This window comes from Grampus griseus (assembly GCF_964374135.1).
Source record: "Grampus griseus genome assembly, chromosome: 20".
In the NCBI taxonomy this organism is placed as follows: domain Eukaryota; kingdom Metazoa; phylum Chordata; class Mammalia; order Artiodactyla; family Delphinidae; genus Grampus; species Grampus griseus.
The window spans coordinates 41,760,342-41,904,520 of NC_139014.1; the positions used below are offsets into that span (position 1 = coordinate 41,760,342).

The window sequence follows — 144,179 nt, forward strand, 5'->3', positions numbered from 1 at the left end:
AGCTCACAATCTCCCAGTTTTCTCCAGCAAGAAACCCCTATTTCCTCAAAGAGAATTACATGTTTTAAAGTCCTTTATTCCTGCTGTGGAGATACCCTCGCAAACAAGATATAAAGCACCCATCCCATAAGTTTGGCTACAAGAGGTTCCCATTGTCATGTCTAAAAGTAAGTAAGAGGGAATAATAGCAATTACATATTTACCATTTTTTGAGCAATTTCTGTGAGTCAGGCACTCTATAAAGCCTTTCATATGTATTAACTCATTTATTGCTCACATCAACTCAATCATGATAGACAATCACATTACTGTTATCTTCATGGCACAGAAAAGGAAACTGAAGCCAGGAGAGATTAGGTAACTTGTCCAAGATCAGGCAGCTGACAGATGGTGGAGTCAGGGTTAACTCCAGAACTCAGCACAATATAAATGTTAGTTACTCTTTCATATAATCCCTCAGTCCCTCGTCTGTAAAATGGGGATGTTAGGTTTGATCTGATGTATCCCAGTTTATTTCTGTAACGGGTGTATGATCAGAAATTCATCTGTGTATAAATTCCAAGGATCTTTTAATGATAAATTTTACTGAATTAAGAGTGTCTACACTTAGTGGTTGAGTATTAGATATGACTCCACCATGATTCAAATGTACATGAAGGTATGATTTATACCTATTTTCCTTCTGTCAGCAGTCCTTCATTATGTCAGTTTGGTGATGTGAATTTAATGGAGTTAAACTGCAGCTGCTCAAAATTGTGTGACTAATGACATTGCACTTCAGTTATAATTGGTACTTGATCCAAGGATGCTAGAGGTACACCTGGCAAGGTTAGTTCTACAAAAGGACCAGCGGGGCTGGTGGCAAATGCTTGCTCTCCTGTGAAGTCATGTGTGTTGGCCAAATTGATAGAGAGCATTTGCTAACAAGCCTTCTGGGGCACACCGTTGGCCCCCAGATCACTGCAAGTGCAGTGGAGTGGAAAGATCACAGCCAGGCAGATCTGCAGTGCATCCCCACTGACACCTGTTCAGCTTTCAGAGCCTGGCCCAGCACCTAAGATCCTGTAGGAGAGCTGTAAGGTTTAGACTTGATACAGATAAAAACATCTAGCATAAAGCTAGTATTTTGGACTTGCCAGCCTCTATGATCATATGAGCCAATTCCAATAAATAAATAAATAAGATATATGGAGAGAGATGCATGTAGAGATGCATGTATGTATATGTGTATTGGGTTGTGATAAAAAAATGTATTTTTTACTCTAGGTCAAGGTCAAAAACTGTTTTAAAAGTACTGCCTTAGGTCTTATCATGACCAATAATTGCACTATCTCCAAAAGCCTTGTAACATCACATCTTATTTCTCTAGTCACTCACCTCAGATCCACTGGTTTTACCATTTCTCACTGTTTGATACACACTCACACCTTCCCTGTTCTCCCACTCAGCTTAGGTTCTGTCGTTTTCATACAGCCCCTCCCTTAACTCCCTTTTCTTCCTTGACTTCAGAGTATTTGTTTGACACACTCCACCTTGGTTCGTCCCTAATCTTGACGTATTTCAGCCTGGACACAGGCAACAGACTGCACATGACTCAAGAAAATACAACTGTGCTGATTTGTTGTACTTTAAGTTCATGGCCACAAGTGCCAGGTGGGCTGCTGTGCTACATTTCTGGATAAAGTCACTCTCCTGCTCTTAGGCAGTACAGTTTCACACCCTTGTGTTTGTTTTCAATCTCAGGCAAACTCTATCCACAAGGAGGCAAAGACACCTGTTTTCATTTTGTTATGTAGCTAAAGATTCCGTGATAAAGAGTGTATTTTTCTTCTAAGACTTAGTAAAAGTCTCATGAAAGGTTTTAATTAACTGGGTTTGGGTCATTGGCCTGGTTGTGAACAAATCACTATGGCCAAGTTCTGGCTTTTGTGTCCACGCCTGTAAATCAGGCTGGATCCAGGCTTCCCAGGCCACATGGGCTAAGAATGAGGGAGTGCTCGCTCCCCCAAAGAGATGTTTTGGCTCGCCCGTGTAAAATGAGACAGGAGTCTTGTGTATGAGGTTGTATATGAGGTTCATAACACAATGCCGAACCCATAGCAAGTAAGCATTAGCTCAATACAGACGGCACATAGAAAAGCTTTGGGATGCAGACAAAGTTCTACTTAGATAAAATCTATAACCCTAAAAACTTCCATCACTGAACAACAAAAAAATGAAAATAAATAAAATATGATCTCTCTTCTTGCTCAAGATTCTAGAACAGAACCACAAAATGCATCTAAGGAAAGAAGAAAAAAGGAAATAAACTTACAAGCAAAAATCAGTGAATCAGAAAATAGAAAATGGTAGTTTTACTTCTCAGTTTTTTGTTTTTGAACAAAATAAATAAACGTACATAACTCTGGCAAGCTTAATTAAAAAAATAAAGGAGAGGCTAAAACACAAGTGTACTAAATAAGAATTAGAATCATGAAGTAAACAGATCCAATATTTTAAAAATTATAATTGAACACTATACACAATTTGAACACTGATGAATAGAATGATGTTAGCATGTTTTATGTTTATTAAGCAAATATTATACAAGTGAAACACGACCGTATTGTCATAGAAAGAAATCAAACAATTAAGTACAGCAAAACCAAGAAATCCCCTTTTCCATATCTCTTGAACTCGTCTTCTTAAAGATAACCACCGTCAAGAGTTGAGTGCTCATTGTTTTCCCCCACTGAGGCCTATACATATGTGTGTATTTATGTCTTCGGTGTCATATGGGAAAATCTACATGTGAGATAATATTATCCATGCTGCTCTGGAACTTCCCTTTTCACTTAAGCAAATGAGTTGATGGTAAATCTAGTGCTGACATGTGGATCTGCCTCATCCAATTTTACAGGTTCAGCGTGTTCCTTGGGAGGGTAGCCTTTTAAGTTACTTAACCACGTCTCTGTTGATGGACATTTAGGATGTTAGAAACTTTGCTTTTATCAACAACATGGAAATTGAGCATCTCTGCATCTTTGGGCACAAGTACAAGCATTTCTTTAGCATAAATTCCTGGAAGAATTTATCATTTCTAGTTTGATAGAGGGTGGCAACTCACCTTCCTAAAAGTCAACACCAATATACTTTTCGCATTACTCTTTTAGATTTTTTTTTTTTTGCTCATTCTTGAAAATCTTTTCTATCATCAGTGTTTTTACTCTGCCAATTGGATGAGGCCACCCAGCAATATATCTCATGCTTTCACTGCTCCCCAGTAATTTCTATTACTTATTGATCAGAAGAGTCAAAAGATAAAGCTCCCTCCTCAGTTTTCATCTCTCCAGACTTGGGAATATTAGTAAAATTTCTCAGGTTTATGTCTCTTCACCAGAATGGTTTCTAGGGATTGAAACAGACGTAGGAGCAGAATCAAGTTTATCCCCAGCTCTGCTCAAATTGAATTAGGTCTCCTCTCTTTCTTTCCTTCCTCCCTCCCTCCCTTCCTTCTTTCCTGATACATTTTGTAATGGGAGAGAGGTAGCTTGTTTCTTAATTTTTACTCATTTCTTTAGGTATTGGCAAAGAGGTTTTCTGTGAAGAAATTTCAGTCTTAAGGCAGAAGTCGAGCTGATTCTTTTCTATGAATGCAGTGGTCTCTTGCTCATCACTGACAATAGTAATTTTACTTATTGAAAAGCGTTTTTGCTTCTTCTCTTTGCAGTTTTACCTGTGGATATTGTTCCTTCTTTTAATGCAGTTAAGTATCGATCTTTCCTGGTGGTTCAAAGCAGGTTGACCAAATGTTATTACTAATGTTTGACTATTTTGTAACCTACAAAAACAGTGAATTCATATTTTGCAAGTCTCGTAAGACCCTCTGTTTCTCTGCCTATGCTTTTCTATGTTGTTTGGTCACCGATAGGGTTACCAGGTGGGGTGGGCTGGCCCCTTGTGAACCAGAACCTCTGAGGGCTTCCCACTGCCGAGCCACACCGCAAGCGGGAGGGGCAGAGGGCGGAGGTTGAGCACTGCTTCCCATTTCATCACCCTGAGGAACTGCTCCTCCACTTTTCATACCCACCTGTTGACTGTGGCATTGAGACTACACGGGACCACGCTCATCTCTGCGACAGCGTCTCCTACAGCAGGGGTCCCCAACCCCTGCCCTGGGCCGTGCAAATGAAGCTTCATCTGCCGCTCCCCATCGCTCCCATTACCGCCTGAACCCATCTCCTCCCAACCACCGCCCCCCCAGCCGCTCCCCTCCGCCCGACACCGCCCCCCACCCCCACCCCAGACGGTGGAAAAATTGTCTTCCACAAAACGGGTTCCTGGTGCCAAAAAGGCTGGGGACCGCTGCCCTACAGCGTGTTGGGTAGCACTTGGTTCCCTGTATCTACTCTATTCTTCTGTCTTGCTTTCATGCATTCTGCAACATTTCTGGTCTACTTGTTACACTTGTTACACTTTTTCCTTTATTTTCCTCCCCGTAGGGTAATGAGCATGCTCACTTTACTATATTGATCTAAATTCTCATGAATGATTTTAAGGAATAATTACTGACTCAAGAAATGTTAGAAAATCTGAATATAACAACCATGATTGTTTTGACATTGTTGATGAATATCCTTCCGCATTAGGGCTCCAGATCTGAATTGCTTTATGGATAGTTTTTATATTACTCTCATATAAATTATTTATACTCTTGCCGAACACGGAAGAAATGTAGAATTTCTCACGTCCTTTTAGAAAGCCAGATTAATCATAATAAAAACACCTGACCAAAATTGAATACAATAAAAGTTTAGCCTTTTGAATGAATATAGATACAAGCATCCCAAATAAAATCTTAGCGAAACACATACGATGGCAAAATAAAATAATAACAACAGTACAACATTACCAAGGAGGTGAATATGAGTACACTTCAACATTAACACAAATTGACGTAACATAAAATATTACATCACAGAAAACAAACCAAAAAGAACAGGTATCTCAGTATCTGTAAAAGGCCTTACACAAAATCTCATTTATAATTAAAGTGTATTTTTATATTAGAAATGAAGTTAGCTAATTCTTTAATAAGATGAAGACTCCATAGTGGAAAAAAGAACAAACGTCATACTTAAAGGTAAAATACAGAATTATTCCATAAATAGCATAAACAGAAAAAGGACATCTGATATTTTATCATCACTTTTGCATTATTTTTATAGTTCTAGCCAATGCAATGTGGCAAGAAAAATGAATGAGTTAGACTTTTTGGAAAGAGGATTTAAAATTTTTGTCAACTAGAGATTAAATAATTGTCTAACTGAAAAACATTGAAACTAGTAAGAGTATCCATTATGGGTGCCAGTTATTGAATATATGTGGGAAAGGTAATAACTTGCTTATATATCAAGGAAAAATCATGAAAAATATCTTGCGGAAAGATTCATTTACAAAACAATCATACATTTAACTCATACAGGAATAACCATAACAAAAGATGCAGGAATTTTATGAAGACAATGAAAAATTCTTCCTGTGGTCATGCAATATAATTCAATAGAACAGACTAATGGTGATGATGTAGCATAAGGCATACCATGTTCTTGGAAGGGACTATATTGTATTATATTATATTATATATACCTGAATTTCCCCTCAAGAAATCAGTAAATGAAATTAAAGTCCAGTAAAAATATAAACAGCATATTTTGGGGGGTAATTGATCTAATAAACTTAAATTTCTAGGAAAATAAAGGTGTGAGAATAGTCAAGACACTTTGGAATGGTAGTTTAGGGTTTGGAGTCTCAAAGTGATGGTACATAGTAAGTACTATCATGATAGTGTGGTCCTGAAAGTAACAGATGAATAGAACAAAATAAAATGTCCCAGGACAGATTCAAGTACGTATCAAGCTAAATATAAGAGAAACATGTCATTTCAAGTCAGCAAGGAAAGAATAGGTATTAGGAAAACTAGTTCATCATTTGGGGTGGGGGGGGAAACATTGAATGGTTACCTTACAACACATAGAGAAATTGTTTACGTAAGAAACGTACTCAGAATAACCCTTTCTTGGTAACTTTCCCTGGTCTCATTCATAATCTTTTGAGATGTGTAGTACACTGGATTGAATTCTCCTGTTTGTAAAGGAAAAAAAGAGACCTAATCATATACAAAGAAGGAACTTTTTTTTTTTTTTTTTTTTTTGTGGTACGTGGGCCTCTCACTGTTGTGGCCTCTCCCGTTGCAGAGCACAGGCTCCAGACACGCAGGCTCAGCCGCTCCGCAGCATGCGGGATCCTCCCGGACCTGGGCCCGAACCCGTGTCCCCTGCATTGGCAGGTGGACTCTCAACCACTGTGCCACCAGGGAAGCCCCGGAACTATTTTTTAAAATCAATATATATCCATGTCTAAAACCGTTATTTTTTTTCCTGGGCAAATGGGTCTATAAAAATCACATTCCTATATAGTCTAGGATTTGAATTATTCCAAATCCTTTAAAAGAGCGAGAGCCGTGTCAGAGGCTAAGCTGTAAAAAGCTCGGAGGTGAGCTTGGGCTTTTAGTGTTTAATTAGTAAAGATAAGCATTATCCTTGCAGCCCCAGCTACTGTTATGCCAGTAGTTGAAGGGCAGAATGCTAAAGAGAAGGGGCGATCAGATGGATAAAATGACCAAGTCAGTATGCAGGAAAATATCAGCAGTGATGAACCTTGCGGTCTTGCCCTCAGTTGCCTAATAATATATCTGGAAAAGGTATATGATTGTCGAGAAATAATAATCAGAACTAAAAAGGAAAGTAACAACCTTTGTTGAAAGAGGTGCTGTGCATGGGTGTGTCAAGGCATGCCTTATACGTTCTGGTGAGTTAACTAAGCCTGGGGGGTCTATGCCTACTTCAGAGAGTATAATGAGCACACAGATCTCCAACTGGAAATCAGGTGTGCACAAAGTAACCGTCTCCTGCTTCTGAAGCTGGGTTTCCATTTTTAGCGCCTGTTTTCACAGTAGCAGAAATGTAATCTCAGTGCATTCTGGGGACCCTCAGGGTCTCCCCCTCCCTCCCCCTGCCCCCAGTCCTGCTCTCACTCCATATCTCTGGTTTGGTCTTAGAGATGCCAAGATAGCATAGGGAGTCTGGGTTTCGGCCGTTGTTACCCATCCACTGGGCATCTGATGAGCTGTACTTTGTCCTTCCTGTCCTTGGTCACCAGCCCACGCCTATCACGGTTGCGTCATGCCTTGTTCCTGATCCCCAGGCTTCTCCAGACCCTGCTCCGTCTCAGCTGACTGATTCTTCTTCCATGCCTCTGGAGTTTTGAGGGGCCCCTAGGGAGTTGTTGCTGGTGCTTTCTAAGGAATCCACAGCCCTTCTCCTCTTCTGCTCTCTCTCTTTGAGGCTTGCCGCTTCCCTGGGTGCTCCCTGGGGACCGAGGCACAGGGCTCCTTTGCTCTCAAATTCCCTTGGCTCATCTAGGGGGTCGATGTCTCTCCTCCAGCTCCTGCCTTGGGAGGGGGACAGATAGGAAGCACCAGGCTGTCGCTCTCCTACTTTCCCTCTGACTCATACCTCCTTCTCCTGTAACATAAGGAAAGCTTAAAAATCTCTAGAGGTGGAGAACCAAGGAAACTCACTCTGACTCCCCTTATCCTTCAGGTCCATTATTTATGCCCCACATCCTTCTAAAGTTCACCTAAAATATAAACTCAATTTTGGCCTACTACCATAAAAAGTATGTGATATCTTTTAAATAAAAGAAATACCAATATTATAATAAACCAAAGAAAAAATTATGGACTCAGCATTCCTCTACTCTCAGAAGAGAAACTGAGAATAAATAAAAAATAACCGTATAGCCCTCCTTGAATCAACTTTTAGCTATTATTTATTTAAATAGGTCCTGCTTTTTAACTAACAGTTCTTATTTCTTCCTGCTTAACTTACATTGTAGCCTGGAGATTTTGAGAACTGAGTGGTCAGTCTACTGAAAATGTCCCTTGATCCTTTTGCATGCTAATTCACTTCTTAATAAGGTGTATCTCAAAACCTGCACCCATTTCTTTCATATGTCAGAGAATCTGAAAGAATTGACTCAGGACAGAAGCAAGACGCATGAGAAAATCTCTGTGTAATTATCAAGCTTTCCATTTATTTTTGGCTAAATCAATAATTCATGAAAATTACCATTTGTCAAGACCTTAGTTAAAGCCCTATCCCTCGGGGGAGGTGGGTCCCGGGAGAAATAATAGAACAAAGAAAAGTCCAGATACTTGGTGAAATGTCCCCTACCTGGTCTCAAAGGAAAACAAACCCTCGCTATTTGTAGTTGAGGCCCCTGTGCGTTCAGAAAACATTTGTCCTTCGAGGTTCCTGACAACAGCAAGCCTTTGTAAAGTTTAGGGTTACATTTCTTGATACGTGTTCCTGAGAACAAGGAATATTACTGGATAGGGCATGGGTAGTGGGAGTCCGTGGTCCAAAAGCCTTGGAAAACATTGGATTAAGCAAAATTTAACTGGTATCTTTACTGAAAAGTCATTTCAGAGACTGTAACATGCTAATGTTTATAAGGAATGCTCAAGAGAGGGTAGTCTTTCCAATTTATTCTATCGCAGAATACTTTGCTACGGAACATTTCCCAGGATTAGGGCTATATCTGGGGAAACTCTGGCCTCTTCCAGCATTAGAAATGGCAAGCAAAGACTTGAGCATCCACTCAGAGTGAGACCTAGTAGGAACGGCTCCAGCACCCAGCACAGTGTCTGGCCTTCAGGGGATATCACTAGTCTCTCTCTCTCATCATCCTTTCTTGTCCAAACTACAAAGACTATTATTGATCACCAACAGTGGTAAGAACACTTTTTAATATTGTCTTGTAATTCTGTTTATTTTGTTTCTCGGTCTGGAACTACCACCATGCTCGTCTCCATCTGCAAAACTCTTACTCCTTCTTCTACAAGGTCCTTCTTAAACTCCACTTACTTTGGGAATTCTTGGTGATCTATTTTATTGGAACTCTTAATGACTCACAGGATAGCCATTAATACATATTAATCAACATGTCACCTGAGATTGAGAAAACCATTTTGCCCCCCCCCACATGAGATGAGTAAGGATCATAATGATCAGAATAGTCACTGGGACCTCTTGTCAAGTCTGCTTCATCCTTTGGTGAGAACGGTCTTGTGTCCAGTGCTGTATCTTCAGTTCTGACAGTGACTTGATTCACCTCCAACTCCCACTTGGCCATTTGACTGCTACCTACTCAGCTCCATTTCTCCAGTCCTACTCGCGGGTCCCCGAGTCAGTTTAGAGCATTCACCAGCATGCCCAGCTGCAAAGATAGACGAAAAAAGCTGACTAGCAAACACACGCCAGGCCAGCTGGAGAAGGACCCATTCAGTGGCGATACTTGGAATGGCTTCTGAGTATTCTTTCATCTGCGACATCTGCCCTATCACAGATTTTATGTTTCTTTGTAAGATATTTTAGATTTTCTCTATTTGTACCCTCTGCTAACATTACAGTTTGGGACTTTATGATTTCATGGCTCACATCTAACTCTGGACTCTCCACTGGGTTGTCTACATCCAAGCTTTTCTAACCAATCCAGCATTCAGCTCGCAGAGTAATTTTCTAAAATGTTACCTTCACTCTTCCTGGACTGAGCACAAGAAATCAGCCGCTCGAATTTGAAGTCTGAAGATCGCAGACCCTAACATTTTTGTCTCTTAAGTTAAAAGAGAGAGCACTGAAACACTTCCTTACGGCTGAAATAAGTATAAATGAAGATTTGGTCACAGGGCATTACTCAACATTTATTGTCTGTGTCTTGCAGCAGACACCTTAGTGCTTATTCCTTGTGACCTAAAATATCATGTCCCCCCACCCCAGTCAGTTCCTTAAGACCCATGTTGAAATCCAGCCCCTCCACCAAATCTCCCTCCTTATTTCTAGCTAATTATCAGGACTCCTGCTTTCTTCTCTAGTCTTGTTTTTGTGCTGATTCTAGTCCCCCCAGTGCCTTCCCCAGGCCAGCCCACACTTGGTTCACACTGAACACAAGCGGTTTACACTGCACGATGCTCCCTCCCATCTCTTGGCTTCTAGGTGGTGCTCTCTCAGACTGGGATGCCCAGCCCCCAATCCTCTAGGTTCATTAGTTCATCAACAGATCTTCACCAGGCATCTCCTTGCACCAACTAATATGCTAGATGTTCCAGGTGTGCTACTGAGGAGTGGTTCCTGGCTCCTTGGAGTACTCAGCTTCTAACGGGGAAACACAGACATAACCACACACCTGTAACATTGCAAACCCTCATCAAGTCTGTAAGGAAACTGCCGGGAACTTTGAGAATCTGTACCAGGAGACATGATCAAACCAGGGACAGGGGATGCAGAGGGAAGGCATCCTTAAAGATGTGTACAGCTGACATCTGAGGGATGAAGAGGGTGTACATTCTGGGTTGAAACACCATGTGCTTTGGGACAGGAAGGGACAGGGCACATCCCGGAGCTGGATGTGAATCCGGTGAGTGGGCAGCACACCTGTGTTCAGTTGAACACAGTGTGATTTTGCATTCTCAAGAGTGTGTGTACGTTTTGTCTCATTAAGATCATAAGCTCCTAAAACAAGGAATGGGGCAGTGGAGCGCCGTAGCGTTGTTCCCGAGATATGTCAGTCTTCTGGGGGAAGGGTGGCAGTATGAAAGGTCCAGTGAAGCACCCAAAATTCTTTGAGGAGAACCGTTCATGAATCCATGCACATCAACACCAGACACTCCTCTCACCAAAAACAACATCCTCATTCGTGCCGTCCAGCATGGGAGCCACTAGCTCTTGTGGTGACTGAACATTTGACATGTGGCCCGTCCCTGTAAAGCAGTGCTGAGAGTGTAAAACACACATTGGATTTTGAAGACGTGGTGTGAAAAGAAAGAACATAATGACCTCAGGAATTTTATATTGACTGCATGGTAAAATCACAGTTTTAGGTATGTTGGCTGTATTAGTAAATTAATTTCACCTGCTTTCTACCGTTTTTAAGGTGGCTACTAGACATTTTAAATGACCTGTGAGGCTTGTGTTCATGGCTTCTATTTTATTTCTAATGTACAGAGCTGCCCTAGAGCTAGATACGGTGTGAGTGGTCCTTAGAACCCTGTCTCCTTCATAGTGTGGGTGTTTAATACCCACATAAAGGAAATACCTGTGCTGGGAACGTGAAAGCAAAACGCATAATATCCTACCGTGTTGGAGCTAGAAGGGAACTTGGCGACCACCATTTTCCAGATGGGAAAACCCAAGCATGTTTGTCAACATTTATGGGATTGCGTATACTTTCAGAATAACTTTAAAACTGCCTTTTTTTTTTTTGGTCTCACTTTTGCAAGTCAGACTGAAATACCAAGAGACAAACTAGAATATATTAAAGCTCAAGTTAGTATTAAACCTCAACTAGATTTCTGATGTCCAATTTTAGGACACAAAGAGGCCTTAAAGCTTGGCAGGATTTACTGTTCATCCTTGTACAAGGCCATTGCTCTGCGGCAGTGGAACCTAACAAGCTCTTCACTAGTTTACATAAAAGGCCATTGCTCTGCGGCAGTGGAACCTAACAAGCTCTTCACTAGTTTACAGAATAGGTTGGGACTGGCACTTCATAAACAGAAAATCATGTCCAGTCCTGGGTATTTATCCAACCGGCACAAACACAGCGATTCTACCCAGGCACCGAGTCAGAACCACCAGGTCCCCTTTGGAAGGTTAAAAAGGACTTCAATTCCACGTCAGATAGAGCACAGGAAGCAGAAGTTTCCCCTGTGAGTTTCCTGCATCCCTAGCTCTGCTGCCGCTGCCAGCCCTGGTCAGCAACCGCAGTGCGCCCCGAAAGCAGCCTGCACAGCTTGCAAGGGTGGGTACGAAGAGGTCAGGCTACCGCCCACATTGCGGGGCGTCCTGCCGAGACGAGGAAGCCAAGAAATCAGGAACAAATCGGACTGGAATTAAAAACCACCTCATGCAGGTTCCACGGGCCACCTCCCTCCATTAAACAGCAAGGCGATTTGTATCCCTTCCTGACCTGCTCTCCGAGGAGGGCAGGGAGAGGATATACGGCAGGGGGAGGCAAGAGAAAGAGGAAACCGCTTAGGAAAGGACGTATAACTCCTTTAGCTTGGCGAGCGGGCGCGCGCGCGCGCACACACACACACACACACACACACACACTAGTGTAAGCAACACTAAAAAAATCCCTCAAAAACTGGGCATATGGATTTGGAATTGTACCTGATATAATTTTTTAAATCTTAATTTCTCCCCTTATTTATTGGCTCATTTCCTAAGAGGTTGCTCCTTTCCAGGTGCTGGGGAACTCTGATCATCCTAAACGAATACAAAGGAAAACAATCAGATGAAAAAACAAAGAACACCAAAAACTGCTGCGGGGAGAAAAGGCTTTGCTTCGGAGCCGGCAGTGGACAGCAGAGTAGGTGGAAGGCGAAGCCGCAGCGGAGGAATTCGGTTAGTCCAGGACAAATGGGGGCGTGGCGCGCGGCTTGGTCCCGGGAACCTCCGCCAACAAAACTTCTGAAGGTTCGCGGAGGGGGCGGGGGGCGGGGCAGAGCGGGGGAAGGATGTAGCGACTCCGGAGGGAGGGAACCGGGGCTCTCGGAGGGGTCAGGGCTGCGAAGGGCAGAGCGGCGTCGCAGAGGTTTGGGAACCCCTGATCCAGCGAGCGGCTGGCTGGGTGGAAGTCAGGTCCCCGGGGATCCGGCTGCCCTGGCTGTCAGACGCCCCAGGAGCCGCCGCAGATCCGGCAGCGCTCCGAGGGGGCGAGGCCGCCGGCTGTGGTTGGCGGGGAGGGGTGGGCGGAGTGGGGAAGGGGCGTCGCCCCTGTCGCCCCCGCCCTCTCCGATGTCATTGGGCGGCCGCCTCGGGGTCCGCGCCACCTTTTCGCCGTCGCACCCCGCCCTCCCCGCTGCGCTCGTTCGGGGGCCTGTCCGGCCCTGGCCGTTGACGTCACCTCCAAGTTTGCTGCCCTCGGAGCCCCACGTGTGGCTGCAGCGACGGCCCGGGAGGCGGCGAGCGCAGTGGCCACGGCTGCTGACAGGTCCCGCGCAGCCCGGCTCGTCCACGCCGCTCCCAGGTGGGGCCCGAGAGCCGCCGGAGCGGCTGGGCGCGCACCAAGAGGGTCGGACGGCTCGGCGCGGGTCCTCTGGCTCCCGCTCGGGTAGAGGGACTCGGGGGACCTCGCCCCGGGGCCGAGAGCGCGCGCCCAGGCGGGCCGGGGACCGAGGAAGCGGTGGCTGGGAGGCACAGTCCCCGCCGCGGTCTGCAGCGCACGGAGCTCAGCGGCCTCGGAGCCGCACGTCCCCTCACCGGGACCGAGCGAGGGATGCACGATCGCTGAGCTGGGACTCCCGCCGAGAGGCCGTTTCGGCCCGGGTTTGAGACGCACGCCTTCGCCACCGCCGCCGACACCCCCATTCCGGCGACTCTCGGGGACCGGGGGCGCCGAGCGTGGCCCCGGGCTCAGGACTTGGGCGATTCTCAGACTATGGTTTCTTAAGCACGGCACCACGTCCCCCTTCCCGCCCCCTCGACCGGAGGCTGGGATCCAGCGCGGGGCTCCGGGGGCTCCGTCTCCCCGAGGAGCCTCGGCTGCCGCCGCCCGGGCAGCTCGCACGGCCGCAGGGGCGCAGGGCGATGTGGCCTCCGGCCAGCGCGCCGGCCCCCCCGGAGGATGCCACGGCACCTGGCGAAGTCCCGGCCTAGCATGGCCAGCGCGCTGCCCGACGTCGCCTCCGGCTAGGATGGCCCCTCCGGCCCCGGCCGGCTCCCACCCCACCTCGACCGAGCCGCTGTCCCGCAGCATCTTCCGGAAGTTCTTGCTGATGCTCTGCTCCCTGCTCACATCCCTGTACGTCTTCTACTGCCTGGCCGAGCGCTGCCAGACCCTGTCGGGCCCCGTCGTGGGGCGGTCGGGCGGTGGCAAGGAGGCGGGGGCCCCGGGTCGCGGCGTCCTGGCGGGAGGCGCGGGGGAGCCGGTGGCGTGGCCCGCGGTCGCGCGAAGGAAGCGCCTCCTGCAAGTGCAGCCGTGGCCGAGGCGCCGGCCGCCCGCGCTGCGGGACGACGGCGAGGTGGCGGCCTGGGAAGAGGAGACCCCTGGCCTGGCGGGGAGTCCCGGCGGCTCCGGGGCCGGGAGCAGCGTGGCCGAGACGCCGCCGGGGACCCTGGCCCTGCTGCTGGACGAAGGCAGCAAGCAGCTGCCGCAGGCCATCATCATCGGCGTGAAGAAGGGCGGCACGCGGGCGCTGCTCGAGTTCCTGCGCGTGCACCCCGACGTGCGCGCTGTGGGCGCCGAGCCCCACTTCTTCGACCGCAGCTACGACAAGGGCCTCGCCTGGTACCGGTGAGCTGGGGCCGGACAAGGCGGGCAGGCGGGGGCGGCCAGAGCCCGGGGTAGGGGCTTGAGGAGCCCGTGGTGACGCCCACCCAGTTCATCGCCCTCCCCGGTTTCATGCAGAGGGCAGAGGGTCATCGGTAGTTGTCCTTAAGATGAGGGGTTTCCTTCCCCACCCTGCCTTCTCCCGGGGAAGAGGGAGCGGGTCGGAGGGAAATTTTGGCCTTGCAGATTTTGTCTTTAGTTCTTGGAATTCCCTTTTCCCCAAATAGCCAATCTCATCATTTTCTCCTGCTTTGTGAAAGTTTCCCTGTGCGTAGCTAAAGAGAGAAAAAAAAAGAAACATGTGTCTTTCAAGTTAGAAACCTGTTCACCAATTACTAGATACGTGACCTAGTGGATCCCTTTCCCAAGGAAGCCTGTTTTTATTTCTTCTTCATCTTCTGGGCGATTCCCTGCGGTTAACGCAGGCTTTGCCATCGCCTGTTTATTTATTTACCTTAACTCTTTGCCTAATTGTCCTAGGTAGTAAGTAATATAGACACTGAGTTAAAGTGTCAAGAACTAGACTCTAGGTTTTGGGGAGATATATGTGAGAGCAGCGTGCTTTAAAGATGGCTTCGTTGGCAATAACTTTTGTTTGGGGCTAGGAATGACTTCGTATAAAATGCTTTCTGTATTTGTAGGGAAGAGTACCTTTTGATTCTGGACTGGCAGAAACTTTTCTAAAGATCTCCAAACAATTCCCTTTAAAAATGAGGTAGACAAAATTTTTTGAAAGGAAGAAACGTGGGGAAAAACAGAGATCCTGGTTACATTGTGAAAAACCCTCCTAATACAGTGTAGGAAACAAGTCTGATTTAGGTCTTAATCTTAAACTTACCAGTCTTCTCAAATTCAAACCACCTTTAATAATAGAATAAGCCAAACTCTAATAAATCTTAGTGTCACCTGGATTTTGTTTGCCATAAAATATTGGCCTTTTTTTCTTTCCTCTGAGTATATGGAAAAATAGGCCAGAATTTTCCATTTTATAAAGTTTTATCTTGTTCATTAAATTTGCAATCTCCTTGTTATCTTGACTGAAATCATAGGACAAAAGTTACAATACCATTTAAATATATTTCAAAAGCCCACTCAATTAACCATTCATCCCCAAAAGAGAAATGGATGTGATTTGACAAGTTTATTTACTCGAGGGTCAAGCACAGGAAGCAAATTTACAGTAACCCAACTCATGAGAAAACATTTGGTCCTAAAAGTCGAACTAGAACATTAAACATGTTTAAAACAGTAACTTTCCATTTGTTGGAGAGGAAGACAAAACCACCTTCCCTTACTATAGAATATAGATCATTTAAAATCATCAGCCACTTAAAAAATCCCCTTGTGTTTCTGTCATTTATGTTGTATCCTCTGGGAAGTTCTTATAAAAATGACCTGTTGAATCTGGAAACAACAGGTCCTTCTTCTTAGCACAAAGGCAGCTCTGTTTTTTCCATCAAGGACACAAGAAAGAAGTGATTAAAGACCCCTAAAACTCTTATCTATAGCAGTTTGCATTGTATGTGGCCTGGTACAGGGCTATAAGTGAACACATTTCAAGCCGACTGCCCAAAAACATCTAAGACAATGTTGGACTCAGAGGTGCTATTAAATATGGTGAAACATTTAGTACTAAAACCCTTTATTTTCATTTTGCTATATAGCCTTTATTTCCACAAAGTAGGACTGTTTCTTCCTCTTCCAGCAATGAGTATTTGGGGGCACAGTATATCCACAGAGCTGGATCTTATTTTCCGTTGACCTTTCTGAGCTTGTGTAAGAGAAGGAAGGTTTCAAGGTAACTAGAAACACAAGTATTTAAAAAAAAAAAAAGGGAAAGAAAAAAAGAAGAAAAAGTCATGAACTTTGAGGCTGCTGTCTCGTTTGGAAACTGGAGGCATGCTATAAAGTAAATATCTCCTTGGACTGTTTACTTCGGTAGAGGAGTTTTATAAAGCAGTTTATGGTGGTTACAAAAATAACTGCACAGTAGACTTCATGGTTTGGTGAATTTAATTTTCCAAGTGTTGGAGCAGTGTCTTTGTTTTACCATTTGCAGTGGTCTTTTATTGGACGCATAAATTTAAGTTTAAATCAATTACATGGAAAACTATTTAAGAAGTCCAACCTATGGGGCCTGGATTATGAGATTATTTAATGAAACTTTGCTACAGTTCTCTTTCATCTCGGCCCTGAACTTGGAGTTAGATGTTTGTGAAAAAGACTGAAGACTTACTTACCAATGACAAAAAATCACACAGAACGCCATTTAACTGTTAGGCACGTTTTAGCTGCTTGTGTTTAGCCAGTATTTTAGGTAAAGGGATTCGGTAAGACCTTCTTGAGTCAGCCCCAAAATTGTAATATAGGGTTTCTAACACACATTTATGACCAGACACGCACACACACACACGAACAGAAAGAACACCCTAGTATTTGAACCCTGAAGTGAATTATAGAAGAGAAAAAAATTTGTACAATATTTTTTACAATAATTTAAAAAAAAAATTTGTACAATATTTTCTCTCATTGACATGGGAGAATCATGATGTCTAGCCTTGTTTTTTCGCCCAGTGAAAATTCTCTCAATTTGTCGTAATAGTTTGTTGTGGCAGCGCCCCCTACCGTCCTGACAGTGGGACAGATCTGTTGCTGCTGCGAAGTTGGGAGAAAATCTCTTGGAAACTGAGTTTGAGAGTTAAAAATGCCCGTTGTTAGGATGTGTCAATAAATTTCTCTCTCTGGGAAAAAAATTAAAAGTACTTTATAAACTACATCCCAAGAACAGTGTAATCAATGGTTTCTTCGTTTGGACAAATGTGTAGTAAAGGCCAAGAAAACGAATTTATTTAAAATCTCTAAAAAGGAAGTTATTCTTATTGATTTAAAAATGTCCTAATATTACTCTAAAATAAATGAAATAAATGAACATTTTAATATGCCGGGAAATTTGTTGATGATAATTTAGGACGCTTCAGTGGACTTTTCCGGATATGAAACTCCGCTCTGATGGGGTTTAAAAAAACATTCCACATTACTTAATTTAGCTGACATGATATCAGGACAACAAATGTCTGTGGCTTGCGTGTCACAGGAAAGCAATCCTTCACTGTGAGCGGTCTCCATTTCCATCGGATGTGTGATGGGTTCCTCAAGAAAAGGGGGGAATTGTTTCATTACCTTCAGAACTTTGAGATCTTTTCTGGAAGTTAAGACCAAATGCGTGTGCTGTGGTTCAAGAGCAGGTGACCTTGGAATTCTAAAAGAAGCCCCCTCCCCTACTCTGCCTGTATATCTGCACCAGCTGGAGGCCATGGTTATTTTTCTCCTAAGACAAAAGATAACTGTTTATAAAGTACTTAAAGATATGTGTGTGCTTATATATACTATGTACATATATATATTTATATATGTATATGAATATAAACGTTTGGATTCTGTAACACTTCAGTCTTTTATTTGGGGACAAGATAGTAAGTGTTCATCATCTAATCTCCTGTGCTAGCACGTATCTTTCCTATATTTCGACTCATTTTCTTTAGTGAGACTGGGTGATTTCCCCAGAGAAGAATGTCGCTAAACTTATTTTACTCTGTAGCATCCAGAAAGATCAAAGATTTCTCAGCTTGCAGTTTAGGAGTTGGTCCTTTCCGTGGCTTCATCAGAATGTGAAGTTTTCTGGCCCTTCCTGATCACTGCCTTGTTTATCAAGTCCACGGGAGAGGCAGGCTGAGCAGAGGCACTTCCGGTTCCTATCGGGGGTGATCGGCATCTTGGAGCAGCTGGGAGCAGCTGCAGAGTACCTCCGTGCGTACTTTCCCACCCTCCTGAGCCACCAGCCCTTCTACATGAAGGGTTGGAAGTGAAATTCGAGCCAAGGGAGTCTGGCCACCCATGCAAGGTCCTGGGGACTGACATCCAAAGGGGCTCTGTGTCCTCAGAGGGAAGCCAAGGACCTTGGAAGGGATAAGAGGTGGGGGGGGGCGGATCGTGGAGAAGCAGCTTTGGGCCCTGAGTCTAGGGTACATGTCTGTGGTGGGGGGAGGGGAGGGCCCAATTTCTTTCATGCATTTGCTCCCTGGAGCCCTCAGTGACTGGACACTCTCCATCAACTGTGAGGTTGCAAAGAACCCCTTTGAGAAGCTACAAGCTGCCATTTTGTTTGCCCCGGGTTCATCTCCCCAGTAGACCAACCCAGCAGGACCAGTCCAACAGTCTCATTTCTGTGTGTGTGTGTGGCGCACGAGGTTCACGCATGAACCCATACACACATGTATGCAAGAGTAGGTACCCAGTAGGTGGGGAAAGTGATAGAATTGATCACAGAAAAGTTATTTAGTGGTTGGGGAACTTCTGAGCAGCATCAGACACCCAGGGGGAGCAAGGTCTAGGATTATTTAGTCCAGGCATTAAAAACAACAATAGCAAAACCATGTTTGGTGTAGCCTGGAACTGGAATACCTTGTGTGAGTGATTATGCCCTTGTAGTGATGAGGTTTATCAGGTGCTGATGTAGTGTGTGTGGAATGCATGGCCAAGTTGGAGCGAAAGCCCTCCACAATATTGGAATCTTCTGCCTTCCTCTTAAAAAAAATCAAGAAATGCTCTGGCCCAAATATTCGTCTCATAGAATTTCTGTTGATTGGCCCAGAAAGAGTACGTGCCAAATCTGTATTCTGGAGGGGTCATGAGAACAAAATAAGCCTGTGCAATTAATGGCAACAGGGGCTGACCTTACACAGGCCAGATGCTCACATCATAGTAGGAGAGTGTCACGGAGCAAACAGACTGACTTGGTATAAACAGCAAAGGCCTGCTATCTCTACGGGATGCATTTGAAGGACTGCACATCACCATTACCATCAGCCACATTGCTGCACTAGGTTGGGAACTTGATAGACGTAGCGATTTCCCTCAGGGGCACGTCTTCCTCCCCCAAGGAGCAGGAACGGGGCTGATAAAGAGCATCCTTTCTCCGTGTGCTTCCCAATGATATTAGACTCGAAGCTTTTAGAAAGTTTGTTTTTCCTTAAGTGATGAATCATAATTGTGGAAATGAGGTTTCTTATTAAAACATATGCCTTTGATGTGTTACCAGAGGAAATTGCACCTAAGTAATATTTTAGCTCCCTAGTCTTTGCATTTTTAAGAATGTCTTAAAAATGTTCGGAAGCACTTTAGAATCCTTGCTCATTTGATACAGTTTAAAAAATCTATTTGGAGGGGGAATATTGATATAGTTAATAAATAAACTTGAGTGAAATGAACTTATGTGAAAGCAGAACGTAGAAACTGAGGAAATGCTGAGTTCAGAGAATTGAAACGTCTTCCCAGCTGCTTGCCTCCAATGATGCAACTGCTGATTTTATATATCACTCATGTGGTCATGACCCTTACGCCTCTAACATTTACATTTATTCTGTGATTCCTTGAAAGCTGGATTCCAGAAGTTCAGATTTGCTCAGTTTCAGAAGCTGTCAGATGGCAGTAAATGTGAAAAAGAAAAGGGGAACTGCTTAGTAAGAAGGAAGTTTAGTACTTGCAGTTAGTTTAGTACTTGTGATATTCTCACAAAGGTTAAAAAAAGAAAATCCTCTTCCTGGTCTCTTTTGAGAGCAGCCACTTTGAATGTGACCTGTAGCGCCACCTAGTGGGAGGGAGAGTCAGCAAGGAACTCAAAAGGGTGGACTTTGAAAACCTCATCATGATCAGAGTATATTTGGTCTCACTTTAAAAAAAAAAAGTCATCCTGGGTAGCACTTACAGCCCCTCTGCCTGAGCCGGCTCTTTCAGGCAGGGTGGTTATCCTTTGGAGAGAAATAGAAAAGACCTGCCTTGACAATAAACCTGAAAAAGAAGAGAGAAGTGATTAGGAGATTTATATTAGGAATGTGCGTGCCTGAAAGGAATGCCATATGCCCAGATTAGTTTTGTTAGTGTGTTTTGCCTCTGTTTCTGAAAGCCAGCTTCACGTGAAAACACTCCCAGATGATTTTATTTCAACATCAGTAATGCAGTCTTATTTCTATCCCCGCGTGGTATAGGCTCCGGAAGAGGGTCCCAGGGTTCTTAACAGGCAGCACCCAGAAGCCTGTTTAACCCTTAACACACCTGAGATAAACTTTGGGAAGGTCCACCACGTGGGACAGTTTTATAGGAAGGTGTTTTCGGAGTTCCAACGGGAGACTGTTTCCTGTGACTTTGGTCCAGGGCCTGGCGAGGGGGGGGTGAGCAGGTACGCACTACTATATATAGGATAGATCACCAGCAGGGACCTACTGTAGAGCACAGGGAACTCTACTCAATATTCTGTGATAACCTATAAGGGAGAAGAATCTGAAAAGATTAGATAGATATGTGTTTACATCTGAATCACTTTGCTGTACACCTGAAACTAATATAACATTGTAAATCAACTATAATTCAATTTAAAAAAAAAAGTAAGGAAGGGGGAAAGGGGAACATGGGAACGCTATGGTGGAGGAACCTGGCGGACCCCGCTGAACCAAGTGCTGAGGGTGACGTTCCCTAGTTGCCGTGTTGAGATCTTGTATCCCCTGGTGTAAGGCAGGGAGGAGGGCTTCACCTGTGGGGTTTTCTTCCCCTAAATCCTTGACCCCCATCTATCATGAGAAAACGTTAGACCAACATGAGTGGACGGTACAGCCGCAGAATACCTGACCAGCATTCTTCACAAATGGCGAGATCATGAATGACAAGATAAGACCGATAAACTGTCACCCTGGGAGGGGAAAAAAGAGGCTAATTGCTAATGCATAAATACAGTCTGGTACCGTCGACGGGATCCTGGAGCATAAAAAGGGCATTGGTGGAAAACTGAGGAAATGTGACTGATGTGTGTGGTTTAGTTCACAGTGTCACACCAAGGTTGATTTCTTGGTTTTGATCCTTTACCAGGGTTATGGAAGATGACAACCTCAGGGGAAACTGTCTGGCTGAAGGGGTCTCTGAGATTTTTCTGTACTGCTTTTTTTTTTTTTTTTTTTAACAGTTTTCTTGTCTAGAATGATTCCAAAACCAAAGGGAAAAGAAGACCATTAACAAAGAAGGCAGAGAGTGTGAGGGGTCATCCCGAAACTCTCCACCCAGCCAGCCCTTGACTCCTCTCCTCCCCAAGGCCCCCAGCACCAGCCCGCTGGCTCCCTCCACGCCAGCACCTGTTGCTCCAGGCATGCTGACCTCCCCCTCAGCTTATTGCATAATACCATTGGCTCAGGGCCCCCCTCCTACTCTCTTGTCTCTGAAACACGGACAGAGACTGTTTTGTCTTTCTTTCTCTTCTTTGTGGTTGGCAAGTGTCAAGTCGAGAAGGTATAAAAAGTCACCCAGCCCTGACTGAATCCCTCTCTGCCTGGAGAGAAAACACTTTGACGGCGGTGGCAAGTTCTTGAGAACACAGAGAACTGAAGTAGGGGTCAGAGGAAAATCTGACGTGGGCATCTGGCTTTTTTGCCTCCAGTGTAGGAGGGGCAGTTGTCAGGGCTGGGGAAGCTGGGGAAGCTGGCGATGCGGTGACGCGATGGGGCCGTGCCTGGGGACACTCCTTACAGCTAAGATGACAACACAGTCTGGGTCTTCTGGGTCAGCTTAAATGTTCTACCTGCTTACTTGCCCTTGTGCTTTAACCTTTGGTTTAGACCCTGGCTTACGGGATCTGCCACGGGAACGAAGCGGACCTGGAGCAATCACGGGGTTGAAGGAGAGGGTGGAAGGGAGAACATCCAACCTCCAGAGCGCTGGAGGACAGGACCTGGGCATCCTGGGGGCTCTTCCTGCTGCAGCAGCTAGGCCTGGGACGCCAGCATTATCAGTCTCAGAGTCCCTGTCCAGGTAGCGTGCTGGCATTTTCGGCCTCTGTTGTGCATCAGAGGCTCGGGTTTAATAGAGTCATGACAGTCTGCCTCAAAACATTTCCTTTGCTAGTTTTAAGAACTGTCAAAATTAAAATCAGGGCTTCCCTGGTGGCGCAGTGGTTGAGAGTCCGCCTGCCGATGCCAGGGACACGGGTTCGTGCCCCGGTCCGGGAAGATCCCACATGCCGCGGAGCGGCTGGGCCCGTGAGCCATGGCCGCTGAGCCTGCGCGTCCGGAGCCTGTGCTCCGCAGCGGGAGAGGCCACAACAGTGAGAGGCCCGCGTACCGCAAAAAAAAAAAAAAAAAAAAAAATTAAAATCTTATTTTTACTTAAGCAAAACAAAACAATACCTGGTACGTCTTGAGACTCAGAGAAATTAACAGTACTTCCTCTTAATCGTTGGCTCACTTACCTTGGTCGCATCTGTCTTATGAACCTGTATCGTGCAAAGGACAGACTACTAAATGCTTATGTAGATAAAAACAATTTCCGTGATTTAATGCCATTCTGGGCTTGTTGTTTGACATTTTTCCATCTTAGTTGGTATAATGCTTTTCTTCATGCATGTTGAAACTTTTTAAAAATAGCAAAATATTTGAACCCTGCAAAGTACATTTGACGAAATCTGTCATTTTAGTTTCTGTTTCATTTATTTTCACTCTAATTTTTGTTATTGCTTTCCTTCTTCTAACTGTGGGCTTGGATTGCTCTTCTTTTTCTGGTTCCTTAATGGGTAGAGTTAGGTTGCTTATTTGAGATTTTCTTTTTGCTTAATGTAGGCATTTGTCACTATGAACCTCCCTCTTAGAACTGCTTTTGCTGCATCCCATAAGTTTTGGTGTGTTCGGATTCCATTTTCGTTTGTCTCAAGATATTTTCTGATTTACTTTTTGATTTCTTCTTTGGCTCATTGGTTTTAAGTAGGATGTTGTTCAACATCCACATATTTGTGAATTTTCCAGTTTTCGGCTTGTTACTGATTTCTAGCTTCATACCATTGTGTTCAGAAAAGATACTTGATATGATCTCCGTCTTCTTAAATGTGTTAAGACTAGATTCGTGGCCAAGCATATGATCCACCCTGGAGAACGTTCTGTGTGCATCCTGCTGCTGTTGTATGGAATGTTCTGTATACGTCTGTTAGGTCTATCCGGTCCTAACTATTGAGCATATAGTTCAAATCCAATGTTTCCTCACTGGTTTCCTGTCTGAATGATCTATCTGTCATTTTAGATGTAAGGTAATAATAGCTGCATCTGTTGAACCCACACTGGGTGTTGCTAGATTTTGCTGCATGACCTGCTGCATGTAGTCTGGATACTTTTTTAATATGACTAATATCATTAGGTAGGTCCTATTATTTACTACTTTTATAGCTCAAGAAACTGGGGCTCAAAAAGATGAAGTAACTTGCCCAGGGTCATATAGTCAAGTAAATAGTAGAACTAGTGCTGAATCCAAGTCCACCCACCTTATGCCAATGCTTCACCGCTGGGAAGCATCATGTTCTCAGATGGAATTGCCCATGTGTGGTTCCTGCCTAGATATCCAGCCATCAGTGGCTCAAAGATGGTAGGGATTGAAAGCCTGTCCCATGTGATAGAAGGACTTGGACATGTTTGATTCTGGGCCTTAGACGTTTAGTTAAAAACTAGGCAACATATCAACATAGAGTTGACAAAGCGAATTTTTAAGTCTTTAAATATCCTTGTGAGTATATTGGCCTATCTGGAATAACTAAAACCACCTCTACTTTTTGTGTAATTCTTTTTTTTTTTAAGAAATAATATAATCTGATCACAGAGCTCATCTTATTGATCATATCAGAAATCCTGAGCCATTCAATTGATTTTTCACCCACCCATTGAAAAATAATCACCGTGAAAAGAACCTCTTTGTTTAGCTAAATGGCTGCATGGGGAAGCCAAGATATTGTCAGAGACATATGAGAAGGTGGCTGGCTGCTCCTGGAAGTGGGGCAAGGTGAGTTGGTGGTTGTACCCATTCCCTGGTGTCTTCAACGTTGTAGGAAACCCCCAACCAGCCATGGCTGAGTCATGCCAAAGTCCATCTTTCTCACTCTTTTCTGTATTTGCCCTTTATTTTTTAACTTTTTATTTTATATTGGAGTATAGCCAATTAACAATGTTGTGATAGTTTCAGGTGCACAGCAAAGTGACTCAGTCATCCACATGTACTTGCACTTTCTGATAGGCACTTTTTTCTTTAGAAATGTTAATATTCCCAATCAGGCCATAGCCCAATTTTTAGCCCCAGGCACTCTTCTATCTTCATTATTATTGTTATTAATAATTTTTATCTAATTATCCTGCCAACTGGTCATTAATAATGCCAAGCTCTTTACTGTACTGGTCGGATCATTGCCAAATAAGGCATGGTTGTTGATTTGAACTTTTCTGGCTCTAACCAGACAGAATCATAAACCGTAAAGGAAGTTGGAATTAGAAAGTATCTCAGAGATTGTCTTCTGCCTATGAGAAAACGGTGCCTTGCCCAAGGTTAAGCTAAAAGACAAGAGCTTAGAGCTTCCATTTTTCAGGGTAAAATTCTGGAGACTACAATTGGGAAACCATTGCATGCTCTAAATTACATAAATATCATTTTGGAGGATTTGTATCGATGGCAGAATTATTCCAGAGAATGGAACAATTGATAGCATTATTCTTTCTCCTCCCAGAACTGGTGAATTAAAGTATTGAATTGAATTTGGTCAGTGATCAATTCATCTTTAAATTGGTGTTTTCATCTCGGATGTTTTCCCCAGTATTTTGGTGCTTATGGACTTTGGAACCCAGCTAGCACGATTGGCCTGTGGATCCTTGTAAGTAATTTGTGTTTTACGGTTGTTACCTGATTGTAAAAGATTAGTGGGAGAAATCCAACTACAGACAGAAAAAAAGTTTGCTTTTTCTCTCTCGAGTGTTCAGAGTAGGAAGTAATCAATCAAATTATGGGAATAAAATTCCTTTTCCCTTTTTCAGAGTTCTTACTTGGATTAGAGCTCTCCTTTCAATAGGAAATATCAAAGTTGCCAGGCTGGTTTGAATGACAAATTCAAAAGTGGTGTGTTTGTTACGGTCGTAAATCTTTGCAGATTCTCCTTAAGCTCAGGTATTTAAAAAGGGAACTGAATTAAGCCGCAACGAAAGTTACATTCCCAGGGCTAACTGCTGCGCCCCTGGTCACCTTTCTTAACTGAAGCCATGTTTGCTTGCAATCGATGTTTTGAAAAGTTCTGGCGGTAAGAAAAGGCTGCAGTGATGAAGTGATTTCGTTTTACAAACAAAGCTTTTGAGTAAACAAAAACTGGCATCTGGGTTTTTTCTTAATTTTCTGGTGGACTTTAATTATTGTAGTTTCTTTCATCAAATGTTGTGGGTTCTTCTTAAAGAAATAAAGGCCGCTTGTTTTTCTTTCTAATGAGGCCTTTCTGTTTCTTCTTGGTGTAGGAGGACTTGAGATTACAACAGTATCTGTTAAAAAGGCTTTCCCCAAAGCCAGAGGGTCTACTAGAATGCCTTGCTAGGGTTTAATGATGGAAAGAAAACACATTGGATCTGTTCTATATTTATATGGGGCGGGGGGAGTTCATGGGGAGCTAATGCTTGTGATGAAAATTCTTGGGATTTTCAGGTGCATTTGCCCTGTGGCAGAGGGTGGCAAGTTGGAAGCAGACATTGGAGAAACCACTTCTCAGCTCCAGCTGACAGTTACCAAGAAAGAAAGTAGACTCATGATTGCCCTGCCCTCTGATTTTTCTAAAGAATCTCGGGATACTGATTTTTTAAAAAACATATTGAGAAATAATTAACATATTAAAAACCAAAACTAACACAAACCAAAATTCTGCATAGAGGGAGTAAATCAATTTCATCTGGAGGAGAGGGGCTGCTAGTTTATAACCTTTGGCTTACAGTGAAGATCAGAGTTAGCAACAAAAAGCTGGTGTGTATTAAGAGATTTTCAAACTGTGAATCCCAAGACATTAGTGTATAATAAAACCAATTACTATTTTTTTAATGGAAGGGGCTATAACAGGATAAAATAAGAGAGCGAATCCCAGGTAGTAAGCTGGGCAGATATTATCTTGACAAGCTTGGTTCAGGTATGTACATACATAAATAGATCAGTGTGTGCTGAAAGATTGGATGTAAACGTAATTGTTATTAGTGGATTTCAATAGAAAAAAGTTTGAAAAACACTGGCGGGTGTGAGCAGAAGTCCTGTGTGAAGAGACTAAAGTGAACGTGCTTCAGGGTCCCTCGAGAAACTAACCTTGGTCTTTTTCAACTTTGTATCTCTGGGCCCTGGAACGGTACCTGTCACAGAAGAGATTCACTCTTTGTTTAATAAAAAAAAATGATGCCTTAGGCCATGGCTCAGTGATTTTTTTCTGGAAAGGGCCAATAGTAAATGTTTTAGGTTTCGTGGGTCATATGGTCTCCGTCACAGCTATTCAACTCTGCTTTTTAGCAGGAAAGCAGCCTTAGACAATATGTAAATGAATGGGTGTGGCTATGTTCCAATAAAAAACGTTGTTGACCAAAACAGGCCTTTGGCTCACTGGCCTGGTTTGCAGACTTCTAGGATAGGCTAAAAGCTTCAGATATGTCCCTGGACCTTCCCTTACTTTACTTAGCATGTGAGTATCCACCACGAACATTCATGGGAGGTGCTGAGGGTGTAGCTGAGGGACCCCTATGCGAGGTGCCGCTCAGAAATAACAGCTCCTCGAGGCTGGATGAAGCTAGACGTGTCCATCCCAGGCAGTGACCAGTGGGAACTTTTTGAAATATGCAGACTTGTTCAGCAGGTGGCATTCCATGTAAAGGTGATTCCTATGCTCAATGACAAACGTTCTACTTTGGAAGAGACATCATATAAGCACAAATCGGCAGTCTTTGGTCATTGTTTTTACAAAAGCTTAATAATGCATTTTGCGGATTCCTTGACTTTGTCTCGAGTACCTGTTTAGTTTACATAGAGCTTCCCCTGCTTCTCCATTCTTCCGTCTGTCTTTTGGACGCTTGGGCATCCTGTGATGGGGTCACCTGACCTCTGTCCTGAGAAGCAATCCCACCCAGCAGTTTCAGCCAACAGTCTGAGTTTGCAGCTGAAGAGTGAGGTCTCACGTTGGGATCAAAGTGTCAGAAAAGATTTTTGAGACCATTCAGTAACATGTTTAGGGAGTTTGGACTTTATTCTAGATCAGCGTTGTCCAAAAGAAATGTAACGGGAACCGCATATGTCCTTTTAAATGTTCTGGTAACTTCTTTAAAAAAGTAGGAATGGGGCTTCCCTGGTGGCTCAGTGGTTGGGAGTCCGCCTGCCGATGCAGGGGACACAGGTTCGTGCCCCGGTCCGGAAAGATCCCACATGCCGCGGAGTGGCTGGGCCCGTGAGCCATGGCCGCTGAGCCTGCGTGTCCGGAGCCTGTTGCTCCGCAACGGGAGAGGCCACAGCAGTGAGAGGCCCGCGTACCGCAAAAAAAAAAAAAAAAAAAAAAAGTAGTAATGAAGAGGCAATGTTCATTCTAATAATATTTTGATTGAAGCCAAGTTGTCTGAAATATTATAATTTCACCATGTAATCAACAATAAAACATTATCAACGAGACATTTTGCATTTTTCGTCCAAAATCTTCCAAATCTCATACGCATTTTGTTTTATTTTATTTTTTTAACACTTTATTTTATTTTTATTTTTTGGCCGTGCCACACAGCATGTGGGATCTTAGTTCCCTGACCAGGGTTCGAACCTGTGCCCCCTGCCTTGGAAGCATGGAGTCTTAAGCACTGGATCGCCAGGGAAGTCCCTCATATGCATTTTATGCTTGCGGCATTTCTCAATTCCGAGTACCCACATTTCGAGTATTCAGTAGCTCCCTGAGGCCAGTGGCTACCATATTGGGTAATTACGGCTCTTGAGGCAGGGCCGGGGAGGGGTTTTGAAGGCTTTCCATAGAGAGCTGATTCCGTAGACGTCCTCTGATTCTGCCCAGGAAACCCAGTCCGAGGTGGCATGGGAAGGGCGGGGATGCACACCAAGCCCCTGGTTGTTGAGTCTCAAGGACAGAGATGGAGGCTTGAACTAGAACAGGGCCATGGCCATGGGAAGTGGTGGGAAGGAGATTTGCTGGACGTTTTGGTGGAAGGAATCATAAAACTTTGTGTGGGATGCTAGCAAGGAGGAAAGGGGGAGAAACTGGAGAAGACTGGAAGATTTCCAGCTCAGGGATATTTATGATTAACTGTGACTGTCATAGGGAGGGACACAGAAGGAGTTAACAGGTACCAAGGGGAACAGACAACTTTGTTTTGGCACATGAAGCGGATGGAGCCTCAAGGTGGGCTGGAGCACACAAATAAGGTCAGGCTTGGGACCCCCGTAGGCCTGGTGGCTGAGGCCGTGCCAGCGTCACTGTAGCCGAGATACGAAACTGTGCAGCAAGGACACAGGGGAGGGAGGGAAGGGCAGGAGCAGGAAGACATGGTTATGTTCTTGCCCCAAAGAAGGACCGTTTCTGCAGTTTATGCTGTGCACATGCAAGTGTTTAGAGGGAAAGGTACTGATGTTTGCTTTGAAACACATTCAGAAGGATGAGATGAATTGATGGATGGGTAGACGGATGTGTAGATACGTGATAATAAAAGTGCAGAAAAATCCCTATTTAGAATCTAGTTGGTGGGTAGATGGGTGTTTGGTTGTACAATTCTTACCAATTTTTGCCACGTTTAAAATTTTCATAAGAAAATGTTGGCAGTAGCAGGGAGGAGACGTTTTCAAGGTCAGTGGTATGAAATGCTACAGAAGGTATGAATAGAGGTCCGAGACCAAAGAATGTTTGTCTCGTCAACTAGGAAGTTATTGGTGACCCTGAGACCAGGTGGGCTATGGCGTGTGACAAAGCAGGCAGTGTGTTGATGGGTAAAAGAAAGCTACTCGGAAGAGGCAGAGAGTGTGATGAACTTCATCCATGTGTCTGCCTGATCTTTGCTGTCTCCCTCTTTTTCCTGGATTGAGTTGGCCAGTGGGGTCCTCCTGCTTGCTTTATGACCATTATGGCTGGTCATCCGTGTACATAAAACTTCCCTATATAGAAAGGAGGTTTTTACAGTGTGTTTAGTACGTTTCTGTCCTGGTTACTGCATTTGTGTGTCCTGTTTTCTGCGTGGATGTCGTTACTTAGGCCTGGTGGCTTGATCAGCAGTTCCTTTATCACAAGGTCTTAGGAAAAAGCCTTTTTTTTTAAATTGCAGACTGTGCTCTTTGGCTGGATGCTTAAAACTTCCTGCGTTAGTTACTGAGCACAAGTAGCATCTGATAGACCTGTTTAAGTTTCTTGAACATTCTGGTGAAAGTGTAGTGGCTAACTTTCAAGGTAGTGCTGTACCAGCCTATTCTAAACTCCATTGCAAGGCCGGGCAGCAAAAGAAACTTGCTTTAAGAATCTCCGTCTTTTTGAAAACTCACTTGAAAATTCCCTGAAAGAATGAGGACTTGTGAATGCTTTGTGTTTTCTCTCACCAACACTGAAATTTAAAGTTTCAACCATGGATATTCTTTCACTGGTGACATCTTTTTTTTTTTAAGATTGATTTTTATTTATTTGTTTATTTATTGAGGCTGCACCGGGTCTTAGTTGCGGCACGAGAGCTCTTAGTTACGGCATGTGTGCGGGATCTAGTTAGTTCCCCTACCAGGGATCGAAGCTGGGCCCCTGCACTGGGAGTGCGGAGTCCCACCCACTGGACCACCAGGGAAGTCCCCATTGGTGACATCTTATTTCTTCTCTAGGAATACCAAATTGAAGACATTCTTTGTAATGCTTCTAATATTTTCCTTTCTTTTCCCTGGAAATTTTGCTGCTGCTGAGAAAGCATTAAAAAAAAAAAAAGAAAAAGAGGAAAAAGGAAAAACCTGAGAAAACCAAACCAACTTATTCCTACTGTCTGACTCACAGATCTATTGCTTATGGGGGGAAAAATTGTTTTTGTAGTGTTTGTTTCTCATTTAAGTCAATGGCAGTCATTTCTCTCTGATTCATAGAGGCTCTTAGGGAAAGGACGTGAAGGACATTTCAAGTTGAAAATTGCTTAAAATAAGGGGACTCGCGTACCTAAAGTTCAGAAACTATTTTCATGGCATCTCTCTAGGTTTAGTCTTGGAGTATTGCAAATAATTCATCTATTTCACCATGATGGTCCTTTCTAGTCCACTCAGAAATTGAGGGTGGACCTTTAAACAGCCTGGTGGTGAGATTTGGAAAGTATAAGGGAGGAGGGAAGGGGGGGGTGAGACGTCCAGAGAACCGAGGAACTCAAAAGCTCGAGGGTTTAAGTGTAAACAAATGACTGCATGAAATCTTCACTCATCTAATATCCTGATTAAAATGAAGCAGGCCACCGTGTCGCCCTTTGCATTTGTGTGACAGAACTGGAGAACTTTTCATTGCGTGGCCAGAGGGCTGCATAATTGCAGCAGTGGCGAAAATAGAAAACTAGAAGGGGAAAAGAAAGAGAAGCACTGCTGAGCTAATGCTTCAGAGGCCACCAGTAAAGGGGCCCAGAGACCCACGAGGAGGGGCGTGGGGTGGGCAAGCGAGTTCAGACCTGGCTCGGATCTGGCGCTCTTGATGTTTTCGGTAGATACCTCTGGGGACTTCTGTGAGTCCTGAAATTCTCAGATGTGGAAATGTTCGCACCTGCCCCTCCTTGTGTGTCTCCCCGTCCACAATCCTTCCTGTGGCCATCGGCTTCCCGTAAAGGTCCTCATCATTCTGTCCACTTGATCTTTCTCGAAAAAGAGCATCTCCCCACATTCGCGGAGACTGAACGGCTATGTGCCTTCACAGGAATTCACATCATCTGCGTCTACAAAATTAACGCGTGTCTGAACCTTGTGAACTGTGCAGTCTGCTTACGTATCATCAGTGTGTCTGCTGGGGGTTACTATCTACGACAAACAAAGAGGATTTCAGAAAAATATGACAGTATTTCAAATATAGTTTCTTTAATAGATTATCGATTTCTTGGGGAGAGGAAACAGGAAAATCATGAGTCACATGATACAATGTATGAACAGGGGTATGCAGATGTAAAAGATGATTATTATGAAATACTTGGAAATCTGTTGGATGTGAAATGTCTCATTCCGTGGCCAATCCCCTGATGGTTCATCAAACTACATCAAGGGTTAGATTATATATATATGGGTTTTTTTATTGACATATAGTTGATTTACAATGTTGTGTTAGTTTCTGCTGCACAGCACAGTGACTCAGTTATACATATGTATACACTCTTTTTCCTATGCTTTTCCGTTATGGTTTATCCCAGGACATTGAATTTAGTTCCCTGTGCTCTACAGCAGGACCTCGTGTGTCCGTTCAGATAGATTATATTTTGACTCTCTTCTTTCAGGCATTGTTTCCCCTTCCTTCATAAAAGAAAGCAAATAAATGATAGTTTATTTAAACAGCTCCATTAGTACATTGGCTTGAACATGGGATGTATGTGTACCTATTGTCATGATCTGCAGCACAGTTTTAAAGGTTTGGGTGAAATCGTTGCCCTTCAAAACAGTAAGCTCTTGAAATTGCATAATAACTAAATATGTAAACAATTTCAATGTATTGATTTGGGCGTCTGATTTCTGAGTGCCTCTTATCAGAATTTTGTAGAATGCTAGCTCCGTTTTGAAAGCGTGGGCAAAATCATTTTCCTTAAATAAAGAAAATTCTTTTCCTTACTCCCAAGGCCTTAAAAATCTGAACTGTTGAACCCAGCTTTGAGTAATGATGTGCTATACTTTGCCAAATGAGTCGTTTCCCCTTTTATCACATCCATCAGAAAAAGGAAGTGTTCTGTTGGACAAACTGTGTCCCAGGAAGGCCTTTTTGTGCGTGTGTTTGTTTGCTTAAGTCAAGGTAAGTTTAAAATCAGAGGAAAATTTCATATTGTTCTCAGGTGATATTTACAAGTTTGAGTCTGTGGGTTGTATTCTGTCGGCACAGAAATGCTAAGACAGTAGTTAAAGGAAAGAGGAATCCGTAATCAGAGGAAAGTAATGTAGACTGTTTAATAGTGTATGTTCACATAACAGTGATGGAAATAAGACAGATTTGCAGTTTTTTTTAAGACACAGCCACAACAAAATGTAAAATGTATCATAAACAGTTTTTGAAAACTTGAACTATTTAGGCTCAGAACAGTGTGACCGTATTTACTTTTATGATATTCAATTCCTGTTTGAGTTTCACGGACTTTGTACTAAATCTCAATTCTCTCGGCACTGAACTTGCTTGTTCTCACCCCCAAATAAATTATCTAATTATTAAGAAATAAGTACACTATCATAAAATCTCATTATTAGCATTAGAAATGACCTCCAGGTCATCTGGCCCAATACTTATCTGACAGACCAAAGTATATTAAATGAGTCCCATAGCTGCTCTAGTCAACAAATAATCTTCTGATATGTCTTCAAACACTGACGTAACCTGACTTATTTGAAGGGTAAACTATTTAGTCAGTTCTTGGCTTCTTTTGCCTACTGGTTGCCAAGCAGAATCTCATCTGTGTATTCTTTATTCACGTGACTAGTTGTTTTGAGAGAGCGCAGAGGGTGTAGGCCACTTTAGAAAGAGGATTTCAGTAGCTCATATTCACGTTTATTTATTTATTAGAAAGATGATACAGCAGTTCTGCTAGAGTGATTGTTTCGAACACGTTGAGTTTGTTCCAGTGGAATTCATAGTTTAGGAAAGCGTTTGCGTATACTGCCAGTTTTAGATTTGTACGTTTGTAGCTCGTGTACATTTTCATCAGCAAGAAACACTAGATGAATGCAGAAAACTGCACTCAGCTGAAGTGAGTCGTGTAAGAACACACACACGTGCACACGTTTGCACACGTGTGCCTCAGCTGTCCACCAGCCACCTCAGCTCAGAGCCAGTTCTGAGCTACATTCGCCTACATCTGCTGAACAGTCCCATTTTTGATAACCTGCTTTCCGCCACTTCGCAATAACTCCCAAGCTGCAACGCTCCCAACGCGCGATTCCACTAGAAAACTTTAGGGCTTTTTCAAGGTCAAGTGTCGTGTGTTTATGAATCACTTAACCAGTTGAAGTGTGAAAACTGGGGTGCTGTTATTACTAGGGTCCTACCTTTCAAAAAATGTGCCACTGATGGATTTTGAGAGTGTTGTAGCTTAAGTCCATTTTCCCCATAAGCTCTGTGGTTTTTATTGTGCGATTTTATGTAGTGGAGGGATTTTAGGAATGCATACGTTGGAGTTGTAGCACAGCTGACTGGATACCATTACAGAAAATGTAGCAAATGCAGTACAGACAAGCCTTGTAACCAATGTGATGTATTTCCTCTCAGGCCTTTTACTGTGTGTCACATATTTTTTAAATTTGTTAATCTAATTAGGCTCAGGGCACATGTACAATTTGTTAGAAATTTTATCATTGAGGAATATCATATAAACATTTTCTAACTATATTGTTAGACCTTTTATAAATATTGTAATGACTTCTAAATCCCCTTTTAAGAATGTATCATAATTTACTGATCATTTGGGCTTTAGGCACTTTTTAATTTGGGGCTCTTATTCACAGTGCTTTGATGCATATCTTTGTAACGCGTTTTTTTATGTTGAATGCAAGTTGTTTGGAATGCTCTGCCAGAAATAGAGTCACAAGGTCAGAGGCTGTGAATATTTGATACCTATCGCTGAATTGATTTCCAGAAGGCTTGTGTGAATTTCTACTCCCAGCAGTATTGTACAGGTAGAAGTGTGATCAAGTTTCTCTGTTTCTGGGGTTCTAAAACAACAGAGAGACAATTTCATTGGACTGGGAAAATGTGAGCCCTGTATCCACAGAATCAGCTGCTCTGCTGCTCACATGTTGCCTCTGCTGGCTCTTGCCTTGTCCTTAGCACCCTGGCTTCTTTTAAACCTCCTTCTAAAATGTCCAGATGTGTTGGTTTTCTAATCCTTTCAAGGAATGTCCACAATACAGAGGTCCAACTGTCCATCTCCTAGGAAGGAAAGTGTCACAGTGTGATCTGGAAACTGGAGACGTACTCCTGAACCCACCAGGTGATGACTTGATTTGGGACAAGTCTGTTCCCCTTGGTAGGACCTCAGTTTTGTTTTCTTAAAAACTGGGTTTGACTCAGTGTTTTCTGAACATATTTGGTCATCTTTAGAGATGTGTTCTCAAGGAATCGTAGAGGTGAGGAAGACACGGTGAGGGGGTGAGGTGAAGAGAGATAAAGGCGGGTGAAAAAAAATCTATCCAGCAGCATTCTGTTACTTAGGAGAACACTAATCTTCAAAACAGCATTTTGTTATGAAATATTTCAGTATATAGTAAAGTTGAAAGACTTTTGCAGTAAACACCCATCTGCTCACTACCTCGAGTCTGTTCTTAGAATTTTATTGTGCTCATTTTATCACATAGTTTTCCATCGATGTGTCCTCTGTGCACTGTGGACTCTCTTCTGTTTGCACGGTCCCTTAGGGCATGGTGACTCTCCTCAGACACCACAGGGCCCTGGGAAGGTTGGGGTAAGTTGCCAGTTAGTCACTGAGACCACTGGAGTCAGCAGATTGGTACCCAGCGCCATCTTGGATGTCCTCTGAGGGAGAGTTTCTTCCTGCAGCTTCACAGAAAAGAGCTTTTGCTGAAATGATGCATCAACTGCACAATATAAAATATAAGAATACGGAGACTGAATATAAAAAGGCACAGGATCTGTAGATCCAAATGAGCAGAGTTCATCAAAGCAGTCTCCAGTGGAGGCTATATGCCTCCTTCAGTGTTGCCATCACCCAGAGTATTTGGGGGGATTTTTTCTTTTGGAATTCCCCTCAGGACTATACAGCTCATAAGAAAACTGGCTTTCTTGCTCGGAACAGACAGACACAGGTTAGACTAGTGACGCTACTCCTCCAAGCCACCCTTCGTCCCCCTTTCTCCCTCTAATCCCAGCTGTGGCTACTGTTCTCAGTACCCATGAGCTTGTGCGGGCTGAGTTCCCTGTGTTTGCAGACATCTAAGGAGAGAGCTTTCATGACAGCAAGCTTCTCTTGTCTCTCTGTGACGCTGAGCAGCTCGCCACCAAATAAACGCTTGTGCTTGTTTCTTTCTCTGTAAAATATGGCCAAGAATTTTCACCAGGCTCAAGTGGGAGGGTGGTTGTGATGAAAAAAAAAATGAGATACTTAGGAACCCCAAGCTCCTGTAAATACATGAAAAACACATGGGGTAAAATGATTTTAAGTATCATTTTATGATATTGAAATAAAAGTCATAAGGAAAAAAAAAAAGACTGAAAGGAGATCCAGTAAAATGCCAGCATGCTAGAATTAGGGACCAGCGATAATTTCCTCTTCCTGTTTTCCAAAATTGTTTATACGGTGGTACTCCCTTTATCATGAAAAAGTGTATTAGGACTAAGCATCTGTTGTTCTCATCAGTTTAGGACAAAAAGCAAGAAATGACTTTTGTAGTAGGTAGTGGAAGAAGGAAGCAATCCGTCATTTGGGGGAGAAACTGAAATCTCGCAGAAACGAACCTTCTTTGCCTACGAGTAGTACTGACTGCTGATCTATACCTTCTGTAGCCTAAGAACATTTGTTTACTTTGCATCCCTGGATAACAGCTGGGGTCTCACAAATGTGTGGAGAAGATTTGACTGTCAATGATTCTAGAAGATTTTATCACTTGGAGCTGTGAGAAGACTTTGAGAGGTTAGATTAACCGTTGGCTAACCTGCGAACTCCTGTCTTCCGCACTGTGCCACTTCCCAGGTGGGATTAGTGGCACCCGGAACAGAATTCCCAGGGCCCAGCTTCCGTGAGCAGGAAGGTGGGAGGAGCGAGGGACAGCTCAAGCCCCGTTTTAGGTTTTTAAGCAGAGAATGCGAACACCAGCGAGGTCGCGAGGGCAGGCGTCCTGGAAGTTCTTGGGTGCGCTCTTCAGAAGTTCTGTTTTGCCCTTTTCTTCCCCCCACTGTCTTTCCCAAGGGAAAGGGATCTGCATCAGAATTTTACTTCCAGTCTAGTTTCCTGCATTAAAATTTCAGAGGCTGCTAGTTGTGAGAAATGGACATCTTAAAAATCATGGCTCGTTGTGCAGAGAAAGAGGAACCGGAAGAGTTGGCAGGACGCGGCCTGGGAACAGGAGTGATGACTCATCGAATTCATTCTTGGGTCCTCTGTGAGCATCAGGCTTTGGGCAGGTGTTGCATTTCAGGGTCGTCTCCTTCGGAGGGCTTCTGTGCTGTATGCATCTGCCGTGTGTTCCTGCACTGCACGGAGATGCTGTACGCTTAGCCTCTCCGCTCGTGAGATGTGGGACTAATATAGCCTCACCATGAGAACCTTTATTTATCTCAGAAACACTTCCAGTGATGAGAAGGACTGAGCTGGGGAAAGATACGATCCCCTTCCCACCTCCCTCGGCCACTAACAATAAACACACAGGAATGTTGCAGAAAATATAACAACCACCACAACAAAAACAAGTACCCCCAGCCAGAGTCCAAAGGCAGGGAATTCTCCCGCCAGAGCAATGCAGGCCGAGGCTGTGGTACCCACAGAGGATGCCCAGGAGGGAGGGCCCGCAGGCGGAAGGCCGGGGTTCTGGGATGCGGCCTGTGTTTGCCAGGAGAGACAAAACGGTGGCCCCTACATCTGCCAAATGCCATGACAAACGCCCTGCGCTCTGTCCTCGTGGCTCACCTGTCAAGCTCAGAAGAATGTGGTCAGGAGGCTTGCCTTCTCGATAGGTTTTTGGACAAAAGAAAAAATCACCCACAAAAACTTAAAACCGCAGTTCTGTATGTTGGCATGTGGTCTGAGTTTATACTTCCTGTGAAGTATAAACTGAGAAGTATAAACTGTGATTTCACACACTGAGAAATCAACGTAAAAACTGGTCTCAGGGCCATTGAAACCCCTGGTATCTTTGGCAGACAAAAAAAAAAAAAAAAAAAAACTGCTTTGGGTTTTTTATAACTTGGTTCCCAGGAGAATTCCCCAGAATGAGCAGCCGGGATGGAGGATGAGGCCACCATTAGCAATTTCAATCAGTTGAGAAAAGAAATCAACCATGAGTGAGAAACAGGGGACTCAGCAAACCCCAGAAAGACCTCAGAGACACAGCACTCTGAAAGGTGTTTACAACTCGTTTTAAATTATTAGAGAAATTTTAAAATATATAAAAGTCACAATGAAAAATTACAACAGCATAAAAAAGATTTGGAAAAGAACCAAAGAGAATGTGAAAGGAACAGTAGAGTTGAAATTAAAAACTCAATGGATAGGCTAAGCTGCAGATTAAAATAGCAGAAACAAACTTAGTAATAACTAAGAGATCAGTCTGATAGGTTTACCAAACAGCAGAACCAAGCAGCTGGAAAATATTAATAACTAAAAGGTTTGATGAAATTACCAAAGAGATAAAGAGGCAGAGAACTAGAAGAGGGTGGTTTCTAGGCACAGAGAATAGACTAACTAGGTCCAAGGTACATTTAGTAAGACATCCAGAGAAGAGAACGTGGAGAACTTTCAGATAAATAAAGAGTTGACTACACACAGGCTTTCACTGAAACAACTACTAAATGATATACGTTAGCAAGAAAGACTGAATCCGTAAGGAAAGCATGTAGAGCCAAGAATTGGGTAAACATGCTCTAGTACATCTAAATGAGCAAGGACTATAAAATTAATAAAAGGCATAAATTCGTTGGATTATTAATGAGAATGAGGTGAAGGGTAGTGTTGATAGTGAGAAGGAGAGTGATATTCACTTTAGATTTTCTTAAGTTAACCATCATGCAAACCATTTGCATGTAGCCACTAAAAGAATAAAAATAACTTCAAACTGGAGCGATGGTAAAACAGTATAAATAAACTCAGTCAACCCAATAGAAGTCAACAAAGTAGCAAAAAAACCCCCCATAGAATAGGAACAAGAAAACATAGGAATAGACGTAGAATCTAGAAAGCATCAAATAAGATGGCAGAAAAGAAGTCCAGATTTATAAGTAATCAAAATAAATGTAAATGGATTAAACTCAGACATTGAAAGATTCTCGGATTGGATAATTTTCTCAGAAACATAAGTCTCTGTCAGAAAGAACCTGGATCTTTGGAGAAAATTTCTACTCCTTTCAAACTTCCGCAGTACACCGCACTTCTAGTATCTTCTACACCAAGGCATTAAAATACATGTCGCTGTGCACAGGCTGAATAAAGATCAGTGTGTAGAAAAAATATCATTAACACGTGTCCTGAGGTGCCGCTGATGGAAGAATGGCTTTTCTTGGATTAACATTAAAAGTTTCCTAAAATCAAACCTAAACTCTATAGTTTCCTACAGAGCAGTGGTAGTGCAGCTTTTTGGTCAGGGCGACCCGTCCACATGTTTCATTGTGTACCAGTACATTGGGCCATGCATTCAACAGTGATTGAGAAAAACTGTACGCCCAGCACCAGTGCTAATAGTTGCAATTTTGTGATTTTTCACTTGCCCTCTCTCAGTTGATGAAAAGCATTTTAAGAGTTCAGAGACATCTGCTCAAGACAGGAAGGAGCTCCAGCCATGTTCTTTGGGGACACATTTCCATAGCCAGAAAGAGAGAGGACAGAGCCTCGAGTCCGGCATGGGGAACCCGTGTCTTGGAGGAAGGTCATTTTGTGATGCTTTGCTGAGCCAAACGCCTTTGTATTAGTGATTCCTAGAGGTAGAGCTTGAAAGAACCTTCTGAGTTTCCAACCCGCCAAGCTGCTATAGACATGAACAAGCTAAATGCTCCCTGCGCTGGGATCGGCAGATGAGCTGGACATCTGTGCCATTCACAGTTTGCCCAGATTCTGACTTCTAGATTACCTACACAGATCCTCCTCCGGTTGCCCTGGTTCCAGCTGACGTAACGTCCTCCTGCATCGCGATCCGAACACAACACTGGTACCAGCACACAGACCCTTCAGGTGCCTCAGAGAGCAGAGAATTCGCCGTCCTGTTTCAGTAGCGTCGGTGCCCTTCTAACCCCTCCACTTCCCTGGGCCCCACCGTTAGTGTCTTTCAGTACCATTGCCCCCCTGAACAGATGACCTGTGATCTCACTTTTCCCAGGGTTCTGGTGGCCCGTCCGAAAGGTTCATCACTTACTTTCCGAATGGGATCCATGCATTCCTGGAGGGAGGAGGGTCTGGTACTCGTTTGGGGAAGATGGGTTCCCCTTCCCCTGCCTTCCGTCTGCACTGTACATCACAGGTTGTATCTTTCCCACGTCCAGTGCAGCCCTGAGGATCTCGGGGGTCTTGCCGTGGGTCGCATGGGGTTGATCTGACTCCTTTACCCCTACCAAGCGAGCAGCAACAGCGGGCCCACTGAGCTTCGCAGGCTGTGTGCCCACTCCTCATACACCATCCCCTCGTAGAGGAAGCTCAGGCCTTCCAGGCAGCCGAGGTTAGACCAAAACCACCTTTTCTGTGAGCTCAAATACAGTCCTGTCATAGTAAATCTAAGGTGGTTTGCGGTCGCAGGGCACGTCGGCTGGCTTCATAAAGCCTGGGTCCTGGAGCCCAGCTGGCTGCCTTGATGTTTGACTCGGGATGGAGTTTGGCCCCTGGAAGTGTTGCCAGCAGTTTCCATCGATGTAGAAAAACAGGACTTACAGCCCGTAAATTCTCTGCCTGACCGGGGCTGGGGTGTAGGGCGGCGATGGAGGGGCCTGGGGGGAGGATGGTAAAGCACTTCCTTCGGGGTCATGTTTCTCCAGTTTTTGAATCTGTCTTTCACACTGGACATTTTTATAGGGCCATTTGATCCCAGGATGTAAGAGAGATCAGAGGGGGTGGCAGGGGGCGGCAATGTCAGGAATCGGATAGGGTTACGGTCCGTGAGTCCCCGGCCACCACACTGGTGACAGGATGTGCAGTGCTCACAGAAGGGCTTGGGGTGTCCGTCAGAGGCAGCTGGGTCTGTCCCTGCCTTCTGCAGAGGGAGTTACCCTGGACTCCTCCGGGCCAGGTCTGTGTCTGACGCATCTACTGGCACGCGGTACGCCTGCAGGCGGCTGGGCACCCCCTGTAACAGCGAAGGGTCTTTCTTTCACTTTAACATTTGCTTCCCGTTGCTTTTGTTCACTGAAAGGATACTGTCTCTATATACATAATGGCCTGCCTGGGGGCACCCTGTCCTTCTGCCTGAATGTTAAACTAAAGTGCCTTTGTTCAGGGACACATCTGGACCCTGTCCACCTGTGGATGGCTGCAAGGAAGAAGAAATTAACATATCCCCTCCCTGAGGCTGGCCATTCCAGGGGGTATTTGCAAAACGTATGGCCTTTTTACTTTACTTCCTCACCTCCTTCCCCTCTCTGTGCTATAAAAGAAACTGGCATCCAAACCCCCTGAAGGTCGTTTTTCGGAGACGCTAGTCTGCCATCTTCTCTGTCTGCGGGCCAGTCACCTCACCTCCGATTCATTGGCCTGTCGTGTGGCCAGCAGAGCTGGAGACACAGCCAAAGACACTGCTGGTCTCAGCCACGCAGGACAGGGCTGGAAGGCCTTGGGTGGAGGGAAAGGGGGCGGAGTCCGATCCGTAGTCGGTTCCCATTTTTAGGTTTTTGGAGACAGGCTGAACAGACTGCTGGTTGGTCTCTGCTTGAGGAGTCAGCTGTCCATAAGGGTGGACCTTGCACCCTGCTTTGGCAAGTGTGGGGTCCTCCTGCCGCCGAGCTCGCCAGCGCAGTGAGAACCCCATCACGGCCAAAAGCTTATCCGCGGAAGCTGCCTTCGGCACAGACCAGCACACAGCATTGCCACTTTGCTTCGGGAGCCTCCTCTTGTCAGCCCTGTGATGGGGACCTTCGCTCTTGCAAAATGCACAGCGTTCTGGGTGCTTCTGTGAGCGAAGGGCTGCTGCCTGCTGCTGGGCCCAGCTACTGGTGGGATTCCTCGGTGCCTCGAGCTCGCTGGGATGTCTGTGGCCAGTGCGTTTAGGGATGCTTCTGGGCTGGCAGCATCTCAGGGAGAATGCCTGGGAGAGAGTCAGCAGTGGGGAGAGAAAAAATGCAGACTAGCATTACCTCCTAAGACGAGAAACTTCCCACTTGTGGGAAGTGGACAAAAGTGCCTGGCTGCAGCTAATGTCCAGGCTGCCGTTCCTCCAGGGCACTGGGTCCTGGGGCTGGCCACTTTCTAGCGCCCCCTGGGGAGCTGGTACTACTGATGCCCCGGCTCTCCCATCTAATTGGTCTGAGCTGGACGCCAAAGCATCTGGGCGTCCTGTAAACGGTCCCAGGATGATTCTAATGTGCGTGAAGGGTGGGGCTTCTGTTTGGATGTGTTAGTTACAGAAATGAGGGAGAGGGAAACGTGTGTTTCTGGTCTTCTGCGACTCTTCTACGGCCACATCCCCCCACAGGCTGAGCATTTAAGTTCTCTTGCTTTGCTGGATGACACTGCTGGAATTTGTCTGAATTTCACCAACCTTTTCTCAGCCGGTGAACTTGAGGAATGCCACTTTAATTTCCCAAACTTTGGTGTATTTATCATTTAAAAGAAGAAAACATTGAAAAGAGTTCTCTTGAAGTGCTGAGTACTTTAGTTCAAAATCAGTTTCTCTATTTGATACCTATATTGCAGTTTACTTTGAGTGAAATAGAGTTGTGGTATTGACTCATTTAGAGAGATTTATCCTTTGAGCAATGGAGCTATATTGTTTTGCCCTGGAAGAGGTCAGCTCACTTTAGCATAAGCATAATCAGCAAAGGTATCCAGACTAATGGAGACCTTATGTTCTAAACCAAAAATCGAGACACATGTTATGACCAAAAAAGAAAAAAAAAAAAAAAAAGCCTTAATGTTAAACGTCCTGAGCGTGGCAACTGTATTCTGATTATTTAGGAGAATGACTTTTGTTCTTAGGAGATATATGTGGAAGCATCTAGGGATGAGGTGTCACTATGCCTGCAACTAACTCTGTTATAGTTCATCAAAAGAATATATACATTTGCACACACAGGAGCACATGTGGCAAAAAACAAAAACAGTTGGTGATTCTAGGTGAAGAATTTAATGGGCAATTCACTCCGACTATTGTTGTAACTCTCCTAGAACTCTGACGTTTTTCAAAATAAAAGCTTATGGAATCAAAGAATTGACTAAAAATAAGTCGGTGGCCCAACTATAAATGAACTCCTTGAAAAATGAATATTGTTAATTGCACAACCTAAACAAAATCAAAATCTATATTTGCCTGTTGTTCTTCAGTTTCCTCAGTTATTTTAAGGCTGGTGTGTGCTGACATTCAACGTGTCTAAGGAAATGCTGGTCCCTGTCAGCTGTTCACTGGAGCTATCTACTGTAACAGTGTGTTCATTTCCAGAATTTTATAAAGGGGAAGGATACCTAAACATAATAAATTGCTTAAAACCTTTCTGCATATACTATAGCTATATAGAGATATGGATAATATATATGTTAATCTCTCTTTAGCTGTAAGTGTAGTCCAGAACTAAAGTTTGGATATACAGTTGTTTGAGTTCCTAGATATTTGGGGGAGGGACCGTCCACTAATATGAAATGACCTTCCCCAGCTTTGCTCGGTGCTGGTACTCAGCTGAGGGGCTGGGGTGCTGAAACAAAGATGCTCACGGCTGGTGATGCCACACTGAGCATCCTGCCCCGGGGCTGCAGCACCCAAGGATGGGGCGCTTTTCCACATCTGCATCAAGGTGCCATATGGGCAACAAAGAGGTTTTGACTGTTACCATTATTCAGTGCATTTGCCCTTAAACTCTGATTTATTTGGTGTCGCTCTCCTACTTAATTTGTTTATTCATTGTTGCTTGTTCAAGTTCTTTGCCTTAATTTTACTTTTTAAAACCATTTGATGCCACCTTGTTTTAGGTATATCTCTTCAGAGCAAATCGTTGCTGGGTTTTTTACAATACGTGTAACAGTCTGATAGGCTGAACCCACTTTTGTTCATTGATGAACAAATGCATGAATGAACATTCATTCATGTATCTGTTCATATAAGCATATCGTATGTTTGGACAAACGATCATCCCATTTCATGCGTTTTGTTGTCATTGTTACTTATTTTTAAACTTTTCTTTTTCTACAGACTTTTTTTTTTTTTTTTAAAGAAGATGTTGGGGGTAGGAGTTTATTAATTAATTTATTTATTTTTGCTGTGTTGGGTCTTCGTTTCTGTGCGAGGGCTTTCTCCAGTTGTGGCAAGCGGGAGCCACTCGTCATCGCTGTGCGCGGGCCTCTCACTATCGCGGCCTCTCTTGTCGCGGAGCACATGCTCCAGACGCGCAGGCTCAGTAGTTGTGGCTCACGGCCCTAGTTGCTCCGCGGCATGTGGGATCCTCCCAGAGCAGGGCTCGAACCCATGTCCCCTGCATTAGCAGGCAGATTCTCAACCACTGCGCCACCAGGGAAGCCCAGGCTATGTTTTTTTATTAACTTGGCTGAAGTTTATCGTATTCTTACTTCTGCTAATTTTATCATTAATTTTTTAAAAATTGAAACTGTATTTCTCTTATAATGAGAATATGGAGAGAAAAAGTACCGATTTACTTTCTGAAAGATGAACTGATATTCTTGCTTTTATTTCCTGCAACACTTTTTCCACCCTGTCCCATTTTTTGTTTTAATAATACTGGTAATAGCTAATATTAATTCAGAATCCATATGTTCTAGGCTCTAGGATGAGAGATTTGTAATTGTTGTTTCACATAATTGTTACAGTTATCCTTGGAGGCAGGTATCACTGTGAACCTTGTAAGACAAAGGGAGAAACTGATTCAGAGAGGTGTTGCAATTTTCCTAAAGTCACACAGCCATTAGGTGCTGGAGTCAGGCTCGGAACACAGATCAGTGTAATCCCCGAACTCAGACCTCAAACTGCTAATATTATATCCCCTGGCATCTTATTATTACTTTTCATTAACCTTGTCATTTTTTCAAGAGCTATTTTTGACCTTGGCATTTTATAAACTTCTTTATGACAATGATTTAGACTTCTGTATTTAGCTTACTTGATGATAAAGCCTTTTATTCTCTGATCTCTCCTTTATTCAGTTATTTTTTAAAGGACATATACAATGTCAAGCATAGAAATAATACAGTTGATCTCTCATGTACCAGACCTGACCTTTTTCCATATTTGCTTCAGACATAGGTAGAGATGGATATAGATGTTTTTCAAAGATATAAACTGGTGTCGTTTCATGTCAGTTTCCTTGTGTCCCTGTTTGATTCCAGCCCCTATACTCTGTCCCTTGTGGTAATCTTTTTTTAAAATCATTCAGTTGTATATTTTTATTTTTATTACTGACGCATACCATAAATAACTGCTCTCTTTTGTTTTTAAAATTTATGTAAGATATTTGAACATTTTATTTCCATTTATCCATGTATTCCTTGTAGTACTTTAATATTTCAGCATTTCATTATGATTCTTTGCATGTCCAATATAAAAAAAAATCTTCTCTTAAATGAAATCTTGGTAAATGTTAGCTTTCCTGAGTCATAGATATTTCCCCCCCCCCAAATTCCGCAGAAGCTGATTTCTGGTTTTATGGTATTTCATGCTGTGAAAGAGATGCCTTAGGCAACTGTTGTCTTGCTTTTAGGTCACTTGTATGATTCTGTCTTTATTCTTAAAATTCAAACTGTTTACCTGGGTACATCACATGTTTGTCCCTTTTCAGTAGTCGTCCTTGTCCATGGTAAACGCTTACTGTCTCAAGATTCAGGGTCATGAGAGCTTCATCTGGAGCAGCCCATCCCCACATCGTGAAGCCCTGGTCTCTGTTTGCCCTTCCCCCTTTTCTGTCCTTTTCTCTCCACAACTTTTCTCTGCAGCCTAAGAGGACACAGAGTCACCTTTGTCCTCCACAGTGATGATGAACTTTTCTACCTTTGTATTTTTCGTGTCTTTTAATGATTGTCCTGTTTCCCTTCCCATTTCTGTTACCTTTCAACCCACTCCTTTTTGTAACTTTTTTTTTTTTTATCGAAATATAGTTGATTTACAATGTTGTGTTTCTGCTGTACAGCAAAGTTCCATTATGGTTTATTATAGGAGATTGGATCTAGTTCCCTGTGCTCTGCAGTAGGACCTCGTTGTTTACCCATTCTATATATAATAGTTTGCATCTGCTAATCCCAAACTCCCAATCCATCCCTCTCCCACCCTCTCCCCCTTGGCAACCACAAGTCTGTTCTGTACGTCTGTGAGTCTGTTTCTGTTTTGTAGGTAAGTTCATTTGTGTCATATTTTAGATTCCATATGTAAGTAATATCATATGGTATTTGTCTTTGTCTGACTTACTTCACTTAGTGTGATAATCTCTAGGTCCATCCATGTTGCTGCAAATGGCATTATTTCATTCTTTTTTATGGCTGAATAGTATTCCATTGTATATGTGTACCACATCTTCCTTATCCATTCCTCTGTCGACGGACTTTTAGGTTACTTGGCTATCGCGAGTGGCGCTGCTGTGAACGTAGGGGTGCACGCGTCTTTTTGAATTAGAGTTTTGTCCAGATTGATGCCCAGGAGTGGGATTGCCGGATTGTACGGCAACTCTTTTCATCCACTCGCTCTTTCTGAGCCTCTCTTTATCCTTACTATTTCACAATTTATCTCTGTTTCCGTAAGGTCCATATTTAAGTTTTGTGGGCATATTGGGCTAATACCTCTTAAAATTTACTTCGGGTTTTGTTTATTTGTTGTAAATTTTTTTTTCTTTCCAAAATGTACCTTTGTAGTCCCTTTCTATTTAGGGCTTTGTTCCTTTAACTTTGTGGCTTCTCTTTCTAGAACTGATGTCTGTTGTTATCTGCTGACTCATACTTGAACGCTCAAGGTTTTATTCAGGCTTTTCATTTGCGTGAAAAATAAGAGTGTGTGAATCACCCCAGATAAACAGGAGGTTCAGCTAATGAAAAATCCAGTCTCATTAAGTGATTCAGCAACTGTGAGCCGGAGGGAAGAGGTGGCGTCTCACAGGCCCTGCCAGGGAAACGTTCCAGCCTGTCCCCCAGCCCCTGTTCATTTTGTGACCCTGCTGAGCTGCGTGGCTGCTTCTGACGTGGGCTTTGGCTTCTCGGGACTTTGCTGTTTTTGTCTGTTTTCAGCAGAAGCATGCTCACGCGGTTTGCCTACAAGGAGGTCACTTACGAGGACATCGCATAGTTTAGTTTACAGATAAGAAGGCACGGAGGGCGGACAGATGCTGGAGGGAGGTGACATCTGTTGCGGGGACAGCGTCTTTCCCCACCTCAGCAGGTCTGGAAAACCTCGATGAACTTTTTCCTCTTCCTGCTTGAAAAACAAAGCCTTTGACTCCTCTCTCTTTTGGAAGAAGGCTGAGTGCGCTGCTAACTAGGTCGCCCTCATAGGGTCAGGTCATGACAGTCCCTGAATCACTGGCACTCAGCGCGGAAGGCTGCGCTCCGGTCAGGGCTGTGCAGTGACCCCTGAGCGCCCGGCAGGTGGCCGCATCCCAGGGACATCAGTGTCACGTGGGGCCTTGAGCAGTCAGATGGCGGCTCTGGTCACGGCTGTGTCTGGAAAAACTTCGCGGATTTGCCATTCCCCTTGGAGCACTTTTATTTCTCATTTTTATTTTTTAATAAGCCTGATGCATTGCTAATTTACTATTAAAATTGGAACCAGTAGAGCAATAACTGGCAATTACCGCTTTGAGAACTTCGAATTTCCCTGCTGCTTTGCTGCAGTCCGTGGAGGGCTCCAGGCAGCTTCAACTGCTGGACTTGGGCCGTGGGCTTTGCAGCTGGACCTGCGAAGCTCTGAGCCTCAGTCCTGCCTGGAGCACAGGCTGGCAACTCGATAGAAGCTCTCAGAAACAAAGCAAAAGAAAACAAACAAGCAAGAAAACCCCAAGGAATAAACCTGCGATCTGTTGAATGGATAAGATGTCTCGTTTATGTGGCAGGAAGTGTCCCCAACGCTGGTTAATTTACCGAGAAGGTTCTTTTTTGTTTGAATCTCTGATTTTCCTTGGGGTCTCCAGCCCCCATACTTGCTGGCGATCATATCAGAGGCTCCGTTTCCTTATCTCAGTGTCTACCTTCCGTTGTAGATTCCTGCCTGGAGTTTTCGTAGGAAAATTATTAGATCATCCCTTGCTCTGAAGTCTCTATCTGTAAGGGCTTCCAAAAGAGTAAGATTCCTCCTGGGTATCATTTTAAGGGAAATTTGATAAAGATGTGAGGGGTTAGGCCAAGATGGTTACAGTTTTAAAAGGAAGTACCTGAAAGGGTAAGGGGAGGAGGTTAGGGATGATGAACTTAAAAAGTATATATATTTTGGGAAATCAACACTATTTCATGTGCCTGGGAAAAACGCCAGAGCGTTCAGAAAGTAGTATATCAGCCGGCCAGGGGCACTTCAGGCGAAATACCCCTTTTTTAAAGCAAGGAGTGCTGTGGATGGCAACTTGATTGGTGAGGCATCATCTCAGAGATGTTTAGGGAGATCTGAACTGCTGTTTAGAATTTCAGTACCTGGATCGTTTCTTTAGAACGTCATCTGATCTGGACAAGTCGTGAGGACCCTGAAGGAACCACAGGTAGAAAAGATCTTTGTTTTTTTCAATGAAGAGAGAAAACATAGTATCATCAGCAGAGAAATCCGTATCAGCGCACTCGGAACCTGCAGTGATGCCTCAGGACGGCTCCTGCTGTGAGAGCTGCTTCTTCCCGCAGGTGGCTTCTCTTGCACGGGGTCCAGGAGGTGCTCTCCCGGGTTTCCACCCACCCGCTACACCTGCTCAGGCAGCATCAAGTTTCCCGTCGTGTGAACTCACAGCACCCCAACTCTCTCCTGTCTCCCCACCCCTGCACGCTTAGTGTCCACGTGGAGCTGGAGGGGGCACTGGCACCTGTCTCTACTCAGCCTTGAAGACACAAGCCAACCCCTTGTTCATAGGGCTCTGGATTTCGTGTGTGCCTTTGGGCCACAGTGATGCTTACTGAGTTGACTCTGCTCCGTGGGAAGCAAGAAAAAAGGAATTTAAATTAAATTGATCATAGTTAGGGAGATTGGGATTGACATGTACACACTGCTATATTTAAAATGGATAACCAGGGGACTTCCCTAGTGGTGCAGTGGTTAAGAATCCGCCTGCCAATGCAGGGGACATGGGTTCGAGCCCTGGTGGGGGAAAATCCACATGCCGCAGAGCAACTAAGCCCATGCGCTACAACTGCTGAGCCTGCGCTCTAGAGCCCGCAAGCCACAACTGCTGAAGTCCGCGTGCCCAGACCCCGTGCTCCGCAACAAGGGAAACCACCGCAATGAGAAGCCCGCGCACCGCAACAAAGAGTAGCCCCTGCTCACCACAGCTAGAGAAAGCCGGAGCGCAGCAATGAAGAACCAATGGAGCCAAAAATAAATAAATAAATAAATTTATATATTAAAAAAAAAAGGATAACCAACAAGGATCTACTGTATAGCACAGGGAACTCTGCTCAATATTATGTAACAACCTAAACGGGAAAAGAATTTGAAAAAGAACAGATACATGTATACATATAAATGAATCACTTTGCTGTACACCTGAAGCTGTCACAACATTGTTAATCAGCAATACTCCCATATAAAATAAAAAGTTTTTTTAAAAAGTTACTTAATCATGGAAAAAGCCAGCAAGCCTTAGTCCCAGGGGAACCAAATGTCCAAATGACACCAAAAGGCCACCTCTCTAAGCAATCGATTGCAATCCTCTCCCTGCTAAAGGGGAAGCAGTATTAGTGAGTAACCAAATAATCTGAACGGGGTTACTGAAGGTTCCGATTATTTGCTTTTGCTGCAGAAAGATTAGACATGGGAAGCTCTTTACCCTACTCTGCAGCTTCCATTCCCCCTTCTCAAGTTCAAGGGCTGGAGAAGAGGCTGGAAGAGGGAATGTTTTATTTATTTATTTATTTATTTATTTTAAAATTTTTATATATTTTTAACATCTTTATTAGAGTATAATTGCTTTACCATGGTGTGTTAGTTTCTGCTTTATAACAAAGTGAATCAGTTATACATATACATATGTTCCCATATCTCTTCCCTCTTGCATCTCCCTCCCTCCCACCCTCCCTATCCCACCCCTCTAGGTGGTCACAAAGCACCGAGCTGATCTCCCTGTGCTATGCAGCTGCTTCCCACTAGCTATCTGCCTTACGTTTGGTAGTGTATATATGTCCATGCCACTCTCTCACTTTGTCACAGCTTACCCTTCCCTCTCCCCGTGTCCTCAAGTCCATTCTCCAGTAGGTCTGTGTCTTTATTCCTGTCTTACCCCTAGGTTCTTCATGACATTTTTTTTCTTCTTAAATTCCATATATATGTGTTAGTATACGGTATTTGTTTTTCTCTTTCTGACTTACTTCACTCTGTATGACAGACTCTAGGTCCATCCACCTCGCTACAAATAACTCAATTTCGTTTCTTTTTATGGCTGAGTAATATTCCATTGTATATATGTGCCACATCTTCTTTATCCATTCATCTGTCGATGGACACTTAGGTTGCTTCCATCTCCTGGCTATTGTAAATAGAGCTGCAATGAACATTTTGGTACCTGACTCTTTTTGAATTATGGTTTTCTCAGGATATATGCCCAGTAGTGGGATTGCTGGGTCGTATGGTAGTTTTATTTGTAGTTTTTTACCTTTCTTTGCCTTAATTTGCACTTGAAAAAGTCCCCCAGACCTGCCAGAAAAGTTACTAACAGATGCAGTACTGAATCATCATGATGCTGAAGGTAGATGGGGACACTGCCTCTCCAGCCAGTGGGCAGAGTTTTGGAGACAAACACATTTCAGTACAGATGGGAACTCTTTGTACAAATAAAATTACAAATGAGGTGACAGAGCCAAAGCCATCTACCTAAGAAGAGGCAGAAAGAACCCCCTTCCCACCCTCCCCACATCCCCTTTCCGTACACCCTTGAGGATGCTGTCACAGGGAGGCTGTATCGATCAGTGTCGCAATCGTATTTTGCCCTGACGTACCTTGGCACTTGGATTGTAAGTACCGTGGTCAGCCAAGGGAAAATTAAAGTGTTCAAAACCAAAACCAGCAGTTGCCGGTCAGACAGCCATAAACTCAGGCCTAAATCAAATCAGTTAAGTGCCTGTCAGTCGGATAAGACAGAACTTTCTTCACTTTCACAAAGCGTACAGCTTAGTTGAATAAAGTAGACTCAGCCCTACAAAGCTGAATAGTAATTCTTGGGTTAAATCATATATGAAAAACAGAAAAGGAAATGCAGGAGGCAAAGAGGTCGTTACGAGAAAGTTGATGAAGGAGATGATTGGATCTTAATGGAGAGGGTTTGGTAAAGAGTGAAAATTTAAGAATGGGAAAAAGTTTAAGCACAGCATCAAGACAGAAGTGAATAGTGAAGATAGAAGTGAAGTTTGTTTGTTTGTTTTTCAGAGACAGAAATTCATCAAAGCATGGAAAATAGTTGGAGCCTGAGAGCGAAGGGCGCTGGCTCGGGAGTTTAGAGTTATCTGTGGTCCTCTGAACAGGGCAGGGTGAGACAAGCTGTTCTTTAGGACAGTTCGTTGGTGCTGTGTGCATGGTAGAGGGTGGAAACCTATCAAATTAGGAGAGGACGCTGCTGGAGCAAATAAACGGTGATCCTGCCTTTATTTAAAAGGTTGCTCATTTGTTTGTGATCGATATTTTTTGCATCAGTTCTGATTTCTTAAAATATTGCATTAACATCTTATTTATCTTGATGACTGAATTTTTTGTGCCCCCTTAAATTGCATACCAGAGGAAAATCTCTCACTCATGTCACCCTAGTCCTGTCTTTGAATAAATCCCCCGATCTGAGCTTCTCTGTAAACAAAAGTTGAGAGTAAGGACCAGCTACCGTCAGAAAAGGACCAATGGATGTGGTTCACTGTGAGGAATCAGTGTTAGGGGCATCCCCTGAGGCCATAAGATGGTTGGATGGTGATTCATCTGGTACTTTTTAAGTTATTGGGCTGGATGCTCTGGGTGAGGCAGACAGATCAGGAGACGGTCACGTCCAGGACCGGGGTCTCTTCCATGACCTCACGGACACGGTGATGCAGCTCCAGGTCCAGGATCCACATTCACGTTCATCCGTGTCCGGAGCACAGTTGGCTTATTTCAGAGGCCACGTGACCACGGAAACTGGGCCCATTGGAGTGGGATAGAAAACATGAAAACTTCTTTCGTGAGGAGAGATGCTTAGCCCCCAAGACTAGAAAGGAAAGAAAAGCTTTCTGGGGTGGTGACGGCAAACCAAGGGGAGAGAAAAATCCAGAAATGAAAGCCTGATGATAAGCAAACCCTGGGATGGGTTACTGGGGGAATTGCTCCCTGGAGCGAGCAGAGGGTCGATGTCTCCATGCCTTGTCCCCGCCCCCTCATGCCACTCTCGTTACCTGGACACTCTCTGGTGTCACTAAGATACCAACATTACTTAGGCATATCAGCATTGGCAGGTTAATGATGTCTGGGGAAGACGCAGTGTTTATTCACGGGTGATCCTGGGCAGTTGTCAGACTCCAGCCTGGAGATAAAGATGTGGGCCCTGAGGAAGGCTAACCCTCCTGGCTGCCACTTGACACACGCGAGCCGGCTATTACCAAACTGATTATTGCCATCATTAATAACCCATCCATCAGCCTCGTTTACCCGAGATGGCCACATGCATTCATCTCGTCATAAACAATTATCTGACAAGGGCACCGAGAATTGATGTTCTAGAGGGAATTGCCCGACTTGGTCCTCCACGAGATGCAGCAGGCTGCGCCCCCCCCCCCCCCCGCCCCCCGTTAACACTGTCCTTTCATTAATCAGATTAGAACAACAGCCCGCGGAGGGAGCATCGTGTCAGAAAACAGTGTCCAGTCAGGGGTCCCTTTGTGTTGCCCAGCTCCGAGGCTGCATTTCTTTTTTAGAGGATGTGGCTTTCAGGTCCCCTTGGAAAACCCCCGTCTTTGCTCCTCCAGTCACCCGCCCATTTATAATAATTACTCGTGTTCCGAGGAGCCGGGTGCACGGAGGGGCTGGGGTAGTGGAGGCGCCATCTGCTCCCTGTCGCTCACCTGAGTCACAGTCTCCTGACCTCTCTTCTCCACGGCAGCAGGAGCCAAGGGGAGCCAGGAAAGAGGCAGGGGCTGTGCCGGACGTCCAGGGCCTGAGGAGTGATGGATGAAAGCATGGGAGACAGCAGATCTGCTCCCGGGCAGACGGCCCTTTCCTCCAAAGGGTGACTCACAGGAAAGGCAGTTTTGCCCGAGTTACAAAGGTCATCCCAGACCTTATCATGAAGGACTGACATTTCTTTCTCTCCATCTACAGCTGATACAGATCCCATTACACCTATTTTGGAAAACAGAACCCTCTGTCCAAGTTCACCTCTGCTTTTTCTTCCTCTTCTGATGTAATACAAAAGTTTAGGGTTTGGTTTGTAAAGGAGTCTAGATGATTGCCTTTTCAATAAACACTTTCAAAAATAAATGTTTATATTTTTAAAGCAAGCCCAGAGCAAAAAAAAAAAAAAAAAAAAAAAAAAATCATCATGGATACCAAATCCACAGATGCTGGAGTCCCATACCCAGCCCTGCTTATCCTCGTTTCCACGTCCATGGATTCAACCAGCCGAGGATCAGGTAATACTTACTGAAAAAGATCTTCAAGAACCCCACAGTTCAAACCTGTGCTGTTCAAGGGCCAACTGTATACAGACGCAGGCAGGAGGCTGCAGATGAAGATTCATCTGATAGTTTTTAAGTGTTTGTGCTGGATGCTCTGGGTGAGGCCGACATGAGCATACCTCGGAAATACTGTGGGTTTGGTTCCAGACCATCACAATAAAGCGAGTATTGCAATAAAGCAAGTCGTGTGGATTTTTTGGCACATAAAAGTTACGTTTACATTGTACCGTGGTCTATTAAGTGTGCAATAGCATTATGTCTAAAAAGCAACGTACATACCTTACTTAAAAAATACTTTATTGCTAAAAATGCTAACCAGCATCTGAGCCTTCAGCAAATGATAATCTTTTTGCGACAGTAACATCAAAGATCACTGATCACAGAACACCCTAAAAATGTAATAATAATGAAAAAGTTTGAAATACTGTGGGGATTACAAAAGTGTAACACAGACACTTGACGTGAGCAGATGCTCTTGGGAAAACGGCGCCGTTAGGCTTGCCTGAGGAAGAGTCGCCACAGACCTTCAACTTGTAAAAAGTGCAAATCGGTGAAGCGCAATAAAGCTTCGTAGATACAATAAAATGAGGTGTGCCTGGTGGCCCGAGAAACGTGGTGATGGCGATGATTGGTTTTTCCCGTTCATATCGTGCTTCACTAATAGTCTTTTTTGATTCTCACAACAATGGTACTTGCTCTAAAAAAAGATCTTGGAAACTGAGATGAAGAGATGTTATGCAGCTTGCCAAGATCGTGATCTGGTTAGTGGTCAACTTTGATGAGAGGTCTCCTTAGTCCTACTTATACCACTTGAAGTCATCATAGACTCATAGTAGTCTGACATTCTACATGATGCTTCAGAATCCTGACAGATGATTGTTTTGTGAAGGGATCTCATTTCTCTTTGTATACAGCTCATTCTTCTTTTGAATAGCTTTAGCCACTAAAACTTCTTTTTTATAATTGAGCCCAAATCTTTAGCTTTATAATTCTAGCAGATTCTGAATTTCCTCCTAGGTACACAGAGAAAAAAATTAGATTCTCTGTGTAGCAGCCCCTCACATAAAGACAGTCCTCCTGTCTCCTGGAAACTAATCTTTATGCTGATTTCCAGGTCTTGAGGTTATATGGTACTGTATTAGTCTGCTAGGACTGCCGTAATAAAATACCACAGGCTAGGTGGCTTAAATAAGAGAAATTAATTTTCTCACAGTTTGGGAGGCTGCAAGGCCAAGATCAAGGTATCAGCAGGGCTGGTTTCTCGTAAGACCTCTTTCCTGGCTGCAGATGGCCACCTTTTCTCTGTGTCCTCAAGGGGCCTTTCCTCTGCACGTGCATCCCTGTTGTCTCTGTCTCGTCTTATGAGGACACCAGTCCTTTTAGATTAAGGCTCACCCTTATGACTACATTTAACCTTAATTACTTCCTTAAAGGTCCTGTTTCCGAATGCAGTCACTTAGGGGTTAAAGCTTCAACACACAGACTTTAAGGAGACGCACCGAGCGCATAAACAGGTACAGTTAGGTCAAGGCTTTCATTTCTTCAGCATACGTCATTACATGTACCGAAAACAGAGAAAACCAGCGCCATCCACAGATGGAAGAAGGCCTGCACCTCCCTCATTTGAACAGCCTTCGGAATTCGTGTGTACCGAACGAGTGCCGTGTCAACAGCCAACAGAGAGCCGTCTGGCCGTGATGCTCGAAGACTCAACCTAAATCAACGTTGAAAATAATCAAGCTTAGGATTCCACTGAGAGAGGAGAGTTCTCCCGGAGCACGAGTCTCTTGGAACTGGCTGTTCTGTTATAGCACAGGATGTAAAATCGGAAGAATCAGCCTCTCAAATCTCAAAGAAACCGGACTCAGGCCTTGATTCCTCATAATATGCTTGGGAAGGTGGAGAGGGTAATTACACACACCGGCCCTTCCATTCCCAACGTGTATACCAGGAGTGAGTGAGACAGTGATGAATTACCCAGGGTGAGGTTAGAACAATTTAATAGGAAGAGGTGGAAATGTGGCCTTTAATTCCTAGCCTTTTGAGCTGTGGCTAAAATCCATTAATAGAACATGGATTAAGAAGTCCAGAGTGAGATCACTCAGCATCTCCACCAGCAGTGCATCACACTGGCACTTGGGTCAGAATTAACACCTGAGAATTCTTTCAAACTCTATGGCTGGATCTTTGTTTTATTTTTATTTTCTCCTGGCGTGATTTCTTTTGTCGTCTTAGGCTCTTTAGCCCGGAGATAGGAAATGTTGGGCATCCGTTCAACACTCATTCAGACTACAGGGTAGAGCTATAAAGGAGGCCTTTGGGGATAGGCAGGGTCAGTCTGAATAGTTCATATCGTAGATTTCAGTAGAAAAAAGTTCTTTTGCAGCATCGGTAGGGAGAATTACATCACAATATTTAAGTAGATTTAGCAAGATGTACAAATCCACATGTGTTTCTTTAAGCAGTAGTTTTCAAATACTTGGTGACCTTAGAACTCTTGGTTCAACTGAAATTTTACACTGAGGTAAAATAGAACAGTACTGGTAAGAGCAAGGTGCTCTGCCTGAAGAACGGATGTGAAGTCGCAGAGACCCAGCGGAGACGAACGCCAGGATCTTCCAAGAAGACAGATCGAATGCCTTTTCTCTGGGAGGTTCTCATTCTGCAGTGAATTTCTCCTGGACCACAGAGCATGTGGGAGTGGAAGCTGATCGTTAAGTAGTAAACCACACCTCTCCTTAAGTTTTGAAAACTATTTTGAAAATGATATATGGTCTTCCAACATAAATGTAGAGATTGAAAGAATCAGATTTTCCCCACAACAGGAGCTTTTAAAACTCTTTGACTCTTTAAAGCAAACTGCTGAAACAAGGTATATTTTATCAATTGACCATGCATTTTTTAATCCATCAAATCTATGGTGTTGAAGATGGCAGGGACCCTAGAAATTGAAATCAAATGAGATAACGACATAAAAGTGCTTTGTAACCTGTAAAACACTTTGCAAGAATAAGTGTTGATGATGATGTTTACTCCTTTTCTTTAACATTCCTTTGATGACCAGCCACTGAACCCCTTAACTGGAGCTCAGAGAATGGAAAAATATCTTGCCCGATGTTGAGAAGCTAGTCGGTGACACAGATAACACTAGAACAGTGTGGATTGTTGCCTGAGGACGATTTGATCTATCAGAAAAGCTCGGTAATCAGAGGCAATCAGAAATTTAAAAGAAACCATTTACTTTCTTTGTACAAAATTGCATTTCATCTGTACCGGAGATGTATCGCAAGGAGCTAATTTCTGCTGGAACTCTAAAGATGAGTCTGTCAGTCTCACCAGCAAGGCTCAGATGTTTTCGTGGAGGGAATTTGGGTTTATTTACCTGAGCCCAGACTCGGGAGCAGGGCAGGTACCCTTTCTTTATAGCTCTTCTGTGGTAAGTTTGGAACGTGTAGAGTGGAATCTCATCTTATATGATTTGTGCTGAGCTCTTGATATCAGTGAGCTACAAAATCAAAATGGTCTCTGAAAAAAAAAAAAATGGTCTCTGAGAATCCTTTAGACCCATAGAAGCCCAAAGACAAATCATATATTATTTTTCTTCCTGGACATTTGGCTGAGATATTCTTTTTCCTGTGTTGTTGGAAGCCAAGGTCTCTTTTGAACTAAGCAGGGCAGCATAAATATATTATACATTTCGTTCTCTTTCTTTTTAAAATTTTATTGGCGTGTAGTTGATTTACAATGTTGTGTTAGCTTCAGGTGTACAGCAGAGTGATTCAGTTATACATATACATGTATCCATTCTTTTTTTTTTTAAACCTCATCAGTCTGTTTATTCATAGCACTCTTACAAACTTGTCGTTTTATTTATATTTTTTTGAATTTTATTTTATTTAGTGTTTTATACAGCAGGTTCTTATTAGTTATCCATTTTATACATATTATTGTATATATGTCAATCCCAGTCTCCCAATTTTCCATTCTTTTTTAGAATGTTTCATTCTCTTTGAGAGGGATTAGTTGAGTACGTTGAGGAATTGCATGGGATCTGATTCCACTATACAAGTTTCCTACTTTATCCACAAGTTGACTCCTAGTGATAGGACTGATGTGTAACTCAAATAAACTTGAAATGAGGATATAATAGCAAATATGCTGCGTTGTTTAAGGGAGAAGGTGTTCTTTGGCAATGCGTCTAACCTGTGAAGTGAAATCATAGAGAATGACCACAAATTCCCCCAACTGACCTTTAGTACCCTCCCCTAAGCTAGGACCTCGGACTAGAAGAACACTGGGGGTTGGTCTGGGGTTGTTTCCAACAATGGCCACAGACAGTTCCTCCCATCCATATTTGTTCATCCATTTCTCCCATCAAGAGGTGGAATCTAATTATTTCTTCTCCCCTTGCATCTGAGCTGGCCATGTGACTTTCAGGGGCCAGTAGAGGGAGGCAGAAGTGATGCCATGCCAGTTCCAGGCTTAGCCACGCAAGGAGCTGACAGCTTCTGCTTTTGCTCTCTTGGCGCCCTGAGCCGCCGTACAAGGAGTCCAACCCTGCTGGAGAAAGAGGCTAGCCAGCCCCCAGCTCTTCGGTCTCTGCAGCTGAGGACCCAGACGTGTGATGGAAGCTATGTTGGTCATTCTAGCCCCAGCTGAGCTCCAAGATGAATAAAGCTAAATGAGTCCAAATGACATCACGTAGAGCAGAAGAACCACTTAGCTAAGCTCTTCCTAAAACACAAAATGCTTTGCGTCACTCTAAGCATCGAGTGCTTTGTTAAGCAGCAGTAGCGAGCTGAGACAACTGGCCGGGAGATTGCTGATGGACTCTGGTTGATAGACGTTTCCCTTCCTCCTGATAGACTCTTCTGCTCTTTTGTCTTCTGATGCTGCCCAGACTCTAGGTGAAGAAAAGCGAAACAAAAACAAAACATCTGGGACTTCTCAGTGTTAGACCCTGCAGAACTTCCCTTCCACCCAAATGGGGCTGAAGGATGGGGCTGGAGGACCTGGCCCCAGTGTCCTGATGTGACTCCCAGCTTTGTAGGAGTGGTCACCAGTGCGGGTCACGGTTTTATGAATTTCACATTCCATGTTATTTTACTGGTGCTTGGTGTTCAGTTCTCATGGCAAAGGAAGACAGTGACAGGTGACACACTTTCTTTCTTTCTTAAGAAAGAAATTTCTTTCTTTCTTAAGAATACAAACCCTCAGGGAGAAGGGGGTAGTGATAAGGACCAGAAATGGGAAATTAGACACTTATAAGGTAAGGTGGTAGGGGGATGAATTTCAAGGAAAAGAAAGTGCTACCATCAAAATATCAAGAGACAACTTCGGTGGACTCGGAAAATGGTGAGTCCACGTCTCCTGGGCTACTCAGTGGCCAATCCAGGTGGTTGGAGGTGAATCACTGAGCCATTTCAGGGAACAGTAAAAAGAAGTTTGATAAACAACAAAAGGGTGGAATCACCGTCTGTAAACACAAAGGGTGACTTAGCTATGCAGTACCACAGTGAGCTTCATTGCATGAAATTGTTGCTGGTTGTCCGACGATTAAGTGGTTAGACATGTCACTTCTGTTGGATAGAAAAACACTATAAAATTTATGTGTCACTTGAAATACACAAATGTAGCACTTACAGGCCAAACAGATATTTTTTGGTAGAAAACACTTTGAAACCTTGGCAGGGCAAAGCGATCTGCTAAGGAACGTTCATTGCATTTGTTGAAAACTCAGTTAAACTTGGCGATGCCACCTAAGCAAACACTGAAGTCCAGATTTTCATGTTACTGAAATATTGATGCCATAGAGTGGAGGCTGAAGAAATAGAGGGTTCTTATTACTTTCAGTACCTCGGGATAACCTTCTACCTGTGAACCACAGGAGAATGCTTTCCCGCTGTCTCGTCTCCTCCCCGCCCCCCATCCCTGTCTGGTACAAGAGGCATCTCTACCCTCAGTTGACAAGTGCCTGGTGGAAGTTTTATAAGATTTTTCAGCGAGGCATAAGTCGTCTTTAATACTTGAAAGGGAATTGAAGGGAAGGATTCAATTACTCATGTGAAAAATGAACCTTCCACCCAAGGTTTGGCCACTGCTGGTGTGCTTGTTTTAAAGCTGAATTATAGGTGCAATACGTTTGCCAGAGACACGGGCATTAATTTTTCTCAAACCGTTCAAGATGCGGAGGACAGAAGCGGGGGGAGCAGAGAGAAAATGAGATAGTAAGAGTTTCACGCTGATTTATTCACCTTTGTGCAAAGTAATGGGGACAGGCAGGGGACCACTCCAGGAGCTGTGGAGGGAAGGATTGCAGGGCAGCCGGCCAAACAGAAAGGCATATATTGTTGTTCTTAGATGATATAATGTTGCTTTATTTCTCTAGCTGCTTTATAAAAATACATACGCATAAAATATGCCACCGATGCAGCCATATGAGGGCCGTGCTATTTATCCAGGAAGCAATTGTATCCCTAATCTGCCTGTCTGTTAGCTCATTCTTTTAATAAAGTTAAACTGGGTGTGTGCAGAGCAGAGTGGAGTCTGTGATTCCAGTACGTTCGAGTCGGGCAGTGCCGAGAGATTGGTTCGCAGCCCACCCTGGGCAGATGGATGGATGGGTGGATAGACAGATGGATGGATGGATGGACAGACAGATGGATGGATGGATGGATGGACAGATGAGTGAACGGATGGATGAATGGACAGATGAATGAACGGATGGATGGGTGGGTTCTTGGGGCACAAAGTTGCTGCCACATGTCTGTGTAGGTGAGCTGTCCCATGGATTTCAGGTGTGGTGACTGTGTCCAGATGGGAGGAGCACTGGACCAGGGATCTGGGGAGTTCTCCCTCAGTCAGTAATTAGCTCCGTGCAGGACCAGGTGCGTACCTTACGGGGCGCAATGCAGAGTGAAAATGGAGGGGTCCTTGTTCAAAAGTTACTGCGAATTTTTAGGTGCAGCAGCAGAGCACTGAGCAGAGAGTGGAGCCCTTCTGAGCGGGCACCCTGTGGGGTGGTGGGTCTGATGCCCGCAAAGCCCATCCCGACCCGGTGACGAGTCTGAGACGAGAAGCTTTTGCTCATCTTGAGGTTTTGGTTTTCATGCCTTGAATGGTTTGGACGTGATTGTCAGCTTTCACCTTGGCCGGGGGGAGCGTCGGTGGGATCAGTTAGCAACACTATCATTAAGTAGGATCTTCTCTCGAAGAAGAGAAGAAATTCAAACCTTAAGTCCGAAGGACCTCTCCCTATTCTGTTCTGCAAACCATGCATCTGTGCAGAGAGGTCTGTGGACCCTCGTGGGTACCCAGAAGGTGGGGAGCAGAAAGCTTGTGGCCGTTGTCTTGTAGAGCAAAGGAGAACTTAAGTTAAAAAAGAATGTATTTTCTCATATCTACAAAATGAAACCAAGTCCATTCAGTTGCATTAAAAATTAGCCTAAAAGTTAGCCTAAAAAATTAGTTTTTTTTAAAAAAACAACTTAAACCTCTTTTTTTGTCCCTAAGCAGAAGTTTTAAAAACTAGCATAAGCTGATTTATCTTGGAATAGACTTTGCAGCCGACTTTGGCAGGTTTATCTATTTGGAAAGAGACCTTGAAACCCGAGCGCCTTCTTTAAAGCTTGCGCTCTGAAGTTGAACTTCTGGGTTATTGACAAATGAGAATGGGATGAGGTATAAGTTTTCTGGCTTGAACCATGAAAGGGTCACTGAACCTGAGCGTACAGGTTTGGTGTGTGAGCTCCGAGGAACAGCACTCTGCACGCCGCAGCCGCACGGTGGGTGACTCTGTGGTTCTCTGCTTCTTTAGAGAAGGTTCTGGAGTCAGAAAAACATGCTGATATTTCCGGTTTTGGTCTTGATGAGAGAATCTAAAATACTTCTGTAGATCTGTTCTTTTCTCCCTTTTCATGCCCCAGAGAATAGATAGTGGGTCAGTACCTTCATTTATTAGCATAGCGAAAGCAATTTGACATCAGCGTGCCATTTCGTATGAATGAGTGTGTTTCTGACCTAAAGATGTTTTGCTTTTTTTTTTTTTTTTTTTTTTTGTAAGAGCAGAAACCTAATTTGGAAGAAGCCCTGCAATGCAGTTGGCCTGCTTTTTACAGGTTTTTCATTTCACTTTCTATTCGTCCACTTAATAAATACAGTTGACCTTTGTTATTCACAGATTTGTGTTTGTGAATTCGCCTACTTGATAAAATTTATTTGCAATCCCCCAATTTTCACTTGCAGCGCTTTCGGGGTCATTTTTGGACACGGGCAGAGCACAGAAAACTTAAGTCGCCCTGTGTGTGTGTTCCCACCTGAGATCACAAAAAAGCAACGCCTTGCCCTCCTGTTTCAGCTCAGACTGTGAACAGATGTCCTTCTGGGGATCTGTTTAGTGCCATGCTTTTCTCATTTTCGTGCTTTTTGTTGGTGATTTCACTCTTTAAAGTGGCCCCGAAGCGTAGAACTGAAGTGCTGTCCAGTGTTCCTGAGGGTGCGAGGTGCCCTATGGAGAAAATCCGTGTGTTAGATGAGCTTCGTTCAGGTCTGAGTTAGAGCATGGCTGGCTGCAAGCTCAACATTAATGAATCAACAGGATATATTAAGTGAGGTGTCTTTAAACAGAAACACACATAAGACAAGGCGATGTACTGATTGATTGATGAAAATGTTGTGACCAGAGGCTCATGGGAGCCTAACCCTGCGTTTCCCCTAGGAGCATGAATCAGTATTCTCTGATTCAGTGTTTGCGGGACATTGTAAAGTGCCTGGAATAAGGAGAATAGACTGTGTGGTTGAGAGCCCACCTGTTCAGGGGAAGGATGCAAAGTGCAGTAGAACACATCGCATCCTCAAGGAGTGTTTAATGACAGTACTGACCATTCGTGACTCCTCATTGCAAGTACCTTAAATATATCATCTTTAGACTCTCTCAGCAGCACTGCAGAGAGGGCATTAAACCATTTATAGGAGCAAAGGCTCCGGCTGGTACAGCTACGAAGTGGCACTCACAGATGTCACTGAAAATAACCTGTTACGTCTCCTCCATTTTCATCATGAGTCAAAGCAAATACGCCACCCTGTTGCTTACTAGTTGCAAGTATTTCTCGGGCATGTTCAATGCCATCACGGTTATAAGGCCACGGAATCTGCCTCCGGCATACGCTGCTTTTCGATGTTCTTATCCTCTGCTGCCCAGATGTCCCAAATCCCACACTTTTGTCCGAGGACCGTGGAGAATGGTGGTCTTTCCCCATCTTGAGTATCCCATCATCAGAGAGCCAAGAATCCCTTAATTCTCTCGTGAAGTCTGGCTCTCCAGATTCCTTTTCTCCCTTGATCTCTACTTTGTTCCCCTTCTGTTCTGACCCCTCAGGCTTTGGATTCTCCCAGAAATCTCACTTTCGCACCACCTTGCCTCTGTCTCCTCGGTGCCAGGACTTCTCCTTGCTCCGGAAGTGTAGCCTTCTTGTCCTGATTTGGGGAGCTGTGGCTTCTTCTTCTGGAACTTGCTTCTGACCCCCGACAGCCTCAGGACCATGCCTTTGCCAAGTTGAAGTCTGAACTTCTGAGCGCTCCGTTTGGTCTTTGTTTTGTTCCTCTGAGAACTACAAGAGTCCATGTTGGTCCCCCTGTTACAGGACAACCAGGTCTTTTGCAAATATGACTGTAGGTGAACACATGGGCAGGGAACACTTGAGCTTGCACGGAGATCTCTCGCACGCAGGAGCCCATCTTCGGCTGCCCCTACTCTGTCCTGGAGAGCAGTGGCCGGAGCAGTCAGTCGCTCACTGGTGAGCTGGGGCTCCTCCGCCACAGAGGGGGCTGTGTCAACTCATCTGGCTGCACGGCTGATTGTGTTTGCAGAGAGGCTTTTCAACTCTAATTACAGCCGCTAATTCAGGCCTGGCCTTCTGATCATTCATCTTTTAAGTGTTCAGCTTCTGAATCCCATTTGGTTCCCTGTCCCCCCCTCTTCCCCCCCTCCCCCCGCTTTCCTCCCAACTCCCCTTGATGTGGTCAGAATAGTTAACTCAGACAATTAGTAAGTGCTGAATCACTGAGTCAGTGAATGAAGCGAGTGTCTGTGTGAGGTATACAGCTTCCTGAGTGGGTCTGATGGAAGCCTAAAGAGATTTTTCACAGATTCATGGGTTTTCAAAGGAGAAATTTGCATATTAATAAGAAGCTGTTCAGACTGATTCGCTTAATGTGTTTGAAGTAAGTATAATTAAATGTCAAGGGAGATATATCATGAAGTAATGGAGCTGAAGCCAATTTATCAAAAATAAGGCCTAGGGAGAGACATTTCAAATAATAAACAGTTCTCCAACCTTCCTTTTTAAGGTGATTTGCTTAGTCTGGGCCAAGATTTACATGTTTTTTGAGACTCGAACAGAGTGGGGTGTGGGGAAGAAGAATGGACATTTTTTTCTCTTGAAGTTTATAACATTCAAGGCGGTCTCTCCTGCCTGAAACATTTTAAGGGAACAAAACCTATTTATTTTTTCACTCCGATATTGGGATGTGGGTAGGACCAACACCCCCACGCCGCCCTCACAAGAGCTGCCACTTGCAAACTCCTGTTCTGATGAGAGGGGATGTCACGCGTGGGGGTAGGTGATCACCCAGGAATTGCACTGATGACGAAAACTGGTTGAAAATGGAAAATGCAACCGTGGGTTCTAGATTTTGAAGGCGAGCTATTTACTAATGAGTGTGTCTGAGGAGTTGGCCATTCTTTGAACAAACTCAATCCATGCTTTGCTTTGAATGCACTTGGGAGAGAAGCCATGATAAAATTACACAGCTGTCTTTTGGTGCTTTCCTCCCTGAGTGTTTGATTGAATGAGTCAAGACATCCAGGCTTGGGCAGTAGATGGATTCTCTCGAATTCTGGACGACACCAAGCTGACCTCGGGAAGAGCTGCCTGACTGGCTCAAGTGGAAACGTGTCTTGATTCTGTTTATCAGAATAGGTGGCCAGTGGGCTCGTTCCTGGGCAGGCTGGAGTGAGCACACACTCACTGGCCCTCCTCAAAGAGATAGGGAAGAGAAGGCCTTGACTCAATGCTCTACAACCACTGGGTGGAAGAGAGGAGATGCCCGCCTCATCCTCGTCACATTTACAAAGCTTTAAATGCGTGTCCGCGTGCAACGACTGCACATCGTACCGAGCGTAGCCGCTGGCGAGTTCAAGCAGAGGAAGCCATGATTCAGGGATATAAGCTGTTTGAGCACCATTTAAATTTTGGTGGGTAGCAGTTGCCTCCAAGTTCCACAAAGCAAGCTCCCCTTGAGGATCATTGAGAATAATCTGTTTTGTCCTATATCTGAACAGATGTGTTACTTAGAGTCTTCTAAGGTTGCTTAATGTGACCCACTGCCTTTGTAACAGCACTGCCGATCTGGGGTTCAAGTCCCAACACTCCTTCTTACCCCCAGGTAACTTGGGACAAGTTGTTGAATCTCTGCACACTTCAGTTTCGCCATCCGGGAAGGTGGAGACCATAGAGATAGTGTATGTGAACTATCTTGTTATTATTGTTGTGATTTTTGTCATTTGACCCATGACCTCATGAAGCCATCATTTCTGGACCCATCATTTGTAAACATCCTTTGCACTTAAAGTGACTGGAGACATTGGACCCGGCCATTTCCTCTTATTTTCAAAGCCGAAAATAAGAGCTGTATTTCAGGTGGGATTGTGGATATCTAACCAGGAGAATCCCCTGGGAACTTCATGTTGCATTTATTCAGAGCAATGAAGAGGAGGGCATTTCTTCCCCTGCCATCAAGCCCCTGGTCGTGTCCCTTTTCCTAATGACAGATTTACCTTCCAGTGTGTGCATGTTGATAGACAGATAGATTACAGTTCTGGTTTCAAATGTTCGTACAAACCTCCTGCCACCTCTTAGTCTATAAAAGGATCCGTGCTGACTGAGTGAGGGAGGGTGGGTGTCCAGAACCCACCTGCTTGAGCCACCCTCTCACCTAGTAGGGTGTCCCTAACACATTTCCAAGAAGCCTGGAGGTTTGTGTTCAGCCTAGTTTGAATGAACAGTTCATTGGCTTGCATTTTCTCTAGCTGTGTGGGACAGATTTGCATTATTTTTTAATAATGTGCAATTTTGATCACATCACCGAAACTTCAGGGGAACACAGGAATATTGCCCTGGGGTCACAAACCCTAAGACAACTCTATACAAACGTTCCTTAATTTTGCAGAATAGGAAGTTCGTTCAATAGATGATTGTTTGGCAGCTCAGCAAACCATAGGCCTGGAGCTTCTCATTTATACCTTCAATGTGTGCTTCCAGCTTAGAGCTTTTCTTTTGACCACAGAAACAGTAAATTTAATATTCCCCATCCCACCTTTCACTGGACTTTCCACACCATGACCGGTTGGAAGGACCATGCACATACCTGGTTGGGAGTGAAACCCCTTTAACTTTACTTTGAGTCCTGAGGCACCAAGTTCAAGAATAAAAGATGGGATTTTGTGAAAGCGATGGTTTTGTTCACTACTGTCACGTTTCGATAGCAAATGCTTTTGAAATCCTCAAAGTCAGCCTGCAAAATGTATTCCCTATAATGTCACTTCTGTAGTGTCTGTGGGTGTCATGAGGGCAGGAAGATTTTGTGGTCAGATATGAATGGGAAATGGATTCAGCAGACTTAAATGGTGGTCTTTTAAGGGTTTTCTCATGGTGGACTTCTAAGAGCTGTGTTTCTAAGGTTCAATATGACAAGTAAATGGGATTTGTCATGCACAGTGTCTCCCTCATGACAGTGAAAACCCAAAGGACTGTGTGTTCCTTGGAACAAAGTTTGGGAAATGCTGTTTTGTTTTTATTACAGCAAATTGTGATTTATAAAATGAAAACTTTGTTAGGACGGATGAACTTCAGTGTCAGAATTTGATAACGGTCGTAAGGAAGTTATTTTGAGACCCAGGGGGCAGGTCCTTTTTTTCTCCTGAATAACTAAAAAGGGATCGGAGTATTAACTGCCCCTGAAAACACGGGCCTAGAGACTGAATTCTCCCTGATAGATCGGTGTTACGATATGATTGATTTTGCCGTAACGTGGGACAAGCAATTCATTTTCTCCCTGACAAAGAGCTGGTGGTCTTCGTTCAAGGAAGCCACCTACACAGAGGTAAAATATCTTTTTTTTAGGGCTGTCGAAAGTACTGTGCTATGGAATTTCCCGTATTTTATTGCTTTGGGTAGCTCGTTCTTCTCCCAGCATTCCCGGTTCCCTATGTCAGAGTCTACAAACCAGTGGCTGTATGTACGGGGCTTTTGTGACAGCTCTATATCTTGGGTCCCGTGTTTTCCAGCCTTACCTTTCCGGCCCACCCTCCGGCCACCACCGCTGCACACACGGAATACTCCATTTCCAGGCACTGCCCATGGTCCCACGTCCTATATATTTATATCGTTGTGCCTTTGTGCACGCATCCATCCCTCTGCTTGCAAGGCCGATTTTCTTCTTTTTCTACCCACTCATTCTTCAAAGGCGACCTTGAATGCCACTTCCTTCGTGACCGTGCTTTCCCCCATGGTTGGAATCATGGCATCCTTTCCTGAGTTTTATGCCATTTTGTTTACAGCTCATTCCCCATCACCCTTTGGGTTCTCCTTCTCCGGGAAGCAGATCCTGAGAAGGAGTTAGGTGTATAAAAGATGTCTTGGAGAGAGGCCACCTGTGGAGGAAAAGGGAAGGAATCTGGGTTGGGCAGACCCAGTGTAGACCTGACAGTCTCTGCCAGCCGCAGTGGGAGACCCGGAGCAAAGATCAGTCATCAGAGGCGTCCCAACTTGGGCAGACAGGGCTGAGCCCCCAGGCTACCTCCTTGTCCAGGCTTTGACGGAGAGACCCCGGGAGCAGAGCCTGTGCTTCGCAGTAAGATGGACCCTAAGGGCTCAAACAACTGGGACCTGGCAGCTGGTCACACAGCCAGGCGGCAAGGCCTTTCATGAAAGGGGATCAGAGTAGTTCATCTCTGTGTCTTCCATCTTGTTTGCTGCTAATCAGAGTTTTTGCTCTTTGACCTACATATACCCAGAACATGAGGACCGGAAAGGGCCTTTAAGGGTCGTGCACTGGAGCCCCTGCATTTTACAGACGAGGAAGTGGAGACACCGTCTTATGACTTCCTTCATTCTAGGGTCCATTCTGAACTGCGTCTCAATCAGAATCTACTAGATCAATCCACCCACTCCCATTCCTGTTCCTTCATTCCAGTGACATTCAAGCATCCATTTATCCGGCCGCCCCCGGGAGGCACCGCCTTTTCCTGGGGGCTAAGGAAATGAATACTGCTGGACGTCAGGGAAGAAAATGAGGAAATTACTTGTGATATCGGCACTAGGCCCAGTGGTTCAGTTACACATTAAAAAACCAAAACAAAACTGTATTGACACTTCAAATATTAGGCTTTTGTGACTTGAAGTCCCCAAACAATTAGAGGTCATAAGGGGAGCTGAACCCACAAAGACACGTGAGCCGCAGCAAGAGCTGGGAGTCTGTGGGCAGCTGTTTGTTTGTAAAAGGAGGAAGATCAGTGACAGAATGGGAGTCGATTGTGGCAGAGTCCCGTCCTATTTGTCAGTTGCTCTTCCTAGAAGCTGCTGGGCTCCGAGGCCTTAGGTGCACTTGTGCTTGGGGGCTGGGGGCTGTGCACTGGCGGTGGGCACAGCCCCACCTTCCCCTCCCAAGGGGTCTGCCCCACTCCTGGGTGACAATTGCGCCTTAATTACCAAGCCCAAAGCAGGTGATGTCTGTCTCCTTGGTCCTGAGGGCTCTTGATGACTGAACTCCCTCAAAGGAAACACTTTCCACATCAATAATTAAACAGAGCAATTAGGGGAGTTTAAAAAGTATAATTAGGCAGAATCCACTCTGTGTCTCTCGAGCATCCTCTCTCTTTATCGTGCCCCATTCCCTCCCTCCCTCCCCCCCAAAGTGTCACTTTGTGGACATAGAAAGCCTTTGTTTCGTATTTTTTTAAAGCCCAGGCAGAAAACGGAAAAAAAAAAACAAGCAGTTGGAAAGGATGGACGTGAGCAGTGGTAGGTGAGGGCAGACCCAGACTGCCGGTCTCAGCTCTCTCTTTACAGCTCCTGGGGCTTGAGGAGTGGAAACGGGCAGGTTGTTTGGGGTGGACACATGCGGAGGGGCAGGAAGTCCCTGGGGATGGGGCCCTGGTCCCCAGAACAGTGAAGCATCCAGCCCAGAAGCCCAGTGTGGTGGAGGTTCCCAAAGGGACCCCCGTAGGAAACCACCTCTGTCCGTGACCTTTCCTTCACTCCCTTCTTGTCCGTCACGTGTCCTCTGGTGAAGGAAATGAATGTGCTCAGGACACTGACCTTAGCCTGCAGTTGGGCAAAACCATCTAACTCAAAGCCTACTTGATAACAAAGTGTTGAACGTCTCCTATAATGGGTTGAGGTGAAAAGCAGAACGGTTGTCTGGGTCCACGATGGCTGTTAAGCGTATGGGTGGTTCACCCTTGTGATCTCGGGGCTGGCTGGGAACTATGGCTGCCCTGCCCAACATCGTGAGAGGGCATCGTACCTCCTGTCACTCCACTCCCTTGGGGAAAGATCCATATTCAAAATTCCAAGTACGGGGACCTCCCCGGCAGTCCAGTGGTTAGGACTCTGCACTTCTACTGCAGGGGAGCACGAGTTTGATCCCTGGTCGGGGAACTAAGAGCCTGCATGCCACATGGTGTGGCCAAAAAAAAAAAAAAAATTCCAAGTACAGTTTCCACTGAGTGTATATTGCTTTTGCAGGATCTAAAGTTGAAAAATCATAGGCTGAAGCATCATAAATCACAGACCATCTATATCCCTGAAATATATAATCTACTGAAAGACACAAGTCACCAAAACTGTCTGCAGGAAACACGAAGGACATCAGTTATTGACAGGCAGAGTCCACAGTAGACTAGAAACAACCAAAGAAAAGCAGACGATCGTACCGAGAGAAAACTGTTAGAGGTTTCTCCATGGAAAAGTACGCTCCTCTGTCATCATTATCCAAGGCACGGAAAATACCAGCCTCACCGTGGGGAGTTGTGGAGGGCGTACTTTCCTTGGGTAACAGAGGTACACCATGTTGTCCAGTCCACCAGCCCTCACCATCCTTACCCACATCTTTGCAGCATTTGATTTTTGACATTGTTGGTCAGGACTGCTTTTTAAAAGGTTTTCCTCCGTCCCCTGTTTCGTTTTTCATCGACACTACCCTCTTCCTCCCCTGCTTTGTCCCATCAATTGTTATATTCTTTGTTTCAATCACCAGATCCTGTTTCCTTCTCAAGAAACGAACCAGATTCTTTTTGTCTTTTCCTCCTTTTACCCACTTTCTGCACAACTACACGGCCAGATCTTGACATCTTTTTTCTAGAAAGGAACTAATGTCAGAGGAAAGTGGACAAAACTTCTCTTGATCTTCTGCTTGATTCTAGAGTCTCAGATGACTCTACAGTCTTCGATGCTTAACCCTTGAGGTCTAGTTCCTCCTCTCTCCTTTATGAACCTGTTGGCTTGTATAATGTCTCACTTTTGACCTTACCTCTTGCCTCTGGTTCCTATCTTGACCCACTTCTGATTCATTTCCAAACACTCAGCATTTCTGCCTCATTCCAGATGTCTATTTCAGCTTGAGAACGTGCTCTACCACCGCCTACAAAACTTCACTTGTGTGTTCTATGGTGATGTGGCCCAAACTAAGAGTAATACGTTCTTCTGTGCTCACTGTTTTTGTTTTTGGTGAATCTATGAAGCTTGACTCATAACAGCTTTGGTTTGTGAAAGATTATTTTACCACTGTATACTTGTTTCAGTTTTTATGTGTTTACGTCAGGCATCCCTAAAGAGCAGATATCATTTCTTGTATGACTTGATATTCACCGACTAACTGTGTGATCTGCCTGCAAAGTTAGACTTAAAGAAACATTGTTTAATGCATGGTCTCCTAAAACAGATGATAAACCCTGAAATGGCAGCGTTTGGATTCACACATTTTCTTTCAGCCCATAGTCAAGACTCCCTAATCTGCTGGATGACCCACAATGTTTTGTTTTGATAATTTTGTAAATCTAGAGTAGAGATAAATCAGCACAATTGTCTTAGTAAGGTAGAAGACAGAGTGCCCATTTGTTGTTGAAATAAAGCCATGTTAAATTAAAAAGAACCCAGTAAAAAACATGCAATAAATTTTTGAAGAAAAGTTAGAGATTTTTAAGTGGGAGACTAATACCCATCTCCTAGCAGAAGCACAGATAAGTAATTGTTTTTGTGAGGGTCAAGATACTCTATCAGTATTTTTCACTTTTTTTTTTTTTTACCATGACCCACGTTATTTACGTGCATATACATACAAACAAAATGTGAAATACATGTTCAAGAAGGAATGCTTTTGGACTTCCCTGGCGGTCCAGTGATTAAGACTCTGCACTTCCAATGCAGGGGGCGCAGGTTCGATCCCTGGTCAGGGAACTAAGATCCCACGTGCCGTGCGGCACAGCCCAAAAATAAAAAATAAATAAATAAAAATTAAAAAATAAAACAAGTGCTTTTCAAAAAAAAAAAAAAGAATTCTTATGTGATGCTGTCTGATAATCTCTATCCTGTCCTATTTTATTGAGGTCTGTTCTTTTGAATGCAGGTGGCAGCCTTCTAAAGCAGTGGTTCTCAGCAGGGGGAGATTTCGCTCCCCCAGGGGATATTTGGCAACGGCTGGAGACACCTTTGTTTGTTGTCCTGCCGCAGGGGCTGGGGGAAGGGTGCTACTGTCATCTCGTGGGTAGAGGCCAGGGGTGCTGCTCACGTGCTACACAGCCCGGGTAGCCCACCACAAAGAATTATCCATCCTGAAATGTCAGTAGTGTTGAGGCTGAGAAGTGCTGATCTGAAGCTTTGTGCCCTCAGATCTAAAAACACTTCTCTGCTAGGGTTACCAAGAAGGGGGAACACTGCCCCTAATAACATGCCAAGGTTCTTCCAAGGGGAATAAGAAGTACAATTTTTGTCTTTAAGGGCACCCCACAGAATAGACCCATTTTTCCTTACTTTAGTGCGTGGCGTACTCTTTCTTCAAGTGTAGGTCAGCTAGTGAGACTTAGGTCTTCAAGGCCACACAGGGCACTTTGAGGTTAAAACACTAATGAATGCTGCTCTAAGCGTCCATGGAAGCTGATTCAGCACTCAGGGTGATTAGCAGGGTCGGGTTAGAGCTAATGAGCTTCGGGTGCCCGTAGTTGGTATTTGAGCTTAGTGGGGCATTAAGACCCGACAGCCCTCAACTTCTTTCTGACCTGCTTGGGCCTCTATTACTTCAAAACCCAAGAGGGAGAAAACTGCTGAAATGGCGGTTTCTTCCCCATCAGGCTAATTACTTCCTTTCCCAAGATGAAGACTATATTTGGAAGGGCTAAGACATCTGAAAGCAGAGGACATCCTGCCCACTGGGGCAAGGAAGCAAAGGCCCTTTTTGTGCCCCTCAAAAGAAACAGGCGCTTAGCAAAGAATCTGAAAGCAGAACCCAAAGTGGAGAGACTTGGAATGTAGTCTGTAGACCAACCCGGCCAAGAAGCAGGTTGTGACTGAAACTCAGAGGCCTGGATTCGGGAAGGGTGCCTCTGCAGACAGCTGCTCCTGAGTAGGAAGGAAAGATGCCAGTGGGACCAGAGAAGTTCAGCAGGATGCGTGTGAAAGATGGAGAATTTGGAAGGAAGCTGATGAAGTTGCTTTGGGTGGAAGGTTCAGGGTGGTCTCACCAAGCCCTCATCAAACTCGGCGTACAGGATGCGGTTCTGGTTTTTCTATGAATAAGCGATGCCTTTTATTTATCTAGACGGAAATATGTTGCCTGTCCTTCAGCATTCTGAGCTATAATCACTATGGATTGGCTCCACAGACGTGCACTGGTTAGGAAATATTCTAGAGGTTGCTCTGGCCTGCAGTCTTAGACTTCTGTTCCTATTTGGTTAGTAGAATGTTGGGCAAATTATTTTGCATCTCCCAGCCAGGCTTTTGTAATATTTAAATGTGTGGTTGGACTGGTGTCATCTATAAAGCTTTGTTTCCCCTTGAACTTACTATGGATTTAAGAGAATTGGATAATAATAGAACTGTTCTATTACGGCAGATTCTACCTATCTCCACCCAAGCAGAATTAGAAAATAAAAGCATACCACGGAAGGGGAGTTAGTAAGGAAGTAAAACTTCCTGATTCTAAGAATTATGGAGAGTGTCAGTAGCAGTGGTATGTAAACCAGCTCTTCCTTCGTTGATCCTTTGCAGGCTTCTTACTGTTAGGAAGGCGGAAGTGGGGAGATGGTGGCAAATGACTGAGTTTGACTTTTACGGTGGGGCACTGACTGTTTCCATTAAGTGGAGGAAGAGACTGAGACAGAAAGTAAGACACTTACGGGTCAGATAATTGTTAGGAAATGGAACCAGATGCTTCTGGTTTAGTCCCCAAACTTGACCCGTTTTTACACCGTTTCCCCATCTTACTACGTCTGCATTCTGTACTTCACACCAGGGGATGGTCCTCTGATATTTTGGATTTTAGTTACTGTAAATGCCTTACAGGTAGTTAACAGTATTTGTTGAAGCTTAATGTGGGGAAGAAAAATCCAACCACATCATAAGAGTCTGTAGTGACTTTCTCTTCTTCTGGACTTGGTCACGTTTAAACAATAGCCGTATCGTCTCCCAGACAGGCGGCATGAAGGAATGAAACAACTATGCACACCAGTAGCCGGTATTTAAAAATATCTCGTTTATTTTCATCATCTGAAAGTCCAAACTAGATCAACCTCAAGGACTTTAAGAGATCATGTAGCAGGTGGCCATTCCTGTGGCGAAAAATAAACTCATTGCATCATCAGCTTCACCATACCGAGCACCTTCAGCTGGTTTGCTTGTGTGTAGAGCATCGTGGGTAGCTCTAACAGTGTCTCATCCTGGCTTTTCCCATTCCTGGGAGACACAACCATTATCTCGATGACCTCACCCCAGGCAGCAGCTACTTGCATGTTCACAAAAGAAAAACGGGCTAAAATAGAGGTTAAGTGGCTCCTTCACTGATGTTCGGACCATCAGTGTTGCAGGCAAGAACCAAAGACGACCATTCGAAACCTTTTGCAAACAAAGCCGGTGCTGTAACCATTTAGACTTCATCTTAAGGCTCTCAGGATTAGGGCCTATTTTCTTATCTACTCTGCTTTTGGCGTTTTAAGAATAAGTGAAAGGAAAATGAATCAAATCAGAAGGTGCAACTCTATTTCTTAGAAGGTACAGCAGTACTTTCGGCGTTGGGAAGTATAAGCTGACCAACAATTCCATTCCCTAGAGGTCACCACTGTTAGTAGTGTGCATCCGTCCAGATTTTTGGTAAGCCAGTATTATACACAAATACATCACATCAGTTATTATGGCTAAAATCATGTTTCATAACATTACCGTGAAACCTCAGAGACATACAGTTGTTTATCTGACAAGGCTACGGGGTTCCTCTGATCTGGGCTGGCCTGAGGTCACAGCTGGCCTTACTCGTGTGTGTGGTCAGCTGTGAGTCAACCAGATGACTGTCCCGATCTCTCCTGGGTCTGCTCTCATGTCTGGGGAATTAGCTGGCCGAAGGCTGATCTCAGGTGGTCTTTGCTGAGATAACTTGGTCACTCAATGTTACTCCAGTTGTCTTCCATCCTCCAGAAGGCTCATCCAGACATGTCCTCACAGAGGTGGCCAGGCACACGAGAGGAACATACAGGAGGTTTTTCAAGCCTCTTCTTGAAATAACTATACACTTGCTAATGCTCATTGACCTAAGCAAGACACATGGCAACTCAGTATCCAGGCATGGGAAGATAGATTCCACCTTCATGATGAAAAAGCTGCTAAGTTCATGGCAAAGGGCCAGGAGAGAGAGAGAGGAATGAAGAATTGGGGCCATCAACACACCCAGCCTAACAGTCAGTGAAACGTAATTAACACACGAGCAGTTTTTTAATTGCCTGTTTTTACAAATATGAGATAGTATTCTATCCTATCATTTTATGGCGTATACAATATTGAAGACCTTTCTTAATTTGAAACAGATATAATTCAATCTTGTTAACCTTGCAAATTGTTCCTTTATATGAATATACCAGAAGTTTTTATCTAGTTCCCTAATATTGAGCATGTAAGTTGTTTTCTGTTTTGGGAACTTTGGGATAGTGCTGCAGTGGACACGTTTGCATAACGGTTTGTGTACTGACACTGATATTCCAGTAAATTGAACCTGTGGGATCCTTCTTACTTTATCTTCCAGCGAGACTGAGCAACTTGTAATCCCCTGAATGTGCCCCCATCTTCTACGCCCCCATGTTTTCATCAAACACTGTTGCTTCTAAAATCCTCCTCCCTCTTCCACTTGACCAATAAGCTACAGTGACACCCAGGAGAAAGTGAACCTGCGTATAGCATCACTGGTGATTGGCTGCCAGCCTCCCTACCAGACGCCCCCTGCAGTATCTCAGGTTCACAGCGTTGGCAGTTGAATGTCATTCCAGTCTTCACTCAGGCACCGCTGTGCCTGTGAAGCCTTCTCTGAGTTCCTTGGGCAGACCGGTACTCCTTCTCTGAACATCTAAACACTCCCGTTACAGTCATGTTCCCAAACACGTTTGCTGCTACGTCTTTCTGTCAAGAGGGTAAAGCTCTCCGAGAGCAGGGATGTCGTCTTTTGAGCCTCATAGCTCCATTTCCTAATGGGGTGCTTGACCAAAGTAGGCGCTTGACAAAGTTTTGCTAAGTAAGAATCTTACACTTGGGGGTCAAAACTAATGGTAGCCATATCAAAATAATTTAATAGATACTTATTTGTTCAGTGATTCAGTAAATATTTATTGAATATGTGCAGTGAGTTGGATATACTTGAAATGAGAAGCTGGCAAGAAGGTCAGTGTGGCTTCTTGACGTCGGACGGTGTTCTGAGAGAGTCTGATGAAATTTCAGACTTTTCCCTCAGAAAAATAGGTATATGTACTTGTTCCCATTTTTACATACACTTGCAGTGAGTTCTCTACGTCCTGTATTCAGTCTTGGGACCTCGGTTGAGAACCTCTACCTCCAGTTGATAGGAACATGACCCCATGTCAGACTTAGCTCCACGAAGGACAGATTTGGGGGACTTGGGGTTAGAGCATCCGTCATGACCCTTCCCCTGTCATAGGCCTTAATTCTCACTTCATGACAAGTGTGCAAGTGGCCAGAATATGGAATTTTCATATCACTATCTTTATATTTTAGAGACCTTACCTACCCCTAAAATATTTTTGGAGACTCACAGATACATAAAAGGGAAACATCTACCACAAATAGGTCTCAAGACTCATTTGACATTACTTAACCGTAATTCTGTGTAAATACATAGATATGTTCTATTTCTCGGAGGAAAGAGAGTTCAAAAAATCACTGGATAAGAAATATGACTTCTGCATCTTAAAAAACACTTAAAAATAGTATTTTTAGATTAAATGAAACAGCAATATGCCATGCAAAAGAGTAGCCAGAATACAAACTTTTAGGAATAATATCAATAAGACGTGTGCACAACTCGCCTGTACAGGTCTTTACTGAGGATTCATGAGCTGTGGCGAGGCAGAGCTCTTAGGATGCTAAGAGCATAATTCATGAAACCAATGGATAAATCGAACTCCATCAAAATTAAAAACTTCGACTTAGCCAAAGACACTGCTAAAAGAAAGGCAAATACTTCATCGTATCACTCGTGTGCAATCTAAAAAAAGTCTAAATCATGAAACAGAGTAGAAAAGTGGTTACCAGGGGCTGGCGGGGGGTGGGAAAATAGGGAGAGGTTGGTTCAAACTCTCATTTTTAAGATGAATAAAGTCTGAGGATCTAACATATGACTGTAGTTATATGGTGTGACTATAGTTGATAACAGTGTATTGTATAATTGAAATTTGCTAAAAGAGCAGAACTTAAATGTGTTCACCGAGAAAAAAAAAAGAAAAAAATTGAAAAAAAGAAGTTTTCAAATTTAATCTTTACTATTTAGTGCAGTAATCATGAAAAAAAGACAAACTACAGACTTGGCAAATATTTCCAAATACTGTATCCAACAAAGGACTTCTAGCTAGAATATATAAAGGACTTATAAAATTTAATGGTAAGAAAATAACCGAATTTAAAAATGGGCAAAAGGTTTTAACAAACATTTCAAACAAGAGGCAATTAAGCAAATGAAAAGATGTTCAAAAAGATGTTCAGTATCATTAGCCTTTAGGGAGATGTAAATTAAAACCACTATGAGATACCGCTACGTAACTGTCAGAAAGACTAAACCAAAAAATTAAAAACCTGACAGTACTAAGTGCTGACATACACTGGAGCAAATGGAACCCTCATACATTGCTTTGGGAATGCAAATTGGTATAGCTAATCTTTAAAACAGCCTGGCAGCTTCTTATAAAGTGAAATGTCTACTTATCAAATGCCCTGGCAATCCCACGCCTTGTTTAACCAAGAGAAAAACATATTCACACAGAAACCTGTGCCAAAGATCCACAGCAGTTCTGTTCATAATTGTTGAAAAGTGGAACCAACCCAACTATCTTCCAACACGTGGTTGGATAAAGAAGCTGTGGTCCATCCATGCAATGGAAAACTACTCAGCAGTGAGAAGGTGCAAACTGTTGACACATGCAACACTTGAGTGGATCTCAAAGGCATTATGCTGTGTGAAAGAAGCCAGTCTCGAAATGTTATATACTGCAGGATTCCATTGATAAGATATTCTCAAAAAGACAAAATTGTCATGAAAGAAAACCATTCAATGTTTGCCAGGAGTTAGGGGTGAAGAAAGGATACCTTACCTACAAAGTGACAGCACAGTATTGAAGTGATCGAACTGTTTTACATTCTGATTGTCACCATGGTTACACAAATCTAGATATAACTGAATTTCATTGAATCATGCTTTGAAAATGTCAATTTTACTATCTGTTAATTTAAATATAAAATAAAAGCTTTACTGAGGAGTATAAAAGAAAATCTGTATAAATGAAATCCATATCATCTTCTTAGATTGACAGACTCAATATAGAAAAATGTCATTTCTTCCTAAATTAGTCCTTACATTTTGTGAAATCCCAATTCCAATGGAAATGAGGAGAAGAGGACTTGATGAAAATATTTGATAATCCTTTAGTCCATTTGGAAGAAAACATTTAATAAAAAATATTCAAGAATAGGACGGGCAATTTCGTGTTAGATTTAAGACGTTATCATAACATTACAATAATTAAAAGACTGCTTTACTAGTGCCAAAATAAACGTAGAAAAGAATATAAAAACTTAATACACAAAATGAAAGTTACACAGGAATTTGGTATATGAAGTAGGTGGCATATCAGTAATGGATAAAAATCTGTAATTTTTAATAAAGAAAAATATTTAGAAGTCAACCTCAACAATAATTTAAAATGGATTCCAAAATGAATAAAATTAAAATCAAAGATGGATACTTGTTTATTTAATATTTATTAAAGTAAGGACGACCTTAGAAAACATCATGAAGGAAAAGTCACAAAGAAAAAGATCGAGAGATTTAAAAACACTTAAAATATCAAAAACACTATAAACAAAAAGGAAATGAGAAAGGATAAACCAGAATATTTGCTACATAAAAGAAAAGGTATAAATAAATTAATATAAAGGAAATACTTAAAATCTAAGAGGCATCTCAGTAGAAAATAATAGACAAAAATGCATAACCAGGTAGTGTTTTTAAAAGTAGCTTTTCTAATGAATGTCTGAGAAAATGCTCACTAGCTTAAAATGTAAGTATTAAAATACTTAAAAATCATTTCCATGTTTGTTGGAATTAATTATGCAATATCATAATACACAGTATAAATGAATGCATTAGAAGACATTTTAACATACGGAAATAGAACTGAGATATCTAAAGTAACATATTCAAATTCAAAGATAAAGTTTAAAAATCTTTATGGAAGTCCAGTTTGCAGTATGATTCAAAAACCTTTAAAATACACACACCTTCCTTTATACGTCAAGGGAATAATTAAACATGAATGAAAATGTTTAACTTTGGAAACAACCTAAGTATCCAATAATAAGGGATTCACTAAACACTTTGCGGTGATTCATATAGTGGGTTACTACACAGTCGTTTAAAATGAAGTCGATGTGCATTTAAGGTCAGGAATTTCCTGTTCCTCAGTGCAGAAAAGCAGTTCAGAATGGCTCACATACAAAGCGATCTCACTGCACAAAAGCTGTAAAGAATCGCGCAGAATAGCCTGGATGGATACACTTCAAGATACTACATCCGGGTGTAGAAGAATTTGGGGCTTCTCTGAATTTTCTCATTTTCCTACAATGTGCAGTTTGTGCAGTTTGTGCAATTCTTTTTAACTTGTGCAATTTGTAAATTTAAAAAATTTTTAATTAAAAAAAACTAGTCCTTCTGGAAAGCAGCTGTTTTTCTCCATGATCTCACTCTGCAGCCTATGGTGTTTTGTTTCCTTGAGCTGATAGGAGAGAGATTCCTTCCTGGTCCATCACAGAGATGTAGTGCCAGCACATCTGTGACATCTCTGCCATAGGAGAACCACCTGGTCCCTGTGAATTGCTTCATTTCGAAAGCCCAGTTCCTGGAGGCCCTCAGGCTTGTTTGGAGCCAGAGCCTTGTCTGTCTGCCTTCTATTTCTCTGTGATTTCTTCTCCAAGCCCTGGTACATCCTCTTCTGATCCACCCTTAACGGGTCCCTGGACAAAACTACTCATGGAAGCCCCACATCCCATATGCATCTAAACATTTCAAAAGTGATAAATCAAGCTAATAAACTGTTAAACATAATATATTCTATTTTGACAAATATTCCTTCATGACAACAAAACAAAAAAATGTGCTTAAATCTATTGTTTTTATATGTCTGAAAGTTTTGGCAAAATACCGGAGGGAACTCGATTTGACTGTTATTGCTCTGCTCGGTGTTCTGTGCATGGACCAGTGACGTGTGGGTGAGTAATAAAATGGAAACACACACACATCATGAGCAATTATCTCTTCTGCAGTACAATTCATTTCTCCTGCTTAATTTCAGCAAAATACTAAATATGTTACCATCAAGATTTTCATAATAATCTTGTTCTGGTGGCAATAATGATCTAAAGCAGGGGTTGGCAAACATTTTCTGAAAAGGCCAAGGTCAGAAACATTTTAGAGTTTGCAGGCCATCTGGTCTCTGTCACAACTGCTTGGCCTGCTGTCCAAGTTCAGAAACAGCCATAGACAATAAGTAAGCAAACAGGCATGGCTGTGTGTCCATAAAACGTTACTGATAAAAAATAGTTGGATTTGACCCATGGGCCACCTGTGTCCCTGTTGCAGGGTTTTCCCCTTCTTGGTGGCACATCTGGCAGCCACGCCGATGGTGTGGGTCTAACGACCCTCACTGGTTGCTCTCCTGAAGTTTGTTTTGTCCGTTTGCCTCATTTCACGATGACGCCATAAATTTGGAGGTTTGTTTTGTGTCACCAGAGTGAGATAATTTTGGAAGTTCTGTTAGTGAGACAGGATGTGGGTCGTTTTCTGTTGTTCAGACCCAGGGAGGCTGATGGCAGGGTCCTGATGGCAAAGTTCAGAAAGAACGTCCAGGAAGGCCAGGGCCCCAGACGCTGCGAAATAATAGCTTCACGTCACCTTTCCTGTTTTAAACTTGAAAGACCTATTGATGAGCACCCACTCTGTGTCCAGAACCTAACAACCAACCAACAGACAAAAAAATCAAGGAAACCGAAACAAAAAATGCACCATCCAAATGTAACATTGTCTAAAATGGCAGGGTTTTCCTCATCATGCCCTCGGCCTCTCAGCTGCCTCAGTGTCCTTAGGTTGTGGATCTCGGGCCAGGAAAGCACGGTTCTTCCCTTATCTGCAGCGGCATGTATGCAAAAACCTGATGATTCCAGGCTGATGAGAGGGCCCCATCCACAGTGCCACAGAAGCTGATAGCGCAGCTCTCAGACCAGTCGTTCATAAAATCCCCTGTCAGGAGCCAAGATGCGCTGAGCTGGGGGTGTGCGGGGTCGTGGCTGCAGAGCCGGGACAGCTGCCCGCCAGCCCCGACCCGGGCCCCGCCCACTCTGATGAGGAATTCCACATCCCCTCTGGATTGCTGATCTTAGAACGTGGTTAAAAGTACCAGATAGGATGAAGGACAATCAATTCTCCCTTTAATTAGGGCTCGTATTTAATGCACCTTTCCTGCCTCAGAAGTACCACGAGGGAATTCCCCTGCAGGGATGAACTTTATTTTTTAGGGAGTTGAAACTTCAAGGTGGTCAAACCCTGAGCATGCTGTATTTCTAGAACTGGAGAAGAATTCTGTATCATGGAAAGAACAGTGAACCAGGGCTCAGGAGACCAGAGTGAAGCCAAGCCTCGGGTCCAGCTGGCTGCATGTCTTTTCAGAACTTCCCGCCTTTGTGAAACCACGGGGCTGGGGCGGGGGCTTCTGAGACCCTCCCAGTTCTTGGTGATGCTGCCCCACGGGACAGCCCAGTCTGCCGGCTTCCTTTTCTCCAGCTCATTCTTTTTGTTTTTAGCTTTATTTTATATTGGAGTATAGCTGATTTACAATGTTGTGTTAGTTTCAGGTGTACAGCAAAGTGATTCATATATCTATTCTTTTTTCAAATTCCTTCCCCACATAGGTTATTACAGAGTATTGAGTAGAGTTCCCTGTGCTGTACAGTAGGTCGTTGTCGATTATCTATTTTATGTATAGTAGTGCATATATGTTCCTCCCAAATTGCTAATTTATCCCCCCCACCATGTTTCCCCTTTGGTAACCGTAAGTTTGTTTTCTGTGTCTGAGTCTGTTTCTGCTTTGGAAATAACTTCATCTGTATCATTGTTTCAGATTCCACATGTAAGTGATATCATATGGTATTTGTCTTTGTCTGTCTGACTTACTTTCTCCAGCTCATTCATTCTTGATCTCTTCTCTCTGTCTCTCTGTAATCAATCTCTCTCTCTCTCTCTCTCTCTCTGTCTCTCTCTCATACACACACACACTTCTAAGGGTTTCTAAATATTTTTCAGGCTGTAGATCCTGACTAATTTAATCACAGTTTATCTCTGTTTTCTGTGGTCATTTTTTATAACTAGATTTGGACACATTCTTTAAGACATTTCTATTCTAACTGAATTTAGATGTCCCCTCCGTTCCTTGAACATGTGAGCTTCTCGTTTCTCTATCTGTGGTTCAGTTGAAATGAAATCTCAGGGTTGCACTTTTCTCAAGCTTGCCTAGATGCCAAGTGTTTGGAATCACTGTGTATCTGAAGATGGTATTTGGATACTACTTTCAATGAAGTAAGAACTGAGCTCAGTCGAAAGGTCTTGTTCTCTTTAATCTTCCGTAAGCTCTGGGCCCTCGTTACTGAAGTCAGGGCCCAGCTCCCCCTCCGTCACCTTCATTCGTCAGCAGCCTAGTTGTTATGCTCTTTGTTCGCCTTTCTATGTGAACACCTGTGAAATACTTTCTTTATCCTCAAATTCTAAAGCATTTTGCTCATACATTTCAGAGTGTAGGTCTCTACCAGGACCAGAACTGGGGTGAGGCATCGGTGGCACACAGGGTGCAGAAGTTGAGGAGATGCTTCCTCTCTGGGTAGTGCAGTGTTGAATTCTTCGCATCTGGGTAGAACAATGATTGTCCCTTTCTAGCTTGAAGCATAAAGAACATCCGACATCCAGAGACAGACCCACCGTGGACAAGTGGCGACTTCCTATGTTTTTCTCAGGCTCCTATGTTCTTATAGATTCTGCCGTTATCATTAGCGGGTCTGTGCATTTTAGTGTTTAAGGGGGTGAGGGCTTTCCTTCTGGATGTTCTTTGATAGTTTGTTAGGACTTTGGGAGAAGCTCTCAGTTCCCAAGAGCCAGACACTATGTTAAAACAGAGTTTGGGACGCTGTAAACAAGGTTAGAAATGATATTTTAAATCTTACGAATACATGAGTTTCCCAATGAAGTGAACTTAGAAGGAGAAAATCAGAGGGTGAAGCTATGAGCCTTGTAAGTTACTGGTCTATTTTTACACTTCCTAAGAGCCCACGAATGAGAAAAATTGTGGAATTGCTTGGGAAACTCTGAGGTCCCACACAAACATCAAGGATTCTTGCTTGAATGTATGATCCCAGATAACCCTTGCCCCTTCCCTTTCAGGGCTGCCCTTCTTTCTGACCTGAGAGATGTGTTTTCTGCCCTTTCACGGGTTACCCCAAATTATCAACCAAGAATTCTTGACTCTTCTCCTCTCAGTGCCAAGGAACATTGTGTTGCTTTCTTGAAATAAGCTTGTTTCCTTTGTCATTAAGCCTGGGGAGGGTGAGAACCACGCCTTTCTGTCCGTTTACTTGATTGTTCAGAGGTTTAGAAGGAACCTGCCGTCAAGGGCACTGGGAAATGTACCTGCCTTTAAGTTTGATGCTTGAATATCTTGACGACAGTTTGCTTATTAGATCTGCACATCCAGATTCGGTCAGTGTGGGAACCGGTTCAAAAACAATACGTCTTCCTCTCCCACAGAAGCCAACTCAAAAAACAATGGAAGGGAGTTTTCTTTCCAGCCTCACAAGGCACGTTTGGTGGGGGGGCAGGGGGGAAGGGTCCCACATAACAGCAGCAGGAAAAGAAATATCGATGTGGCTGGTCCTTGGCCCCAGGGATGCAGGCCCGACAGCACCGGAGTTTGCTTTGCTTCCTCTGCTCCAAGCTCACGCCACCAGGGCCCCCCGGGAACCACCTTCATGCCGTGGCCGTGAAAAGAGCATGTTTCCCTTCGAATTTTCTGCTTTTGCTGGAGGCTTCCAAAAACAGACACATGGTTCTCTTTGGTTGCAGAGACTTTAAAAAAAAAAAAGAAAACTGTATGTGTACACGGGCCAGATTTATTTATTTCTCAAGGTAAATTACCTTTGCCTTACCACTCAGGTCCTTCTCTTACAGAAGAAAGCCTTTGAAAAACATGTCTATTACCTGTTTGCAAGATTCCAATGATTTATACTCTGAGATGAATAGGGAAGTAGTGCATTTAACATTCCTATGTTTTGACAGAACGTCAAAGATGGCTATACCATCCACCCAGAGACTCTTGCTCATGCTGCCTGGGTGTCTGGGACGGTGAAAGGAGCATGTGCTTTAGAGCAGAATAGACCTGGATTTTCATTCTGTCCCTTTCACTCATCGCTGTGTGTCTTTGGACAACTCACGTTACCTCTCTGAGTCTACTATATCATCTGAGAAATTATGCCAGTAATTCTAGCTTTTTGCTGTTGTGAGACATAGGAAAGGATACATCAGATCTTGGCCTACGGTAAACGCTTAGTAAGTGCTCATTTGCTTCATCATGTTCTTCCTAAGACACTTGGACTTGAAACCCTGTCTGCCCTGTGTGTGTTATTGGTAACAGTGCCCTACGTGGGAACCTCACCTTCTAGCAGGGACATACATCTTCTTTTGATGTTTTGGGCACAGAGGACGCGTGGGACAGAGATGGGTCTCCTTCATCCCTGCCCTCTTAAAGGCAGTGACAGCACTCAGCTGGTGGACTTGCTGGACTTCCTGCTAGCTCCAGGCATGAGGGACGTGGCCAGGACAGCCTTTGTCTGAACCGGCCTGAGCACCTTCCCTAGGCATCTGTCATGGGAGCCGCGTTCTTTCCGACCTCATTGACTTTGAAATCAATTCTGTTGATGCAGAACTGCCCTGCTTAATGCTTTACACAGATCTTCTTTATTTGATTGGTGGAGTCACACTTCAGAACAGAGCAGCAAGTGTGACGCTCTGCAGAACTTTGACAAGTTACTAAGGAGTGAAAGCCCTGCATCTGCATGGGACCTGAGAGGTGGGATGGCCTTTGAGAGGTGGAGGACGGTGGTCTTATTTTGCTTATGAAGAAACCAAGGCCCAGAGAAGTGACGTGACCTGCTCAGGATCACACAGCTTTTAACAGCAGAATCAAGACTGAATCCACATTTCTCTTCCCAGTTTTGAGTGTCCCATAAGACTGTGGTTTCTTCATGGAAATATGTGATCCATCTGAGCCGTATTTTGGGATAAAGCCAATCATGTGTTGTCTTTTGTCTCCATTAGAATTCTCAGGCAGAAATCTTAACTTAAAAAATTAGCCTCGGGCTTCCCTGGTGGCGCAGTGGTTAAGAATCCACCTGCCAGTGCAGGGGACACGGGTTCAAGCCCTGGTCCAGGAAGATCCCACATGCTGCAGAGCAACTAAGCCCGTGCGCCACAACTACTGAGCCTGCGCGCCACAACTACTGAAGTCCGCGTGCTTAGAGCCCGTGCTCCATAACAGAGAAGCCACCGCAATAAGAAGCCCGTGCACCACAACAAAGAGTAGCCCCCGCTCACCGCAACTAGAGAAAGCCCGCGTGCAGCAACTTAGACCCAACGCAGCCAAAAATTTAAATAAATAAATGTATAAAAAAAATTAGCCTCAACTCTACTGAAGGAGAAAGTTACATTTTTTTCCCCCTTTTTTAAGAGGAAGGGGGCCCTACTTATTCCTTGAAAAGAACTGTTTTGGGTTTTTTTTTAAAGTAAAATTTCTATCATTTTCCACCTCTAAAGGTTTGGGAACACGTTTGAAAACGTGTTCCGTCCATAAGTCAGCTGTGCAGCCTCCTCCGTTCTCCCACCAATGTTCCTCTCATTCTCACCACCTTTTTCTCTCTCACCATCAGCCCCCAAACCCAGGGTCTTCAGCTCCTCAAGCCTGGATTACACCGGAGGAGCCTTGCAAAATATCTCACTACCTGCACGATTTTCCTGATCCGTCCGGACTTGTGCTCCGACTCAGATTTAAATCTATCACTGACTCTAATCACACCCTCACACTTGCAGCCTCATTTCATACAGTTCCCCTGTTTCAAACAAATTTCTTCATCTGTATCCAATTCAGAGTCTGGGCCTTTCAGGCTCTTCACAGCTACCCTCTGGGTGAGTTTCACACGTCCTTGGGTTCTCCATCCGTCCAACTGGCTCCATCCAAGTCACCTCGGGCATACCCTTTTCCCATCCCTCTTGTCTGCTGACTTCCTCTCATCCGATGCAACAGAAATAACCTGGCCGTAGGCACTGGGAGGACTTCTGTCACCTTCCATATACTGACTGTGGGAACGTGGACCTGCAGCTTTTCCTCCCTGAATTTCAGCTTCTTCATCAGAAAAATGGGGGAGCATAATGCCTATCTTAAGGGAGAAAACCATTGATAAGATGTTTTGCAAGCGTAATATATTCTTCAGGTATCTCTGCTTGTGTCCACACCTTAGAGACACATCTTCCATGATAACGTGAACCCGGTAGTGCTTATAGCGCTGGGAGAACCTCGTTTGGGACAGAGGCCAGGCAGCTTCTGTTCTGATGCTTACCGGGGGTGCGGGGCAAGAGGTCACTATGAGGACCACTGGTTCCTAGAAATGGGAGCTCAGTTCCTTTGCCTTTATGACCTAAACGTCCACAAACTGGAGATGTAGCTGGTTTAGCAAATGCCCTTGTTTGAAATCCATGTGTTCCTTGGAGAATTATGGAAAATTGGTCCATTTATTTTTTTATAAGTGTCGTAAACTTTTTTTTAACATTTTTATTGGAGTATAATTGCTTTACAATGGTGTGTTAGTTTCTGCTTTATAACAAAGTGAATCAGTTATACATATACGTATGTTCCCATATCTCTTCCCTCTTGCGTCTCCCTCCCTCCCTCCCACCCTCCCTATCCCACTCCTCCAGGCGGTCACAAAGCACCGAGCCGATATCCCTGTGCCATGCGGCTGCTTCCCACTAGCTATCTACCTTACGTTTGTTAGTGTGTATGTATATGTCCATGAATCTCTCTTGCCCTGTCACAGCTCACCCTTCCCCCTCCCCATATCCTCAAGTCCGTTCTCCAGTAGGTCTGTGTCTTTATTCCTGTCTTACCCCTAGGTTCTTCATGACATTTTTTTTTCTTCTTAAATTCCATATATATGTGTTAGCATACGGTATTTGTCTTTTTCTTTCTGACTTACTTCACTCTGTATGACAGACTCTAGGTCTATCCACCTCATTACAAATAGCTCAATTTCGTTTCTTTTTATGGCTGAGTAATATTCCATTGTATATATGTGCCACATCTTCTTTATCCATTCGTCCGATCATGGGCACTTAGGTTGTTTCCATCTCCGGGCTATTGTAAATAGAGCTGCGATCAACATTTTGGTACATGACCCTTTTTGAATTTTGGTTTTCTCAGGGTATATTCCCAGTAGTGGGATTGCTGGGTCATATGGTAGTTCTATTCGTAGTTTTTTAAGGAACCTCCATACTGTTCTCCATAGTGGCTGAACCAATTCACATTCCCACCAGCAGTGCAAGAGTGTTCCCTTTTCTCCACACCCTCTCCAGCATTTATTGTTGCTAGATTTTTTGATGATGGCCATTCTGACTGGTGTGAGATGATATCTCATTGTAGTTTTGATTTGCATTTCTCTAATGATTAATGATGTTGAGCATTCTTTCATGTGTTTGTTGGCAGTCTGTATATCTTCTTTGGAGAAATGTCTATTTAGGTCTTCTGCCCATTTTTGGATTGGGTTGTTTGTTTTTTTGTTATTGAGCTGCATGAGCTGCTTGTAAATTTTGGAGATTAATCCTTTGTCGGTTGCTTCATTTGCAAATATTTTCTCTCATTCTGAGGGTTGTCTTTTGGTCTTGTTTATGGTTTCCTTTGCTGTGCAAAAGCTTTGAAGTTTCATTAGGTCCCATTTGTTTATTTTTGTTTTTATTTCCATTACTCTAGGAGGTGGGTCAAAAAGGATCTTGCTGTGATTTATGTCATAGAGTGTTCTGCCTATGTTTTCCTCTAAGATTTGATAGTTTCTGGCCTTACATTTAGGTCTTTAATCCATTTTGAGTTTATTTTTGTGTATGGTGTTAGGGAGTGATCTAATCTCATATTTTACATGTACCTGTCCAGTTTTCCCAGCACCACTTATTGAAGAGGCTGTCCTTTCTCCACTGTACATTCCTGCCACCTTTATCAAAGATAAGGTGTCCATATGTGCGTGGGTTTATCTCTGGGCTTTCTATCCTGTTCCATTGATCTTTCTGTTTTTGTGCCAGTACCATACTGTCTTGATTACTGTAGCTTTGTAGTATAGTCTGAAGTCAGGGAGCCTGATTCCTCCAGTTCCTTTTATCGTTCTCAAGATTGCTTTGGCTATTCGGGGTCTTTTGTGTTTCCATACAAATTGCGAAATTTTTTGTTCTAGTTCTGTGAAAAATGCCAGTGGTAGTTTGATAGGGATTGCATTGAATCTATAGATTGCTTTGGGTAGTAGAGTCATTTTCACAATGTTGATTCTTCCAATCCAAGAACATGGTATATCTCTCCATCTATTTGTATCATCTTTAATTTCTTCCTTCAGTGTCTTATAATTTTCTGCATACAGGTCTTTTGTCTCCTTAGGTAGGTTTATTCCTAGATATTTTATTCTTTCCGTTGCAATGGTAAATGGGAGTGTTTTTTGATTTCAGTTGCAGATTTTTCATCATTAGTATATAGGAATGCCAGAGATTTCTGTGCATTAATTTTGTATCCTGCCACTTTACCAAATTCATTGATTAGCTCTAGTAGTTTTCTGGTAGCATCTTTAGGATTCTCTATGTATAGGATCATGTCATCTGCAAACAGTGACAGCTTTACTTCTTCTTTTCCGATTTGGATTCCTTTTATTTCCTTTTCTTCTCTGATTGCTGTGTCTAAAACTTCCAGAACTATGTTGAATCCGAGTGGTAAGAGTGGACAACCTTGTCTTGTTCCTGATCTTAGTGGAAATGCTTTCAGTTTTTCACCATTGAGGATGATGTTGGCTGTGGGCTTGTCATATATGGCCTTTGTTATGTTGAGGAAAGTTCCCTCTATGCCTACTTTCTCTAGGGTTTTTATCATAAATGGGTGTTGAATTTTGTCAAAAGCTTTCTCTGCATCTATTGAGATGATCATATGGTTTTTCTCCTTCAATTTGTTAATATGGTGTATCACATTGATAGGTTTGCGTATATTGAAGAATCCTTGCATTCCTGGAATAAACCCCACTTGATCATGGTGTATGATCCTTTTAATGTGCTGTTGGATTCTGTTTGCTAGTATTTTGTTGAGGATTTTTGCATCTATGTTCATCAGTGATATTGGCCTGTAGTTTTTCTTTCTTTGTGACATCCTTGTCTGGTTTTGGTATCAGGGTGATGGTGGCCTCGTAGAAGGAATTTGGGAGTGTTCCTCCCTCTGCTATATTTTGGAAGAGTTTGAGGAGGATAGGTGTTAGCTCTTCTCTAAATGTTTGATAGAATTCGCCTGTGCAGCCATCTGGTCCTGGGCTTTTGTTTGTTGGAAGTTTTTTAATCACAGTTTCAATTTCAGTGCTTGTGATTGGTCTGTTCATATTTTCTATTTCTTCCTGATTCAGTCTTGGCAGGTTGTGCATTTCAAAGAATTTGTCCATTTCTTCCAGATTGTCCATTTTATTGGCATAGAGTTGCTTGTAGTAATCTCTCATGATCTTTTTTATTTCTGCAGTGTCAGTTGTTACCTCTCCTTTTTCATTTCTAATTCTATTGATTTGAGTCTTCTTCCTTTTTTTCTTGATGAGTCTGGCTAGTGGTTTATCTATTTTGTTTATCTTCTCAAAGAACCAGCTTTTAGTTTTATTGATCTTTGCTATTGTTTCCTTCATTTCTTTTTCATTTATTTCTGATCTGATTTTTATGATTTCTTTCCTTCTGCTAGCTTTGGGGTTTTTTTGTTCTTCTTTCTCTAATTGCTTGAGGTGCAAGGTTAGGTTGTTTATTCGAGATGTTTCCTGCTTCTTAAGGTGGGCTTGTATTGCTATAAACTTCCCCCTTAGAACTGCTTTTGCTGCATCCCATAGGTTTTGGGTCGTTGTGTCTCCACTGTCACTTGTTTCTAGGTATTTTTTTATTTCCTCTTTGATTTCTTCAGTGATCACTTCATTATTAAGTAGTGTATTGTTTAGCCTCCATGTGTTTATATTTTTTACAGATCTTTTCCCGTAATTGATATCTAGTCTCATGGCGTTGTGGTCAGAAAAGATACTTGATACAATTTCAATTTTCTTAAATTTACCAAGGCTTGATTTGTGACCCAAGATATGATCTATCCTGGAGAATGTTCCATGAGCACTTGAGAAAAATGTGTATTCTGTTGTTTTTGGATGGAGTGTCCTATAAATATCAATTAAGTCCATCTTGTTTAGTGTATCTAATTTAAAGCTTGTGTTTCCTTATTTATTTTCATTTTGGATGATCTGTCCATGGGTGAAAGTGGGGTGTTTAAGTCTCCTACTATGAATATGTTACTGTCGATTTCCCCTTTTATGGCTGTTAGTATTTGCCTTATGTATTGAGGTGCTCCTATGTTGGGTGCATAAATATTTACAATTGTTATATCTTCTTCTTGGATCGATCCCTTGATCCTTATGTAGTGTCCTTGTCTCTTTTCATAGTCCTTATTTTAATGTCTATTTTGTCTGATATGAGAATTGCTACTCCAGCTTTTGGTTTCCGTTTGCATGGAATATCTTTTTCCATCCCCTCACTTTCAGTCTGTATGTGTCTCTAGGTCCGAAGTGGGTCTCTTGTAGACAGCATATGTAAGGGTCTTGTTTTTGTATCCATTCAGCCAATCTGTGTCTTTTGATGGGAGCATTTAGTCTATTTACATTTGAGGTGATTATCGATATGTATGTTTCTATTCCCATTTTCTAAATTGTTTCGAGTTCGTTATTATAGGTCTTTTCCTTCTCTTGTGTTTCTTGCCTAGAGAAGATCCTTTAGCATTTGTTGTAAAGCTGGTTTGGTGGTGCTGAACTCTCTCAGCTTTTGCTTGTCTGTAAAGGTTTTAATTTCTCCATCAAAGCTGAATGAGATGCTTGCTGGGTAGAGTAGTCTTGGCTGCAGGTTTTTCTCCTTCTTCACTTTCAGTATGTCCTGCCACTCCCTTCTGGCTTGTACGGTTTCTGCTGAGAGATCAGCTGTTAACCTTATGGCGATTCCCTTGTGTGTTATTTGTTGTTTTTCCCTTGCTGCTTTTAATATGCTTTCTTTGCATTTAATTTTTGACAGTTTGATTAATATGTGTCTTGGCGTATTTCTCCTTGTATTTATCCTGTATGGGACTCTCTGTGCTTCCTGGACTTGATTAACTATTTCCTTTCCCATATTAGGGAAGTTTTCAACTATAATCTCTTCAAATATTTTCTCAGTCCCTTTCTTTTTCTCTTCTTCTTCTAGGACCCCTGTAATTCGAATGTTGGTGCGTTTAATGTTGTCCCAGAGGTCTCTGAGACTGTCCTCAGTTCTTTTCATTCTTTTTTCTTTATTCTGCTCTGCAGTAGTTATTTCCACTATTTTATCTTCCAGGTCACTTATCCGTTCTTCTGCCTCAGTTATTCTGCTATTGATCCCATCTAGAGTACTTTTAATTTCATTTATTGTGTTGTTCATTGTTGCTTGTTTCATCTTTATTTCTTCTAGGTCCTTGTTAACTGTTTCTTGCATTTTGTCCATTCTATTTCTAAGATTTCGGATCATCCTTACTATCATTATTCTGAATTCTTTTTCAGGTAGACTGCCTATTTCCTCTTCATTTGTTAGGTCTGGTGCATTTTTATCTTGCTCCTTTATCTGCTGTGTGTTTTTCTGTCTTCTCATTTTGCTTATCTTACTGTGTTTGGGGTCTCCTTTTTGCAGACTGCAGGTTCGTAGTTCCCGCTGTTTTTGATGTCTGTCTCCAGTGGCTAAGGTTGGTTCAGTGGGTTGTGTAGGCTTCCTGGTGGAGGGGACTAGTGCCTGTGTTGTGGTGGATGAGGCTGGATCTTGTCTCTCTAGTGGGCAGGTTCACGTCTGGTGGTGTGTTTTGGGGTGTCTGTGGCCTTATTATGATTTTAGGCAGCCTCTCTGCTAATGGGTGGGGTTGTGTTCCTGTTTTGCTAGTTGTTTGGCATAGGTTGTCCAGCACTGTGGCTTGCTGGTCGTTGAGTGAAGCTGGGTGCTGGTGTTAAGATGGAGGTCTCTGGGAGATTTTCGCCGTTTGATATTATGTGGAGCTGGGAGGTCTTTTGTTGACCAGTGTCCTGAAGTTGGTTCTCCTACCTCAGAGACAGAGCCCTGACTCCGGGCTGGAGCACCAAGAGCCTTTCATCCACACGGCTCAGAATAAAAGGGAGAAAAAGTAGAGGGAAGTAGTAGAAGTATGAGGAAAGAAAGAAGGAAAGGAGGGAAGGAAGGAAGGAAAGAAGAAAGAAAAAAAGAAGCAAAGGCGGCAAGAAGGAAAGGAGGGAGGGAGGAAGGAAGGAGGGAAAGAAGGAAAAAAGACAGAAAGAAGATACAGTAAAAATAAATTATAATAAAGTTATTGAATTAAAAAATTCTTATTTAGAAAAAAAACAAGGGACGGATAGAACCTTAGGACAAATGTTGGAAGCAAAGCTATACAGACAAAATCTTACACAGAAGCATACACATACACCCTCACTAAAAGACGTAAACGGGGAAAAATCATAAATCTTGCTGTCAGAGACCACCTCCTCAATTTGGGATGATACGTTGTCTAAAGGAGGGAAGGAAGGAAGGAAGGAAAGAAAGAAAGAAAGAACGAAGGTAAAGTATAATAACGTTATTAAAATTAATTATTAAGAAAAAAATTTTAAAAAAAACCATGGACGGATAGAACCCTAGGACAAATGGTGGAAGCAAGACTATACAGACAAGATCTCACACAGAAGCATACACATACACACTCACAAAAAGAGGAAAAGGGAAAAAATCATAGATCTTGCTCCTAAAGTCCACCTCCTTAATTTGGGATGATTGGTTGTCTATTCAGGTATTCCACAGATGCAGGGTATATCAAGTTGATTGTGGAGCTTTAATCCGCTGCTTCTGAGGCTGCGGGAGAGATTTCCCTTTCTCTTCTTTGTTCTCACAGCTCCTGGGGCTCAGCTTTGGATTTGGCCCTGCCTCTGCATGTAGGTCGCTGGAGGGCGTCTGTTTTTTGCTCAGACAGGACGGGGTTAAAGGAGCCGCTGATTCGGGGGCTCTGGCACACTCAGGCTGGCGGGGAGGGAGGCGCACGGAGTGCGGGGCGGGCCTGCGGAGGCAAAGGCCGGTGTGACTTTGCACCAGCCTGAGGCCCGCTGTGCGTTCTCCCGGGGAAGTTGTCCCTGGATCCCGGGAACCTGGCAGTGGCGGGCTGCACAGGCTCCACGGAAGAGGGGTGTGGATCGTGACCTGTGCTCGCACACAGGCCCCTTGGTGGAGGCAGCAGCAGCCTTAGCGTCTCCCGCCCGTCTCTGGGGTTCGCGCTTTTAGCTGCGGTTCGCGCCCGTCTCTGGAGCTCCCTTAAGCAGCGCTCTTAAACCCCTCTCCTCGCGCACCAGGAAACAAGGAGGGAAGAAAAAGTCTCTTGCCTCTTCGGCAGGTGCAGACTTTTCCCCGCACTCCCTCCCGGCTAGCCGTGGTGCACTAACCCCTTCAGGCTATGTTCAAGCCGCCAACCCCAGTCCTCTCCCTGCGCTCCGTCCGAAACCGGAGCCTCAGAGCCTCAGCTCGCAGCCCCGCCCGCCCCTGCGGGTGAGCAGACAAGCCTCTCAGGCTGGTGAGTGCCGGTCGGCACCGATCCTCTGTGCGGGAATCTCCCCGCTTTGCCCTCCGCACCCGTTGCTGTGCTCTCCTCCGCGGCTTCGAAGCTCCCCCCTCCGCCTCCCGCAGTCTCTGCCCGCGAAGGGGCTTCCTAGTGTGTGGAAACTTTTCCTCCTTCACAGCTCCCTCCCACTGGTGCAGGTCCCGTCCCCATCCTTTTGTCTCTGTTTATTCTTTTTTCTTTTGCCCTACCCAGGTACGTGGGGAGTTTCTTGCCTTTTGGGAGGTCTGAGGTCTTCTGCCAGCCTTCAGTAGGTGTTCTGTAGGAGTTGTTCCACGTGTAGATGTATTTCTGGTGTATCTGTGGGGAGGAAGGTGATCTGCACATCTTACTCTTCCGCCATCTTCAAGGTCCCCCCTCCCTTGCTGCTTTTAATATGCTTTCTTTGTATTTAATTTTTGACAGTTTGATTAATATGTGTCTTGGTGTGTTTCTCCTTGGATTTATCCTGTATGGGACTCTCTGTGCTTACTGGACTTGATTAACTGTTTCCTTTCCCATATTAGGGAAGTTTTCAACTATAATCTCTTCAAATATTTTCTCAGTCCCTTTCTTTTTCTCTTCTTCTTCTGGGACCCCTATAATTCGAATGTTGGTGTGTTTAATGTTGTCCCAGAGGTCTCTGAGACTGTCCTCGGTTCTTTTCATTCTCTTTTCTTTATTCTGCTCTGCAGTAGTTATTTCCACTATTTTATCTTCCAGGTCACTTATCCGTTCTTCTGCCTCAGTTATTCTGCTATTGATTCCATCTAGAGTATTTTTCATTTATTGTGTTGTTCATCATTGTTTGTTTCATCTTTAGTTCTTCCAGGTCCTTGTTAAATGTTTCTTGCATTTTGTCCATTCTATTTCCAAGATTTTGGATCATCTTTACTATCATTATTCTGACTTCTTTTTCAGGTAGACTGCCTATTTCCTCTTCATTTGTTTGGTCTGGTGGGTTTTTATCTTGCTCCTTCATCTGCTGTGTGTTTCTCTGTCTTCTCATTTTGCTTATCTTACTGTGTTTGGGGTCTCCTTTTTGCAGGCTGCAGGTTCGTAGTTCCCGTTGTTTTTGATGTCTGCCCCCAGTGGCTGAGGTTGGTTCAATCAGTTGTGTAGGCTTCCTGGTGGAGGGGACTAGTGCCTGTGTTCTGGTGGATGAGGCTGGATCTTGTCTTTCTGGTGGGCAGGTCCACGTCTGGTGGTGTGTTTTGGGGTGTCTGTGGCCTTATTATGATTTTAGGCAGCCTCTCTGCTAATGGGTGGGGTTGTGTTCCTGTCTTGCTAGTAGTTTGGCATAGGATGTCCAGTTCTGTAGCTTGCTGGTCATAGAGTGAATCTGGGTGCTGGTGTTGAGATGGAGATCTCTGGGAGATTTTCGCTGTTTGATATTATGTGGAGCTGGGAGGTCTCTTGTGGACCAGTGTCCTGCAGTTGGCTCTCCCAACCTCAGAGGCACAGCACTGACTCCTGGCTGCAGCACCAAGAGCCTTTCATCCACACAGCTCAGAATAAAAGGGAGGAAAAGTAGAGAGAAAGAATTAGTAGAAGTAGGAAGAAAGAAAGAGAGAGAGAAAGAGAGGAAGAAAGATAGAAAAAGAGAGAGGGAAAGGAAGGAAGGAAGGAAACAGAGAAAGAGAAAGGAAGGAAGGAAGGAAAGAAAGCAGGAAAGAAGAAAAGGAAAGGAAAGAAGGAAAGAAAGGAGGGAGGGAGGGAGGAAGGAGGGAAGGAAGGAGAAAAGAAAGAAAGAAGATACAGTAAAATAAAATAAAGTATAATAAAGTTTTTAAAAAATATTTAGGAAAAAAAGGGACGGATAGAACCTTAGGACAAATGGTGGAAGCAAAGCTATACCGACAGAAGCATACACATACACCCTCACAAAAAGAGGTAAAGGGGAAAAAATCATAAATCTTGCTCCCAAAGTCCACCTCCTCAATTTGGGATGATTCCTTGTCTATTCAGGTATTCCACAGATGCAGGTACATCAAGCTGATTGTAGAGCTTTAATCCGCTGCTCCTGAGGCTGCTGGGAGAGATTTCCCTTTCTCTTCTTTGTTCTCACAGCTCCCGGGTCTCAGCTTTGGATTTGGCCCCGCCTCTGCATGTAGGTCGCTGGAGGGCGTCTGTTTTTTGCTCAGACAGGACGGGGTTAAAGGAGCCGCTGATTCGGGGGCTCTTGCTCACTCAGGCCGGGGGGAGGGAGGGGCGCAGAGAGCGGGGCGAGCCTGCGGCAGCAGAGGCCGGTGTGACGTTGCACCAGCCTGAGGCCCGCCGTGCGTTCTCCCGGGGAAGTTGTCCCTGGATCCCGGGAACCTGGCAGTGGCAGGCTGCACAGGCTCCCCAGAAGGGGGGAGTGGAGAGTGACCTGTGCTGGCACACAGGCCCCTTGGTGGCGGCAGCAGCAGCCTTAGCGTCTCCTGCCCGTCTCTGGGGTTCGCGCTTTTAGCCGCGGCTCGCGCTCGACTCTGGGGTCCGCGCTTTTAGCCGTGGCTCGCGCCCGTCTCTGGAGCTCCCTTAAGCAGCGCTCTTAAACCCCTCTCCTCGCACACCAGGAAATAAAGAGGGAAGAAAAAGTCTCTTGCCACTTCGGCAGCTCCAGACCTTTTCCCGGACTCCCTCCCGGCCAGCCGTGGCGCACTAACCCCCTTCAGGCTGTGTTCACGCCACCAACCCCAGTCCTCTCCCTGCGCTCCGACCGAAGCCCAAGCCTCAACTCCCAGCCCCGCCCGCCCCGGCGGGGGAGCAGACAAGCCTCTCAGGCTGGTGAGTGCCGGTCGGCACCCATCCTCTGTGCGGGAATCTCCCCGCTTTGCCCTCCGCTCCCCTGTTGCTGTGCTCGCCTCCGTGGCTCCGAAGCTCCCCCCTCCGCCTCCCGAAGTCTCTGCCCGCGAAGGGGCTTCCTAGTGTGTGGAAACCTTTCCTCCTTCACAGCTCCCTCCCACTGGTGCAGGTCCCGTCCCAATTCTTTTGTCTCTGTTTTTTTTCTTTTGCCCTACCCAGGTACGTGGGGAGTTTCTTGCCTTTTGGGAGGTCCGAGGTCTTCTGCCAGCATTCAGTAGGTGTTCTGTAGGAGTTGCTCCACATGTAGATGTATTTCTGGTGTATCTGTGGAGGGGAAGGTGATCTCCGCGTCTTACTCTTCCGCCATCTTCCCCTCCGCCCTCTGTAAGTGTCGTAAACTTTTTATTGAAGTATAGCACCATTCAGAAAAGGACACAGATCCTGGCATACAACTCGGTGACTTTTCACAAGGTGGATACACTTGTGAAACCAGCACCCAGGTCCTGCACTGGGATATTCCTGACTTTCCAGAAGCCCCCTGTGGCCCCTTTTGGTCACTAAGCGCCCCCCTCCACAAAGGCAACAGCTGTCCTGACATCTAACACTACAGGTGGGTTTTGCCCCTGAGAAGCCAAGCTCATCTCTCCCACCAGAACCAGCCAGCCTCTGTCCTTCCAGAGAATTCGGCTTTGCCAGCTCACAGCTCGCACATCAGCCTCCTTACCATCCGGACCTCCTCAGCAGGAGGCCTCAAGCAAGCATGTGTGTGGACGTCCCAGGAACACGCCCGGGGGTCTCTGATTTCCCCTGGACCCGAGTTATCTGGACGGAATGGGGTTCTCCCGACTGCTGGGAATTCTGCACACTGGGCGTCACTTTCTTAAGAGCAGTGCTTGGGTGTGTTCCTTGTAGAAATTGTCGTGCTGACACTTCGTTACAATTCAGATTTCCCAAGCTCTTGGCTTGATTTTTCTGGCGAGATTGGAAAGGTTATGAGTAGCACGTGGTCACCCTGCTGGTAGTTAAAAAATCAGAAGCACTGTAAACAAAAAGGAAATGAGAAATGACACAGGCCACAAACATTTCTGATCTCAGCTCCATAAAATCTCATCATGATTATATTCCCCTTTGGTCTTGCAAGAGGAAAGCAAGGCCACCATCTTCTTCAGGTACCTCATGCTAGTGTTTAATTACCTGCAAAGCCAAAAAGATTCATTTATCTAATTCAAGTCTATCGATGCAATTTGAAGTCTTTGCCCTCTGGGTGAGTTCTCTTTTTAATAAATCAGGGTAAAACAGACATAATATTTACCATCTCAACCATTCTTACGTGTCCAGGTCAACAGCGGTAAGTACATTTACGGTGCTGAGCAGTCACTCTTCAGAACTCTTTTCATCTGGAAAAACTAAAACTCTGTCCCCATCAAATACGAACTCCTCGTCCCCCCACCCCCAGGCCCTGGCGATGACTATCTTACTTTCCGTCTCTGTGGATTCGACTCCTCTAGAGACCTCATACAAGTGGAATCACACAATCTGTGTCCTTCTGTGTCTGGCTTACTTCACTCAGCATAAAGTCCTCAAGGTTCATCCACGTTGCAGCAGGTGTCAGAATCCTGTTCCTTTTTTAGGGCTGAATACTACTCCACTGCATGGAGAGATCACATTTGCCTGCCCATCCAGCCCTCTATGAATATTTGTGTTCCTTCTACTTTTCGGCTATGGAGAATTCCTTTTGTTCTTTGGGGACAAAGAACAAATGTGTGGGACACACCTGGTAATACTCCTTCATTTGCTTGTAAAACTCCTTCTTCTCCTTGTCATCTTCAGGAGAAAACAAGTAAGCGTCTCTAGTTTTTCTTTATTATTCTAGTTTCTACCCATTTCTCCTCTCCTATACTTACTATAAATGTCTCCAAATTCTTTTCACTATGGAGAAGTGAATGGAATAGCCAATACTGTTTGCCTGGAAATTAAGGCGTCCTAGGACCTCCCCTTCCCATTGTTCAGTGGAATTTCTCACCCTCCGCCCCAGCTTGTCCTTAGACAAACCTCAAATGTCTTCTCATTGCGTACACCTTTCTGCTCCCCTCGCATGCCTGGTGTTTCTGCAAAGCTCTCATCGTACTGGGATGGCTCTTTCATCGCCCATCCCAGGCCGAGCCCTTGCACAGAGCAGAGTCACAGTACATGCCTCACTCTGGTAAGGAAGGAAGATTTCTAAGTTTGCCTAAACACCTCGAAATACGATATTCCAAAGTACATGTGCATTTTGTTTTATGTGATAGAGGATCTCCTTTCTGAACGTTAAAATTCAAATTGCAGTAAGAAAATGAATGTAGAATTTAAAAGGGAGATTGCTCTTTAAAGAATTCTGTTGTGAATCCTTTTACCAAACAACTGTGCTCTTCAATGTAAGCCTCTTGTACGTCTTTGTTTTTGAGGAAAGTAGACTGCAGAGAGTTCATAGTTAACCCGACTCCCCATCCCAACGGGGATGCTAAACCTGTCAGCTTTCCTCATCCTGTAGATGACAGTAATTAATGTGTTTTTCCTCTGAAATCCTATTTTAGCTGCTTCCTCTTCAAACTCCTCCTATTTTGGATAGCTCTTTTTCCTACCCTACTGAGATAATTTAAAATATGGTTTCTTTTTTCAGAAATATTGGTAATAGTTCCTCTGGAATGGCACATTCTGCAGCTCTAATCTCTGCTGAAAGGCTACTGGGGAGTCTGTGCTTTTCCCCAGGGCCAGAGGGCAGGAAGGCTGAGATTACCAACCAGTAGCTCCCACGTGAAGTATGTTATCTCTATTTTACTGGCCGAAATATGAGGTCGAGTGGTTAAAAGTCAGAGATGATAGGGAAGGAGGCAAGAATGCTGACTTTAAAAAAAATCACCAGATACTCCTTCTTGTAGTTTCAGTGATGCCTGATGCTTGCTTTTACAGTCCAAAACTTTTTCACACCTTTGAGCCAATTTTCTTCACTGAGATAGTCCAACAGTTTCTGGATAGATCTCCTGGCTCATCTTATAAAAGTGTAACTAAACTTCCAAAGTAGGTTGGTCTAGCCTATTTCTCAATTCCATGAAGGGAATATATATATATATAGTGCGTATGTATATGTATATACAGTGGTGAAATCTGTGAATTCATGTCACGCAGTGGCTCCAGCATTGCGTCGGCAGTAAAGACAGTCTGTGTCTCCCTTGTGTCAACACTGACCTCCCTGGTCTTTGCTTTATCCTACCCAGACCTTCAGGCATTTTTAAGAAATGGGGAATGGGCACATATTAAAAGTTCTTTTGAAAAAGGAATTGCAGATTTTTAAAACAACAAAGAAAAAAGCAACAGAAATGAGATATCTAATTATCATTTCCCCCTCCAAAAAAAAGTAAAGATAACTTGACTGAAATATCAAAGAAGGCAAAAGTGTGAGAAAACGTGCGTCATTAAACTAACACAGCACCAGTGGCTTATGGCCACAACTGTTGCGGAATCTGTGCCGGGCGTAATGCAGATGGGCACCAGAGTGTTTATGAACCAGTTGATATTATGTCTGAGATAAACTTCAAAATAATTCATTTAGAAAAATATTAATTGCCAAAATTGACACAAGATGAGGCAGAGTATTACAAAAAACAATAACCACAGAAGAAACTGAAAAGATACTTGAAGATTCTAATCCCTTTCTTACCCTCTACCCCAAAAGTACCAGTATTAGGTGGCTTTGTAGATGACCCATCAAATTTTGAAGGAATAGAAAATTATTTTGCTATTGAAACTTCTTTAGGATATAGGAGAATATGAAACATTTCTCATTTTATTTGTGGAATAATTCATGTTCTCAGAATTGATTAAGCTACTGATCAAAAGAAAAACTACAGGAACATCTCATTAATGCATATGGATGACAAATCCAAAGCAAAATAATGATGAATCAAGTCTAGGACTATATTGAAAGAATAATATACCATGATCAAATAGGGTTTACTCCAGGAATAAAAGTGAATCTAATATTAGGGTACTTACCAGTTTGGATCAGTGGATCAAAGGGCAAAATACGTTTTGTCATTGCAGTAAATCTCCCAAATACATTTGTCTAATTTTGACTTGAACAATGTCTATTTCTTATAAAACTTGGAATTAGCAAGACGGTGCCTTAAAATCAGAAAAAATATATATATGTATTTCATATATATAATAAATAGTGGCTTTAATGGCAGTACACTTTTGGAAGGATAAATAGGTTTTATCTCTCCTACTCACAGTTTTGGACTGGCTTCGAGACCCATCACTTCTCAGCAGGAACGCATGCTTGAGCTAGGTAGCGATCTCCGCTCCATCAAGACTCCAACAGGATTTCTTTTTCCCACAGGACAAAGTGATTCCAACATTCATCTGGAAGAATAAACAGACAAGAATCATTAAGAACGTTTTGAACAACAGAGTCAGAATTTACTTTGATATACATGAAAATATACCATAATGTGATAACTGGGCCAATGGAAAGAGGAACCAAGATACTCAGACTACTGGAAGGATGGCATTTGAAATTATTAGATAAAAGATGGATTATTTCATGTCTTGTTACAGGAAAATTCAGGAATTATAAAGAGAAGTATTTTGTGTACTATGCAATGGTATTATGTTGACTGTTAACTGCTTTGTTAAGAAAACTACAGAAAGGGCTCAGGGTATTTTAACACCATCCCATAGTCATACAATTGTGTTTATTACACTATCCTAATTCACCTAAAGAATTAGATCAAGGTTATTTTCTTACAGGCTTGTGGGTTGATAATTATAAAAAATAAAAATTACACAGCGCGTATTCTATGCCAGGCACTTTTCTAAGCTGTTGAGGTATATGAATACATTTAATCATCACAACAACCGTAGGAGATCCGTAGTGTTATTATTTCCCATTAAGTACATCCGCGAGGAGCCAGGGGTGCACAGCCTTGCGTCTGTGCGACTTCTCCGCGATCACGGTCACACATCTAGTAAGCGGAGCAGTTAGTACCTCAACTCAGGCTCCGGGTCTGTAAGACCCTCCCTCTGCTGGGAAGGAGCTCAGTTTTCAGGCCCTAACGTGCCTTTCTGCTCCGCGCAGGGACCTGATGCCGAGGACCCTGGAGGGGCAGATCACCATGGAGAAGACGCCCAGCTACTTCGTGACGCGCGAGGCGCCCGCGCGCATCTCGGCCATGTCCAAGGACACCAAGCTCCTGGTGGTGGTGCGGGACCCGGTGACCAGGGCCGTCTCGGACTACACGCAGACGCTGTCCAAGCGGCCCGACATCCCCAGCTTCGAGAGCCTGGCCTTCAGGAACCGGACGGCGGGCCTCGTGGACCGGGCGTGGAGCGCCATCCAGATCGGCCTGTACGCCGAGCACCTGGAGCGCTGGCTGCGCCACTTCCCCGCCCGCCAGCTGCTCTTCGTGAGCGGCGAGCGGCTGGTGCGCGACCCGGCCGGCGAGCTGGGCCGCGTGCAGGACTTCCTGGGCCTCAAGCGCATCATCTCCGACAAGCACTTCTACTTCAACCAGACCAAGGGCTTCCCCTGCCTCAAGAAGGCCGAGGGCAGCGGCCGCCCTCACTGCCTGGGCAAGACCAAGGGCAGACCCCACCCCGAGATCGACGGCCAGGTCCTGCGGCGGCTGCGCGACTTCTACCGGCCCTTCAACCGCAAGTTCTACCAGATGACGGGCCACGACTTCGGCTGGGACGGATAACCTTATAATTTAAAAAGAAAAAAAAATATCAGAAGATAATATATTTTTTTACCAATCGGTAGAGAAGAGGCAGTTTAATATTTGCGCTGCTGATATTTCAGTATTTTTTTCCCATGAATGTTGTTAAAGAGATTGTTCTCGCCTCCGCCCTCACCGTCATGTACAACTGTGCGCGCAAACATCTGGAGAAACAAAAAAGGAAACGTGCACGCATCTAACTAAATTCTCTCCATTTTCACTTCATGTTTTATAGGCACAGTTATGAAGTATGAGCATCAGCTGCCGTGAAAACTTTTAAGAAACTCCTGAGGGTATAGCTCGTGCTCTCTCTCCTTTTTTAACAAAGCCCGGATAAGATTGATGTCTACCCTTATGTTTTTCTCCCTTTAGTTTTTCTCCTGTGCCACTTTTTCTTAACCCCTTTCCCAGTTAGTGATTCTGTATGTTTGCACATCACTTCCCAGTTACCACAGTGCTTTCAAATACAGTATCTTTCTTGATCCTTATACTCAGATGTGATATAGTAACATAATACATGGCGATTATTACCCCCGTTTTACAGATAAGGAAACTGAGTCTCAGGGAGCTTAAGTGATGTGTCCTAAGGCCAGATGGCGGACTATGGACAAAACCTTACCTTCCACTTGTTCCCTATTTTGTGCCACTTTTTCCAGTGAGAATGGGAAAGGCACAGACAGCCTTTAGAAATGGTTAGCTAGTTTGGGGACCAACAGAGAGGGTTTCCTGTTGCTTTCTAAGTTCTAGGCTAGCCTCTATGGCACTCAGACACCTTACACAGTTGTACTCAAGGAAACCACTCTGTCTTGAACACAACATCTTTTAAGAGCCAATCTTGGGTTGTTAAAGCACCCTAAGACATGGATATCTCGACTCAATTGAAGTTGAGAGAAATTATTGGATCCTTGTATGGAGAACAAGATGGCCAGTCACACTAGGAGTACAAGGTGTGGTAGGAGAAGAATTTACCTATTCTTGTTTTGACTGTATTTTCCTTTTTTTCTTAAAGAAAAACCCACTTCAGTAAGAGCTTACAAATATGAATCTCATTTTACAAACCTCTTTTTTAACAAAGAAAATCTGCCTCTCTTTGTAGTATCTTATTTCTAAACTTGCAGCTAGTACTAAAAAAAGGTCAATCAACATCTCATTTACAAGGCCCCAATTTTTCATGGGTGGAGGGAGGGCTGTCACTTTGTCACTTTATTTTTCCCCATTTCCTCTTTGTACCAGTTATAACCTCATATTCGTTAATATTTGGAAAACAAGAAGTGCAGATATGGGTAAAGTGGTGATTTTTCCTCTTCTCCCATCTGTTTCTGCCTGTTCCCCATTTAGATAGCTCAAATAAATCAATAGTTTATTAAGAGTATGCCTCTCCTCTCTGAGTGGGCATTAACGAGATTAGCATTAATGGGAATTAAACTGGTTTAGAGAAGAGCACATATGCACAAACTATATAAAACATTCATAATTAGTCTGTCAGCAACATTTTTATTACAGGTTTAAACCCAAGAGGAAAATGTCTCCAATCTCATGGAAATTTTCCATATCTGCTAAAATGTAAAGGACCAGACACTCCAGTATTCTAAAAGAATATTCTTCTCCAGTGTTGTCAATCAAAAGAAACTAAAGTTGTTTTAAAATATGCAGTTTCATTGTGCATTTGACATAGATGCTGCACCGGGTGAAGTAAATATTTCTTGAGACGTCTAACACGGGATTAAAATGAAGGAAAAAAGTTTAAGTTTCTAGCTATTCTATCACTGCTCTAAATCTCTGGATTTATTAATTCTCTTTTACGGGGGTTAGGTAAACCCCCAATCCAGGCCCCCTTTCCCGGCCGACAGCCTTCCCTTCTAGGCCCTCAGTTCCCCGACGCTACAGCCTGTTTTTTTGTTCTACTTGAATCGTCACTACCAGCAACAAGGAACGCATTTTAAACTCTTTTCGTCTTTTCTCTTAACTCACTTTTGTGCTTCTGACTCCCTAATAAGCATGTGCCGGACCTTCTGCGAAGGTGGCTTTTGCACAAGGACACAAGTGCATCTGACAACTGTATTCAGCAACCTTCATCTTTTTGTGTTAAGAAATAATAAAAGAACAGAATTGAGTGCAAAGAACCTCTTCTTGCATGTAGATTTTTTGTTTGGTCATATGATTTTTAAAATGAATGACTACAGAGCAGTCCAGGAAAGCCTTCTAACTTCTAAGATTTCATAAGAGTGGCAGAGGTCTTAGATCCCAGCCAAGTGTATAAAGATCTTGGGTCAGTGTTACCTCAGGACAGGAGTTCTCCATTTCTGCCTTTATGTGGTACTTCCTCTTGTTGTACACGGACTTGGCCTCGGATGTCTTTCGTCCATTTGGCTACATCAGATCCTAGGCTGTGCTCTTGATTTGAACATTGTAATCATCCTTCCTCCAAGCTCACTCCTCTTAGAGAACAACCAGAGGTCTACAGCTTCATTCTGAATCGTTTGCTTCTGAGGCCACACCTATAGTGTATAAATTCTTCCAGTAACTAAGAAATTTTAAGGGAAATTAATTTTGTCCTATTAACTATAGATTAATAAGCTTCTAGAGAACAGATATTTATTATTCCAGAAGTATTAATCCCACTCTAATTTTCTTATTTTCAAAAATCCTGAAAGTTAGAATAAACCTGAATGGTAATGCAGATTAAATCCCCATTTGGCACTTGAGTCCTTTCTTTAGCTGGTTATGCAGGGGTTTAAAACATTGATGTGTGTCTAAATTAACTCTTGATTTTACAGTGTAAAGAGGATACGTTTCTTCTAAACACCTGCATCCTGTTCTGTCAGCTGAGACCTGCCAAATGTTACCCATGAAGATAACCAACATTTAATATGTGAATAAATGTGTCTATAAAGCGGTAATAGCTTATATTAATGTAGCAGATTGCCCTAAGTACATCTTCCCCCCTTAAACCAACACCTACTCTCCACTTACATTCCACCGTACAGATGAAAAAACTAACACTTAAGACAGTGGCTCTCAACGAAAAGCAGTTTTTCATTCCAAGTGATGTCTGGAGATATTTGGGGGTCCCAAGCATGGTGGATTATAGATGCCATCTAATAATGTACATGAGAGCCTTCATAACAAAGTATTATCACACCCAAAATGTGTGATAATTCTTTGTTATCACACATAGATATCAGCACCTCAGTGGTGCTGAGGTTTCCAGTTGACGAAGAAGTACACCAGTTACAGCTAGTCTGTGTCCAAACCAGGTCTAAAAACCAGACTTTAATTAAGGTTTGGCTAGTAATTCTTTCACTCACCACTCTAGGTTTTCTCTTGAAAACCTTTCCTTCTCTAACTCTGTAAGTGACTCCACTATAGAACTAGATCAGTGTTTAAGGGTGTGCTTTGTCAAGAGAAGTACTAAAGAGAAGCATCGCTGAGCTGGGCTTTTTACAACTGAGATACAGGAGCAGCTTGTAACAAATGGATCACTGCATTTCTGGGAAGTGGAATCAGTCAGCTTCGGGTGGAAAAATGTCATTCTGATAAAACATTTCTGAAGTCTTTTTCAAGTTCAAGTCTTGCAGCTTCAGTTTGCCTCCATGAGAGTGCCATGACAGTATTTCTTGTCACCTGACACAGCAAGTGTCGAGAAATAGAAGTAAATGGCTCGACTTCTGTAAACCAGCTAAATCCAGATAGATGTGCTATGGTTTACAATTGGCCCTGAATGGCTGAATAATAGCAAAGGAAGATGAATTCTTACTGCCACATTTTCTAGAAACCCCAGGTCTTTGTATGGGCCCACCACAGAATCAAGGAAGAGACAATCGTATGGTTCCCCAAATTAAGAAAATATGGCTCACCGTCCAGTGAAAGTCTTAGTGTAGAAATAAAAACACCCACCTGTTCTCCTATTGCATCCTGTAATCACTGAGGAAGAAGGGGACTTTAAAAACCCAAACATCAAGAAACATCAGCGCTACTGTAGAATTTATGGTCTTTGAAATATCTTCATCGACGTGAAGACAGATTTGCATTCAGAGCCTCAATTATATGGTGAAAACCATGGACAGGGAAAGTACAGACCTGTTTGTCACATCATGAAATTGTGGAATGGCAGGTCTTTCGTTTAAAGCTTAAAGAAATGAATTTTGGAAAATTACAAGGCAGTGCAACCTCAAATACAGAGTAATAAAATAATGGATTTTCGTTACGTCAGGAGGAAATAAAACTGAAAATAGAAATTGCTTCTAATATATGAATCCATTGTGGGACATTTAGGATATTTAGTTAGTATGTTTCAGGCTATAATCCTAATTATCTAGTTAAATTTCCAACAGTTGGTTGTGTTCTTTTAATAGCTATAGGCTCAACATCTTAATTCTCCTCTAATTCTACTGTCAAAATAAAAAGTAACAATACAGAGGGATCATACATTCTGTTGTGAGTCCTTTTCATCCTCCAGTTCCTGGGTCTGATATTCTAGGTATATTCGAAGGATCACGTATGATGAGAAATGGCATCCTTTGTTAGCTCCTCCTGGCTGGTACACGATGAGGCCAGATTCCTAGGTTGGCGCTAACTGATAACTCCTCAGGGGCATTCAGGTTACTGTCTGGTCTAGACGTTGTCCAACTATGGTCCACGTCCCCAAAGTCACTTTATAGTAATCATAAAGTGTTTACCATCCTTGGGGGCTTGTTTTCATCACAAAGAGAAGTGATGTGACTTCTCTTTCCCCTCCTACCTCCTAGATCCCCGCTTCCTTCACTTCTCAAGTAACTTCTCCCCCCCATCCTGCCTGTGTCCACTGCTCCCTTGTGTCCTTACGGGCTTAACCCTACTGGTCTAAGTTCTGCCCTCTCATCAGAAGCACCATACTTGATGGTGTCCACTTCACGCTTCAGATTCGTGGGGAAAACCTTGTGGCCCACCTGGGGCAACTGCTCTGAGCTTTAGCTCTACGGAAAGTAGTCTGTTTATCTGATGTAGACACCCAGACAGATGCAGGTCAGATGAGTTTCATTTTCCCAGAGAATACTTACATTAGGAAAACAGGGCCCAAAGGAAGATGGATGAAACAGAGGTGAAAGTTGTGGGCACATTTTTGACTGGAGCTGGAGGTGTTCTTGGAAGCTCCCAGGTTCCCAGGGCCCTGCCCTTCATCCCTGACCTGAAGAACCAGGGTCAGCAACTTGGCATTCCACTCCTGAAAGGTTGTCTGCCTCTGGTCTGGGCAATGGCATTTTCCTCCCACCTGTTTTCCCACAAAGCCTTATCTAAGCTCCGATTTCTTTATTTCAAGCCTGCAACAGCTGGTCAACTAGGGAACAGTAGGAAGCAAGAAAATTTTGCAGTCGTTTCAATGCAGTTTTTCAGAGGGAACAGAGTTCCTGATGAGTTACTATCAACTGATACCTTCAGAGCAAAACATAGTTCTTGTTTCAGACCACTTGATCTTACCCCTTAAACCCCAGATCAGCTGTACTTTGTCATGAAAAGTCCAAGTAAATATTCTAGAATAATAATAACTTACCTTTATATAGAATGAGTCAAAGCACTTTTATACTGTATTTAGGCCTGAACAGTTTTTTTCTTCTTTTTCTTTCTAAATTAAAAAAAAAAAAAGTTTAGGCTATTACAGCTCTTCAGCATTTCCAGCGAACTCCACATTTCCCCTCAACTGAATAACTTACAAATATCTTTTCACCCCTTTTTTCCCACCCTTCTTACTTCCATATCATCTTTCTTCTAGGTGACCTTTTACCCTGCAATACTTTCTTGTATCAAAATCTTTATGCCAAACGTCATCTTGCATCTTTATTTTTTGGGTTCCTGCCTTTCTTTTCAATGAGACTCTTAGTTGTCACTTTTCCCTTTTTGTAACCATCTGGCCCCAGAACGATACCTTGTTTTCATTTCCCAACTTGGCCTTGATTCTCCCTTCTTTGATCTACTTTACCTTTTCTTAGAGTGTGCCTTTTCATTTTCGGAAAAGTCCTCTTTAGAGAAAAATACCCTTCCCACTAGCGTCTGAGCGTCTGGAATTGAGAACTTTCTTGGGGATGTAGCTTTCTGATCCCTTCTTACCCACTAAGATGCAAAATCACCGAACGGCATTGGCTCCCAACTGTGAAATGACTGTGTTGAACACGTTTAGCTCTTCCTCCATCTAGCTGTAAATAATGAGCTCTTTTTCAGACTCTTTGGCCTCTGCTATTTGAGTAAAAAGTTCCGTATGAGCTGAATGATAAACTCTGCTAGCCTGAGCCATATATAATGAATACACGGAAAAATTGGAAGCAGATCTCTTTTGACCAGCATCATCCTGTGACCTAAGTTAAGCTGCAAATCTCCCGTGTGATAACAATGCCCAGAGTCTGTTTCCCTCATCAGTCCTTCGATGTGTGTCTCTAGCTCTCTCGCCAGTCTGCTCCCTGCTTGTTCAGGCCCATTTATTCCTACGACATTTTCATTATTTAATTGACTCTGGCTCCAGTTTCTCTAGCCTGATCGTCATCCTTTTTACTGTCCTCTCCTTTACTTCTACTCTGGCCACTGTGATGTCTGCTATGTGTCTAGAACTGTGCTGAGTCTGCCTTTGCCTGACCCTTCCTAAGCAGCCCTTCTCATTTCCTACATTACTTAACTTTTTTTTCTCCACTCACTGTTTGAGGCCAGGGATAGAGCCGTAATGATAAATAATATGATTATATAGTCATTAGATTTATCTCACACTTCAAAGTTAAATATGCCTTGAAAAGAAACCATGACCTGCCCACTCCATCCATTTTCTTAACCCTAGCTTCCTTTAAAAAAGAAAAAAAAAAAAAAAGATGTTTCATTTCATCAGCTTTTTCTGTGCCTTAAAGATGAAACCCCATGTCCTGTGGATTATTTTGTGAACAGTCTTGATTTGACCAGAAATGATGAACTCTTGCATGAATCATTCAGTACCACTAAACCTCAATTTTCTCATTTATTTTAAAAAATGCACAGGATAAACTGTACTGTCAAGCTCAGTCCAACTGAAATGTCTGGAAACATTTTATGGTTGGAGCTGTCACAATTATTTTTCTTCTGTCTCTTAAAATGCTTATCATTAAATCAGTTGCTTTACCTATTTCCCATAGGCCACTAAAAACTGTGACCAAAATTTGCTTTTATTAATAAGAATCAGTGCTTGCTGGCCACCAAACCTTTCCTTCCTCTATCACTTAGCTGCATTTGTCAATGTCGGAGGAGTGATGACTGCCCTTGAATTGTGTGTTTCTTCCTATTTTCTCTGCAATCCTGGCATTCTCACTCCTTGACTGTAAGGCCGTTATCTTTTCTGGATTCTGAGAAAAACAATTCTGTTTAAAAAAAATGGTCCTAAATTACCAATGGCATTTTTTATGGAACTAGAGCAAAAAATCTTAAAATTTGTATGGAGACACAAAAGACCCCGAATAGCCAAAGCAGTCTTGAGGGAAAAAAACGGAGCTGGAGGAATCAGACTCCCTAACTTCAGACTATCCTACAAAGCTACAGTAATCAAGACAATATGGTACTGGCACAAAAACAGAAACATAGATCCATGGAACAAGATAGAAAGCCCAGAGATAAACCCACGCACCTATGGTCAACTAATCTATGACAAAGGAGGCAAGGATATACAATGGAGAAAAGACAGTCTCTTCAATAAGTGGTGATGGGAAAACTGGAGAGCTATATGTAAAAGAATGAAATTAGAACACTCCCTAACACCATACACAAGAGTAAACTCAAAATCAATTAGAGACCTAAATGTAAGACCAGACACTATAAAACTCTTAGAGGAAAACATAGGAAGAACACTCCTTGACATAAATCACAGCAAGATCTTTTTTGATCCACCTCCTAGAATAAGGGAAATAAAAACAAAAATAAACAAATGGGACCTAATGAAACTTAAAAGCTTTTGCACCGCAAAGGAAACCATAAACAAGACGAAAAGACAACCCTCAGAACGGGAGAAAATATTTGCAAACGAATCAACGGAAAAAGGATTAATCTCCAAAATATATAAACAGCACATGCAGCCCAATATTAAAAAAACAAACAACCCAATCCAAAAATGGGCAGAAGACCTAAATAGACATTTCTCCAAAGAAGACATACAGATGGCCAAGAGGCACATGAAAAGATGCTCAACATCACTAATTATTAGAGAAATGCAAATCAAAACTACAATAAGGTATCACCTCACACCAGTTAGAATGGGCATCATCAGAAAATCTACAAACAACAAATGCTGGAGAGGGTGTGGAGAAAAGGAAACCCTCCTACACTGTTGGTGGGAATGTAAACTGATAACAGCCACTATGGAGAACAGTATGGAGGTTCCTTAAAAAACTAAAAATAGAATTACCATATGACCCAGCAATCCCAATACTGGGCATATACCCAGAGAAAACCATAATTCAAAAAGACACATGCACCCCAATGTTCACTGCAGCACTATTTACAATAGCCAGGTCATGGAAGCAACCATTGTAAATGTCCATTGACAGACGAATGGATAAAGAAGATGTGGTACATATATACAATGGAATATTACTCAGCCATAAAAAGGAACGATATTGGGTCATTTGTTGAGACGAGGATGGATCTAGAGACTGTCATACAGAGTGAAGTAAGTCAGAAAAACAAATACCGTATATTAACGCATATATGTGGAACCTAGAAAAATGTTGCAGATGAACCGGTTTGCAGGGCAGAAATTGAGACACAGATGTAGAGAACAAACGTATGGACACCAAGCGGGGAAAGCTGCGGGGGGAAGGAGGGGTGGGATGAATTGGGCGATTGGGATTGACATGTATACACTGATGTGTATTAAATTGATGACTAATAAGAATCTGCTGTATAAAAAAACTAAATAAAATAAAATTTAAAAAAATTTTTAAAAAAAGGTCCTTAATAACATTTTCTACTTTGGGACTATCTTCATCCATCCATTTTGGGTCTTTAATTTACAGACTACCTCCCACCTTGAACGATAAAATATAGCCATAAAGAAACTCATTCATGCTTGTGTTAACCATATCCTTCATCATCACTTTGATCTGGCCCAGACAGACCATGCTTTTCCTTTGACATATGCTATTTTCCATGGATTTTTTATACTCTGGCTTTTCCCACCTCCTGCACCATTCATTCCCTGCTTGCAAAGGAAGAAGATAGAACCTCACTCTGTGAATCCTTTACTACTGAGAAAATGCACCATTGACAACCATTTGGAAATGGGGACCATACTTCTTGCCTCTTGATCAACAATACAAATGCCTTCTGAGTCTAGGGTTTGCCCAAAGATTATCCTCAAGGGACCAGAAAAGGCACTATCCATTGTGCCTAAGGGCCTCATAATTAAATCCAGTTGGCATGGATTTGTGGGAATTTACTTAGTTTCCAAGGATCTTTTGAACTCTTTTTAAAAGGGTCCTTAAAAAAATTTTTTTTTGGTAAAGCACACGTAAAATCTACCATCTTAACCATGCAGTATATAATCCGGTGGCGTTAAATACATTCACAATGTTGTCCTGTAACAGTCACCACCAACCACCTCCAAAACTTCATCCTCCCAAACAGAAACTCTGTACCCATTAAACAATAACTCCCCATCCCCTTCCGCCAGCCCAGGCTGTGTCTATCCTGTTTTCTGTCTCCGTAAATTTGACTCCCCTATACGTACCTCATGGTAGAATCATATAATATTTGTCCTTTTGTGTCTGGGCTATTTCACTTACAATGTCTCTAAGGATCCTTCCACATTGTGATGATCCTTTATTTTTAAGGATAAATAATATTCCATTGCATATATATATATATATATATATATAATTTCATTTATTCATCCATCTTTTGAAGGACCCTTGGGCTGTTTCCACCTTTTGTGAATGATGCTGCTATGAACATGGGTGTACAAATATCTGCGAAAGTCTCTGCTTTCAATTCTGTTAAGCATATACCTCAGAGTGGATTCCTGAATCATAGGGTAGTTCTGTGCTTAACTCTTTGAGGACCTGCCAGACATTTCCATAGCTGCTGCACCATCTTAAATTCCCACCAGCAAAGCATGAAATTTCGAATTTGTCCACATCCTCTCCAACACGTGTTATTTTCTGTTTGATTTTTATTTTATTTGAATTGTTTTGATAATAGCGATCCTAATAGATGTGGGGGGAAAAGGATGCCTTTTTTCTATTCTTATTCCTTAGCTCAAAATCTTTGTTTCTGGCCCTTTCCTCCTTCTTGTCGTTCTTCTTGGGGCTTTTAATTTTTTTTATTTTTTAAATACATAGACTTGTTTCTCATTTTCCTTGCCCTTTCCTGACCTTTTCACCCCTCTCCGTCCCTCAGATGAAATCAGCTTCCCCCTTTTCGTTCCACAACAAGAACCAACTCATCCTCTGTTTTCTTCCACGGCTTCCTCTGCTTCTTCCCAACATTCCACATCCCAGAGACCCTCCTGATCATCTATCCTGCAAGCACATGGCGGCTTCATCTGGATGGATCCTGATTCCCCCAGCTTGTCTGGCTTTTCCGTTCTGGGCTCTGGAAGGCGACCAAACGGTACCTCCTTCTTGTCCTCCCAGTAGCATGGGGCCAGGGCACACAGTCAGCCACAGGCACACGGCCTTCCCCGAAACCACGTTCAAATTCACCTTGATCTGAAGTGCTGCAAGGCTCTTGCTTTATTCCCCAGCTCCCCTTCCTCATTCTCATCATCTGCTCCCGGCTGGCAGCTGTAACTTACAGGAGAGGCTGATGGAGCCGTGTGAGAGACAAGGACAGCCCAGTGCAATGGAGACCATCCTCTCAGCTCCATTTGAAAGGAATGATGACGATGTATTTTAATTTTAACTGGCAGTGCCAGATCACCTCACATCCTTCTTAAGCCCGTCTGAGCTTATTTTCTAAGTCTTTAATCCCGAGGGTCTGTGTAAATTATTAGTTAAGAGCATGGATATTTGATTTGAATTCTAGATTTATTACTTTCTAAATGTATTAATTTATGAAGACCCTGGGAAACATACTTAAGCTCTCTGTGCCCCAGTTTTCTAACCTGTGAAGAAAGGATGACAATAATAGCACTTAAAGCACTGACTTGACATGAGGGTTGAGTTGTCATGTGAGGCGCTGAGATCCACGCCTGGCGCACAGCAGATAGGACGTAAGTCTCGGCCTTTCTGTTTGCTACTGTTTAGGAGTATTACAGACCCCCTCTCTTGCTTTTAGGAAATGACTGTTCGCATGAACACGTTTACATACGGGTGCATCCCTGTCTTCCTATGCATTTCCAGGTCTTTTTGCACAGAGATTATGCAATTTGGGATAATTGCACTCCATTTTAAGGTTTTTTTACCCTGAAATTAGAAGACTGCTCTTACACTGGAAGTTTCCAAATCCCAGAGATGGAAGGAGCGGGGAGTAGCGTAAACCCACTGATGGAGTCTGTGTTTGTGACCCCTCAGTCACCTCCCCCGCCTCTATTTTGCAGAAACAAGTCATGGGCAGGAGGGAGACCACTTAGGCTTGCCCACTGTAAGTCATCCTACAGAGAGCAAACCCGTGGGGTTACTTGGTGGAGTGACCTGTGGGTCTCCCCAGGGCAGGGCCGGAGCAGCCCCCATAGCCTCATGTCCCACTCTCTTGTGACTTTACAGAAATTCCTAGGGCTCCTAGAGTCTCACTTTACTCCTCAAGAAGTAGAATAGATGGTTTTGAAGGTTCCCACCAGCTCTAAACAAGGATAAATGCACGTTTTGTCAAACCTGAAAAGATGACCGCTTGGCTAACCCTGATGATGACATATTTTAATTGTGGCCACTTTAAAGTTTGCCCAAGACTTTTGACACCAAAGGCTAACTTTTTTCTTGGGAGTCAGAGCCCCTGAAGGTGGATATTTTCATGTTCATCACCGAGTATCCCTCATAGCCCCTAAGTTCAATGGTTCTTCTTCAGTAATACCTTTGCAACTACATGGCAGAGTATTTTCTTTATTTTAAGAATTATTATCACCGGCCCAGTGATCCAGCAGATTTCGTACTAGTCTACACCACACCCCACTTCTGCAATCATCTGGTATGGAGACAACGTAAATTCACATTTTCTGTTTTTATTAGAAGAGGAAGAAAGATGATGGTTCGGAAGTTTAAAATAGTGATAAGTTCAGGGAAAAAAGCCTAATGAGAGATGACTCATATACTGGCAAGGGTGTTGTTCAACCTCTTCGACTGTAAACTAGGTTAATAAAACTGGGATGCTGTGTCTATCAGACTGTTTTGAGGTCATGGAATTAATTCACGATTACAGTTGCAAAACCTCAGTATGACAAAAATGCTCTTTAGCAGCACTTCTATAAGATGAAGATATTTACCAGGAAATAGGACTTAGATGCTATGAAATAAAACTTTACAAGTCTCCCGGCCTTAGAGACTAGGGCTATTAGCATTTTATATATCTATCAAATTGGTTAAACAGTTTTAGCTTCCCTGACTTTCTGAAATTAAAAGTTGGAATTTTTCAAGGGTACATCTGGGTTTCCTATGGATTTCTGCAAACATATTAAGGTTCATAAAAAAACAAGCAAATTCATAGTTTCCCTTCATGGTTTGGTTCCGTTAAGCCAATTGTACATGTTTGTTTATTTTCTTCCCCCTGGAGAGCAAAGGCAACTGAAAGGAGACCATTGGTGGTCGTGGATGTTGATTTGATGCAATTTATTTTCTCATGTTTGTTGAAGTAGAAATTAGATTTACATATATGCTGTATTAAGGGGGCACTCTGTTTGAAGTTCCAAGTTGTTTGGTCGTATTTGATGACAATTAACTTTAAAAAAAAAAAGCCTTTCAAAGCTCCTTTAAAGTATTTTTCTCTGACAATTATCAAAAAGGTAGCTTTTATGTGCTTTAAGTCTTTAAATTTCTTTTTTAGTACTGCAAATTTTACCCCATCTGAGACAACTGACCGTTTCCTGTCTCTGAGGAAATATAATTTCTTCTTCTGTTTTCAGTCCATCATTCTTGATCAGTTCTTACAAAAGCTGCTAAGGTCTTTTATTCAAAATGGTTCTCTGCGAATTTTCTTAATTCTTTAACTTTTCTACTCTAGTAATTCAAACTAGACACCGTTTAATGTATTAATTACATTTAATGTATTAAGACTCGCTGTGACAAAATTACAAAAAGGAAAGTTAGAGGCAATAGTAACAAATTTAAAATTTAAGCTTAAGGGAATTCCCTGGCAGTCCCCTACTTCCACTGCGGGGGGCACGGGTTCGATCCCTGGTCAGGGAACTAAGATCCCGCATGCCATGGGGTGAGGCCAAAAAAAAAAAAAAAATTAAGTTTAAAATTGGAAAATCCCATTTTAAATGTATTTATTAAATTTGCACCACTGCGCCAGGTTTTCTATCTCTTTCTATGTAACATAAAATATGTATGTTTTCTGTGATAAAGGTTTAAGGAGTTTAAAACATCTGTCTTCACACATTTTGTTGGCCATTTTCTGTTCCGTGTTATTTCTGTTTTAAAAAAAAAATTGTGTTTGTGTTTTATATTGTATGTAATAAACGGCACCCATCTCATACGATACAGGGTCTGTTGCTGTCATTCACTGGTGCTTCCTTATAGGACATTCCTTATTATTTTACACGGAGATTCAAGTAAAGTAATTCTGATTGGGGGCCAGTAGCTGGTGAAACTCTTCTTTGAATCTCCAGCCTCACCACCGTGGACCGTCCGTCAGGTTATAATGGTATTTGACCCAAACCTCCCAGGACGGATGGGATTGTTGCTGGTGGTGTGAAGGCACGAGAAAACACGGTGCCGCCACAGAGAAGCGTCTCAGGATACATAAGTTAATGAATTGATTTACTGTTTCAGGTCCCTATGGAAGGGCCAACGGAGATACAACGGCACCACTGTGGGGATGGTCTTAACCCCTCATCCACTCCCGCCTGTACCCACAGAAGATGCCATTCTTTCATCTTAGTGCTCTGATGTACTGAACCCCGATTCCCCTGAGAATCCTCCCCAGCCACATGCTTTGGGAACCTCCTACCAAGTGACTGAAGCCCCTGCATGTGATAACCCTATTTGCCATCCCTGCTCTAGAATTCAGGGAATGAACTCTAGGAATAAAATGGAAAAGTGAGGCTTGGAAGGGAAGATGGACAAGATCCCCAGGGTCTCGAATGATAACTTACTCTTTTATAGTATGTCCAACTTAATCACATTTCAGCTTCCCAGACCTACAGCTGAAATACAGGCGCCCAGAAGATATCTGGGTTCCCAGAGATCGCAGTCAGACGACAGTGTTTTCAATTTGCTTCACTTTCCTTTGTTAATAGGGGTATTAATGACATCAGATCTGTAGAACTGTTTTAAAGATTCAATAAAGTTGCGTGCATCAGGTTCTGAGAGCAGGGCTTGGCCAGTGACAGGTACTTGATAAACGTGAGCTGTCACTGACATTAACATCACTCAGGACCAAGCAGCTCCCCTCCTAGTGAGGTCTGGGAGGCGCCTCTGACCACCAACACGGCCTCTCTTGTGTGGGCTGGGAGGAACCCCACCCCTGCTCTAGGGACAAGCCATGTGAAGGAAGTGGCAAACTTGCTTCCCTCTAAGTTCACCACGTCACGTCAGAGTGGATACGTCTGCAGGGTCTACAGCATTGTGTGAATCGCAATAAACTTCCCCAAGGCAACCCGATCCCGGCCCCTCACTGCGCTTCCCGTTAACTTTTACTTCACCTCCGAAAGACCTTCACAGGAAATGTGGTTTTAAAGTGTTGGAGGAATTTGTCAGCAGGGAGCTCTTTAGTTACAGAACTCAGGAGAAGTAACCAGGGCAGGAAGTACATCTGTTCCACAGCACCAGGCTGCCCCGGTGGGTACGCACCTCTCCAGCTCAGGGGAACTCTGCACACCCGCATCCCGTATAACCGCCGTCTGCCCCAATAAATCCCGCACCTACTGCTAGTTAAAACCAGCGGCATCCTGGGATGGAATGCTTGATTCACTCGCCACTGATGAGGCTGGGAATCCAAAGACCTGTCCTCTCTTTCCTGCTTCATTACATTCAAGAGCAATTAAGAAAAGCTATGTTGTCATCACACGCCTGGCAGTAAATGCCGTGTCAGTGGGTGAAGCTGTAGCCTTGAAGCAGAAAAGGGTCAGCCGCACTACACATCTTCAGGATGAAGCTAACGAAGGTCACTGTCACAGGCTTTCTTGCCTGTGTCTCTCTTTTACTGTCTAAAAATAAAAAAGGATGGACACACTGACCTCTTTCCAACAGAGCAATGGAAGTCGGACCCAGCTGGCCCTCAGGGACCTTCTTCTTGCACAATGGATCATGCTTTATAGTTGAGATTCTTAAAGGAAAGTTGCTCTTCAACCTGACGTATGGCTCAGCGGCCAGGAGTCTGCCGACAGGCATGAGAGGCCTCCCAGATTTATGAAGTGTTCTGAGATTCCAACTTCCATTCCAGGCCTGGTGGGCACATAAATTCCTTCTCCCTGTGCGTCTGGGTGATGCCCTGTAGCATTCTGAAGGGCTGTAATGGGGAAGGTGGGATGACATTAAAGAATTCGGCAAATCACAGGGTCTTTTTTTGCCTGTGCTCCAAGCAAAAAACATTTGAAAAGGAATGAAAAAAGAAATACCTCAGTGAAATCAGTGATTCCAATGATTGCCACTGAAAAACATTCTGCTTCAATCCTAATTATATCCACAACCCACACGACCTTTTTCATGAAAAATAGAAGATACATTAAGTTTTAAAGCTTTCTAACAGCTTAGGATTTCAAAGACAGCCATGCAATTTGATCATTTCCCAACCCCCTGGACCCAAATCCAGGAATTCAATATGATTGGCCAGAGGCATAAACAAAGGCACAGCACTGTCAATTAAATGTTAACTGCCATGCAGAAAATCTCAGTTAATTTTCAATTTCATTTAATCGTGGAATTCAACAAGATCTTTGGAGTTAACCATGGTAGCTTCCTGAAGACCTAGACAAAGCCCCCAAGTGGTCAACCTCGTCCTTCTCTCTAGTGGTCACATCCTTATCTCCTTGACCTTCTAAGGGAACAGAGGAGAAGACCCCTTCGACCCCTCTTATTCTATTAACTATTTGGAGGTAAAGAGAAATCCTAGATGGACTGACTCTCCATGAGGAAACAAGGGTTCTTGACTTTATTCTTGTGACTTCAAACTCTATCCATTGGCACATTAATGAAATTTTATTTTCTTTGTAAGGAGTGGAAAGAAGAGAGCCTAGTACTTCTAGAAGTTGTTGGATGCCAGTAACAATTCCATACTTGATTCAGTCCTGGCTTTGACTTCCGGATGTCAATTCAGACCTGGCTTTGTGGACTCTGTAATTTGCCTAATGCCACTGGAATGACTTTCAAACTCATCTCACCTTCCCCACCTTCCCTGTTTCCTAGCACACTATGCCCCCAGCCACGACCTCTTCAGCCCACCGGCCACTGAAGCTGCCTGTTCTTCTCTTGTTCCTTGTGACTTACCTGGGAACCCAGTACAGAGAGCATGAGGCATTCACATTCAAGAACTGGGGCTCCAGATGTGGGGGGGAAGGAATGAATACCGTTGTGTTGTGTAGCATAACTGGGCTCAGCTCAAGGGTCGGAATGAGACACTCTTCCCGATGTTACTGCAAACCACCTGTGATGTGAGGGCAGACGGGTTTAATCCAACTCATAGAGCCAGAATGTAGAACAAAGAAAGCCTTAGCTCTGGCAGGAGGAAGGGTGAAAGTGTGCAGGGATTTAGTGCATGCCAAACTCACTGTGATGGGGGAATGACGAGGGTCAGGTGAGAGAAAGCAAAGAACCAAAGGAGATAAGACACTGTGAAAAGAGCATCACCCAATGGGGCTTGGGAAGAGATGAGGGCATCCAGGTTGTGAGACATGAGCTGACTTGGTCTGTAAGGCTCTACTCCTTAACTCCTGGTTTATTTCAGAAAGATGTTCTCCTCAGCCGGACATCGCTCAAACAATCCCTGAAGTTCCTGGTGGATGGAATGACTAATCCACAATCCATGGGCAGGACTGCGCATATCCTGCCCAAATGAGTAAATCAGGAAGTTGCATTTTTTCTCACTCTGTCTACACAATTGTAAATTCTTCAGAAATTCTATCCGTGGGGCAGGGGTGGGAGCGAGAGGAGGACCCCAAAGCTCATTGTTATTGCTCCCTTCCCATCTTGTATCCATACACACGCACACCTGCCTCCCGACCTCTTGTAAATTAACTATGCACATCTATAGATTTGGTTTTTAAAAAAAATACTTAGGAGATTATGTGAAGAATAGGGATTAGTTACTGTTTCCTTCAAAATACTAACTTTGGACCAAGGGGAAGTTCAGGAAGAAGATACTCCTATTCTCATTCTCCCTATTACTGGAGAACGATGTTTTTAAAAAAACCAAACCAAAACAAAACACTTTTCCCGTTTTATCGATATGTGACATATAACTCTATTAGTTTAAGGTATATAACACAATGATTTAATAAATGTATATAATGCGAAATGATTGCCACAATAAGTCTAGTTAACATCCATCACCTCGAATTGTTACACATTTTTTTCTCGTGATGAGAACTTTTAAGATCTACTCTTAGCAACTTTCAAATAGACGATACAGTATTGTTAGCCAGAGTCACCGTGCCATACATTACATCCCCAGGACTTATTTATCTTAAAACTGGGAGAACGGCAGGTATTTTTGAAGAAAGCTGGACTGAGATGGTAGGTCTGCAGGAGAGAGAGCAAATTCTGAATGGGGAAGAAGGAAAATGTAGATCGAGTGAAGTCCTCTCATGAGCTGTATACGTGAACTGGTTTAAAAAAGGGGTGGGGGAGGGTAGACAGATTATCTTGGAATAAAATCAGCCTCAGAATAGAACATGTGTTGGGCTGGTGAGCAGCAGTGGAGTCTGGGGCCCAGATCTCACTCTCCTAACTCGACACCAGCACAAAATGAAGCATTCTTTAAAGTTTTGTTGCAAAACCTGTTATAGATGTTGGTGGTGACCTAAAAGTGTTTAAAAAAAAAAAAGATCGGGCTGCTTTAAAAGGAAATGTGTTCTCCCAGGAAGGAGGTAAAGACGGGGAATTCTTTATGTTCCCGTTATAGGACACCTGGCGGGCGGATGCGCTCCCCTTCCATCTCCCCCTGACCCCCGGGGGCGCGGCCCGGCGTGGGGAGGGAAGGAAGGGCGAGCAGGGAGGTCTAGAGCAATTCAGGAGACCTCGTGGGAGCATAGAGGCTCCAGAAAGCCCTCCAGGGGTGACCTGGATAGAAAACATCTAAAAGCCCTTATTGTCCACAGCCTAAAAGGGGCTGCATTAAGACAATTTCTCTTCTAAGCAGCAGGGAAGGCACCGCTACAGCTCGATCCCAGAGGCACAAACATGTCCGGCTCCGTTCTGGGTGTTCAAGGGTGAGCAAACTTCCATCGGAGAGCCACGAAGGTCAACAGTCAAGAGGAGTTGATAGGAATCCCTGGCTAACACTTATTGCTTGCTTATCATGGGTTAGGTATTATTCTAAGTTCACGTGCGGGTTCACTTAGTGTTGTCAGTAAGCTCCACGTTCGTTTATGGAAGAGGAAACCGAGGCCTGGGGTAGCTAAGGGCTAGTTGAAGTTTTCGAAGGAGGCAGGCGATGGAGGGCGCGACACACTAGACAGTCTGGCTCCAGAGCCTCTGACCCCACTGCTCCGCCACCTCTGCCTTCTGACAGGTCCATCATCGCAGAGGGCTTTGTACTTGAGCGTTTCAAAGTGAAATGAGTCATGTTGGGAAAGCATTTCTAAGCCGTTCCTATAGACGCTGTGTTGGATGGTTTTACGTCACTTTTGGCAGCCACCCCGTGATGAATCTATTCCATTTCTTTCATAAGAAAAATTTTCATAAGGAAAAACAGAAAGAAAAATTTAATGAGCGAATCCTATTATCTCCTCCTTCTTCAGGGATTCATCCCGGCTTCACATGGTCGTAGGGACCATCTTTCCCCGTGGCAGATACCCAGCGCCTGGCAGGCTGTCCGGGCAGAGCTAACTTACCTCCAGAGCTAGTGTCATACGGCTCCCGTATCCTTTTCATTGATGCCAGATGTCACATGCGTTGTCATCTTTTAATGAGTATGGCATCCTGATCAGGAGAAGTTTCAATGTCAGATTGTTTCTGGATGGATCAGCGAAAAGGATCCTGTTTCTCTCATGTTCCTGGCTTCACCCTATCACCACAGTCATCTTCCAGAAACTCCCTCCTGGTCAAAAAATTTCATTAATTCACTATTTGCCTTGCCATAGTCTGTCTGTATTTTTTTTCCTGATGTTATTTTCTGTGATTCCTTCCTTCATTTCCTGCTCCCCAGTTTACAGTCCGTGCCTGCCTGACACTGATACACTGGCTCATGCTTTCTGGAATGTTCTCCTGTTGTCCTTCCCTCCTAATTTCTCTGCAGGTCGTCATATTGTGACCCTTTCAAGGCCCAGTTGCAGCGCTGTGTCTTTAATAATCCCTTTTCCAATCACTCTAATCACTCTAAGCTACCCCACCCTTCTCCAAGCCCTTCGTGACACCTGACAATTTCTTTGTTGTTCTTTGTATACTAGCTATTTATATACTAAACTTATATTCCTAGATTGCAGTTTCCTTAAGCGCAGGACTGGTTTCACTCCGGGACAGAAATCGAGGCAGACCCGGGCACTGTGATGAGGACACAAGGGAAGGCCAGGGTCCAGCTGTTATGGCACCAGACAGGCCCCTCATTTCACTGGAAGAACAGCTTCTCCCCCTCCACAGAGAAAGACTGAGGGCGAAGGACTCACCTTGTCTGTGTTTACATTTATATGTTTTTCCCGATTGGACCATTTTGCCACCACGCTGTACAACTGCCCCTACAGGAGGTGTTCATCAGAGATCACCCTAGACGCTCCACACACAGTTGCTTTGAACCAAGCACTAATCCTTAAGTGAATCAGTGGTGATCAGGGAAGTCCAGTTGGCTTTGTGAAAGTTTACTTTAGCCATAGCAGCTTATACAGAAAATTCCTAGCGAGGGTCATTTTTCTTCAAAGGTGTTAGATTCCTTCTCTTGCCCAGCACAATAGAATCTGCTTTCCATCAAGGCTGCATGAACAAGTCATGGTTCCCAGTTTTGCATTTCTCTATATTGTGGCCAAACATAAGCAGGATGTCGAGGATCAAAACACGAGGGTTTGGCCTGTCCCCACTGCCTGTTCAACATCTTGAATGGCTAATGAATGACTCTTCTGACCTGTTTAGTCTTAGGCTGGAGCTTAAAGTACATTATGTCTGCTAGCTTAGGCTACAGCCAGTCATTCCTGCCCCCTCCATAGCTCGGATCGAGAGCTCTTTTACTGCCTGGGCTGGCTTGAAGAATACAGGTCAATCAGAAGTTCCTGGGCCTGTACCCATCACACAGCTTTGTACAACCAACCAACAGGCCCACGCACCAGTGGTGTGCTGGAACTGACCCCTACTGGCTCACTAGAGCCAACAGCTTGCATCTCTTCCCAGCTGCATGGACACCACATTCAGTGATGTCATGCTGGTACCTTGAACTCAACCATGGTGAGAGTATTTATACTGTGGAAATTGGCAAATGCTACAAATATGGTCTTTCTTTCCCCCTTCCTTCCTTCCTTCCTTCTTTCTTTCCTTCCTTCTTTCTTTCTCTTTCTTTCCTTTCTTTCTCTTTCTTTCTCTCTTTCTTTCTTTCTTTCTCTCTTTCTTTTCTTCTTTCCTTCCTTTTTTTTTTTTTTTCCTGAGGGAGCTGGTTTACCAAATGCCCCTGAAGCAAGCCCATCACTACTCCTAATGACAAATATAAGACAGAATACCTGCCCACAGGGACATTATCCCATTTCTCCTAACACAGAAAACATATCCTGTCTCTTTGAGGCCAAGTCCATATGAGGAAGCTGAGGCACACAGCTGATTGCCCCAAGGGAAAGAGCACTAAATGGAATCCCAGAATCACCTAGATTGGCATCCTTAGTTCCACCCAGGTCTGGCCTTAAGGTACCAAATTTTTCTGCCCCGAAGAGTCAGATGAACCTAAGCCAGATGGGGGGGGGGGTGAAAGTCAAATGGACTGATTAACTTTTTTGAAAGGATAAATGAAGTCAATAAATGTTTAGAATAGAAAGAGCTGCTTCCACTCCAGCCTCTAGTACATTTCCACATCACACTGGCCCTAATGGGGAGTGACAGCTGATGAAAGCTGCTATTCATGGTCATCTGAAACAGCTTTTCCTCCCAGATGAAATTCGGTGTGGCGTGAGTCTAAACACGCAGACCGAAGGCTGGGCGAATGTATTCCCCAGGTCCCCGAGGGCTGGCAGAGGCCACTCTGTTTGCGAAGGGGGCTTCCTGACTGGGCATCAGACAGGCCCAGTGTAAACAATAGGGGTCTTTGTGCCCCCCTATGCTCAGGCCCGAGAGAGTGGTCCTGGCCTAGACTCTGCCCATCTCAGGCCCTCCTCTTTGTTTATAATCAGCAGCAGGCACTCAGGGTGGCTTGAAGTTTGGTGACTAGTATTTGCTACCACCATATGGAACAAAGCCCGGATTTATCCTCACTGCCTTCCAGGTGAACTGTGTCCCTGCAGGGAGCAATGTCGGGGTGGGCAACACGATGCTTCAATTCTGAGATGGCTATTCTGCCTTCTTGCCTGGAAGAACCAAGAGCACATGCACGTCTAGCAAAAGGACTTCTTGTACGGAGTACAGGGATGCTGGGCTATCCCAGCAAACTGTAGGACTGATCTACAAGCCTAAGGCAAGCAAAGACCCCTTGGAACAAGAAGCCATGGCTTCTACTCCATGTCTTGCCATCTGACACTGACATGAAGTTACAAACATATGGTTTCCATCAAAACAGAGTTGGCAATACTCCATCAGCCTCAGGGAGCCAGGACTTAGAAACCAGGGCAGCTAGTAGCTTAGGAGCGAGAAAGCTGGGCACTTGGAAGGCCTCTGGGCATCTGGGCCAGGAGGGAAGTCCTTCTGGAAGAACCAGTACACAAACCCCACGAGGGTGAGCACTGGGCAGAGTGACAAGATCAAGAGTCTAGGGTTGAAAGAAATCTTATTTAGTCCCATAACTTCTGCCTCTATCCTGAGTCACCTGTCAAGATGGTTCCCCTTCTTTCTTGCTCTGAGGTTAACTACCAAAAAGATGGCTGCAGGGCCCAGCAAAGAGAGATGAAGCATATTGTGCATCATGCTGGCAAAATCAGGCCCTCGAGCTAAGTGAACCAGAGCAAAACATCAATGTTTCTCTCTTTGTGTTTCCTGACTCCTGCCCCAGCCCCAAGACCCCTGGGGAATGAACACCAATCTCAGGCCACAAACTCGCCTTTCAAGACATTACCTTATTATCTCTAGCTGATCCTATTTTCTCTTTTAAGATCCTGTGCCACTGGGTGGGACAATTTTTTCTATTCCTTTCTATCCCCAGGAACCTAAAACGATGTATAGAAACTCAAGAAACAAGTCATTGAATGTGTGAATTTGGGGATTCTCCCAATTCCTATAGCATTTTGTATTTCAGTTTCTTGCCAAGTGCCAAGGCGGGTGTGTGTGTGTGTGTGTGTGTGTGTGTGTGTGTGTGTGTGTGTGTGTGTGTGTGTGTGTGTGTGTGTGTGTGTGTGTGTGTGTGTGTGTGTGTGTGTGTGTGTGTGTGTGTGTGTGTGTGTGTGTGTGTGTGTGTGTGTGTGTTTTGAGGATGGAGTGTCTGTCCCTCCATTGCTGTTGGTCAGAGCTGGCATTCATTGTCTTATCTTTCCTTGGTCCCAACATTTCTCCAGTTACCTGACCATTCAGCCTGCTGCTTCATCCTCCTTGCCCCAGACAAAAGGCCTCTTCATACACACCTGTTTAGCTCCCACTCAGCCTTTTCTGTGTTTCTCTGGCAGAGGGGAGAGGGGTGCAAGGCAGACATTCAGCCATTCTCTGGTGCCATTCTTGAGACTAAAGACTCTGAGTCCTTGAGACACACCTCACGGCCATTTCTACTCTACAGCTCCAGCGTTCTGCTGAGCACCAGAGGGCAGGGTTTTTATCTCCCCAGGCTCCACAGGGAAGAGACGCAGATGTCGCGGCCTTACTTCTCCAGCTTACCTGGCACGATTACCCTGCTGACCTGCCTGAGGACCAGGTGAGCCTCTAACTTCCTTTCTCTCTTCTAATGAACCTCTCTCCTCCCAGCCTTTGAAATCTGCCCAATACACAGGCAGGATAACTCAGCTGTTTATCTACCTCTCATTTCAGGGAGATATATGAAAACATCTGCTGGACCATGTATGCTCTTGAAACTCCTAATTTTGAGGTCCTTGTGACTTAAAATTCTTTTTCTAGTAGACCACTGTTCCTGCCAGGAGTTTCCAGAATCAATTTTGATCCAAAGCTGACTCAGTTCTTCTTCCTTTTGGCACAGCTGCTGACATATCCCTGTCCTGATACACCGAAGTGGAATGTTCTATCTGTCCTGGGGAGAGGAAGTCACACAGTAAAAGAGGAGAACCTTCGTCTGGTATTTCAAAATCTCATCCTGCGTTATCTGCTGCTTTCGATCAGATGGATGCAACAAGCTTCCTAAAGTTAATTGTCTGTCCTGAAGCTGCTACTCCTGTGACCCCAAGGGTCCCTCAGGTACATTTAGGGCAAGTGACATATATTAGCTATGTTGTGAGAATAAAGGAGACTGAAAAATTAGGATCCTGCCAAAAAGTTTGGACAAAAAGGAAATAGGCTGTTTATCTGCTGTCTTTCTGATGGGAGCGTCTTACAACGTACAATGGCACATTTTACTGAGGAACACCGGCAGGGTCTCCCGGCTGTCCGTCGTCTTTGCATATTATGGTACTTAAAACCAATAGGGAGGGGGCTTAGATCCAAGAGATATTTTGCATTTTTCCAAGGTGTGTGGATTTCAGGGTCTTGTCCCAGAGGTGGGGAAAGGAAATGCAGAGGTTTCTGCCAGATTTCCTTTCTCTTAGAGCTTCGGAGCGGTTCAGCATAAATAACCAAGGTTTCGCCCTGTATTTCAAACCCCTTACATGTCATTTATTACTGTTGCTGTCTTGCACTGTCGGGACATCCATCCTGTGCCTTGATGGCCAAGAAAAGGACTTAAGTGTCTCACCAAGGAGTTGCCCAAGTGTGTCAACAAGACTTTTTTGCCCTGATATTTCAGAGCAGGTGGGATATGGCTCTCAAGACACATGTGGGTGTGTGTGTGTGTGACTGAGTGTGAGTGTATGTGGTGATTATACCTTGATGGCAGGAAAATCACTCTTTCCAATCCTCCCAGAATCTCCTCAACACTACTTGACATTTTTCACTTCATCAACAGAAAGGCTGAATGCATCTGATTTATTTGATCTAACAAGAATATGCAATAAATAAATATATATATATACACACACATACATAGAAAGTATAAAGTAAAATTTCAGCCATTTGTATTGTTGTATGAATTCATTTTTCAGAAAATTCCCTTAATGTACAATAGACATTATACACTAGGTAGCACGGATGAGAAAGCTGAAGCCAAGGGAATGGAATTACTTATCCAAAATCTTCCGCTAGTTAAAGGCAGCAGACTGACTTCCATGGAAATTCTTTTCCCACTTTATGAGTTTAATCAGATTTCTGGTAGCCGGAATAATGGGAGCTAATAGAATAAGGATTTTAATATGGCTTTTACATGAGAGCCAAGAATGAATCTGAGTGGTGAGAGTTCTAATTTGGGTGCAAAGGTTAAGGTTGTAGAAAATGCCAGAAGGAAGCTTGAAGCCACTGGCTACCAGGAGGTGCTAGAGGGGTTATGTAAAGAGGAGTGTGGGTGGGGAAATAGCAGAGATAAATTTTTGTGGGTTTTTTATTCAACAGTTATTTCAACTATGTTAGTTACACTCCAGGCATTTGTGATGGGAATACAAAGATGAATAAAACATGACCAAGTAAAATTCAGATGTAGCAGCGTATGCATGTTTCACCCATCTTTTACAAAGTTCAACTTGATTTTTACTGTTTTCCTTGCTTCACTAGAAGGTTTCATCTGTCTTACTGGGGGCTGGGGCTTAAGAAGGAGGATCAATTCCTGCCCCACAGAGAGCGGGGACTTGGAAAGTAAAGCAGTTGTGTGTGTGTGTGTTAATGGTTTAGGTAGGATAAGACAGATGGAATATTTATCTATTTCTGATATGCCACCAAAAAAAGAAAAGAAAAGAAGGCTATTGTGTGGCAGATGCAGATGTGTGGGCAGGAACCCAGAGGAGAGGGGAAGAGTGGGAAAAGGTGAGGAAGAAACCGAGGGTGAGGGTGAGGGTGAGGGTGATGTTTAGTTTTAGGGTTAGGGCTCTATGAGCAGACCCTACAATGGAATTTTAAGTAGGAGAGGTTTGCTGGGGCAAATGCTGTTTCTCTTTCTATAAAGGCGAGGTGAAGCAAAATTTATTGAGGATAATAGTCTTCAGATCCGAATGCAAGTGTGACATTTATGAAAGGAATTAGGAAGGGAAGGAAGAGCCTCAAACTGCAGTGCAGCCCGGAGAAGGTCCTCGGATGGGGAGTCCTAGAGCAGAGGCTGCCCATTACAGGGGCTCCACATTGGTAAGAAATGGCTTTCTTTGAGCCCCTCTCCTGCCCCTGGCCACTATACTCCTTCCTCGGTCGGAAGCAGCCTGGGAAGAGGATGGCCTTGGCACACATGCCACAGTGGATCCAAGGTGTGGCAGCTGAAGGCCGTCAGTCCCCCGCTCTCCACTTAGCAGGCTCCCCCAAATCACCTGAGCCATGCACCTCCATGGAGACCACATCTGCTGGTCCTCAAGCCAGGAGCGGGGCCCAAGCATAGACTATCCCCTGGAGGGCCTGGGTGAGGAATCCAAGGGCTGCTCTTGCTTGTGGACGCTGCTCAAGTGCTTCAAAGCTGTGTTGGATGAGAGGCTGTGCTAGGCAGCCACCCAAACCTCACATGAGGGGAGCTTCCCACCCTTTGCACCAAGAAAGCCCTTGACGAATCCAAGAAGGAGTGGAGATGTACATATATGTGTATACATACATACATGATGTAGATGTACATAAATATGTATGTATGTATAACTGAGTCACTTTGCTGTACAGCAGAAAGGAACACAACACTGCAAATCAACTATATTCCAATAAATTTTTTTTAAAATAAAAGATAAAGAAAGCCCTTGACAGGTGTCTGGAAGAGGAGTAATTCCTGGCCCACGTGACGTACCTTCCCCTAGTCTCCTACTAAGTGAGCACAGCAGTGGGGCGGCCGCTGTATATGCACTGGGGGATGAATGAACTCCCTGGAGAGCTCACACAGTAGGCTGTGGACAACCCCATTTCAGCTCTTCACACTTTCCACATAGACCTGGGAAACCAGGTTCTCTGATCTGACAATGGGATGTGATGGATGTAGAGTTAAGCTGAAGGAAAGTCAGTTTAAAATACCTTTAAATACCTTTGAGAATCATGCCCTCACTAAGGTTAGGGTAAGCAGTGATGCCTGAGAAGATGTCTGCTCCCAGGGTTTAATTAATGATGTAGTGACGCAGTAGTTCTGTCCTGGGGGTAGAGAGAGGGCATGAGATTCCTGGTGAATGAATGCACTCCTGATATGCATCTGTCACAGCTCCTGGGTTTCTGAGTACAGGGCACCATGGGGATCGGATGAAAAGCGTATATGGTCAACTAGAAATCCTTTATCAAATGCACAGGTTACCACAGCGCCACGTGCTTCGTGAGAGTACATCCACCACCATCAAAAAGAAAATTACACGTTTTAGAGTAATAACAGCAGTCATGCCGTGTGCACTCAAAAAGCTATACTTGGAGACAGAGAGTTCTGAATAAATAACTGATGATTCTGTCTGCTGAATGCACAGTGGATTTTTTTGCATCATAAATAAATGAGCAACCTTTTATTTATCCAGCGAGACCTTCCTGAGTGCATGCGGAACATCATTCTTGTATCATCGTGTTCATTTACGGGCTAACCAGCTGTTTGCGCTCTGTGGGACGGTGAAATGGTTCATACAAATGAAAAGAGCAAATAAGTGTCAGCCACAGGTACTGCGAGGGCCTTGATCTGATGATGTTTTATGGCATTTTCTTAAACTTTGCACGAAGAAACATGGAACGTTGTTTCCTGGAAGATGGGTTTTGTGTATCTGTATTGGGAGTAGCAATGTTTTGTGAAGTTCTCACTTTGTGCGTGGGCTGCAAATGCAGGACTCAAGAAGTGCATCGTTTCCTCCTGGGCATTCTGCTTGCCACCACTGGGTGGCAAGTTTTGCTTTGCTGCAGCTCTATGGGCCACACAACGAAGCTCATGCTTCAGTATCGGGGAATTAGATTTTCCAATCAATTAAATAAAATAGCATTCAAGGATTCAGTCAAGCAAATTGTAGCGGTTTGAAAACAGTCCTGTGAGTTTTTGATTCTCTTGTCCCGGAGAGATAGGGTCCACATCCCCTCTGTTGAATCTGGCCAACCTTCATGATGGGTCAGTCCACAGGCTATGGTGGAAGTGATGCCACGTGACTCTGGAGGCTGTCATATGAGAGGTACAGCTTCACCTGGTACCCTGGGCACTCAAGCTCTAAACAGCCGGACACAAAGTCCTTCCCCTGGGAGGACACCATGTCATGAGGAAGCTCAAGGCAGCCCATGTGGGGAAAACACATGGAGAAGCTCTTTAGACTAAACCAAGACAGAGAGATGCCTGGCCAGTTCCTGTTTGACTGAAATGAGAGACCTCAAGCCAAGACTGCCTATTTGAACCTTCTCCAAATTCCTAACCCACAGACACTGCCAGAGATAATAAAATGTTTACTCTTATTTTAAGCCACCAAGTTTTGGAGTGGCTTGTTAGGCAGCAGTAGAGGACAGGAATACAAATGAATCTAAACGCACAGAGAATTATAGACATAGAAATTACTCACCAACTTATTTTAACTTAATTATCATCTACTGCACAGACCTTGTTCACGATTATCCATGCCATGGTGCATGAATGACAGCACTCACCTGGGATTTTGTTTTGTTTTGTTTTCTTCCAGTTTTATTGATATATAATTGACAGAGAGCACTGTGTAAGTTTAAGGTGTCCAGCATAACAATTTGCTTTACATACATCACGAAGTGACTATCACGGTAAATTTAATGATCATCCATCATCAAATACAGGTGCAAAATTAAAGAAGTAGAAAAAAAAAGTTTTTCTTGTGATATAAACTCTTAGGATTTACTCTCCCTTAACAAATTTCATATATAATGCATAGCAGTGTTAATTATATTTATCATGTTGTACGTTATATCCCTAGTACTTATTTATCTTATAACTGGAAGTTTGTACCTTTTTTAAAAAATTTTTTTTTATTGGAGTATAGTTGATATACCATTGTATATGTTGTGTTAGTTTCAGGTGTACAGCAAAGTGAATCAGTTATACATATACATCTATCCCACTCTTTTTTAGATTCTTTTCCCATGTATCGCCTGGGATTTTGACGCTTCACCATGTGTCAGGGTTTATAGCAGTCTTTTTTTTTTTTTTTGCAGCGTAAGGCCTTCACAGAGTCTTTTCAGAGATTTCTTCAAGCCTATAAGAAAGTGTGCATTTTCCTTTCTAATTTCCCTGCTTGCTATTCCTGTATCCATGTAAGACGTAGAAATTGCAATCTTTCCCCTTCAATCATGTGCCCTCCTTCACCAGTATTCTAACTGGTAACTATATTATGTACTAGATTAATTTAATTACTTAAGAAAGAATCCCTCCATATCCATCCAGCATTATATTAAAAGGGTTATACACCATGACCAAGTGGGACTTATCCCAGGAAAGCAACGGTGGTTCAGTATAGGAAAATCAACCAAAGTAATAAGCATATTAGTAGAAAGGAGGGGAAAAAAGCAAACGATCTTCTCAATTGATGCAGAATAACCTTTGACAAAATCCAACAATTTTTCATGATAAAAACACTCAAAGAATTAGGAAAAGAAGAAACCTTCCTCCACCTGGTAAAGGGCACTTACGGAAAAAACACATTTAACGTCATACTCAATGGTGAAAGACTGAAAGCTTTTCCTCCGAGATCGGGAGTAAGACAAGCAAGTCCATTGTGTCCACCTCTTTTCAACATAGTACTAGGAGTTCTAGTCAGAGCAATCAGGCAAGCAAAAGAAATAAAAGCATCCAAACTGGAAGGCAGAAGTACGGCTATTCACAGATGCCATGATGTTACAGACAGAAAATCCTAGAGAACCTATTTTTAAAAACCCATTACAGCTAATAAACTAATTGAGCAAAGTCATAGGATATAAGATTAACATGCAAAAATCAGTTGGATTTCTATATCCTAGCAATGAACAATCCAGAAAGGAAATTAAGAAAATGATTTCATTTACAATAGCATCAAAAGAATAAAATACTTGGAAATGAATTTAAGGAAGACATAGATACTGAAATTGACAAGACACGCTGAAAGAAGTTAAAAAAGACCTAAATAATTGGAAAAACATCCCTGTTTATGGATTGCAAGACCATATTATTAAGATGGTAATAGATCCAAGGCAGTCTATAGATTCAATGCAATTCCTATCAAAATCCCCATGGCTTTTTTTTTTTTTGCAGAAATGAAAAACCAATCCTAAAACTCATATGGAGTTGCAAGGGATCATAAATATCCAAAATAGTCTTGAAAAATAATAAAACTGGAGGACTCACACTTCCTTATTTAAAAATTGACACAATCCTCATCATTCTCCAAGGCCTCTAAGGTGCTTTTCATCTGGCATCTTTGATTACCATCCTAGAAGTGGTCTCCCCACCTATATCCTCAGGTACTCTGAACCTTTCCTAGAGCCTCTGTCAAGTTTTACCTACTTTTATGATCACTTGTGTACATGTCTTTTTATCTATCAGGCCAGGGTGTAGCGTAGTATGAAATTCAAGGTCCCAGCATGACTTGGCATTAAGCAGTATATATCCTTGCAAACAACACAACTTCTCTCTGAGCCCTAGTTCCCTCAACTTAATGCTGGTAAAATGGTGCTACATTACTGGTTCCAAGGCAGGAGGTATATCAGAATTACCTGTGTTGCCATGATTCTATGAAAACCGACCGAATCAGAACCTTCAAGGTGGCGTGAAGTCCTGGCATGGGCATCTTATAAGCTTTTCAGGTGCTTCTAGAACATGCCCCTGGATCCCAGGAACCAGAGATCTTGCCTGTCTTGGCTTATTGCCATCTCTTTAGTTTTCTAGAGGGAAGCAAAGCTCGGCACATAGTGGTGACCCAGTATTCATATGAATGAATTAATAAATGATCCCTAAGGCCCCTTCCATCACAAGTATTTATGTCTCTCACCTTGTTCATGTATATATCCTCAAGGTGCTTAAACATAGTGTCTTGGCTGTATTAGGTGATGATTGAGTATCTGTTGAATTGAACTAAAGTCAGAGAGTTAATCTGAGGCACAGAAGCAGAATTCTGGGAATCCATCAGATGACAGCAGAAACTTTTCCACTCCATCTGTAAGAGAGACACTGTGGAGGCATAAAAATCCTCCACTGAATGTTTTTGGAGATGTTTTTTAAAGAAAGTGTGTTAGTGCAATATGATTTCAACTCTGACAAATTTGATTTCTGCCACGTTTCAGTTGGTTTCATGCGGAGTCCTTCTGTATCCACATTGTCATGAGGCCTCCTGGAGCTGCTCTGTCTGCACTTTATCTCTACACCAGTCCTTCAGGCTGAGGCACTGGAATAGATGTGGGATGCCTGAAAACCAGAGGACCATACAGTGGTGGGGAAGGCATGGGGGGGTATGTGGTCCAGCTTGGTCCATACTGGTTCCCTCCCCAAGATGAAGCAGACCCGCCCCAAGCATTGCTCCCCGCAAGAATGCCCAGCGAAAAGGACAACTTAGAATAGGCATCCTTTGATCCAGCTATTTATACCGCCTCATCTGCTAGACTACGACCGTCCCAGGGCTTTTAGTCCTATTTCCAACACGCCCTGTCTTTAGACTACAGCTTGAGGCTTTACCCTTTAATAACCTCAGCTTGTTATCTGTCTTTCAAAGGCCCTGGGAGAACCTACTTGATAGACTCAGGTTTCACAGAGAGTCTTTTCAGTTCAATCTCTGCATTTTAGGGAGGATACATTAGCAGGGGAAAAAAATTCATAACTTCCATTTGCTTCACGTTATCTGATTAACAGGCAAGAGAACCTGCACACATTAAGAAATATTAGACACGTGTCTAATTTTCGTCATCAGTTTGAGAGATCAGGGAGCTGTGAATTCAAACTGTAAATATAAGCAGTCTTAGCAGAGTTGAAGCCGGAATGTGCCCTGAGGGGATGGCTGGATGAAGCTCGCGTTTGTTTGCTGGGTTTATGGATTTTGTTCATTTGCTGTTTGGTTGCTGGCAGCTCTTTTATTACAAGCAGCTGCCTTTGTACGGAGCAGTGTGCATTTGCTGACTCCCTGACCTCAACTGCTGACCACGCTGCTGCCAATCGTTGGGCTCTACACACCTAGAAAGAGCCGCTGTGAATCGAGGAACCGAGGCTTGAAATTTCTGTCTCCCTCACAAGCCCCTGAACTTCAGGACTTAGGATTGTGCTAAGCCGCTGATAGTCAGCCACCCAAACTACACGCTTCTTCACTCACTCAACAGTTACTCACCGAGTGTCAATCACACGCCAGGTACCACTACCCCGAGTATTGGGGATGTATGAACCGAAAGAAAAGACCTGGTCTCATGTCCTAAGTGGTTTTACCACATTCAAGGGAGACACATGACAGATATGCAAAATAAGAGTCTAAAATTAAGCATCAATTAAATATGAATTCAGACTCTACTGATTCGAAACTTTGAGGTTCTAGATGTGGGATAAACTAACATTTAACTGAGGACTATTTGAAGAATATATAACTTACTTATGGGAACTCATGTTTCGAATTCTGTCCCCAAAATCCAAACTAGTTATTCTTAAAAGTTTGTTTGCACTTAGATTACTTCACCTGTTGTCACCTTTCCATTTCTATGGATCTTTTTTAAAATTAATTTTTACTGGAGTATAGTTGATTTACACTGTTGTGTTAGTTTCTGCTGTACAGCTAAGTGAATCAGTTATACATATACATGTATCCACTCTTTTCTAGACTTCCTTCCCATTTAGGTCACCACAGAGCATTGAGTAGAGCTCCCTGTGCTATGCAGTAGGTTCTCATTAGTTATCTATTTTATATATAGTAGTGTATATATGTCATTCCCAATCTCCGAATTCATCCCACCTCCCCGCTTCCCTCTTGGTAACCGTAAGTTTGTTCTCTACATCTGTGACTCTACTGCAAATAAGTTCATCTGTACCATTTTTCTAGATTCCACATATAAGTGGTATTATACAACATTTGTTTTTCTTTTTCTCACTTACTTCACTCTGTGTGACAATCTCTAGGTCCATCCACACCACGGCACTATTTCGTTCCTTTTTACGGCTGAGTAATATTCTGTGGGTCTTTTGAGGTTTGGGCAGAAGGGGAGGTGGGGCTTCTTGCACTTGTGTCTGTTGTTTCCTTAGTGAAAACAACCGTTCTAGGTCCCTCTTCTCTTCCACAAAACTGATTGGCACCACAATGGAAAGGCTTGGAGGCTTCAAGCCCTGTTTGGTGCTTCTGTATGATGACACCACAGGGTCTCAGCCTGACCCAGGAATTTCCATTCAGAGCTGGAGACTAAAGGAGTTTTCGCCTAGCGGGTAACGGAAGTCCCTGTAAGCTGGCTAAGAAAATGAGGCCGAACATGCCATGTCTTTCCACCTTCTGGGCTGCACTGGCTCTGAATGAGTGCGAAACAGTCTCAGAGAAAATGAGACCAGTGATCATAACAGTCATGGAGATTAATGCGCTGCTTTCCTAGAACGAGACTGCAAGCTGAGAGAGTGATGAATGGATGGGAATGTTCTTGAAGGCGGAACATTTCGTAAGGTCGTTATCATTAACACGGCATCATCCTTTCTGTGAGTCGCATGCTGAACAATAACGTTCTCATTCCCAAATGCAGCACCATAAAAATGTATCTTTGAAATTTATGCCATTATATATCAAATTGATGACGAGACCCAAACAAAACTCACCCACAATCACAACACTTAATGCCTTTTAAATGCAGTTATGGAAACAGATGGAAAACAGCCAGTGTCTGCTCAGCACAAGGATTTTCAAATTTGATACAATAATCATAAGTTTACGTTTCTCCAAGCACCCTTCCTAATGTATCAAAAGCCACACAGAATTTAAATAAGAGAGTCAATCATCTAGCAAATCTGATTTGGAGGGAAAGGTTTTTCATTAGATTGTTTGGGGAGATTTCAGCCTGATAAAACTCCCATTCTCTAGATTCAAAACCCAGACAATGTTTTGTTGACAAAACATTCAAGCAGCAGGTTATTACAAACAACATCAAGGAACTCATAATCCAGCACTGAAGAACTTCTCGGAAGCCATAACAACAACAGAGGCAGGAGTTGCAAAGTGTGAAATCGTTGGTTTTCGGAAGCAAAATCAAATGGTAAACACTCAGGAGGCTCTTTCTATTTGGGTCTAATTAGGCAGTTTTCTGGGTGCCATCAGAATCTGGGGAAACAATCTGCTCCAGAGAGATTCAGAAGAGAAAGTTCTACAGAGCATCACACCAACTCATTGGGCAAAAGCCTTTAGTTGATCAGAACACTCACGTGAGACATGCTCCAAGCCCCTCCCATTCACAGACCCATCACAAACATACAACTGATTCCTGACTTGGTTTGCCAGAGGTCTTTGTGTTAGATAATATTGGAGATCATGGTCAAATTCTTATTCTCTATTTCCTACTTCTGGACTTCTGGTAGATTGCCATTTTTAACAAGGATAGCAGGATCAGTAACAGTAATAATAACAGTGGTACCAGCAGTAGCAGACAGCAGCAACAACTGTGGCTCTTGAACAATACAACATATGACTACCATTAGCAAAATTAAAAATAAAACCAATGGGCCAAAGATGATGAGGTGGGAATGTTTCACTGTCCTTCAGTGAACCCGTCCCCACACAGTGTCTCAGCTTGCGGGGGTGAGGCTCTGGGGTACAGAAATGGGACAGGTCTTTTGAACCCCAAAGGATGAGAACCGTATCTGTCCCATGTCCAGGGAGCAAGCCTGTGAGTGCCGCTCCGTGGCTGGGGCACTGGGCTGTAGGGCAGGTGACCTGCTCTGAACACAGGATGCACACCTTGGGATCCTGATAGCCAGCTGTCCAGCCTGTGCTGATAACATCCCAGAGTCAGGAGGATGGACCAGTGTTGGCAGCCGAGGAAGACAGGGAAGGGTTCACATTGCCTTGGGGGACCTGGGGTCACCTCCGTGTTTCACAGGTAGGATATAATTCCTCTGCCCATGGTTTACTTTACACTACTTGCTGTAGGAGATATCAGCATTTGTTCACCACTCCATTTCAATTTCCTTTTGGAAGAGCACTTCATCCTACTCTCTACTCATGTAGCGTTGTCTCTACCCTCAGGAGAAGACCATGCCCTAGGCTAGGTCAGTCAGCACATCTTTGCCCCCATCCCTCTCTCCCCACTTGTTGGTCAGTTCCAGGACGGGGATAACACAAGTCAGGTTAAACAGACCTGGAGATTCTCAATTGTGAGGCTTTCGTCGGATCTATGGGAGAATCAACTCTTCTCCACTTTGTCTGAGACTGAAGCTGTGGGGACTGCCACCTATAGCTGAGCCCGGAGCCCCAAAGATAAGCACTGTGATTCTGGCCATGTGACAACAACACTGAAATAAACAACACCTAAAGCTCGCTCGACCTCCCAAATTCCCCAGCCTCAGAGGAGGCCAGGCCCCCTCCCAGCTTAAACCAAAGTTAGGTTGGGGTGGGGTCTCCATCCCTCATAATCTAAGGGCTGTAACTCTGCCAAGGAAGATGTGGGGTTGTCTTTCTCAATTTGTCACTAATAGAAATGTTAACGTAAACAAACACAAAGAAGTTGTAGTATGTACTTCTTTTTTTTTTTGCCACACCACGTGGCATGTAGGATCTTAGTTTCCCGACCAGGGATTGAACTCGTGGCCCTTGTAGTGGAAGCGCGGAGCCTTAACCACTGTACCGCCAGGGAAGTCCCTGTACTTCTTTCTCCTTCATGTATCCTTAATCAATGGAAATCACTCTCCCTTACTAGAGTGTAAGCTTCTGGAGGGCAGAAAGCAGGTAGTCTTTGTTTCCCTCATAGAGTGTACTCTCCAATAGAAGTTAAAGGGTTTTGTTTGCTAAGCACCGTGTCAGGGAGACGTGTGCAAATTTAAACGCAGAAGCCAGTTGAGCTGAGTTGTTTTGGATATTAACACACTACAATTTTCTCTTTTGGGAAGAGAGATGGTGAGAAACTCAGAGATGGAGAAGAACAGACAGAAGCCAGCAAAGGTGGAGACCCCTTTCTGTAATATCCCTTTGCAACCCCCCAAACCTTAGTAAGATTGAAAACAGTCTATGTTTCATGGGAACTGGAAGCCGTGTGGAATTATAGGAATGAGAAGACAGCTCCATGTTGGGTTGTATTTACCTGTAAGATTCTACAATACTGGATAATTCCTGGACTTAGATTATGAAGTACTTCTTCCTTTCGGGGGCTGGACCTCCATGATCTGTACAGCAATTACATTACCAGCTAAAGCTGCAGGGAAAGTGACTGGGGAGAGGCCCCATCCATCTACAAGAGTTTACTTTGGCAAATTACCCTCCAGGATGGAAAATAGCCACAGGCCAAGAGGCCGAGAGAGCCCTTAGTTATTGTTTCTGCCGTTGACCTCTGTGCTCCAGAAGACATCCCAGAGGAAATCAGACTCCCGGGTCAGCTCAATTGCTTTTTTGAGCCTCACCCATTTAAGTGATTACTCCTGTTCCATGCCACAAATCACAGATGAAACAGAAACGAAGAGAAATTTTTGTCATCAACGTTTTTCTGAGAAGAGTGTGTTCTCACAGTTAGAGACAAGGAACAAATCAAGGCTTCACTTCAGTTAGTCAGGGCTGATCCCCTGCCCTAACAATGCCCTTTCGTGTCTACTACCTTTTAAAATATGCAAACCTTGATTTTTCTTTTTTTTTAACCAGAACAATCTGATGGCTCATTAATAAACTACAAGCCCAGGGAAGGGCTGAGTACTTGGAAAAAGATAAATCGTAATTAAAAAAAAATACAAAGTCTGCCTGGCAAAGGGAAGTCAATGGGGCCAGAGGCAGACCTACATCCCGCCACACGGAGTTAGCGTCTCTCTAAGGAGCCAGGTCGCACCGTTACAGCCAGCCAGGTTCAGGCAAGGAGCAGAGAGGTTCCTACCTGGGCAAAATAAACAGGTGCCACTGGGGCCGGACACCTCAAAGAATGAAAGCTAGACATTAGAAATCATCCCTTCCCAAGCTGAAAAAAAAATAATGCGAAAGAGGACATTTGGGGGACCATTGGGAAAATGTGAATATTGACTGCATGGATGAAAACAATGTAAACTTTCTTAAGAATGGTTTCTATTGTGATTATGTAGGAGATTATGAGCATTTTTAATAGATACATACTGAAGTGCTTAGAGTAAAGTTTTAAGTTGTTTATAACTTACTCTCAATTCAAGTGCAAAAAAATTCCTACATATGTAAATATAAGGTAATATAATATGATATAAATACACACACACATACAGTCATACATATGTAGAGCGAGAACGAACCCAGGAGAACTCAAGAGCTTCCCTTCCAGAATTAAAATATATATGAAATGCTGGGGGAAGGCTCATGTGAGTGAAATTAGTATTGTTAAAATTAAAGGAAAAAATTCAACTCCACTTATGTTCAAATCTACACAAAAGACAATTCTCTTATTTGTGAGATTTATAGAATTTAAATTTTTCTCCATGTTGCTTTTAATCATATTATCCTACTCTTGGGCCAGTAGTAAACACCTTAAAAATAAAATTGTAATGGGATTTTTAGATACCTGTTTCAGGCAGTGAAGCTCACGGAGCAGTCTTAGGACCAGTTCTGATTTGCTATATAGTAGGAGATTGTGAACCAGTCAAAAATAACTGGTAAAAAAAAGCAATGAGATCATTTCAAAAAAAAAGCCAGGCAAAAACAAAGGGAAGGACAATCTCTGTGTGTATGTGTGTGTTTAAAAGGCAGATGAAGCAGTATTTGTTAAAGTTCCTATTATGTGCAGAGGATTTTACCTCATTCATTCATTTTATCCTTAGAATATCCATGCAAAGCTGGCTTTATTATACTCAGCTTACACATAGGAAACTTAGGCTCAGAGAGGTTAGGTAGCAGATCATGTATTTAAGAGCCAGGATTCAAAGCTAGGATGGTGCTCATGTTCCTATACCAGCTCAATATTAAAGGCATTGTCCAAAGGCCCGTAATTCAGTCCCTCAAGTGGCACCTGAGAGTCACTCAAGGGAAGGGAGAACAGAGGAGCAGAATGGAGCCTGCCTCTGTGCTTAGGCACCTCTGTTTGTATGGGAGGGGTCCTGGCCACCCAGGGGTGGGCTGTTGGCTTTTTCTCTATCCCCCATCAGATTCTCTGTTCTTTCAACATAGACAGAAAACTTATATGCTAAACAAGCCTGATACAAAAAGGAAAGAGGACAGTTGATCTTCCTCCTTTAGGTCCTAAAACATATTCATCAGTTGTCTTTTAAACCAGGCCTCCGCAGACCTCGTTTTTGTAAATAAAGTTTTATTGGAACACAGACACAACCATGTTTGTGCTATTGCATGTGGTTGCTTTCATGCTACTATGGCAGAGCTGCGTATCTGTAACACAGACCGTAACACCCACTTTCCCTTTACAGAAAAATATTCACTATCTTTCCCTTTACATAAAAAGATCTAAACATAATGATCAGTCTTTCCACCTCTAATGCAGAGACTCTGGTGGTTTCCATTTCTAAAAAAATACAAGTACCCTTGGATTACTAAAAAAAAAAGTCAATACATTTTTAAAGGCTGATATACTACAGATACATTCTCTCATCGTTGTCCAATAAAACTGAAAATTAATATTTAAAATGAAAGCAAAAAACCCCTCCAAATCCATCAAACACACATCCAACTACCTATAAATCTATCACTACTTTTTCTCTTAAACACTCCTGAGTCAAAGAAGAAATAAAACTATGTGAACAAGAGTTTCCTGAGACAAATAGTAACCAGATGAAAGAAAATGTCCCATTAAAATAAATGAAGAGGGACTTCCCTGGTGGCGCAGTGGTTAAGAATCCACCTGCCAATGCAGGGGACACGGATTCAATCCCTTGTCCGAGAATATCCTACATGCGGCAGAGCAACTAAGCCCGTGTGCCACAACTACTGAGCCTGTGCTCTAGAGCCTGCGAGCCACAACTACTGAAGCCCGTGTGCCTAGAGCCTGTGCTCTGCAACAAGAAAAGCCACTGCAATGAGAAGCCCGCTCACCGCAACTAGAGAAAGCCCGCAGGCAGCAACGAAGACCCAACGCAGCCAAAAATAAAAAAATAAAGGAAAATAAGTAAATAAAATAAATGAAGATAAGATAAAGATAAGCTACCAAGGAACGGTAGACCAAGATAAGCTAAAGATAAAATATTTTGGAATAAACATAACAAATATGCAGATAAAATTCTTATGAAGGATCTAAAAAATGCTTGAAAAAATGGAAGCATTTATTTGTTCTTCAATAAGAAGACTCAATATGATTGTAAAGAAGTCTATCTCACATACATAAATTTTGAAATTTAATGAATTTCTTTAATTTTGATACAATTATACAAAATTTCAACTGTAAACAAACCTGAGACTATCCAAGAAAATTTGAAAATAAAATGTAATGAAGGATAATTACCTCCACCAAATAATAAAACATATTATACAGCTATAATTGTATCAGGCAGTGTCCAATCAGGAAAGAGAAACCAGTTATTTGAATGGAAAAAGTTTGTTATATGTCAAACCAATAGTCCTTTGCACACTGTGTACATACAAAGACATTTCTTCAGAATCATGTCTGTAGTTATTTAAAGAGCTTGTTTTGCTTTTGCCTCTATCTTTGAAATTCTTGTTTGGTCTGAAACCCTTACTAATAAAAGGATAGTCTATTCTTTAAAGTCATACACCAGACTGATGATTCAGTGGTTCATTTATTTCTCAGCTGTATACTGTTGTGCTTTGTTGCTCAGGAATTTTTTATGTTTTACAGTTACCTGATGGAGCTTAAAAGAAATAAAAGGACAAAGAAAAAAACCTTTGGAGACAAAAAAAAACAAAAAAGAATTAATAACTATTACTGGGCAATGGCATAAGAAAGGATTGGCTAGTAAGAAGTAAGGATAAATGTAAAGAATATAAGCATAGTGCTTCCCTGGTGGCGCAGTGGTTCAGAGTCCGCCTGCCAATGCAGGGGACACGGGTTTGTGCCCCGGTCCGGGAAGATCCCACATGCCGTGGAGCGGCTAGGCCCGTGAGCCATGGCCGCTGAGCCTGCGTGTCTGGAGCCTGTGCTCCGCAACGGGAGAGGCCACAACAGTGAGAGGCCCGCGTACTGCAAAAAAAAAGAATATAAGCATAGCAGATATAAGGAACGCCCACTACCCGTAGAGCTCAAGTAGACTGCCCAAGAAAGAAGTATCACCGCTGTCTCCACCTTACACATACACAATCATACTGAGCTGAGATCCAAACCTTCTTGAAGAAAGCACTAGAAAAGGACAGATCAACATCACCCACAAAAGTCCATGCAAAAATCCTAAACATTACTTTAACAATATTTAAAATGTATAATACATTGTGATCAGTGGGTTTATCCCCAGAATGCAAAGTTGGTTTAACTTTCAAAAATCAATTAATGTAATTCGCCACATCAACACTCTAAAAAAGAAAAAATATATGATGACGTCAATAGACACAGAAAAAGCATTTGACAAAATTCAACATCCATTTCTGGCAAAAATTTTCTAGAAACTAGGAATAACATGGCATCTATGAAAAACCAACAACTAACATCATATGCAGAAGTGAAAACTGAATGTTTTCCCCTAAGATGAGAAAGAAAGATTTCTGCTCTTATCATTTCTATTTCACATTGCACTGAAGGTTCTAACCAATGCAGTAAGGCAAGAAAAAGAAGTAAGAGATATCAAGATTGTAAAGGAGGAAGTAAAACTATATTTACAGAAAACATAATCATCTATGTAGAAAATCCAGTGAAATCTACAAAAAGTCTACTAGATCTAGTAAGTGAGGTTGGCAAGGTTGCAGAATGTAAGATCAATACATAAAATCAATTGCATTTTCGTATACCAGTAATAAACAATAGAACATTAAAATAAGTAGTACGTATTTATAACAACATAAAAATATGAAACACATAATGATAAATCTGAGAAAAGATATGAAAGAACCGCATCCTGAAATCTACAAAATAAATCTGAGAGAAATTAAAGACCTAAATAAATGGAAATACGTACATTGTTCATAGTTCAGAAGACACAATACTGTTAAGATGTCACAATTTTCCATATAGTGATATGTAAATAGATTCAATGCAATTAAAGCAAAATCTCAACATTTTCCTTAGAAATTGATAAATTTGTTTTAAAATATATATAGAAAGGCAAAGGATATAGAATAATCAAAACTCCCTGTAAAAAGAACAAAATTGGAAGAATAACACAACCTGATTTCAAGACTTATTAAAAGCTAAGTAATCAATACAGTGGAGGATTGTCATCAAGATGGGCAGATTATTGTAATGGAACAGAGAATCTAGAAATAATTCCACACATAGAGGGACAACTGATTTTTGACAAAAGTACAAAGGCAATTCACTAGAAAAAGAATAGTCCTTGCAAAAGATCAATTGGTGGTAGATCAATTGGATATCCAAATGAAAAATAAATGAACATGAACTCTAATCTGTACCATGCACCATATAGAAAGTTAACTAAAACTGTATTATATTCCTAGGTATAAAACCTAAATTTTAAAATGTCTAGAGGAAAGCATGTGAGAAAATCTTTGTGTCCTTGGACTATGCGAAGATTTCTTAGATACAACAAAATCATAATCCATGAAAGAAAAAAAACGATATCAGACTTCATCAAAATCAAAAACTCCTTTTTGAAAGATATCGTTAAAAGAATAAAAAGACAAGCCACAGATGTGGAGAAAATATTTACAAAGCACAAGTCTAATACATCTAAATATAAAGAATATACAATATTATAATATAGTCTTGTATTCAGAATGTATAAATGACTCTCAAAACTTAATAATAAGAAATCAAACCAAAAGAAAGAGAAAAGAACAGAAATCAAACAATCCCACAAGTAAATGAGCAAAAGATCTTAGTAAACACTACCAATGAAGATATGTGAATAGCAAAGAAACACAAGAAAAGACACTCAAAGTGACTAGTCATTAGTGAAATGCAACTAAAAACCACAATGAGATAAATACCTATTAAAATGACTAGAATTAAAAAGACTGACCACACTAAGTGCTGACAAGGATGTGAGGAAACTGGAGCTCTCATACTCAGCTGCTGGTGATGTCACATGGGATAACCACCTTGGAAATCAATTTGAATCAATTTGAAATTTCTTAGAAAGTTAATCCTACACCTAAGAGAAAGGGAAGCATGTGGCCAGACAACAGTTTGTCACAAATGTTCATAAAAATGGAAACAACCTAACTGTCCATCAATAAAGGAACAGATAAACAAGTAGCAGATAGTATGATGAGTGAAGAAGCTAGACAATAAACACTACATTCTGTACTTTCATATTTATAAAATTCAAGACAATGCATAGTAATATATGATAGAAACCATCATAGATAGGCACTGAGGTGAGGGAGGGACAATTACCAAGGGGCACAAAGAATGTGATGGGCGTGTCCATTATCTTGACTGTGAGATGGTTAACAGTATAAACAGATGTCAAAAGCTATCACATTGTATACTTCAGACATTTGCTGTTTACTGCATGTCAATTAAAGCTGTTAAAAATATCATAAACAGAGCCAGATACAAAAGATATAACCAGTAAAAAATTTTGCAATATATGTGATAGACTATGGGCTATTTTTTTGTCATTTACAAAGGTCATAGGAATCACACTGGTAACATATTTCTAAGAAACTTAAAGATTGTCTGAAAAAAATAAACAGGAAGTTTTAAAATAATCATCAAAAATAATAGCTGATGAAAAGATGCTTATCTTCACCTAGAGTTAAAGAAATGCAAATTGGACAGGAGATAAAATATCACAGTTTACCTACTAATCTGGTAAAAGTTTGAAATTTTGATATATCCCATGGTCTGGGATAAAACAACCTCTCATGCACTGTTAGAAGCAATCTATTGATAAAACATTATTTGAAGGACAATTAAGGCCTTATGTATTAAAATTAAAAGTGCATCAAGTGTAAACCCAACTATTTTGTGTGAATTTTCTCTATGCATATACTGGCAAATACATGTTGAGTATAATGATATTTGAGAT

At 43.2% G+C, this 144,179-nt stretch overlaps 1 protein-coding gene and 1 pseudogene across 2 annotated transcripts in view; one reads left to right on the forward strand and one right to left on the reverse strand.

Annotated features, from left to right (window-relative positions):
- Positions 1-4,110, reverse strand: part of LOC309838384 (uncharacterized protein C3orf38 homolog) — a 5,542-nt pseudogene extending 1,432 nt beyond the window's left edge. The window contains exons 1-2 of the transcript in view: positions 4,070-4,110; positions 3,107-3,110 (exon numbers count right to left, since the gene is read on the reverse strand). The product of the transcript in view is annotated as an uncharacterized protein C3orf38 homolog (transcript). The remainder of the gene's footprint in view (positions 1-3,106; positions 3,111-4,069) is intronic.
- Positions 4,111-13,801: 9,691 nt separating this feature from the next.
- Positions 13,802-101,462, forward strand: HS3ST3A1 (heparan sulfate-glucosamine 3-sulfotransferase 3A1; the record flags this gene model as incomplete). Its single annotated transcript, XM_082679641.1, has 2 exons — positions 13,802-14,400; positions 100,841-101,462. 2 exons carry the CDS (start codon positions 13,802-13,804, stop codon positions 101,460-101,462), a joined length of 1,221 nt encoding a protein of 406 aa, XP_082535767.1.
- Between the last annotated feature and the right edge of the window lie 42,717 nt (positions 101,463-144,179).